Genomic DNA, 112,847 nt, shown 5'->3' on the forward strand with positions numbered 1-112,847 from the left:
AATGCCTCTGGGTGAGATGTGTTTAATAGAGAGAGGCTAATATGTGAGTGATTTATCTCATTTTGCTAAGTTGATGCCTGTAATTCAATAACCCCATGAGCTACACTTAACTGTATTCAATAAAGATGATCTACAGGAGATGTTCATGCAGGTGAAGGATTCAAGAACTGGAGGAAAGGTTGTTATAAATAAATGAGTTTGAAGTAAACAGGGAGCTCAGGCAGAACTGTCCCCTAGGATAAATGTCTTGAGCATCATTAAACCAGTACAAATGGCTCTGTGAGCTGCAAAGATTTCTTCCTCTGAAAGGAAAAAGCTGTGAGAGAGACTTTCATTAGGGAGAAAATGCCACCTCGTGCTCCGGCCGTGACCCAAATCCTGCAGCAATCCTTTGCAAGCTGTCATCTTGGGGAGCATCCCCAGCAGAGCATGCCGGATCCTCTGGCAATGAGGTGGTGTTAGGAAGGGCACAGGAAGGTGGTTTTACAAGCAGACAGAGGAAAGAGGTGTGACAGCCCAGGGCTTTATTCTCCATCTGCTTTAGAAAACCTTCAGACACGTACTTGGGTGTGCGAAGTGCTTTACAGACAGTGCTGCGTGCAGACTCTGACAGCATGACAAGGAAAGGTGGTCTCTAAATAGCTGTTCAGAGCTGTAATTGCCCAGTTTGATTGTAAAACTAAAGTAAACAGCACTGGCAGCTGAGTCACCCAATTGCAGACCTGAAGCACTTCTAAGTTAGCTCTAAAAATATCTTGTGTGCTACTAAGTTACTGGCTGTATGGAGAGGAAAAGGGCACTGAGAAATAAAGGGATCACAGCATTGACAGTGACTGCACAAAGGGTTTTGGGATGAGGTGTGAGTGTTGTCCCTGGCCTGGCACTGTGGCCAGCACGGCTGTGTGGCAGCCCAGCACTGGTGGCTCGCTGTGTGCAGATCCAGGTGCCAGCCTGGGCCAGGAACGGGCTCTCAGCCTCTGCCCCACAGCCCGCCCCAGGCAGCCAGGGACTGTTCCTAGTTGAAAGTGTAGAGCAGTTGCAATAGCAGGGAAAATGTGGTGGTTTTCAGCCAAAAAGGTGATAGAAGAGGCCTGGGAACAGCAAATAGGCCATGGCCATCCATTGCCTTTTCCCAGCCAGCACCTTGGAGGCATGAAGCAAAAGCAGGAGGCAGCAGCTTCAAAACAGAGAGGCGCTTTCACACCGCATGTCATTATGCAGTGGGGCTCTGCCATGGGAGCCAGCCACAGCTTCAAAACGTGGCAGGAAAAAGTCACAGGAAGGAAAATAATTTAAACTCTTGCCTACAGAGACACTAACCGTGGCCCAGGAGGTCCCTTGGATTCCCAGGGCTGGGGAGGAGAGGTTGGGAAGGTGCTACAGTGGGTTCAGCCTGTCCTCACCCTCCTCCCATGGCATCTGCGGCTGGTAGGGACAAGCTGTGGGGTCAGATGGACATTTGGTCTGACCGAGGGTGACTGCTTCTCTACGACAAGCAGTCTCACACAGTGGGGGCAGCTGTCCCTGAGCCACCACATGGAGGTCACTCTGTGGCTGCAGCCTGGCAAACATGCTGTGCTCAGCCCCCTCAATCCTGCAGCGTGGCCACTCGCCCAGCACAGCTGGAGCCTTTTGATATGGAGTGCATTTGCCTGGTCATCGCCTGACAGTCAAAGCCCAAAATCTTCAAAAATTTGAAAATCAGCCCTGGAGCAAAGTGAGAGGAGACACTGAGCTGGCAGGGTTAGAGGAGGAGATGAGAGAGAAAGGTGCCAGAACCCCTGGGGCACCTGCTGCTGCTACCACAGCTCCTGGTGCTGGTACCACCAAGATCTTGGGCATTGCTGGAGGGAGTGGGAAGGGCCTAGGGAGCTGTAGAATAGTTGGCAGAGACAGAAAGGAGAGCAGATGGAGGAAATGACAAACATGAGCAGTGGGAGCACCCCAATCTGTGCAACCCACTGTGGTACACATGCTACTAGCTCCTGTTTTTGACTTCTTTTCCCAGTAATTATTGCATTGGAATAAACAAACCAGCTCTTACCCCCTGCAGACACCCTGTTTCTGGTGCCCACAGTCCTCTTCAAAGACCTAGCAGTCAGCACAGGAAGGGAGCTATAGATCTTGATTCTATCCTGACACATCATTGCCACAGATGGGGCTGGCAGCAGCAGCCTGGGCTGAGGCACGGCCAGCTGCTCAGCTTGTCTGGGATGGAGCTTGGGATGACTGGAGCACTGGAAGGGATTTTCCAAAGCATGTGTCACAAAGCTGACAGGTTTTGGGTTTCCTGCTACTTTCAGAAGGGACTTTGCTTGGTATGAGCTCATCTGTTTGTAAGGTTTGGCAGGGGCAGCCAAAGCACTCACCCTGCGTGGGCTGCACGCAGCCTCACAGCACCTCTCTTGGTCCTTGCCAGGGCTGAAGGAGATGCCTGACCCTGGCACCCCACACCTCCCATTCCAGCCAGTCCATTGGGCCAAGTGGCTCAGCAAGAAGCTACATATACTCAAGTCTGTGGGGTGAAAGTTTGGAGGGACATGTTAAAGCACTGCAGCTACATCTGAGGAAACAAGTCTGTCTGGGCCTTGAGTCCAGGACAACCTCCAAGGGTTTCTTTAGGTCAGTCACTCTTGTGCCTTTCCAAGTGTTTAGGAAAGCTCATTTTTTCCAGCTGGTTCAAACAAAGACTAATGTTGATGTTTTTCCAAAAGCTTTCCAAATAGGTTTTTGAGCAAAGCTGTACAGGCCAGGAGTGGGAATAACAGGAATGTGCAAAGGCCCTGGAGAGCAGAAAAACTTCTCTTCTGGGTTGTATTTGTTCCTCAGTCTTTCCATAAAGTAGCTAATTGAGCTGCTTTTTTTTCCCCTTTGGTTGTCATTCTTTTTGGCTGTTGATATGTTTGTAGCTGCTATTTATGTAAAACATCCTGCTAAAATTTGTCCCAGTCATCTTTTCACTCAGAAGCCACAGAAATATGATGTATTAGGCATCGATCTACCACCTCAGTGATCTCCTTCCTTCACATACTTTGCAGTTCTCTGTTTAGCATCTCTGCTTGCTGTGTTGCTTGCACACACTGTAACTATTTTGCATCCCATCTGCCCTCAACAGTGGTACCCTGGTCACCTGCACCAGCATCCATGGAGGGAAAAGTCTGGGGTAATCTGAAAGACACAGTAAAAATAGCAAATCTCTCTTTCTCCCCCCCCCCCCCTCTGGATCTGAATAAGCCAACCCTCATAAATATGCAGAGTAATAAAACCCTTAATGCAGTGTGATTAAAAAGTTACGGTTCCCCCAGCAACCCGAAGGCGGCTGCCTCGCGCGTGCCGAGGGTCTGAGATGGCTTTGCTGGGAAATTAATGCCTTCATCTGCCTCCGTGCGACACAGCCGGGCTGGGGTTGCCATGGGAATGGGAGGTCAGGTTCTGCCTGGTGCGAACGTGGAGAAACTCTCTGCTCCCCTGCCCTGCCCCGCTCTCCTGTGCCTCGGTGACTGGCAGCTGCCTCATCCAGCTGCCTGCTCCCAGCACGGTGCCTGAGAGCAGCTTCCTGGCCTTCAGTCCAGCCCCACACCTGGCACAGATGTCTCCCCCCACCTGGCACCTCTGTTTCAAACCCCTTTTCTTCATCTTTCCCTCAGCACCCAGTGCATCCCAAAATGTGTTCTTTTTTTAGTTGTTTCTTTCAGTCCTCAGTCCCCTGTGAGACTCGTCACACTGCCACCGGCCTTCTCCTTAATCAGCTCTGGGTCAGTCCTCTCAGCTCACCCTCTCCTTCTTGCTTTTCCCTGTACGCCCTTGCTGGGGACACAAGCACCTGCTGAGCCCTTTCAGATGAGGACTCAGGGAACTGTTTGTGTAAAATATATGTGATAAATGTCCTGAATACTTTGGGTGGGTGATCCCAGGGCCCATGCCCCTTGTTTGCTCACGGCAATTTGTGAGTCTAGTCCATGAACAGCATTGGTCTCCAAGGCTGTCAGTCATCAGTACAATGAAATATGAAGTTTGGTTTTTGGAGGGGAGCCCAGGAAGTAATGCAGGTAAGGAACCCTGTGGGCAGCAACAAACCCAAAGCAAGAATAAGGTATGAATTCTGTGAGGGTAATTAGCCTTTAGGAGCTCTCAGCCGGGATTTATGACACACATCAGGATTTTAATGAAGACAGAGTGTCTTTCTCACAGATTCACTCCTGCTTGGGTACAAATTGCCAGGCTGGATGCAGGAGCTCCTGGCTGTGGTTTTATGGCCACTTGTACAGGAGGTTGGGCAGCTGATGGCAACGGCCCCTTGGCCTTCCAGTTATGACTCTGTGAATTTCAAACTGCTCATTCACTTGTAGTAAGTGTAATTTACATGGAATGAAATGCCACCCAGACAGTGGCCGGGAGCAATGCCATGTGGCTGCTGCCACAGCCCGAGGCGGCCAGCGCTGGGAGAGGCAGCTTGCCACTGGCAGCCCCAGCGTGCCACATGCAGCTTCCGTCACGGCAGCTCGTTAAAAGCCCACTGAGGAGGAGTTGGTCACACAAGGAAACCTTAATAATCCAAATGCTCCCTCCAGATGTGGCAGGGACCTCCCATACATCTGTGCACTGGGAGCACGAATAGGTCATTGGCTGTGAACAAAACAAACACTTGGTGATTTTCACAAATCTCTCTACAGATGTTTTTCTTCCCTCTCCATCACCACCTCCCCTAGCAGTAGGTATCCTTCCTGCTCTTCTTTTTCCCTCCACTTTCCATGCTAAATTACAACTTCAGTAGGACATGTCTACCTCTGTTTGCCGTACCATGATTATTCATTCAATTCCATAATCTCTTGTTTTATTTTCACCCATTTTATCTGGAGGTGGCATTACTTGGAGACTGTTACTCCAGAATACCAAATAAATTTTCAGATTTTTTTTCCATTTTCCCTGTAATTTCAGTGTTATTAAAGATGTACCCTGTTAAACCAAAATAGACGAGAGGCTAATGAGAGGTCCTGTTTTTAACTCCACGTGAAGGGCAGGCAGGGAATAGTAGGTTGCAAGGGATCTTTCTCCTGCAGGACACATGCTGCAGTGATTGTTGGTCTTTTATTGAGCAGAACTGGGAGCCTGGAGAAATCCTTGAAAACGAGGATCCAGGGTTTACAGACACCTATCTCCTGCTTTCTGCCTTGGTTTTGTGGGGATCAGCAGGTCTCTGGGTCCAGGGATTTCACCTAGAGAGCAACATGACTGGTGCAGCAGCACTGTCTACGTGCGGTGTCTCCTGGCAGAACTAGAGGGAAGGTACCTGGGCAGATTGGAAGTGAGTTATATCCCACCCACTCCCTGTGTTAGTGGGAAGTTGGAAGCTAGGCTGCTATTCTTAGCCTCTAAATTCATGCCATTACATCAGAACTGCAGCTTTCATTTTTGCAAAAAGTGGGAAAACTCGTAAATAGAAGACCTCATGTGTATTGGAATTCACCTTGAGATTCATTAGCTTCATTGCTGATTTGTTGAGCAAGGAGCCTTCACACTTAAGAATGTACCCAACAAAATGAACAGCACTTAGGCACTTGGCCACTCTTCAGGATTGTGAAGGGATGAGCAAAGCCAAAATATAAACCCAGGTTCAACTGTGTTTGGCTTTCCCCCTTAACTCCTGCTGCAGTGCATCAAGATGATTTAATCCACAGGCAAAATAGACAAGGACTGGGCCCAGGAACAGCCTGTGAAATCCAGCCCCAGCCAGCAGCACTGCTTGGAAGCAGAAGCAATCCCTGGATACCTCTCAGATCCATCTTAAAGGATGAGCACCTGGCTGTTAAGTGTATTTAACGAGTGTCAGATTAGCTGAGCTGTGGGAGGTGTGGTTGGGATGTGGCAAGCAGAGAGCAGCTCTGTGGAGGGGCAGTGCCTCTGCCATGGGCTGTAATGAGGATGTGCCCCACATGGGTGAGGCCCTGGCGCCTGTGTGTGGCACCTGCCCCTGGAGTGCTGCTGAGCACCACGCTTGAGCTACATTTGTGAGTGGAGCACCATGCTTGAACTACATTTTTGAGTGCTGCTTGTGTCAGCTGGACACAGTCTAGCTTAAAAGTAATCAGTCAAGCCCTGGAGAGGTCTATGAAAATCACAGAGTGTGAAGAGCAAACGGGACAGCTTGGTTTTTAAATTAATGTAACCAGTTTCACCGTGAATTCTTGTTAACCTCGGTTGGCTTTTCTCTCTGAATATTCATAATTAAGTGAGTTCTCAGTTGCCCTGAGCTCTGCAAACAACACAGTCACCTGAACACGGGGAAGATCTTGCATTCCTCTTTGAAGACTGATGCATGGACAGAGCAGCAATTGTTCCATGAAGGTTTCCCGACACTTTATTGTGCCATAAATTGAGTCTCTTCTGATGGGAGAGAATTTGCTGAAAGTCCTTGCAAGGAGTTTAAAAGATAAAGCGAGGCGTCTTCTGTAGTTTCAATGCTTCCAGATAGTTCTTTATTAAGTCTTATCAGAGGAACTGAGCCACTAGCATGAGCCAGGTACAGCATAGAAAGAGGCAAAGTAGGAGTGAGAGCGAGAAAAGCCTGATTATCAAGATTTACACAGCCTTTTAAAGACATTTTAACCAATAATTACTAAAAACATACATTATTTTCACTTTCTTACCAATTATTCAGTAACATGACTAGGAACTGCGGAATTTTCTGTCCAATCAATCCAAACTGCTTTTACTGTAGAATATGGAGTGTTAGAAGAAGGAGAAGAAGGTCTAGAGAGCAACAGCAATCCTCCATTTTGATATTTTTTACTCTAATCTATTTACTACAAAGAGAAGCCTAAAACCTCTAAATCTTTCACCCTACGACAATCTTACATAGTAGTCTATCGCCTAATTCACACCACTGCATTTTCTAGTTGTTGTCTGACTGTTGGTAATTTTTTCCAAGGTTTAAAGCTATACCAGTGTTGTCCAGGGGGGTAAAAACCCTTAAAAACAGGCAGAGAAATATTCTCGTCACTCTGGGTTCCTACAGTTTCCCATTTATCAGATTGATAGTGGAAACCAGGATCAGCCTCTGTGCCTGACTGGTCTGGGACTGCTCTGCTGGAGGCTCTGGGCTTGCATCTTCAGGGCACACGGGCAGCCCTGTCTTTTGGGAAAGGAGCCCTAGGCAGAACCCGGGCACAGGCCAGCTTCCCTCCAGGTGGTGCAGGAGGAGAGCTGCTTTCCTGGCCAGCAGGGAGCTGCTGTGCTTCCCGGACAGGCAGGTGCCTCTCCATGGGCCAGCGCTGACCCAGCCTTCCTGACATTCCCTGCAGCTACAAGGATTGTTCTGGCAAGCTTAGTTGACTTCTTCCCTGCACAGGCATCAGATGGAGATGTGCAAGGTCTGCCTTGGTGATCACGGCGGGGCAGAGCGGGGCTGTGAGCTGGGACTGCGGGCACAGCAGCCTCCCTGGCTCCTGCCCTCCCTGATCCCAGCCACAGCCCCCCTTCCAGAGAGAGCCTTGCAAGCTCTGCCAGGTAGAGTAGCTCTGCCGAGAAGAGATGTACGGAAATTGTGAGAGTTTAGATGGGCTGGTGACGGCAATGCCTCCAGCCTTAGCACCGCGTGCTGCCAGGTGAGCGCTCCCCTGTCCGATGGGCAACCAGGCCTGTGCCGCTCCCTTACCTGTGAGGAGCGACCTCATGCCCCAGCGCAGCCTTCGGGGCAAAGGAATACTTTTAGATTTGGTGTGGAACGGACCGTCTGGGAGCTCTGCATCTCTGGTTCCGTCCTCAGCAGCCGCGGGCGATCACCTCCTCCCATTTCCCTCAGAGTCTGGTCAACCTCGTCATCACCTTCCTGTCCTCGTTTTCCTCCCCTAGCAGTTACCCCCTCTTCCAGCTTCCAGACCATCCCCATGTTAGATCACTCTTGCTATGGTTTTCTTGCCATGTCTCCTGCTTGGTCCCCTGCCCGCTCCAGCAAACACCGAGGAGCTGGAAGAGGCGTACCCAAGTGTAGTACGGGATCGCACCATAAGAGGGAGATGATTCCCTGTGGATTTTCTGGGAGACCTGTAGCCCCGTCCTGAGTAGTGGGCGCCAGTGGAAAAGATGGGCCATGGTGGGCACAGAGCTCTGGCAGAGAAGAGAAGAAGGGCACATCTCAGGATCCTGCACCTCGGGAGTGTGGTGTCCTTTCCATGGGTTTATCCCGGGAGGTTGTCAATAGGTCTTGGAAAGGCTGCTGTAACCAAAGGATAATTTCAGGTATTCCAGTGTGTTGCAACACAAAAAGGGCTGCGATCTCTTCTAGCCAAACTTGTTAAATACTGTTCTCTGTAAAGTCAGTTTCTAGCCCCACAGAAGAAAAATACTAATTTTGTTGCAAAACCAGCCTTCCTTCTCCAAGGGAAGAAAGTTTTTTCCCAAGGTCTGAAGTGCAAACTTAGACCTTTTGAACCATGCTTTTTGAACTTCAACAAAAGAAGGGAAAACCCACATCAACCAAAACATATGTACCAGTGTGGGTATCTTGCATTATCACCCTGGCTGCCTAGAAAACAGCACCAGGCTCCTTGGTGTTCATTTCTGGAAGAGATTTGAATTCAGGGACAAGGTGCGAGACATTTTGAAAAGTCTTCATTAAAGTGCTGAGATATTTCCCACCTCCTCCTCCTCTTCCCATCACACCTTTTTTTTTCCTTCCTTCCTTCTCTCCAAGCCTTGTCACAGGAGGTTAAGGAGCAGAATTACATTAACTGCCTCTTTCTTCCAGTCCACAGCAATCTCCCTAGTGGCAGACATTGTTTTTGCCAAGACTGTTTGAAGCTGGAAAGGGCCTGAACTGTGCCAAGTTCAGAAGTTCCTGTGATGGCCGAAGAACAGACTGAAGTGTCCAACACTACTTCTCTACTCCTCCTGCATCCTGGTGCTTCCAGCAAATGCTTTCAAGCCACAAAAAATCTTGCTTGAGGTTGCTGTTGGCTGCTTGGCTCCACAGAACGTGCATGGCCTCCCAAGGCATTAGGGAGAGGGCAGAGGGAAGAGAGCAGCCTGCTAGGAGAGGCTAGGTGGAATCCCCTCAGCATCTTTGCTGAGCCAGAGGTTTTGGGCTGCCAGGCTTTTGTGGGAGGCAGATGGACCACAGGGACTCAAGAGATGCCAGAGGAAGTCAACGGGCATGTACCAAGCCAGAAAATCTCTTGCCAGGGTAAAGCCTGTGGGTTGTTCTCCAGCAAGAGGGATGGGAGCAGGGAAACACTCGAGGGTGGGACTGTGAGAAGAGAGTGGAGCAGGTCTCTGGTAGCTTTGGTCTCCCCCACATTCCCGTCCCAAGAATCTTGTGTTGGTAGGTTATAGCATGCAGCAGGTCCTGGACAGTGAGAGATGTGGCAGTGACAATGTTGCAGCCCTTCAGTTTAACATCGAGCACTGGCAGGAGAGAGAAGGATCCACTCTCCCAGATCTCTGAGGGCATCACATCAAAGCACAAAGTGGAGATCGCTGCATCAAAACTGGTAGCAGATTTGCTCAGGGGAGTGAAGGCAAATTTATAGATTTCTTGCCTTCCCTTTATGGCCAGGAAGTCAGAGTTGTGAGCACCTGTTCTCTAGAGCTGAAAGCCATAAGCACCAAGGCAGCTCCATTCCTAGTTTGCTGCTAGAGAAAGCGGCTGAGTGAGCAGCCTACCAGTTTCCAAAAGGTAGGATCACCCTGTTCCTCTGGTGAGCACCTACCTAGGTCAGAACTGCTTTATGTTAGACATTTTACCAAAGGACAATAGCTTTTCTGAAGAGCTTGTATTAACATAATCTTCTGCTTTTTTCTTGTATTTCTTTTTGTATTTCTTTCTAGGGTAGCTTCTGAAACAAAAAAAAAAACAAAACCCAAAAAACACCCCAAAACAAAACCAAACCCCCAAGCAAACAATCAAAAAAACCCCCAACAAACAACAAAACCCAAAAACCCCAAACCAAGCTACCCTAAACATCATCCTGCGAAATTCTGTACAAATATCAAATGAAGAGTTGTTCCCCACGGTAAGGTGCTGCAGTCAGTGCACATGAAAGCAGCAACCACATGGATGTGTCCAAGGGGCTCACCGAAGAGCCAGGAGAACATGAGACATGGCTAGGGCTATTTGGGAGCTGACAGCAGCTCCACATTTCTCTCCCAGAAACCCATTGTTTTCCAAGGCACATGGCCAAGATGGAACTACTGTTCCAAACCCTGTAAAGGACTGGCCCAGAGCAACATGCATCAGTAAGGGGCAGCAGAGCCTGCTTTTGAGCAGGCCCTGCTTTGTCTTTTTGCAGAAAGTTGAATCATTTTAATGGAGGACAAGAGGGTGATTGAGCCTTTGGTGCAGGCAGGCAGAGCACTCATGTAGATCCCCTCTCCCTCTGACAAAGAAGGAGAAGGAGGACCTCCACAATACCCACACAGATAAAAAAACCAAACCAAACAAAACAAAACACCAAAATTCAACATCATTGCCTTTGGACATTGAACTTCTTATTAGATGCACATTAATTTCCAGTGATGTTTTGAGCCCAAATAAATTAATTTTCTTTTTATGAAAATATTTTCCTTGTAACTTCCAGAGGACTATCCATTGAGTATCTCTTTTCCAAGAAAAAAATAGGATTGGGTGACAAATGTCTACCCAGAAATAAAAGAGAAAGAGAAATCAATACTTCCTCATCAAGCTGTAGTGCTCCAATTCCCCTTCCAAGCTGTGCCCTTGGTCCAATTAAGGAATGACGGGAGGTGCTCAATAGTCTATCAGCTGGACTGGGGCTCTGGTGACCCTGGGCTTCATCACATCTCCATGAGGAAACAGTCAGCTCTGCACTTGCTCGAGATCCAAGAAGTTCATGAGGGCTTAAATCCATCCTCACCTCATCTGCCACTGCCACCCTGACCAGGTTCTCCTTTAATGTCCTGGTCAGACTTCATCGATCAGACTTTGGGGCTGTTGCTCAGGAAGAACAGAGCATCACCTTCTCGGAGGGAAACAGCTGCTTTGTCAAGCTTTGAAATTTGACAATTGTTTGATTGCCTGAAGCTCCCCCTAAATTATAGAGAAGGATCCTGGAAGGAGTGTTTTGGATGTTCTCAGGATCCATGGGAAGCTCCATGGAGCTGATCAGGAGACTAATTTTTTCTAAAGGTCACTTGTGGTCCAAATCAGAACAACAGCATAGACACATCCTTCGCATCCTTTGCCAAGCATCCAACATACCTAAGCCAATGTCTGCTTTAAGAGAAGTAAAATTGTCCTCAAAAGCCAGAGACTGCCTTGACTATAAAGGCAGGTTTACTTCTCCTTTTGTGCACCCACAGCTTTCACCCAGAATACACCAAAGCTGTGTGTCTGCAGGGATGAAAGATCAGAATCAAGCACCCTCTTCAACCTTCAAAAGGCACAACTCTGTGCCTGTGCAAGGCCACTGGACTCCTTCCAGATGAGCTGAGCTCGCTGGGATGGAGAAAAACTCCCCATGGCCCTTTTTTGCCATACAGCTATTTTACTCTGTTTATGTGCTGGCTGTTCATCTGCAAATGCAATGCAGAATTGGCCCCTAAAAGAGAGTTCAAGTCAGCGAGGGAAACGTTTTTACTTAAATGAGCTTGTAGACAAAGACAAACAAAAGAGACTCTCTGGAGTCCATTAATTAACAGCATTATGTCATCTACAAGACTGCAGTAGGTAAGTACTGTCCAAGTGTTCTCAGCATTTCAGCCTCAGAGCACTGTAATTCTGGTTTGGTTAAGAAAAAGCTGTCTTTCTAGGGTTGCTTTCTGTTAATAAGGTTCCTGCTACTGCACAAATTTGGGCAATCTAATTATGCATGCCTTTTGTTTGAAAGTTTATGTAACTAGCAAGTCAGAGCTTCTTTTCAGAGTGTTTGAATGGTATCTCTTCAAGAGGTCAAAGGAGGAAATGTGAGATAGTAGAGCAAAAAACAAATCAGAATCAACTGCTTTCAAGTGCATCCAGGGGTTACAGTGGTTTCAGCCTGATTTGGGAACCAAGGAATTTCTCAGTAGCCTGAAACCGATGTAGTAAAAGAGACAAAGATATGGGAGGGAGCTTATGAATGGAAATAATAGGTGCTGCAGTGGCTGCTGATAATATCTTTGCAGAATTAGGACTTTATTCTTCCTGGTGCTCAAAGCTCATGTGTTTTGTTTTTTGGTTTAGTTTTGTTGTTGTTGTTTTTCTGGAGAAGGTTTCCTGTGTCTTTTTTCACTTAAGGTTACATCTTTGCTGCTGAAGTGGGCTTTCTGGTATCCCTCTAGCTCCATCCAGGAGTATAACATAACATACAGCCCATGTAGCCTCTTTCTTTAGCTGACATGGAGGTAAACAATTGAGTGCTTTTAAATTGTGGACGTAGTGCTCAAACAAGGAGCTGGGAGGGAATTTCACATCCACTAGCCAGCCTACTGAAACCAAAGCAGTAAAACTTACCCAAGCACTCACAGCCTGTAATTCTCCAAGTGGCATGTTATCCAAGGGAATTTACACACATTTACCAGGGAGGTGTCAGTCAGGAAATTTATTGTGTCTCTTAAATCCAGCCTTTTCAAAATACAATTATTCCTCTCTGTCGACTGTGCAGAGAACTGGGGTGCAGTAGGATGGTGCTGCAGGAGCTCACCGTGGCTGCAACAATGCTCTGCTCCTTTTCTGCCCCCTCTCTGTCCTCCCTGAGCATAGTTTGTCCCCATCCTTCTTTCCACAGGCTCCATCACTCCCCTGTGCCCCCCCCCACCCCGAGCCCATTAACTCCAGTGGGTCAACAGGAAAACATTCCCTGCTTGCTTTGTCTGTGAAGACTGACTTTAGGGCCCGGAAAATGGGGAGCCAAGGCCTGAATGTCTGACCCATTTCATACTGTCATTTTCAGCCAAAGTGACCTAGAGATTTCACCCTGAGGTGATAGCCAAAGCTGATCCATGTTTATTCAACTGACTTAATTCTCCTCCCTCGTGAAACTTTCTAGCCACAGCCCCATTGATATTATTTGCGTTACTTCATGCTCTCAGAGGAAAACAAGGCCTTCAGAAGCTCTGTTGTGATGATTGTGACATTTGCCGGAGGGAGAAGGATAGAAATAAGGAAGTACTTAAATGGGCATCTGGGCTGCAAGTAGACAGCAAAATATATGAGTTTCACCATTTTTTCCCCCTGTGATCAGTTATAGGACATATGATGTTATAGCAATGTATTACATTATCTTGTCTTGAGAGCAGGGAAAAGACACTGTGTGTATATTTAAGGTAGTCCTTAGTCTGACTCCTAAATATCCTTCTCAGCATTTGCTTTTTTACCTCCAACTCCAGTCCTAAGGTCTTTAAACAGCTCCACACTGGGGAAGAGGTCTCTGCTTCTGGATGGCAGAGCTCGACACTGTGATGGTGGGATGGTGCCTTCAGCCCTTTCTTCTGAGAGCAGTGATATGTTTTAGGTAAGACAGCCTAAGCAAACAGACACATTGTGTTGCAGGGCTGAGATTAAAACTCTATTTATGCTTTGCTGGCAATTTAGTTTGCAGTCATCTAACAAAAACCTGAACTTATCTCTTGGTGGGTAAATGGGGCTTTGTCTTACCAGCAGTGTCTGTGTTTACTCTTGGGGTGGGCTCAGAGGGGCCTGATGAGGGTGACTTGCTAATCTGCAGGTATCAGAAACACATTAACAAGGAGAGGAGAGATGTGAGGGAGTCTTCTCCCCGAGATGCAATCAGGTCCCTAAGAACTCACATAATATCTGGAAAAGGCTACTCTTAGGGCTGGTATCTTAATGCTGAGTTCTGGTGGTAAACTGTCCTCAGCAAGCAGAAGCAACATCTTTCCCAGCCTCTCTTCTCCTCTAGGGACTAGTCACTGAAATGTCTCCCACTGTTAACAGCCAGCCTGAAGTATCACCCCATCTAATCGTGCTCGCTCGCAGAGGAGATGGAAGTCACAGCTTGCTGGTCAGACTGCATGTGGCCAGCCATTCAGAGATGACATTAATTATTCTGCAACTGGTGTTCAATGTGTTGTTCATATAGGTTTCATGACGTCTTCTGGGGTTCTCTGCTGCTATGGAGCTCTTTGTTAACTGAGGAAATCTGGGCAATACCTAGAATATAAGGGCTGCCAAGACAGACTTTGCTGCCCAAAGATGCGTCATACCTACACAGCTGCATGTGCCACCAACCCCTGAAAACCGAAGGTACCACCTCCTGTAGAAATCAAAGTTCTGTGTTACGATATGCTAGAGGTACAGGAAAGCATATTGTACATAAGAAATTGCTTTAGTAGGCAAATATTCATACTAAAAGAGGAAAAAATTATACAGAGGACACTTCTTACTTCTGTTACGTTGCAATGAGTCAGAGCCTGGGTAAAACTTCTGCCAGATTTACTCCTGACGAATCACACAAAAATCACTGGCAGAGGCTACAGATTTCTGTAAGAAGTCAGAAAGCAAAGGAAGCATTTTCTCTCTGTAGATTTTTTTCAGCCCTCTCACAATGCAGTCTTGTAGTTTCTTTTTTCTGCAGCTGAATTTCTCATCTTGTCAGAACAAGACAGTATTTTGAAAAAATGCTTTTTGAAATTTTGAAAAAAATTTTGCATTTTGAAAAAAAAAAACATCCAAAGAATTGCTCTGAAAATATGACTTTTTCTCAACCAATCTTACTTGTACTTTTACTTAAAACCATATATGATGATCTATCCACCAAAGCATTTGGAGATCTTTATAATATTGATTAACTATGAACTACCTGCTAATTATATCACCTCTACATTTAACTTCATTAGGGATACATTAGCTTTACAAAACCTGACAAAATTTGGTCTTGAAAAATAAATCTAAATTGGCAAATACCATATCAACTTGACTGCCTAGTCTGAGTTCATTCCACTCAAAGAAATTATCTGACTACAAAACTTTATTTACCTGGTGTTCAATTAAATATAGCTAATGATTGGTAGGAAAAAGGTGGTTCATTCACATTCCTGTTTCTGTTTCCTTTTGACGTATATTACCAGAGTCAGAAAAACTTTTCTTGGCTGAACATAGGCCATGTTTTGGTTCAGTTCCCCATGGAGTAGATGAAGATCTTGCTTGCATGATTCCCTCTTTCTCATCATATTAAGATCAAAAGGAAGACATGGGATATAAGGCAGTGGGGTTTCAGCTATGGTATAAAGTGGGTTTATAAACAAGGGAAACCAGAGACTCCTCAAAAGGCACTGGATATGATTTCTCTAGAGGAAATGTATATCCTGGTTGGGGAAAAGAAAAAATCATACTGGAACACAGAAGAGGAAAAGCTTAGCCATTTAACTGTAGCACTCAAGAGGATGCATTGGGTAGTGATATAATGCAGAATAATCTGTGAGCCAAGTGCAGTGTCACAGATCCTGGGCAATTGCATGTGGTCTGTGAATGGTGGCTCTGCAGCAGAGGGCCTCGGGATGCCCGTGGTGACACCAACTAATGTGTCTGGAGAGAGTCATTGATGGGAAAACTCAACTAGACCAATATCACACATCAAAATAAATTTGGGGTTCACCAATCTGAATCCTATGTGGATTTGACCAGTATCATAATTCGAAGCTAACCAAAGCTTTAACCTGAAGAAACAGCAAATCTGTCTGCTTTGAATGTTGCCTGTGTGATTCTGTGCAGTGGTTCTCTGTGCACACCCACACCCCTCCTTAGAGGCAAGAGATGATGCTTTTCTTGCCTGGGAAAGCAGTAAAATGCAAATTCTTTACCAGAGAAATGGCCTGTTGTGGGGCAAAGGTGCACCTCCCCAGTCCATCCAGGGCTGACACAGATAGATTATACACTCCTGGCTGAGCCTCAGACTGCTTTGAGTAAAGCCCATCCATTTAATTCAGATCATCTTCAGTTTTATCAGGAAAAAGATCAGATATCTGGAATGGAAAAATGTGTTTGGAAGCAATAAATTGCAGGTGTCTCTTTTGCTTGCTAAAGCTATTTATATCGTTACTTGAAAGATGGCATACAACAGGTTCGAGTCATTGCTGAACAGCTGAATTATAAAATTACTAATCCAAGGGCTAATTGCATTGACGGTTTATTATGTCAAGTTGTATTATACATGTGGGGTTTATTTGTTGCCTGACACAAACAAGGACAATTTTTCCTGGCACCACCCACTCATACCTTGTACTTACTGCCACAAGGGACTTGGGAAAAAAGCTGCAGTAATAAAATTTTAAATATTCTTACTGTAATCTCTTGCTTGAGGGGCTAATGCTGCTAAACACAGAAAGCTTTGTAAAGCGTTGTGTGTAATGAAGGATGAGCTATGAGAACAGACTTGAAGGAACAATACCATTATCACAAATTGCAAACTTCTTCAGAGTGATGCTTGGCAGTAAATTACAGGCTGTCTGCGACTTCCTTTCTGCAGCTGTGAGACATTTACTATCAGAACAGGCAACCTTAAATTAAAGGGCAGAAAGAAAGTTGGAAAACACAGGGAAAATGCATGCACATTGTAAAGGCATATACACTGTGCATAGGGGATTGATCTCCTGACCCAAGCACAGTCCTTTTCCCACTCAGATTCCTTTTTAATTCACTTTTTCTGCAAAGGATTTAGCATAAATCCTTTAGCATAAATTTAGAATAATTTGCCAATGAAAACTTTTTTTTGTACATATTCATAATTAGAATTTTTGTTTCTCAAAAGCAACCTAAAAACCTATACAGCCGCCAGATTGGACAGCCTTTTCTCCAGGGAATGTCACATCTCTCAGAAAATTATTCTTCCATTTCTTTCACCAATATCCTCTGCAGTTTGTCTTTAGCCTCTGGTTTTGTTCATTTTTGGACTCGCAGAGGCACTGAATTCCCACTGGAGCTGCTGATATTGAGTGAGATTTGCAGGTAGCAGCTTTGGAAATTCAGTGGATTATCTCAGTGATTATAGAAGGAAATGCTGGCATTTTGTCTCCTAAATTCATCAATTTCATCAGAGATCTGGAAATTTTTATCAAATGTTGGAAGGGCTGAAATAACCAGGGGAAAAACTATTCCAAGTAGTCAGTAGTAGAGGGAGGAGTATCACGAGGAGTGTGGGGTATTTTCAGCAAGGTTATACTTGTATCTAGATGCTCAAATCCTTTTGAAACTCCAGGTCACTGGCCTCATTTCTTGGTGATGCTGCACCTGCTTTAAATTGCTCTCCTCAGGCAAAATGACCATAAAACCAGAACAGTTAAGAGCTGAGTCTGCCTCTGTGGGCAAGGAACAGGGATAGTGGATCCTACACAGCCCATTCAGCTGGGAATTTCTTCTGCTCTGTGGTGCTTGGCTAAAAACCATCTCAATACAGTGTTACCTTTGCTACAGTGCAAAACCAAAGGTACTGGGGATGATCTCACAATTTTCAGGACCTTGTTCTGTCATACTCAGAAAAGCACATTAAAACACATAGCATAGAGCTGTTAGGAGCTGATGGGAATTATCTGCATGCACTGCACAGCCATGGGAAAAAGTAAAGTTTCTTACAGGAATTAGAAATCCCTTGTAGGAGGGAGGTTTTGTAGGGCCTCAGTGAAACTGCTACTCCAGCTGAGTGACCATAATGGATGCTCTGCAACTGCTGAGCATCTCTTTCCCACTCTTACTCACATTGCTCTGGGAAAATGGTGAGAATATTAGTGCCTTCAGGTCCCTGGTGTGTGTAGCTGTTAACAGAGAGAGAAATCAGTAATTCCCTCAGTCCCCAAAGTATCGGGGATTTATTGAACGTGTTAAGCTCAAAATCTTGTTATGGACAGCTAAAATGGTTATATCCACTCCTAGTGTCTGGTCCTTCTTCCAGTGTTTTGCAACCCCTCCCACTGCCCTTCTGGGTGCTCAGATTGATGGCTTCATACCAAGGGGATAAGGGGCAACAGCACCCCTATGTACATGTCAGGTTGATAGTGTCTTCCTCCTCCTCTTAGGAGCCAATCGGGATTATTTCTGTAAATTTGCTGATTTGGTTCACACCTTGATTTGCTGCTCTACATTACAACTGTATCTTACTTATGTTAGATACTTGTTCTTCGCTGTTTGCTACCCCTGAAATGTGCAGCTCCCAGATCATTTCTGTAACTGACCATTGGTGAGTTGTTTACAGCCCTGGGCTCTTCCATGTCAGACTCTGCCCTTTTTCTTATCATCCTGCCTTCCTCTACACCACTTCACTGTGTTTAGACATGAAAGCTTCATTCTGCATGGAAGAGCTCTTTGTTGCTACTGTCAATGTAAACATCATGGTTATAGCCTGCAAAGACAAGCAAAAGGAAAACTAATCAAGCATAGCCGCCTGGTCATTAGGGAAAAAAAAAAAAAAAGCAGATACAGCTAACCGTGTTTGAAAGGAAGCTCTAGGCAGATTAAGGAAAGTTCAGACAAAAAAGGGCTAGTGAACCTCAGCCCTGAGACCTTGGAAACTCAGCACTGCACGTAAGGGCCCATTATGAGCAGCGGCAGTGCTGTGGTTACAGGGTTATGGGTGCTCGTGCTTGAAATGTTTAAGCCTCTCAGCGAAGCTTAGCACTTGTGACTCGTCCTTCATCCCGTCTGTCGTGCTTTGTGACAAATAGGGCAAGCTCTTCACCCCTCAGCACGTGCACATTCGCCTTCTGCCACGATCTGCTGCCTCCAGCCTTACTGGACACGTTATTCCTTTGGTACTACGAAGCTCACCTCCCTGGCTGTCCCCCTTTTCACCTGGCTGACTCCATGGCTCACCCACCTCCCCTTGCTGATGTCAGCCTCTGCTCCCCATGGTGGCCCCTGATACCCCAAAGAACCTTCTGTGATTGCTGAAGTCATTTCCATATGAACAGCATCCACAGCCATCCCAAACCCAGGCTTCCTGCAGAGTCAAGAAAAGTAGAAAGAGCTCAGATCACATGTGGAGTTGAAAGACCCCCCTTACTCCATGCAGTTATGGGGTGGGGACTGGAAGGGTGTGGGGGGGGGAACACTGCAGAGTAGAAAGGCTGTTGTAGATTGTGGCCAGGAAAAGTTAGAGAAGAAAATAAAAATGGGGGCTGAGCTGCTTTGACACCATCACTCTCATGTTGTGTTGATGTCTTCCCAGCAAAAGACGACCATCAAGATCAGCCAGCTGCAAAAACAGCTCTACACATACATAACAGACAGCTAACAATAACATATTAATAAGGAAGAATCTTGTTGCTATATACTGAAGAACCCAAGAAATCTTTCCACGATAAAAACGTGATCATTAACAATATATAAAAAAATCTAAAGAGCAAGAAATAAGAAGTGGGCTAATCATTAGAGTGCTGAAAGTGTAGAAAATACAAGAAAAAAGAAAGATTTCTTACTAACATAAAAAGTAGTTAAGGAACACAAGTGAGAAAAGGTTATTATCCATTGATTTGCATTTCTGAAGCAGCTAGCTCAAAATTTTCTCAGTGCTTGGATGTAGGAGTGAGGACAGCACCACTGGAGTTCTCAAGGTGGAAAGTGCCCAGGAGGTATAGACCAGCAGAACAGTCTAGGATAGTCTCAGAGAGCTCAGGTCAGACTAGCTCTTCTGCAACATGTGCAGAAATGGCAGCAAAGAAGGTTAGAAAAATTCTGATCCAAAAGCTGCATTTAAAATTCATGGGACCTCCAGGGCTGGCTGAAGACAGACATTATGCAGGTGAAGAAAGGCTCCTGGGAACCTCCACACTGAATGAGTGTTAGAGCTTAGAGTATGACCTTTTATTCAAGTTACTTGCAGAAACCTGTCTCAGTAAAACCCAGTACTTGGAGGGGCTGGCTGAAACACAAACAGTTCCACTTCTCAGCTGGTTGTGTAATTCTTGGTGACAGAATAGGTTAAGCTTTGTGAGTGTTGTGTTGGCCAAGTAGAAACTGCCAGATGCTGCGGGATCACTCCAGGTTTTAGGAGTTGGCAGTCAGCTGTGCTGCACCTTAGAGCTGGACTTTCTTCCTCATACTTCATGCTGGCAATTTTGGAAATATTTTTGGGCACAGCTGGGTAAGTGCACCTTGTGCTTCTGCCCATGACAATCTGCAGCACAGCCAGGCCACATTTGTGGTGTGGGAAAGGAAGCTCTGTTCATCCCTTTCTGAAGGATACTGGCAGTGAGAGAGGACTTGGGCAGCAGGGTAGGAGACACTCAGCTGAAGACAAAAATAAGTATTGAAAGAAAGGCAATTATGAAGCTAAACCAGTAGGAGTGATCTGGGCCTGCGTTGTGCTGTCTTGGAAAACTTTCAAAGCCTTTTTAAGCAATTGGCATGAAGCTTTCTGCTGGCTATAAAAATGCCTTTTGAGAATCATCTCCCATTTGTACTTTTGCAATTCATGCTTTTAATATCAAAAGTGCAAGATTGCTTGACAGCCTGAGATAATGGAGTTCAGTCCAGGCAACATCAGTAGTATCTCAGCATTATTCCTGCCCTGCAAGTCTCAACCCTGCCTCAGAGAGAAGTGTTTTGGGGTGAAAAAGCAGGTCTGTTGGTAAGGCTGCTCCCATCCTTTGTGTGGATGAATCTGGGTTGTTGTAGTGGCTCTGATCCTGGTATCTGTTGAGAAGGAGCTGCCTACAGCCAATAGGTGAATTTCACACTGGCACACTAAGGTTAGATAACTCTCCTTCTTGGCTGGGTTGAAGCCAGCAGCCACCACCATGAGGCAGGGAGTAATTTCACTGGGAAAGCATTGTGTGTAATGGTACACTTTACACAAGTTTCTGCTCCACTGAAGTGGAAGGTAGTTCAGCATACAAATGAGAACTCCTCTGAATAAAGATGGATTTCGATGCCTAGTTCCGTACTCCTGAAATTGGAAATGTAGCTATGCAAGACTATAGACTTCAACCTCTATTTCTTTCTTGATGCTCTGCATCACTTAGAATTTGGAAAGTTGTCTTCATGAGTCATCACTAGAACTATCTACATCCTGGAGCTGAGGAAAGGAGTCAGGACCCTCCATGCTGGCACCACAGCATGAGCACGGGGCTTCCCTGTGCTGCAGCAGTCCCAGGGTATCAATTTGACTCCTGAGACAGCTGAAACTACATCAGAGTAGGCCTGAGGCTCTGCTCAACTTCAGTGATCTTTTCAGGTAGTGAGGCTCCTTCCGTACTCAGCAGAGAAAGAGTAGGACAGTAAGTGAGCCCCTGCTCTGTCTCAGTCACAGGAGATCCCTGTGTTTCGCCATTCCCAGTAGCAGGACTCTAATCAGACATGCCAACTGATTGTCTTGCCTAAAACTGTGGTGTCAGCATCCCTCCTGTGCACCCAGATGTGCTCTTGTGCCAAGCCCAGCTTGAATAATCTGGACCTCTGTATTCCATTAGCAGTCCTTTAAGTTCTCCAGTCTTCTCTTTTGAATGTAATGCATTTTTAATACTGAAAACATGAGTGTGTAATTCAGTGCATATGTTTTGGGAGTGGGGAGTCTATGAGAAGGCCAAGCAAATCAATAAAGGTTTAGCACATCATTATTCATTGTTGCAATGCCATGAGGTATTTTGTATGCCCTTTAGTAGGGAGGGGGGAAAAAAAGGGGAAAGCTGTTACATGCGTAGTAAAATTTGATTTGAGAGGAAGAGTTTGCATCTAAATTGCATGAAGTCTATTAAAATTTTGGTCTTCCTCAGACTAATAGGATTATGCCATTCCCAAACTGATTGTTTCCAAGCAACGACGCAGATCCTAGTACGTGTTTGCTTATCTCTTTAGTTTGCTGCTAACCAGAGAAGCTTCCAAAGATAGCTGCAAAACTGATGATATCAGGTGTTACACATAATTTTGAAGACATTGTTTTGAAAAGATGGTCCATTTATCTTCTCTTTGGAAGCTGGAAGAGTGGACCGGGACTTGTGTAAGGCAGCTGGAAAGTGATTTTTATTTAATCTTTTTAACAAAGGAAATGACCTGCACTGTCACCAGCATGGAATGCTCCAGTATGCCATTTCCATTTGTACACAAACACTTTACTGTGTTCAGGGGTAACTGCTGTCTCTGAGGAACAATCCCTAAGCGGTAGCTGCGAATAGCATCGCACGGCTTCAGAAACTGCAGTTCCACAAGGCTCTTCAAATGCCCTCAAGCGTGGCTGTCTAAAGGGCCAAATCTTCCCTACTTTACTAATTAAAAGCTTCCTTCATGTATTATAAAGGAATGCACAGCTATATAGACTGTATACTAAATAATAAATAGCCAGTTGCAAATGAAGTCGCCATTTTATATTCAGAACCGTCCAAGTTATGTGGAGATTTTGAAAGGTGCGTGAAGAGGAGATTACAGTATTTTCTCTCTTTTCTGAATGCTTTTGGATTTGATGACATAATGGGTTAAATATCATTTAGGAATCCTTGTTTACTCTTCTGGCATTCAAAAAGGCTTCTTAAATAACTCTGTTGCTTAACATCATTCATGCATTTTCTTTATAGTAAAAAAACCTGTGCATTTATACATAATTTAATATTAAGAAATTACTTTTTACAGTTCTCTGACAGCTGCATAAAGAACATAGTGCAGCTGAGTCTCCATAGAAAGCAATTGATCACCTCAGAAGAGAAATACATCAGCTATTTAGTGGTATAAAGCAACAAAGCACAAAGTTTAGGACAGGAAGTGAAAAATACTGCTATTGATAGAAATTTTAGAAGGAATTTATTGTGGCAGAATGTAATTACCCAACTGGATGGAGTGCTGTGATTCATGTTTGTGCCCATGTGAAGTGTTTCAGATGATTAATAACTGGCTCAATCCTTTGTACTCATAACAACACTTCTGGCGCAATAGCACTGTAGTGATCTGTCACTCCAGCTATTGTGTTATTGGATATATAAGACCCCTGCATTAGGCAAGCATGGGGCCTTGGGGCTGGTGAGCAGGCAGATGCAGCCCCCTTCCAATTTACATTGTAGGCTTACCAGGGATCTAATAAGGGCTCAGAGCCCTGGTGGGCCAGATGCTGAGCAGTACTTGAAATGAAAGATGGCTTTCCCTTTCAGAGTTCACAATTTAATTATGTGATGGGAATTAATAGATAGAGCAGAAAAGGAGGGCTGCATCACAGGAGTTGTTGCACTTCATATAATAAACACCAGCCAGAGTCCATCATCTGTCTGCATCTCTTACAAGACACACTATTTGATGGAAAATGAAATTATCTTGTGTACAAGTTAAAGGCAGATAATTTCTTTTCATTTGTACTTCAGGAGTAGCCAAAGATAACTGAGATTGTACTGTTCAGGATTTGACTGCCCAATGATTTGCAGTCAAAGAAAGCAAAATATAAGAGAGAGACCCTGAAAACATCATGTATGATGTGATGGTATCCCCCTTAATTTGGCTCCCTGGCTTTTTGAAGGATGTAGAGCAGCGAGGAAATAGCAGTGAGGCTGAAACATTTTCTCTTCCTTGGCTGGTTTAATGGTGGTGCACAGTGACTAAAAAGAAAAACAAAGTGACAGAGATGATGCACAGAAGTGAGAATATGGTGGAGGAGAGGGAGGCAGAGATTGATGTAAAGAGAGTGAGGCTAAAATAGAGACTTTGCAGGGGATTGTGAGGAGCCTGTGAGCAGAGATTGATGATCCCAAGGGAAAATAGCAGTGTAATGATACCTAGTGTCTGATAGCCTTTGAAGACTGTTTCTTGCAGCTGTTTAAGCCAACCTGGCTGCCTTGGCCCTGAAGCTGGCACTTTCCATACTGAACAACAGGACTTGACATTTGCAAGCAAAATTACATGGTTTCTGAAAGAAGTGATAATGTGCTCAGGATTTCCACCATGCCAGTGAAAGAAAATAGTATTTGTCAGATAAAGGAACAATACAGAAGAAGAAGCCGATTTTAATGAAATGACCAGGGTCAAATTTGCACTCTCTGGCACTTGTAAAGAAAAAACATTTATATTGAAAGAGACACCTGGATTTACACCAGTGTCAATGAGGAATATTTGACTGATGTTCTCTCCCTCAGGAAGGCTGTGGTTTTGAGTAGCTGTGTGGTTAGAATGGTCCAGAACTTGTTTTATTTTGTGCATAATATTGGTGGATGCTTCCTCTCTTGGCTGAAGCACACACTGCTCTATTTCTCCTCCTTATTTTTGTGCTTTGCTTGCATTGAGGTCTACTCTTCCCTTCTCCTCCTCCTCCTTTGCAAAACTGCCAGGTTCCGAGATATGCAGCAGTAAAAAACCAACCAAACAAACAAACAAAAAAAAAAAAACCAGAAAGAAAACCGACAACCAATTTCACATTGCCCTTTTCCAAAGGACATGACAAGTTATAGAAAATACAGCAGAGCGCTGGCGATAAACGCATGCAGCAAAGAAAGACGCCTCACCAAGGCTGCTGCCCCTCCCGGCCGGCTGCCAGGGGGCCTGGTGGGGATGGGGAGGCAGTCTCGGGGGTCCGCGGGGAGGGCAGCCCCTCTCCCGGCCTTCCTGTCCCGCTCCCTGCTTGCCCGTCCCGCTGCCTGCCTGTCCCCTGGCTGCCGTTCCTCCGCGCCCCGTCCCTGCCGGCGCGCCCTGTCCATGGTGCTGAGCGGCGGCTCCAGCCCTCGCCCCGCGCCCGCACCACGAGAAGCATTTTTCCTTCAGGTTCCGTAGTCATCCATAGGCTTGCTGCTGCCTCCCTGGTGCAACAGATGTCTTCCAGCCTGGATTTTCCTCTTTTAGCCCCTCTAAGAAGGCAGGGAGATTAATTAAAGCCAGAGTCCCCATAGGTGAATTAGCTCTCCACGCGCTCAGGGGGCTCTCTCACTTTCCCCGGTTGTATCTTCATCAGTTGCTGGCATAGTAGAGAGGATTAGATCAACACTGAAAACGCCTTCTGCGTTGATTTGTTTGTGTGTTTACTTTTAATTTTTAGGATATCTGCAGAAATAATGAGAAACAGCAGGGAACGAGAAACTGATTGAGATTGATCGTTTTGTGTATTTGGCTTGTGATGACCTTTGGGGAAAGCGGGTATTTAATTTTTACTGATGTTGTAAAGGCACAGACAAAGTCCTGACCTTTCTGATCCGGGGTGACCACTATGAGCATCCCACTGAGAATTAATTACAATTGCCTGGAGCAGCTCCAAGCAGCATTTATTAGAGCACTATAAATGTGGTAAAAGCGATCAGTATGCCTGGGAGAAGCCATTCCATGTGCCTGCTGCGATATCAAAGAGAAGCTCAGACTTGTCGGTTTGTAGCATTGTTTTGCTGTTCATTAACAAGACTGAAATAGGAGAGACAGCATTAGAACTCGAGGGCAAACATTTCCCACCATTCTGCTCTCCACACAGATACTTTTGTATTAGATTAAGGCACAATAGATAGAACCAAGCAGAACAGAAATCAAATGCCTCCCTGAGAGACCAGACATGGTGAAATTCTCCGATTGTGCAAAGCACAGTACAACAGCTTCTAGCAATCTCCTAGAGATGTAAAGTGGAAGTGAACAGAATGCTCCACACAAGAACACTGTACAAGGAAGTACTTAACACTCAAGGTATGCTATGATGCCATTGTACTTCAGCATCTAGCACAAAACTGGGACTATTAATCCCATGGGACCTTAAGCCCTTTTCCCCGGAGATCTGCCTAAAAATGGAAGATCAGTTACATGTTCAAAGTTTAGGCAGAACTATTTTCTATAAGATATGATGATTTTGTCTGATACTCTGCCAAAGGAACTGGAATTGAATAAGAAGGTTTAAATACAAATTGTAAACCCATCAATTTTTTGAGAAAGATTTAATTGGGAATGATGATGAAAAAGCCAGAAATGTGTATTAACCTAAAAATGAAAGGGCAGCCAAGTTACAGCAGATGGCTTTTTCTTGTTCTTTGAGTGCCTCATAATGAGGAAAATATGCTATGTAATGACAGTTGTTTCTAAACTGACTTTTTTTTTTCAGTTGGGGGAGCATGTGTGAGATGTGGTTTCCCATGCAGCATTGGTTGAAAAAGGAGAATAAAAAAGACATAGCTGCAGACAGCCTGTATTGAACTGTTTTTGTTGCGGAGTTCCGGAGCTTGGTTTGATGTATGATAGGAAAGACAGCCATCTCCCACTTCAGCTAAAACAGAGTGAGCAAATAGCCTCTATTTCTCCTTGCTGCCTTGCCTCCCTGAGCATCTACATAAAGGCTCTGCCACTCTCTTTCTGCAACAGAGCCTCCCAACAGCCCTCTCTGTGGGTTGACCAAGATTTCTTTATTCTGACAGGTTTTTGTTCTGTCTTGTTGTGGTTGCTGTTATTTCCTTCCAGTATCAGTTAAGAATTCCTCTTGTAATGCAGTTATCCAAACAAAACATTTTCCTACAACTGAAAAACTGCTGCTAAGAATTATTAAAATCTCCCCCTCATTCCATTTTTTTATTCCTTCCTATCCAAAATGGGGTTGAGAGGGGGAGGGAGTGAAAGAAAATGGAAGAGGCAGCCTACTCTATATGACATATGCTCGATTTCCCAGCAAGGCTTAATTACCATTGGGAGTAAGGACTCTTGTTCCTTTTGACACAGCGAGCACTCAGAGTGCAGCCAATGCCTCTTGCCTATGCCAGTTTGCATGCACATGGATAAGATTTGATTGTGCACTGGGGCACGTGTATATGAATTGTATATGAGAAAGGAGAGCGTAGGCATGTCCCCTGAAGACTGTAGACATCCATGCAGCTTTCAGGCAGATGTAAAACCCAGAGAAAATTATACTTTTTGTGCTCTTTCCATATCAGGTTTCATCTTGCAAAGAAATGAGTGTGCTGACCCAGAAAGTACAGGTGAAATTTTGAAACCCCCATGGAACTCAGGCAGAAGGGCCTACGATAGCGCAAGGGCAAGGGAGCCTTGCAGGACTGAGCTCATGACTGATATCTGAAGGGACTCGTGCTTCATGCTTCATGGGTACACAGGTCTAATTGGAGACAACAGGAGGCTTAGGATATAATGTGCAAGATGGAAACCTATCATGGTGATTGCTCTTCAACTTTGCATAATGACATGTGCATTATGCTTTGAGGAAGAACATGATTTCCCTTGCTTTTGAGTCTAAAATGTAGCAAAATTGTACTAGCTCTAGCCAAAAAGAATAAAAGGTAGAGAATTCGCATGCTGAAGCTACATTGTTAAGGACAATAAAGAATAAGCTTCAAGAAAGGAATCCAATAAATATAGAACTCTAAAACTTCATTACAAAGAAAATTGTCGTTTTCAAGATCAATCATAGTGATGTTGACCTTCAGTCATGTGAGCAAACACTCAAATACATATTACTTACTGATGCTCAAAACCTAAGGACCGTCTATGAGTGAAAATTCAACTCTTGCCTGTCTGGTATCCAAAATGCCCAGCTTTTACTGTCTATTCTGAAATACGGTTTTATGTCTCTTATGCAAATACTTAGTGTTCCATACTAGAAACAAGAGATAAGCAATCAAATTTAATATACTCATGAATTTTAAGGAAATTTTTAAGTTCAGCTCCCTTTAAAACATTGATATACAGAGTGGTTTTTAACTTGGTTAGATGTTCTTTTAAGAAGTTGGAAAAGATTGTTTGGAAAGCAATAATCAGGTAATAGTAAGCAAAGGTTCGCTACTACAATGGAAAACTGTTGCCTGAGATTCTCCAGGGACGTGTCCTGAGTTTGGTAATGTTTTGTATTTACTTCAGGGACCTGGATGATGAAGTAGAAAGTATGTTTAGCACATTTGCAGATGTCACAAAGCTGGTGGAGTAGCAATCAAAGTGATCCTGACAAATGGGACAGATGGCCAAAAAATCTAGGATGAACTTACTTCAAAGAAGAGAATGCAAGGTCTGCACTTAATCTGGAAAAATTAAGTGCATTAACACAGAATGGGAAACAGCTGACTAGGCAGAAGTTTTGCTGAAAAAGATGTTGAGGTTACAGTGACTCACAAGTGGGATATGTATCAACAATGTCATAGTATTACAGTAAAAGCAAACATGAGGCTTTGCTATTGAGAGCTGCATGTCCAGTTCTGTGCAGTCAACTTCAGCAAATGTGGAGGCAATTCAAAAGAAAGAAAGGAAAATGACCAGAGAATTAGAAAACGTCCAATGAGGCAAGAATGAAAGAGCTAGGGGTTTAATTTATTGAATGAATGACTGGAGAGACGTGAGAAGCTTTCAAATAATCACACATTGTCATCTGTTCTACATATTCCATTGTGGATATCAAGAGAAAAGAATGTGCTAAAATTACATCATTGAAGAGTTACATTAGATATTAGCAAAAAGTTTTCGACGATAGACACTAGGCAAGAATGCATGAGGAAATGGTGAAATTCTCTGCTTTAGATTAAATACCTTAAAATAATACAGCAGACATCAGTCCATAACCATATCTCTCTCATTTATTCACACTTGGCACAGGAAGGTGGATTAAGATAGCCCTTTCTGCCATTTTGGCTCCATTTTCCATGTCTCTATCACTACTCTTCCAATTTAATTCTAGTGTGAACTTTTCTAATTGCAGTTAATTTACATATATTTTTGAAAGGTGGTCTCAGTAAAACTTCATCTCACTTCTATGATTCATACATTTGATTTTCTTCTGGTGCTCTCTAACTTCTACCTCCACACCTTAATCCTTTACAACTCAACTTCTTCCACTCTGGGACACCAGATGCCAAGTCCATTGGGCAAGTCTAACTGGTGATCCAACTGCGTCTAGCAGCTGGGGTCAGGGAGTTGGAGAGTGGCATCTCAGCTGGAAAATACACTCCTTTGTCATGCTGCTGGAAGGAGACAGTCTCACTGGCCTTGTGTCACTCCCCAGTCACATAACAGGATACAACAGTGCACTTGTCACAGGACTCCTAAGAGGAAGCAGTGTACAATGGGCCAGTGAAGGTTCAGAAGAATTTTGTACTCACTGTTGTGCATCCTTGTACACACATTTGGTCCCTGCCATCTAAATGGCTGTGCATACAGAGAATAGATTCTTGTGAGGTAGACTCTGAGATTAGTAGTTAGGGTGCTCCCATGACTGCTTTATTCCCATGAGATATGTATGGTTGAAAGCGAGGTTTTTAATATTTTTTATATTTTTATTCATTTTGTACCATACTCCTCATGTTCGTTTGCTATGTAATATGCCTCCTTACAATTCCAGGATATGCCAGGAGCATATTTTTTATTGGAACCCACTATGATTTTTATAATTGAATGAAAAAATGAAAAATAATTTAATGTAACTAATCCTTTCATCACAGACACCTCCTCCATTATTCCTAGGTCACCTTATCTCACATACTAGGCTGCAGCTATTGCCTGTCCAAAGAGGTGGGATGCTGCTGGGACATTCCAAGCTCTTGAACAAGCTTGGGTTTGGCCCTGCAATTTTGGGCATCCATGTGTCATTCAAAGTACTTTCATGTCTAAGGCAAATCACAGGGGTTCAAATATTAGCCAAAGTCACTTCTTGTTCTGATAGCTTATTTTCACTCGGTCTCCTTGACTTTCCCAAAGTCAGAGATGGTAATGGAGGACAACACTGAGGCACTCAGTCTTTTCTGTGGATGAGAAGAGAGATTTCTAAGGGGCCCTAAAGGACCTAGATGATAACCTCTTGCTGAAAGTCAGTGGGAAATGGATGGTTGCAATCTGTGCTGGTAAACTTTACCCTTGAGAGAGACAAGAGAGACAAACAAATCAGATGGAGTGAGGCTACCAGCAACTATTGGACATCAGGCTGGGAGCAATCCAACATAGTTATCATGAATCTTTCAATAACCATGTCTGTTTATGGGCTTAGTAGAGTGAGAAAGCAGCTAGGGACTTCCCAGAACACTGAATAAATCCTTTGACACTGAACAACATGTTGTTATTTCTTACCATTTTATATTTCTCCAGGAAAGCCTATTTTTACCTATATAAGAGATTTTTTCTCTCTTGACATTACACCCATGTTACAATTGGTGGCCATAATGCAAAGAGGCACAGAAGTTTAGGAAAGGATGCTGGGTTTGTAAAAAGCTATAGTGAATCCAGCCAGGGGAAAAAAATTAGCTAAAAAATTAGCTCATCCTTAGCTGATGGGAAAGTGTTTGTTACAGTACTCTTTGAAACATTCACACTGTCCTGTTTGCAGAAACCCAATCCTTCTAGTCCTTCCCTTCCCTTCTCTTCCCTTCTCTTCCCTTCCCTTCTCTTCCCTTCTCTTCCCTTCTCTTCCCTTCCCTTCCCTTCCCTTCCCTTCCCTTCCCTTCCCTTCCCTTCCCTTCCCTTCCCTTCCCTTCCCTTCCCTTCCCTTCCCTTCCCTTCCCTTCCCTTCCCTTCCCTTCCCTTCCCTTCCCTTCCCTTCCCTTCCCTTCCCTTCCCTTCCCTTCCCTTCCCTTCCCTTCCCTTCCCTTCCCTTCCCTTCCCTTCCCTTCCCTTCCCTTCCCTTCCCTTCCCTTCCCTTCCCTTCCCTTCCCCTAGATATTCACCCTGGTTCCCAATTTTTAGCTTCATCCCATTAGTCCTAGCTGTGCCCTGTACCACACTAAATCAAGTGTACTACTAACTACAGCTTTCTGTATATAATTTTTAAATCCCTCAGGGAACTTGGAATCATGTCTTTCCTGTGTTTCTTTTTATAAATGGAGCTTGTTCAACTGGCCACGCTGTAAAACCATTAAGAGAGTCTGTCCACTCCCGCTACAGATCACCAGTCCTTCCTTCATAGGATATCCTGCTACACTGCCCTCCCAAAATGTCAGGACCAGCAAAGAAAAAATGAGTTCTTTGCATAGCAAATAGTTTTTATGACTTACAGTTAATGGACCTTACTATTAATTGGCAGAATTACAACTCCTGTTTAGTTGATGAAAGTAGCTGTCTTGAAAAGTTATTAGGCTTCCTTTTGTTCTTGCTTCCCTGTATTTTTTTCCCCTCAAGATTGATTACACAGTGACTCTTTGAACTTATATTGAATGTTTCCTTTGAGGATCTGCTTGCATCTTGGTTTCATATTCTTTGCTAGTCTTTCAGTATTCCAGCAATCCAGGGATAGCAGAAGGAAAACAATAAAGAAAAAGCAAATAACTAATAGTCTCAGGAAAATATTCCTGAAAAATATGACTCATATGGTAATATCAGTAACGCTGAAAATATGAGTAGTATGAGAAATACGGACGCAGCCTTATCAAGGCTAAACAGTTCTGTGATAAAGGAAAATAAACTCCATTAACAGAGATGGAGTAATTCATAGAGCATCTTAGGCTGTGCAGTGTCTGTATCTGCTGGCTATCCTAAATCAATTCCATCAGTCAAGACATGGTTCCCCTTTCTCTGGGGTGCGGCTGCGGATGGAGGGAAAGCAATTTATTTCAAAAGCTGATTCAGCAAGAAACTCTGCAGGGGCCTATCAATGTACCATTAATAATCAGAGATGCTGTAATGATTATCAGTGGTGTTGTAAATAATTTGTGCAACACTATTTATTTTAACATTATTCAGCAATTCTGTGTTTCCTGGAAGACAAAAAAGTTTTCATATCATGAAATACGCCCTTAAACAGGAAGCAACAAGCTATATAACAGGCTTTCAAAATATTGTTTCTTCTTATGCTGTATCTTTTTTTTTTTTTGGTGAAATTAACTATTCAAGAAAAGGAGGTCCTTATAAATTTGGTCTAAACCAGTGATATTACAAGCAGACATTAAGAAAATGTCATGCTCACTCCCACTAACTCATCTTGGTTTTAGTATCCAATAACCCTCCCTTTTCATTACCCTCTGAAGTCTGGTTCTTCCTTCAAGTGAAATTAATAGAAGATCAGTCCTGGATATCTTTTGGTGTGCCAGTCTAAACCTCCATTTACTGCCTTCAGAAGGCTTTTCTGAAGCAAGATTTAACTTGAAAATAATATTGGTTCATACAAATGCTGATTCAATTATTCCTTGCATTTAATTTAACCACCTTTCTTTTTCTCTTAATGAAAACTCAATACAAATTCAACGCAAATTGTTTGGCAGATTTACCTTATTTGCAAATTCAAAAGCAAGGTCAAAGCAGCAGGAATAAAGCTGTGCCTGACTTCCTTTTTTACAAGATCTAGATGTTATTAGAAATGGCATTAAAAATGTCATGAATACAGAGCAGAAAAATGAAAGCTAAGAAGTAATCCAGGAGACTGGGAAGCAGCTGGAATGAAATAAATGTTAATTAATACCTTGCATCACACAGACTACTTACTTGTATTGATGGAGCAGAAAAAAAGTAGGGATAAGAGATAGGACTGTTTGAAATTAATATTTTTCAAACTGCAAGATCCCATTTTCAGCATGAAAAAAGGACCACTGAATGAGCATGAATGCAGCTGTATTTTAACAATAGCAAGTCATTTTCCCTCTGTTTTATTTTACAGTCTCTGAAGTGTTTCCACTTGCTGCATATGTGTTTTAGGAAAAATACCCTTTTTTTTTGGATAGAGAACGAATTTTTCTGAAAACCTTGAGACTATTTTGTTCTTAGGATTTTTGTCCCACTAAACCCTTTTGCTGAGTAAAAAGCCTGCTGCTTCCTTCTTTTAGGGTTCTGTTACTTAAAGACTTCTTTTATGTTTGTTTTGCTAGTGATCATAAAACTGTCACCATCAGCAGTTCAAAGCTGGCTTGCCGCTTTTTGCTGTGTAACCTGGAGTGATTACAGCAGCGGTTCTCAGCTGCTGCTTCTTACCCTGATACCAGTATCAAATACAAATATTTTTTCTGAAAATTATAGCAATCCCATATATTGTTTTGTTTGTTTTTTTTTTTTTTTTTTGAGAAAAGAAGGTGCTTGTGAGCCTGCAACTTTGCTGTAAGGCAAGATGTGGGTAACTGAAGTGGTACAATTGGGTTTGAGTTCAGTAAACTTTTGGTTGCCAGTTGACTGGAGATGGTGTTTTAAAAACTCTTTTAACTGTTTAAAACTTTCAGTTGTGATTATTTTTATTGACTAAATAGTATTTATTCAATGCTATTACCGAGACAGCGGCTGCCCCTTCAGCTTTCCGTAGCCTGAAACACCACTGCCTCACTGCTCCTTGGAGTCCAAGTGACTGCAGCAGAGCAGCCTGAGCCTCCATGGATGAGGGCAGGCTGCTGAGCTGGTTAGACTGGCTGCCCATCATCGCGGCGGGCTATTGCCTGGTCCTCCTCTGTAGAGCATTATTCCCAGTCATGATCACGGTGGCGTTCCTGACCTCTTCGTCCCATATAAAGGCCAAGCAGAGACTCACTGTCGATCTGGACAGCCTGCTGAAATGGGCAGAGCAGCTGGTCGTCATCTTCACAAGCTTGCTGGTTTTGGATGCACTGTGTTAGTTATCATTAGGTATTGAAGCCCCTCCGGCCATTAAAATCCATCTAGCAGTTGTTCTACCCCCCCTGCCCCTCCAAAATCTGATTCACTTGATACACTCCCACCTACTTTTTTCCTAGAGGTTTTGCGGCGCGCAACAAAAGCCCCCGCTCCAGGGATAACCACAAAGGACAGCAACTCAGGCAAAGCTGGAAGAGGCACATTGTAGGGGCTGGGTCGGCAGCTGCAGCCCTCGCAAGGCACCTGCCCAGCGGGACAAGGGCCCCGCCGGCGGCAGAGTCCGCCGCTATAAACATGGATCTCTTGGGGGCCCGGATGACCAGGAGCTGGATTCAGCAGGAATTGGGTCGCAAGGGCAAGGAAAGGGCAGGGGAGGGGTGGGTGTGCCTGTGGCAGTCAGGATTGAGGGCAGGAGCGCCGCAGAGGCCTCTTGCGGGCAGAAAAGGGGCCAGGGAGGTGGGAGCGTGACAGCACAGACCCCGCGAGCGACGTGGGGGAGATGCCCGATGGTCCCGTGGGCTGCGAGGGACTGGCCACCGCTGTCCCGCAGCCGGGGCCGGGCGGGGAATGGGCGGCTCGGGCACCGGGGCTGGAGGCGGCTGCTCCCGGTGGGCACATGGGTCTCGGGGACCGTCTGGGAGCCCCAGGGCAGCCGCCACACCCTGGGGGCTTGAGCGGCCGCACGGGACGAGGCGGGACTCAAGCCGGGGCTGGCAGGGGTCCAAGCGGCGGGGACGGCCGAGGCGGCCGCAGGAGAGACGAAGGGCTGGAGGGATGGAGGGATGGAGGGATGGAGGGATGGAGGGATGGAGGGATGGAGGGATGGAGGGAACTGCCATGCCCGCGCCCGACCGCTCGCGAGCCCCAGGTAGCGGCCGCTGATTGACAGCTCGCCCCGCCCCCCGGAGCCCTCATTGGCCGCTCCCCACGCCGATCGGCGCTCGGCGCTGCGGGGCGCTGCTCCCCATTGGCGGGCGCCGCCCCGCCCCCCGCGCGCGGGTCAAAAGGGCGGTAAGGGGCGGGGCCGGCGGCTCAGGGGGCGGGGCCGGCCGCGGCTTAGCCCGCGAAGGCGGCGGTGGCTGGAGCCGTGGAACGGCGGCGGCGGCGGCTGGAGCGGGATGGGACGGAACGCGGTGCCAGGTGGGTGCGGGGCTCCACTCCAGCCCCCCACAGCCGCCATGCAGGGAGGGCAGGAGGGTGGGCGGCTGCGCTCAGGAGGTCCTTTCCCGCCTGGGAGGAGCGCGGAGGGGGAGCAGACGCTTTTTAGCGGTCTTCAGCCCGTGGGGATAATCCCGGCGCTGCCCTGCGGGAGCCCCCTTTCTCCTCCCGGTCGCGGTGGGGGCGCCGGTGGGTCGCTCCGGAGCTGCTGGCTGTGCTCCGCTGGCCCGGGCTGAGCTGACCGTCCTCGGGCCCTCTCGCCTCAGCTTTGTTCCGAGTCCTCCCGCTGGCCTCGGCCTCTCGCCGGTCCCCGGAGCCGCGGGGCGCGTTCCCCTTCCCCCCGCCGCTCTCGGGGGAGGCTCCGGAGCCCTCCGTGCGCGGGGTTGGGGACAGGCCCCCGAACTGTTCCCCGTGTTTCCCACAGCCCCGGAGCGCTCCGTCCGGCAGCGGGAACACGGCGCCCATTCCCGGGAGCCGCCCGCCCGGGCTCGTTCCCCGCTCGTGTTCGCCCCCCGAGAGCGGCCCCCGCGCCCCGCGGCGTGGCACCGGCAAGGCTTTCTCATGTCCAGCGCTCTTCAAGTACTTAGAAATAATCGTCTTTGGCTTTGAAGGGCGCTGGGAGTCCTTGACAGCTCGGGAACTTTTAAACCCTTCCCCGCCCCACCACGTTTTTTGTCTTTTGGGGTTTTTTGTGGGTTAATTTTTTTTTACTTGGTTCTTGAGTAAATGTGTCGCTGCGAAGAAGCTGGGAGTCTGAGTGAGTGCAGGCGTGTGAAGACAGGGATGTATCTCAGCTGCTGAATGTCTAACACTGACCTAAAAGCAGTTAAGAAATGCTTTGTTTATTCTCCTTCTTTCTGATACAGTTCTGTAATCGCTGCAGATAACAGGAGAAGGGCTGATAGTTTTAGGTTGAGCAGTAATCTCTGAAGAGGGGCCAGTACTTGAGTGATGGGTTATTGGATACAGTTGTGAGATTCCTTGATAGAAAACGCTTCAAAGGACAAATGGTTTAGTGTGTGTAGTTCTTTGTGCCCCTTTTGTAAACTACAGGGAATGAGAGGACAGTATTCCTATTAGAAAAAGATGGGGGCAAATTATGAAAGCAGCCAGGAACTTCAAGAAACTTTACATCTGGGGATGAGGAGGTTGTTTTGTCTTGCCTGTCATGCAAGACTGGCCTTCTTTTTAAAACTTTACATCGGGAATCAAAAAATGTTACATTTAGAGGAGACAGACTGTTGTTTTGACTTTGGCTGACACAGTATTTTCCATAAACTAATAGTGAGTGAACTTGAGAGGAATGAAGTAATGGAATAAGGCTGCAGTTGTTATCCTTCAGTATGCTGTGCCACACTACTGTGATCTGTAGTTCAGATGCTAAGTTATGTGGCCTCTAATATATGGAGGCTGACACAATATGCAATAATCATGCTAGAGTAGTGCTCAGGCTGGAAAGCTGTTAAAGTTATGGGTTACGGTGCTTGCAAACTTCAAGGATTCAGGATTAAGCCTTGTGTTTGAGCCATGGAACTGAGCTTTGTTAGTTGTTATGCTACAGCTTCTTGCCTTTAAGTTCTCATCAGAAGAAAATATGCTAAGATGGAAGGACAGTTATCTGCCCACAGGCCCCAAGTCATTCTTAGTAAGAATTAGGATGTTTTATCTGCAGCTATTCATTTGAGACCAGGACCATACTATGTTTCCCTTAAATGATGTGGAAACTTGATTTGTTTCCAGCCGAATTCTGGGGATGAGTTGTGCAAAGCAAACTTCTTCTGTCCCTTGCTGGAAGATTAGTTTTGTGTTTATATAGCTAGCGGCAGTATGAATGGAGTTATTAGGCAGTGAACACAGAGGTTTTGTTGTATGTGAAATAATGTATAATTGAGCCAGTCCTCTTCTCGTTTTCCATGGCTATTTTCCTCAAATAAAGAGAAAACAGAAAACATTTTTTTTAAGCAGATACTGACACAATAGTCTTGATTATACTCAATAGTTACAGAAATTGAATAGTCTTTGTTAATCTTTCCATTTGCCCATGGAAATATTAAAAATTATTTTACATGTCAGAAATAGCATTGCTGGTGCTTTAAAAAGGTATTTTCATAGCAGGAGTAAGTTATCACCACTGCATGTTTGATTTATATGGTATAACACGTGTGACATTTCATAGTTAATAGCAGTATAAACCTGTTTTGTTTCTCAGCATATGCCTTTTCTGTAAAGCATGCCTCAAGGGATTATGATTTTAGGAGTAGCAATATAAACTCCTTGCACATCAGCCACTCTGGTGTGCCTGCTTTAGCTCAGGTTTATTTACTTTATTCTTCAGTGAGAAGGTATATGCCATTTATTTTTCTGAAACAAGAATAACACAGTCTGTGGGCAGTATTTCTGTATGGAGGAAAGAGAAAGAAAAGCCATCATCTGACAGATGATAGAGTATTTTGAAGTGTCTTACACAGTGATGAGGACAGGGTTACTGAAAACCTAACCAAATCAGAGCAGATACTTTGGTGAAGAATTCCAGAAGAGCTGATGGTAGCTGAGTGTTTCAGTCACTGTATCAGTGTCACCTGGACAGTGAATTAGCTTTCATGCCTTTGCAAGTCTTCCTTTTGGGATTAAACTTCCTGCATGGACAGTCACATCTTTGTGTACTTGTTTTCAGCAGTCCCAGAGCACTATCTTCCAGAGTTCTCTTGACTGCTTTCTGTGAGGAAGGAGCAAAATATGTCGTTGCAGTTAGTTTCAGTCTGCTCTTGCAGGCTTGTCTTTAGGTGATTTGTACTTAATGTTGTCTTGTAACTGCACTTGAATCTGATACAGGTTGTATAATACAACTCTTCTTGGACTTATCAGTTCAAATGTGATGTGTTATTACTTCCTGGTTCACGTGTGGCTCCAGTTAAAATTTTTGGACAAATCGTGGTCATTACTTTTGACTTGTTTTTATTTTATTTTTGCTTGCATAGGTTCCTGAGCTACAGGCAGTGAATCACTTGAATTGCACTACTGGTATAAATTACTGACCAGGTTGTGCATGTCCAGTAGCTTATGATACTAAGTTTTGTATCTCAATAGCAGAAATACAGTTGTATACAGTACTGATGGGGAGCAATTGATTTTGTCAGGCTAATTTCTTAGTTCTCTAATCTTAATGGCATTCATATATGGAAATCACTGATAGGATCAGATTACAAATGTCTTCCAGTGTAGGATATAACTACTTTGCCTGCAGAAGCTTCCCTGTACAAGGAGTATGATGAGTTGCAGGCTGCCACTGCTTCTTCTCTTAAAAGGTGGAGGTAGAGGGTGGCTATTAACCTCTCCATATGGAAGACTTGCATACAGAATACCTGTAATCTAAGAAAAATTAGTGTCTCGACTGAGAATTAAATTGAGGCACCTCGAGCCTTAGCTCAGTAGCAGAACTGCCATAGCACTTATATTCTCTCCTGAGGACTTAGTCTCCCATTAGAGATAGTAATGAAAATAACCTCAAGTTACACCAGATTTATTTGTTCAATTTTAACCAAATGTTTTCCTTCACATTAAACTATTGCTTAGATCCAAGCTAGCCTTTGGTAAAAGCTGTTGAAATGTTGCATTGGGTTGTTTTCTTAACTGGTAAAGCACGGTTGTTTTTCAACACTCTTTTGAAAATTCAAATAATTGAAATATTTTTAGCTACTCAGATGTAATTTGTTCTGTCACAAGAGAAACCGAAACATTTGGGAAGAAATTAAGAAGTTTGTTTGTACAGACAGCTGGAGATCAAAATGGCACCCTTTGTGCTGATTTAGCTGCAAACTTGAAGCTTATCTTTGGTTTCTTTGTTTTTGGCAGGTGAAGTAGCTGGAGAATTATTTTGAAGGCTTCTAAGTACGGTAAATATTTGTTGGATTTGGTAGTTTTTATTTGTATTAAGGATTTATAGGTGTCTGGAATTTCAACACATTGTGAATTAGTTTTTCCTTTCACATACTGAAATATTCTGCCATTGAACTGATGGTGTTTTCTGGGTCTAGAAATGACCCAGAATGTTTGGGGATTTTTTTTTTTTTGTGGACTTCTCAATTCAGCAGAATTTTAGTTACTCCTTCAAGATTCTTGGAGCTCCTTCCTATCTGTTACTAACAAATAAGATCTCTTTATTCTAACAGAGATTTGGTAGCCAAATTCAGTGATTGGGACAGCGTGTGTTTCTATTGAGTGTAAAGCATAGTATGCCAGATTTAATAAATATTTTGGGTTTGAATATTCATTATGCTTGTGCCACTTGAATGCTTGAACTGATTTACTCTTTTATATTTTCATGTATATGTTCTAGAAGCAGAAAAATTGAGTGTTATTCAGTACTTCAGCTATCCCAGGTTTCTTGAGCATATTCACAATGGCAAACCACTTTGCTCCTTACAGGTAATAGCTGGAGAGCTTGTGTATGTAATGGGTGATGCATAATACATCAAAACATGTTAATAGTATCCAGTGAATGTTGGAATTGATTTCTTGATGTTTGTTTTGAAATCCCGTAGTTGAAAACGTCAGTATCAAGTGATGCTGAGGAAAACCTTTCATCTGCTATGGACTTGGCTTTGTCCTAACACAGCAACAGGCAGCTGTGGGGACTAATGTGCTAGAAGATGAGGCCTGCAAAGCTTGTTTTATTTTGAAACTTCAAACAGCCTTTGGAAACACTTCTTTGAGAAGTTCTTCTGCCTCATTACATGTGAATGAATAAATGAAGTTTGAACTTGTGAATTAGAAGGCGGGGGCTTTAGTGGCAATGTGGCTTTTTAGTTCATTTTTCTGCAGCAGTTAAATCTTGCTGATGAGTTTTCTATAGAATGTTGAAATTCTCTGGAACTTATATCAGTACAGGTGTACTGCAGAGTTATTTCCAGGGAAAGTAGTTTTTCTTTTTAAAGCTTGGCTGCTGCTTTGAATGCTTAAACAGCTATAAACGTGGACAAGAATACATCACTTCAAATGAAGCCTTTTATTTCATGCTGGATTTGAAGGCATTCTTGTATCAATGTTTTTTACACGTGGAATATTGACATTTATTCTCACCTCTGCCTGCCAACTCGAGCTGGAGTGGGCCTGCAGTTAAATCTTAAGTCATGTTTAAAGAGGATGTCCTGGTACAGTTATACAAGTGGTTTGGTCACAGTTTCAGGTTATTTAACTGAATAGTAGGAGAAGGGTATTTGCATTTCTAGACAAGCAGATGTGCAAGCCATGTGCTTTCTATCCACCCTTCTTTTGGCAGAAGGAACCAGGAACTAGCATTTTAGTGACTTTCTTTTTTTTCCCCTAGATGGAGGAGATCCTGTCTCCTCCTGCTCGGCCAGCTTGCTTCTCTTGAAGCTTTCCCTTCAAATCCTACAGGTCTTGTACATCTTCACTGTAGCAATCACTGTATGGTTATAGCAAGTGAAGGGTTGCAAAGCTTGGGCATGGTAAGTGTGATATACCTGAACGTTGAAACGAGGAGCTACAAATGCCTTCCAGAGGAATGTCTGAGAATGCACCAAGGTATCATCTTTCAGCCCTTGCATGAAATGTTGCTGTTGTAACATTTACCTCTGTCATCAAGTGCTGCTCATGCCCTTGTAGACTATCCTGAAATTTCGGGTATCCTTTGATTCAGAGCGGATAGCTCCACACAAGCACGAAGTGAACATTAGGAGCTATACCTAGTTATAGCTCAAGCTATTAATGCTGGAAAGACAGACCTTTGTGTCTAGTGGCTGAATTTCTGTACTGGATTTGCACTGGTAATGACACGAGAAGCTTCCATGTTGGCAGACTAATAAGTGGTTAAGTTTTTAACCTTAAGGATTTTTCTTGTCCTGAAATAGCTGCATCTGAACTACCACTGTGACATCTTTGGGATTCTGTTCTTTTTTTCTAGACTAGTTTCTAGCTTACTGGGGAAGATGTGTGCTTTGCAAAATGTTGTTCTGGTTGCTGTACCAACAATTCTGAGGGCCTTGAAGCTTGCATGGATCTGCAGCTTGCTGTTATGCTTGGTCACTCAGCTGGCTGAAGCATTGTCTGACTAGTTTGCTTGATGCTGGAGCAAGTTTAGCAGGCTTCAGTAATTTCTCTAGTTTGGAGGGTGATGGCTAGTTTCTATTCAGTGGGATTTAGAACTCTTATTTGCAAAAACTGGGGAGAGGCAGGTAATATTCCACAGCTGGGGAAAACTTCAGAATTTCTGTTGTCTTAGCTGCTTGAAATGGACTAAATATTTTACATTACTTGGTAAATTGGTACAGTTACTATTTCTGTGAGTTACTAATGAAGGACAGACTCAAATATTGTAGCAGATTGAACCCTCATCTTAAAATTCTGGCTTTCTGAAGTGTACAGAAATAAGTCTTACGTAGTGTGTAATCCAACTTGCATGCTTCTATTAGCCATTTTGTCTCTCAATCTAAAGCTATTGAGGCAGCAGTGAAATAACCACCTTTATTGGGTATGTAGTATTACTGCTGCCTGTGACAACAGCTGCTGAAACCTCAAATCCGTTGCCTTCTCTCCCTGTTCCATGCTTTAAAATGAAGCTGTTAATGTTTTGTGTGCCACTTCCTCATTTGCATTTTCTATTCCACTTCCTCTTGCTGCAAACTCTCGCTGATGCATTTTTTCTGAAGTCTTTTACTTCCCTTTGAAACTCTCTTCTGTATCCTAGTATTCCTGGTAAAAAAGGAAAACATTATGGTGAACTTCTGCTTTGTGTCATTTCTAGTAAAATCCACAGATGCCTTATTTTTAGAGAGTGAAATACTTGAAGATGTAAAAAACACAAACCACAACAAAAACTCTTCCCAGTGCCACATGCATCCCTGAAAAAATTTAAAATGGAGGGAAGTAAATGCAAGACACGAAGTGTAAATCCTTGCCAAATGTAAATCCTTCTTCCCTTAGCTGAGTGAACTGCTTACTATCAAATTTCCTTAAGCCACAGAATGTTTTTTTTGGCAGGAACATCAGAAAGAGTTTTCTTTCTTTTAAACAGTTGTTGTTTAGAAAACAAGCATATGTTTGGCATCATCATGGATCTCTAAAAGAGGAAAAAGTGATTTTATTTTCAAAACATATAGTAGAGCTGTGTTTTCAGCAGAATCAAATGTTAAATGCTTCTGGAAGCTTAAGTATAATAGTGTGTCCATGCAGTTGGTTGTCAAGGTTGAAACAACAAGCACAGTTAGCCCCAAGCTGCTAAATGCAAATCCAAGCTTGGCAAGTGTTTTTCTCAGCCAAGTTAGCTGAGGAAGTTAGAGAAGCATGTAGGCAGCTTGTAATAATCAAGTTTTTTAAAGCAAACTTAAATGTTGAGGTTCAGGTATAAATAAATGCAGCTTCGTTTTATACTTTTTGGTAATGGTGATGTTAGCTGTATGATCTGTGACTCTAAATCTGTAGTTTGAGTATCCCCACTGTTACTCATCTTGGTGGAATTATGGCTGTTAATGCTTTTGAATATGAAGTATTAGAAAATACACTGAATTAGTTTTTTAGGTTTTGTGAACCTAAGAGATGACAGTCTAAATAGTGAACAGCTTTGATTTGTTGGTCAAAGATAACTTTCTTCTTGCCTCATCACAGAACAATAAACACAGCATAGAGCAGTCCGGGTTACTCAAAAGAAGTTTGTCAGGCTCATTCAGTTACAGGGATAGGCTAAGAAAGGAGAAAAATGACGTTCTTTAGCACTGGGTGGGAAACATCAGGGAGATTGAACTGTGAGGGTGGGAAGTATGGGTGTTGAATCTAGAGGAATAAAACAAGTGAATTTAATTGAGGGTTACTGAGAGTTCTTATATTCTCTTAAGATGTTCAGCCTGATATTTTAGAGCTAAAATATGGAGGAAACCTGCAAACAAAAGCTTGTCTGAAATACAAAGCTTGGAGGACAAGTGTTCTTTTGTCAGAAGTGTATTTTTGAGACTTCTAAATCCACTTCGAACAAAAAACTAAAATAAATGTAACTGTAGGAAGACAAGACTGTAGAAATAATTGAATTCCATTGTGGATTAGTTAATTTGCATTATATTAGTATTTAGTGTTCTCTAAAATATGCCTTCCATACTTTTTTGCTCATTTCTGCAGGTGTTTAATGAAGCGTTCATCCTCTTTTCTTGTTCAAAGCATACAGGACTTGCTGCTTTAAATTAGATTCTTTTTAGGTGTTAAAAGAAGAACAAGCTTGGCCCAAGTGGGAAGCTTAAGCAGTATGTTTTCCTGTAGGCTTGAAACAACTTTTGGTGATTCTGGATATAAGAGAACATGACCTATGGAACCGCTGGCCCATAAGTAGTAGTTTTGTTGCAGAACGGGCTTACTTACATGTTAACTCAGTAATAGGCCACTCCTAAATAAATGCCTTTCTCAAGGGCGAAATATCTCTATACTGTTGTTATACTTGAAAATGAGGTAGTTGTGAAAACGTAGGATCTTGAAAGTGTTGGGGGCACTCACCTCTTAAAAAAAAAAAGTATGATTTCCATGGTAATCTGCAACAAGATTTTCAAAAATAACAAAGCCAGTATGCATCTGCACTGCAGATGAAAAACTGTATTTCTGCAATGCAGAAAGAAAAACTATATTATTTGGGGTCAGATGATAGTTTTAAGTGGTACTTCATAAAGGAGGCTTTGAAAAAAAACAACGAACCCCAAACATCAACAAAAACCTCCAAACAGACAAGGTTCCATGCCTTCTTGGATGAGCTGTTTCAGTTCACTGTGCTTGATGCAGAATTTGCCGGGGGGTTCATAACCTGTAATAACATGAATGGTCAGCTCAGATGACGTGGTGCTTACACCAGCTTAGCACTTACTAGTCACAGAGCTCACGTCTGAAGACCTACATAAGCATTTCAAACTGAGGTCAGGTGTGGTAGAAGAGTAAAGGCATCACATTCTTGATCTGGTGTGGCTTTAGTTGCAACCTTCCACCCATCTGCAGTGCATGTGCTGGTGCTCTTTGAACAAAAGCTTCATGCACTGGATATCTGTAGTTTTGATTGAGCCTCCTTGTTTGGTTGTATTTTATTCCTCTACTGCTCTTTTGCCAGCACCAGGCAGCTGTTAAATGAAGAGGGGAAGAGGAAGCCATGTGTCACAGCTGTGCAGCTCTGGCCTTGCCCTCTGCGAAGTGGAGTTGTTACTCTTCAAAGCATTGTGTGGTTTCTGCTATTTTGTAGGCGGAGGTGGGAAGAGGTGGATTTGAAGCTGTGCCAGGTTTCCGGCTGACTCTTCTCTCTTCCCACCCCAGAGCGAAGTGGTCAGTAATAACCAAAATAGCTGCTTGTTTCCATTTCCAAATGTAAGCTACACACTGCTCTAGAGCTGTCAGCTGCTGCCTGGGCAGGCATGGCATTGCCCTGGGACATGGCATGCCTTCTTTCCTGTGATACATCCTGTGCTTCCACTCCTGCCTACATAGGGTTAAACAGAACAGCTGCTCTTCAAATGAAAAAAAAAAATCCTTGCATGTTTATTGGCAGCCCATGTCTTTCAGCAACCAGTTGCCACATTAAATGTCAGTTTGGTTTTTTTTCCCCCAAAAGTCAAGATATTTTGTATCTGACATGATGTAAATTTGTATTTAATTATTGGAAATCTAAATTGTTTATAGTTTTCAAAATGTTCAACAGAGGAAGACAAAATTGAAATGGGTATTTTCTGGTTATTGGAAGACTGAGGAAGGGATGCAGACAAGAAACCAATCCAGAATAGGATAATTTACTTGCAATCACATTATTATGGAGAAATCTAAGATGTATATATTGTATGTATTAAGTAATTTAGGTTTTCTTTGTGGTCGCATCATATCTTTGTTATTGTTTCTAAATCTCTTAATGGAAATTACTTTGTAAGATGCTGCATTTGTGGCAGTTGACTGCCTCTTCTTCCTCCCCCCAGTAGAAAATACTAAACATGGCTGTGAATGTCACAGTGAAGTAATGTGAAGGACAGGATTTACTGAATTTATTGAATGGGAATATGTAGTGGGAACAGGTAAAACTAATCTCTTTAGTTAGTGTCTGTGTGGCGTTGAATCTGATGGTAAGGCAGTAGATGACCTGGATGGGTTATGTGATTAAGATAATGAAGTTGATACTTTTCATTACCCATATTAAAAAAGTATTTTAAAATTCCCTTTTATGAAAACAGGTCTTAATTAAAACCATAAAAATCTCATGCTAACAGCAGGCATGATGGTTTTAAGCCACTTCAGCCTTCTTTTCAAAAGAAAAAGTGGACTTTATTTCACATACTTTGGGATTTCTGGTGATTTGTTTGATCTTCCTAAAGTGCTAAGCTCCTCTACATTGAGTAAGATTTGAGGGCACAGATCCATGCAAAAACTGTTTTAGTATAACTGGCTTATAAATAAAAATGTTAATAACAAAGAAGACCCAAAAGAAACAAACAAAACTGCCTGTTGTATCTGGCCCTTTAAAAACAGGAGGAGGGAGGGAAAAAAAACCGTAGAGCAATTGGGATAGACCTGAACCATGTAGAGTGTTCCAGTCTCTTTCAAGAACTGCTTTCCAGCTGGGGTGTAGAATGGAGTAATTCAACACAAGTTTCACCTGTTAAAATGCTTTCATTTTTCTCCCTCCCTTCTCACCCTCCTTGTTTCTTTATTTATGTCCTTTATTGAACCCCATAGGTCAGCTGTAAGGAGTGACTATTTAATTCCATTGAGTTTTAATTTTATAAATGGTGGCTCTTTAATAATTAAACCTCTGTCATACCTATGTCTGTTTGAAAACAATTTATATGCTTTTTGAGACTTTAAAGCTGGGGGAAAACCCCACACTTTTCACAAATATCTTCAAATCGGTGTCCTAGTGATAAAACATACTAGTTTTATGTATAGAGAGAGATCTGTGTCTGTAGATACACAAGGCTTTATAAATAGTGAGAACTAAACTACAGTATTCGCTACATGCATACCTAAATATGTGCATATGAGAGAGCTGTTTATGAGAATAGAATATTTCATTTGGAAGGGACCTAGAGCCATCATCCAGTCCAACTGTCTGACTGCTTCAGGGCTGACCAAAAGCTAAAGCATGTTGTTAGGGACATGGTTCAAATGTCTCTTAAACACTGTCAAGGGTTGAGGCATCAACCACCTCTCTAGGAAGCCTGAGTGTGTGACCCCTCCCTTTTGTAACGAAATACTTCCTACTGTCCAGCCTGAACCTCCCCTGGTGCAGCTTTCAACCATTCCCACATATCCTGTCACTGGGTCCCAGGGAGAAGAGTTCAGTACCTCCCTCTCCATATCCCTTCCTTGGGAAGCTGTGGAGAGCAATAAGGTCATGGCTCAGCTTCTGTTTCTCCAAACTAGACAAACCCCATGTCCTCAGCCACTCATCACAGGACTTTTCCTCCCAGCCCCTTTTCCAACTTTGTTGAGCCCCTCTGGACACATTCAAGCACCTTCACAACCTTCCTAAATTGTGCAGCCCAGAACAGCAGACAATCCTTGCGGTAAGGCCACACCAACACTGAATGCAGCAGGACAATCCCCCTTTTTGCCCAGCTGGTGATGCTGTTTGATGCACCCTGGGATGGGGTTTGCCCTCCTGCCTTCCAGGGCTCACTGCTGACCCGGACTGAGCTGCTGCATACTGTGAACCCCAGGCCCCTCTCTGCAGGGCTGCTCTCCAGCCACTCCTCTCCCAGTTTATACTTGTGCCTGGCATTACTTCGTCCTGGGTGCAAAATCCGGCATTTGGACTTGTTAAATGTCATGCTATAAATCATAGCCCAATGTTCCAACCCATGTAGATCCCTCTGCAAAGCCCCCCATCCCTCAAGAAAGCCAAAAGCACCTCCCAGTTTGGTATCACCAGCAACCACAGTAATGGTGCACTGAACTCCTGCATCCAGATCATTGGTAAGTACAGGAACAGGACTGGCCCTAGAACTGATCCCTGAGGAGCACCAGTGGGGACTGGTCACCAGCTGGGTGTAGCCCCATTCACTACAGCCCTTTGAGCTCTGCCCTTCAGCCAGCATACCATGAACCCGCTCATCCTACAGCTGGACAACTTGTCCAGAAGGATGCTGTGAGAGACAGTATTAAAAGCCTTCCTAAAAATCCAGAAAAACTGCATCTGCTGCCTTCCCTTCATCCACTAGATGTGACCTTATCAGAAAAAGTTACCAAATTAGTGTATTTGTTAGGACTTTCCTTTTGTGAACCCATATTGACTGTGCCTGTTAATTGCATTATTCTTTAAATGCATTTCAGTATTACCTGGTATAATCATTTCCTCCATAATTTTTCCAAGAACTGAGGCTACATGAACAGGTCTGTAGTTTTCTGGATCTTTCTTCATACCCTTCTTGTAAATTAGAATAAAACTAGCTCCTGATCAGCAGGGACCTCTTGACTCCAAAAACCTTTGGTAGATGATGGACAGGGGTGCTGCTGAAGCACCCCTGTCTCATGAAGGTGTCTCATTTTAGTGGTTTGTGTGTGTGTATATATGGTATTTTTGGCTAATGGCTCCTTCAGAACTCTGGGATGAATCCCATCATGCCCCATGGAATTGTGACTAATCAGCTAATGCAGCTGATCCCTTACAATTTCAGTGTCCACAAATGGAAAGTCACTGTTCCCACACTCATGGCCTTCCAACTCAGGGGACTGGGCAGCCCCAGGTCTATCAGTATTATATATATCTATCAGTATTATGACTGAGGCAACCTTTTCAGCAGGTTGAGGGAGGTGATTATTTTCTTCTGCTTTGCTCTTGTGAGATTCCACCTGCAATGCTTTATCCAGCTCTGAGGCTCCCAGGCTAAGAAGGAGGAGATGTTGGAGCAAGTCCAGAGGAAGGCCATGCAAATAATCAGAGGGCTGTAGCACATCTCCTGTAAAGGAAGGCTCAGAGAGCTGGGGCTGTTCAGCCTGGGAAGAGAATGCTTTTTGTGTCAGGACAAGAGGTAATGGCTTTATACTGGAAGAGGGTAGATACGAAGGAATTCTTTACTCAGAGGGTGTTGAGCCACTGGAACAGTGGTATTGTGGACTCCCCATCCCTGGAAGTGTTCAAGGCCGGGTTGGATGAGGCTCTGAGCAACCTGGTCTAGTGGAAGGTGTCTCTGCCCATGGCAAGGGGGTTGGAACAAAATGGTCATTAAAATCACTTCCAACCTAAGCCATTCTGTAATTCTATGAAAAAAGCACTGAATACCACTGTTTTTAATTCACCCCTAGCAGTTAATCATCTCCCACAAGTCCAATTTTTTTTTTTTTTTTTTTTAGACCTCTTGCTGTTTATGTACTTTAAAAAGCCATTTAAGGGATGATAAAGCAGTTCCCAATGGAAGCAAGCTTCATATCTCAGTTGTGGTTTTTTAAAAAAGGATGTGGCCTCTTAGGAGGTTATAATAACAGGGAAGGTGAATTTTTTTCTATGTACCCAGCTCTATACCACAAAGTACCTTTCTGTCTGCTAGGGTGAAGGAGGTGCCTTCTATTCTCCAAACATTAAATGAGTGCTCTTATGTTTTTTCATTTCTCTTTCACCACCAAGCTATAGGGGAATTAGCCATGGAGTGATGTGAGTGGTTGCTTTCAGCTAGATCCAGATGTAAAAATATGTCTTGGCCCTGAATGGGGTGTACTAGAGAGAGCAGCTGCTTGCTTGATCCAGGCTGTGACCATCTGCATAATTCTGATTCCACGGAATTGAAGTTGGCTGTCAGCTCCAGCAGTGCTGAGTTGTTTAGTAGGACCTTGGTGCTGCTTCCTTCCCTGTTGCACTTCTTTGTAGATGTGGTATTTTTTCCCCTTTTTAAAAATCACATCAGTTCTGTTTAATTTCCCTTTTTTTCCTGGACGTTCTGGAGCCTACTAGATTTCATTTATCAATCTTGAGGTGTCTCATTTTAGAGGTTTATGTGTGTGTGTATATATGGTATTTTTGGCTAATGCTTTTCAGTGGGGCTCTGTGGCCTGTGCTGATTCACACCTCCCTTCCTCTGCCACTTCTCTCTAACGTTACGAAACTGTAGGGTACAAACTGCATGGCCCTCTGCTATTTCTGGAGAAGTGTGACTAAGAATTATCTTAAGTTTTGTCCAGCACAACGTGAAATCTGGTATTTGCTTTGAATGTTGGCTGTTAATTATCTGACAATATTTTTGTATTGATTTTGTCACCAAATTTAGGTATTTTAATTAAGCATATAACTTGAAAGTCCCATCACCTAGCCTTGGACTAATGCCCTTAATGAACCCACAGGTTTTCTGTCTGGAGTACTTACACAAAGCATCTGTCTAGATGTTCATGCTTTTTAGCAGTGTCTGCTAACAACAAGAAGTGAGGCTGAATGGTCCAGAAAGTAGATTTTAAGGGACCTTTTAATTTTAATAAATATTTTCTTAAATATTAGTAATTGAAAAACTGTGCTATGTAATGCTGGGCAGGTAACAACTGAAGCTAGAGATGCTGTCTGCTGAGGATGACTCATTTTTAGTGTTGTGTGAGAGTGGGGATGCACTTGAGTAAAGCCATCAGCATTCCTTTCGTGAAGCATTAGGGAGACATCTCTACAGGCTGGGAGTGGAGCTAGGAGGGAGCTCTCTGCTATTCTGTAAAGATGTGTACGCTGTACTTCTGGAGAGGAGTGCAGGGCTGTATTGGGAGAAGGAGCAGGCTGTTAGTACAGAAGACTTGTACTGTGATATTAGGATTTAGGGATGGTGAATGCTGCCAGCAAACCTTTTCAAGTGTTTGAAAACATTTTGATATTGATATCCCATCTGAAATCTGTTCCTTCTCAGAGGTATTGGCCTTTTTTCTTTCCTGGTGGTGGAAGAACCCTTTCTTTTTGGATCAAAGATAAGAGAGCTACTTCCTGTCTCTTGTGGTTGGTACTAGTAATTTGTTGTATAATCTTTGTTTGGCTTCATTTGCACTAGAGTCAGTGCTGACCGTTAAGAAGAGAGTGTAGTCCTGGGCAAGCCTCTTCTTGTTGAGACACCAAACAGGTGATAGATGTAGGGATGGTCGTGCTTCTTACCAGCGCAGAATGTCTGACAAATCACTGCTGTTACTGGCTGGCCCATAGGCTCGATGGGCTGGCTTTTGTAGATTGCAAAATCTCTGATGATCAAGTGTTTAACCTCAGTTAAATTCCGCAGGATGTTTAGGATTTTGCAAGCCTCCTGTTTAGATGGGTTTCCTCTGTCCAGTACTGAAGGACTGCTATACTCAGTCAAGTAGTGAATATTTGTACCATAATCCAGTGAGTGAGAAGGAATAAAAGAGACACCAGGTACTCCACACAGGTTTGGTATTTTTAATTTATCTGCCTATGCTCTGAAGAAAAACTTCAAGAGCTTGAACTTGTTCGTTCCTTGGAAGGAATTTGTGGCAAAGGACACACTGGGTGTTGTGACTAAGTCTGGCTGTCAGAGTGGTTCTCAAGGACATGCAGAGTGGGAAATTGTCCCTTGAGGGCTTGTCAAAGGGCAGATTGCTCTCTGCACTCCAAGTACAGTGTTTATCCCAACTAATTCTGCATTTCTGGATGCCGTGGAGACTCAGAGTTCGGACTAGACAACAGCAAGAGAATCTTTAATTAAAGACCACCTGGAAAACATGACCTGCTTTGTCTTTATGCTGCTCCTGTTCTGTGCCCAAATTTAAGACTGGAATATGGAACAAGTCTAGTTTAGAGATAAGAAACTTTTGAGTTGTCTCGATCAACCTCATGAAAGCTCCTTAGGATGTGCTGCTGAGAGGCCCCTTAGTTTTAAGAAATTGATTGTATGGCTCTTTTACAGAAAAGCCCCCATCCCGCTGTAGAACTGCTTAAGATCGAGGGGGACCTAATTACTAATTGATGTGTGGTTCTACTCTTTGAAGATTTCAGAATCTGTCTGGATTTTCCAAATGTGTGTTGCAGAGTTACACTAGCTTCCAAGATTGAGTTTCATGCTTTTAAGATTGAATACATGCATGAATTTAACAAGGCAAACCAGTATTGAGGTTTTAAACCACTTCCTTTTTTGTGTGTATCCATTGGTAAAGCAGTTATTTGAATTCAAACTATAGTGGTAAGTTTTGGATCTCTATATATGAAAGCATGTTTTAAAAACCCTCCCCCCACCCCAGAAAGCAGACTTTAAAAAAAAAATCCTTTTTTCACCATTTTCATGATGACCTGCCATTTGGATACTTTTAATACTCAATCTGTGTAAAAGTTATGTCTTGCATTAAATCCTTTATGGTTGTTTTCATGTGGATTTCTGAAGTAATCCTCTGTGTGCCATATAGCTTGTTCTTCAAATTGCTTGCCTACAATACCCTCTTTTCTAGGAGTTCTGTTTAGAAAGCTTTAAAACATTGATTTTAAACAAGATTCAGTTGGATATAAATTTCTTGCCAGAAGTCATTGTTATACATTCTGCATGTCTAAATTCTTATCCTGTTGAAACTGTTTAGTACTTTCTGTAACTTAGTCAGTGAATGCGTCAAATGGGGCACTTGGCAGAGGAGTTGGTGATGTACTTGATAATGAGTAAGAATCTTTTATCCTTTTATAATGGCTTTTGTTGTGGGGTTTTTTTCCCCCCCATCTTGGGGATTTAATGGGAAAGAAGGAAAGAATCCATTCAAAAGGGAACGTGTCGGTTTTCACAGTTGTGGCAGTAGATAGGCTTTGCTGGACTGTTAGTGGTGTGCCAAAATATATTTTCCTTTCTGTATCTTGTGATGTGTTTTCATCATAGCTGTGTATCTTAAATGTGGAACACAGAGAGTCCAGCACTTTTTTCTCTGGCTTATCCTGGGTCTTTTTCAATGTTCTACTTAAAAAAAAAAAAAAATCTGATTACAGAAAAGAGATCTAAAACTGCTTGACATTGACCACATCTTGATTTATACTGAAATACTGAAATATATGTCAAGTTGATTTGTTTTGATTTCACTGTGAAAGCTGAGAATTGTCCTCACTGTGTGGTAATTCTCAGCTTTCTTTCCATCCCTGTATAGGTCATATATCGTTGATGTGAGTGAGGAGTTCTTTCATCACAGGATGGATTCAAGGATCCTGTTTATGTAGTGCAATGCTACAGACGATGTGTAGATGTAAATGATGGAAGTGGTAAAGTGTGTGGACAAAAATGTGTAGCTAATGTGGGGAACTGAGAACTTCATAAGGTGCCTTTGCTGCTGAGGATAATGTAATGTGTCAATACATTCTCAACCACCCTGATAGTACTAGAGAGTTTAAGATCTAGATGAAGTTCCAGTCACCTTGTACTACAAGTGCTCTATGGTGTCGTTTCTGTAGTGTTTTTAATGTAGTGCTATTTGCTCTAAAGCAGATTTACTGTTTTCTGAACCACAAGCATACTTAATTCACTGCTGGTTGAAGTCACTTACAGAATCACAGAATAGCCTGGCTTGGAAGGAATCTTGAAGAACATCTAGTTCCAATGCCATTGCCATGGGCAGAACACCTTCCACTAGACCAGGCTGCTCAAAGCCCCATCCAACCTGGCCTTGAAGACTTCCAGAACTTCTCTGGGCAACCTGTTCCAGTGTCTCACCACTCTCACAGTGAAGAATTTCTTTCCAATATATAACCTAAACTTACCCTCTTTCAGTTTAAAGCCAGTTGCCCTTGCCTTTTCATTACATGTCCTTGTAAAAAATCCATCTCCAGCTCTCTTGGTGGTCTCCTCTTGGTTCTGGAAGTTGCTGTAAGGTCTCCCTGGAGTCTTCTCCAGGCTCCTGTTTTCATAGGACAAGGTGCTCTAGCCCCTCTGATAATCATTGGGGCCCTCCTGGAATCTCTTCAGCAGGTCCATGTCCATCTTATGTTAACTCAAGCTAATAGGATCCTGTCTGACATAATTTAGTTGGGATTGTGAAGCTGTGTTTGGAAGGGACTTCCCCCGTGTAGTACACCTATCCTGGAAATGAGAACATGAATTAGTGATATGTATGTCAGCCTTTGTAATGTCTCTTCAAAACAGTTTTTTCTCTAAGCGCATAAACACTTAAGTGAGTACCAAGACCTTGGCAAACTGGTAGATTTTGCTAGCAAGTTAACTAGAGGGCAATATTTTATTTGGAATAGGTAGTTACTGCACCAGTGCTTACTGGAATCCAGGTTTGGGCACATTAAAGTTCTAATATTCTGAGGGAGGATGAAGGAAAGTGAGCAAGGCAGGGGGTGTCAGTGGGCAAGCAGGATACTGCTGTCTTGCCTTTGAGAAATCATATGGTGACTTTAACAGTGTCTTGCTCTTCTAGATGCTTTGTCTTTCTTACAAATCCTGGTTTATAATTGTGTCCTTAAGATCAAGAAGTTTTTTTTCCTCTTGGAAATTTTAATAGCCTAAAATATTTAGGCAAAACAATGCATAATAGCACCCTTTAAAAATCTGGTAGTAGTATTAACCTCCTATAAGCAAGTGATCTATTTTAGAGATCATTTTTATACAGTTCTTGCAGAAAGGACATTTATATCTTAACTGCAAAAACACTAAATTTTTATAAATTAAGGTTATGACTAAATGTTAATCTATAAGTCAGAATGTTCTCTTGATGCTAGGAACTGTAATATTTTCATGGAAACATCTCAATACTTAATTTTTGCAAGAGATTCTCATTGCTTTTTTTGAGTCTGTTTTTGTGGGTTTGTGTTTAGTAATATTTAATTTGCTGTGAAGAATCTCAGAGGGACTTAAACCTGCTGTTTTATTGTGTTTTATAGTAGGCCATTATATGATTTTTCCATCCTCACAGTTTTAAAGTGGGTAAATGTTACTTTCTCTGCAGATATTTCTATTTAAAAATTGATTATAAAATAACATAAGCTATTTTGTTACCTTGAAAAAGATTAAGCTGTAACATGAAATATTTAGCACAAAACAATTACAACTGTCTGCATTCTACTCATGTATATTTTACTAAGTTTTTTTTTCCAGCTGATCACTGAACCAAAACCTATTTTTAATGCATAATGTTAATTATTCTGTTACTGAAAGACTAAGCTAAATTTGTCTTTGTTTGCAGAAAAAGCCACCTGAGTGTGCTGGGAAGTTGGAGAGCAGCTGTCTCCTGAATCGTGTAAACAGTACGGATATTCTGTACTCCTTTGTAAATGGTAGGTTGTTCAGGAGAGCTCTTCTGGAACATTCCTTGTCACTTACTTTGCATTTGTGTGAATCTAGTACAAATAGCTTTGAAGACTGTGATAAGTCCCTCGAACTGAAGACCAGTGATGAATTTTGGAAACTTGTCCAGAAGGTTATAAGTTAGCCTTGTGAAGGAGGTTTATGGTGTGCTGTATTAGGCCCTGAAACAAATGTCAAAAGCACTGCTAACCCAGGACACTGGTAGCATTTAAATACTAATCTTATTGTGTAGAAAACCAAAATAAATTTACTTTATTCATGGTTGTTCATGAGATATTGGATTTATAAATTTGCATCTGTTAATTACTTTTACCCTGTATAATCTGTACTTTGTTCATGTATTGTCTAAGAGATTTAAACTAAATCTGCTGAGGTTGAATGTTCGTTTGCCTCAAAGTGCAACGGATAATAAAAGATTTATATTTATTGATATTAAACTAGCTGTGTGGGGAAATATTCCACTGCCCCCAATCTCTCTCAGCTGCCACACTCAGCACCAGGGGCCTTTTAGATGAGGACTGTCTGTTGTGTTGCTGGAAGAGTAGCACTTCCCCGTGTGACATAAGAGGTGGGACACACCTGGGGGGGGGGGTGCTAATGAAGGTCTACTGCCAAAGTGCAGACAATTTTGTTTCAATAAGTAAAGGTGATAAGTGTGTGTATATGTATATTTCCAGGGAGCTGCAGCTTGTTGGCTTCTGCAGTGGGAAAGAGAAAGCTTTTGAGCAGGGGAAGAAGCTGAAAAGCAGATTTGTTGTTCTTCCTTCTGAGAGGGTGAGGTTAAAAGTAGTATTAGGTACTTGCAGGTGAGACTGTTTTCTTCCTGTATTGCACACCACAGTGCTGCCTTTGGCAGAAATCACTGCCAGCCTTGCTTCAAGGTCTCTGAAAACCGGTAAAGTATGCAGCAGTGCTTTAGGAGACTGTTGTTAAGGGTACTGTTCTCCTGTGTCCTAGAGCTGACTCTGTCTATAACCCTGGCTATGATCCTTTGCCACACTTTTCCCCTCAGCTGAAATTTGCTTATGCTTATTTCAGTTTTGAGTTCTGAGTATATACTTGATGATACTCAAGATGCTTATCAGCATACATGTTCTGAAAAAGATTGCACTTTAAGTTAGGAAAAAGAATTATTCTGGAAAATGTGTGCATTCACAATGTCAAATAGAAAACCATTTTGAGGAGTGAAGGAATCAGGAGGAAATATGGAGCACAGAGGAATGGGACAGATATGGCAACAGCCTTTGAAGGAGAAGGGTGAAAGAAAACCCACTCTTTCCCTCTTTACCCTTCTTGCATTACCCATTAAATGGAAAGGTAACCTGATAGTTATGTACTGAAATCGTTTGGAAAAAAGATCTCTTGCTCTAGACGTCAAAAGTGGAGGAACTGTGTCAGGGAATGTAAGTAGTCTGCAAAAAAACCCCAAGAGTAAACCAAATGGGCATATCCAAGATTGAAAATATGCTTCACTACTAGATTAGTAGTTTAGCATATTGCTTATTATTTAGTGAAGCAGTGAATGTTACAGCACTGTTATATTTGAGTTGCATTTCATGATGCATGGAATCATCATTGCTTTTATTTGTGAGAAGCTATAGGAATTAGTTATTACTAATTATAGTAATAATTAGTAATTAGTAACTAAGAATAAGAACCTTGGGTTTGGAATATTTTACCTAGGTTATATTTATTCATAAAACTTTAAAAGTTATTTTGACATATTTGCTGTTTGTTCTCAGTGTAGTTTTATCAAATATTTTGTTTCTTTGTGCAGTTTAAGCCAAACTTTCATGTAGAGTTTAATTAAAGTGTTTAGTGTTTAACTAGTCTGGAGTTAAATGTAACTGAAGAGTGTATAAAGACAGTGCTGAACATACTTGAAAATAATCAGCCTTTAAATTAAAGGAAAACCCCAACAACCTAATTCTAGTAAACAAGTTCTAATTTTTGGTTGAACATTGATCATTCATGTATCACAAACGTTCTAACTGAACATACAATTTGGAAACTACCTGATCAATAAAATGAGAAACTTGTACTTAAAATAATGGTTGATTTCTATAGAAATGTAATATATTTTCTTTTAAGATTTCTATTCAAAGAATTTCACTTAAAAGTCATAATAAAAAATTTAAACAGCTTAATTCACCTGTTCTGCATTTGTAGTGAGGCATTTGAAATTAAGTCACTCAGTTTGTCACTTGGATTATAGTTGTGCCTTGTCTTGCTTCTCTGGATTTCCTACTGTGTTTTGCTAATATAAATGCCTCCAAAAGTTGTCAGGTTGATAAAAATACTACATTAAATGTTTGTAAACGTTGCTGATTGCTTAGAATACCATCCTGTGTGAGTAGCATGCACTGGCTTTCCTGAACTTCTGTTATAAACCTACAACACTACAGTACAAAAGTGTCTTCCACAGAAAGTTAGCATGTAGTGGGGAATTAAGTACCAGATTCAGGGCTTGAAAACAGCCTCTGATGCTTACTAGCCCCAGCTGTCAGTTCAGTAGACTACCAGAAGAATTCTTTTGTCATCACATACAAGCAGTTCTAAGAAATACACCTCTGCACTTAGTTTTTCAGATAAAATATTGCATATTCAGTTACACATTTTGAAAAAAGGTGTTAAAAGTGTATTTGTGATTGCTGTGTGCTGTGAATACTCTTGCAGTCTTTGGAAATACTTTTACTGGGAAAGCAACTTGGATACTTTTAGTCAGGGTTAAATCAAATCTATATGCTAAGACTTTTGCCTGTGCTATCTGGCTCTTCAGTTGTGTGACCTGTATCCTTTAATCTTCATGGCTGCTAAATTATAGATTTATTTAGTAACTTAAATTTTTGATTTAAAATAAACCATTAAGAATAGTTCCCTGAAGGAAGGAAGACTCTAAGAATGTGGCGGAGTGAATATGAAAAGTAGGTTGGGCAGAAGAGAAATAGTCTCTGGAGAATGGTGCAAGGTTTTTGGACTACTTGACCAGCCAGAAGCTGCAGATCACTAATTGCATAGCAGTGGATGGGGGGAGTAGTAAGACAAATGTTTTCCCAGTGGTCTCCTGGGGATGGAAAAAGACCTATGAGAAAGGCAAAAGTATTACAGAATTCTTGCATTTCAAACAGTAAAGCCAAAATGAGGTAGAACTGGTTTTGGGAGAGACTAACTTAAAACAGGATAGAGAAGTGATCACAAATTTCAATCTTGAGGTACATGCATTTTCTAGGAGCTTTTCTTGTTTTCTGTCTGTTTTTGATGTCAGGAGAGGCTGAATATTTGGGCTTAACTCTTGCCTGTCTGGGGTTAAACTCTTCAGTATGCACTTATCTACATTTTGGACTTGACTGCATGGTGTTGAATTCAATTGCAGCCTGGAAAAATGGGTTTGATGTAAACAAATTTCTTCTCTTTGTGTATTAAAACTGGTGTCTGCACTGTGAGAGCCTTAGCATGCTCATCACATATAGATATATTCTTTGTTATCACTGTCTGAGACTGGGAAATTTTCATTTCTGCAAATAAATGCAGTCATTGGCCTCTTCTCTGAACTCTTCTGTGATTGGCATCATAATAACTTCCCTCTGAATTATGCAGCTAGTGCACAGGGCTCTGCTTGAAGATGAGGTTTAAATCTTGGTTGTCTGTGCAGTGATTAAATAAATCAGTTTCTAAATTTAACTGATGTAGTTAAATTACTTTTTGAACTGTGTGTAGATTAGTCTCTAATGGCTTGATTTTTTTCCATATGTGCTTGTAGTCTGTGTAGATTACATTGATTATTTTAAAGTGTAGGTAAGAGCAATGTAAGTATTGATAGGTTTGTTACATAATTTGGTGGGGTGTATGGAAGATCCATCTAATCACAGATAACTTTAAATTACACTCTTTGAGAGTTGGAGTCAATGTGTTTGTGCCTACAGTTACCCTGTCAGTCCATAAAAAACCTGGTCTCCAGTCACAACAGGTTTTGCTTGGTTTGATGTGATTCTCAACCTCAGGAGGAATGCCAACAACCATAGCATTGCCCACTGGAGCCCCATCACAGAGATGGCAGTGGCAGTCCCTTTTCTGTTTAGCAGCCAGCTGGCCACAGCTGTAGTTGAGAAATCTATTCCTCTTGGATTGTGGGATCTCATCAGCTCAATGGGTTTTAAACTAATAATTGTATTTCACAGGAGAAGATTTTATCACTGGTGTAACAGCAGCAGCACTGCTGTGAGGGAGGCAAGCTTAGATTAGGTTCACTTCAGAATTCTGCATCTTTCTTTGTTTCTGTTGTATGTTTTAAAGGAAAAACAAAAGCATCCTGAACATTAACATTCCAGGATTTAACTCTGGTTCCCCCCCCTGCCTGCCCCATTTTCACTTCTACATGTTTTAGGTCCAAAATCTACTTACCAGTGTTAAGAATGGATATCTAGAAGTCTTTTTGTTCAAAGCAAGTTAATGATAGGTAATATTGAAAGTGTTTTGGTCCAGTATGCAAAATGTTTTGAAGCAAACTCATGGCAAAGTTCAGTACTAACCCTTGTGGAACTGGAGGGGGGGAAATAATCAGCTGGGGTTTTCTTTCTTGAGGAATAGGTGCCCTAATTGATTTGAAGCTGCTTTCTTTAAGTTTACGAGAGACTACAGTGATCATCAGGATCTAGATGGCTGCCCTTTCTTTTTTAAATTCAGGAATAAAATTAAAATCTGCTTCATCAAGACTCATTGTGGTCTTATACTTTTGCTTGTAAATAAAACATTAACTTTTAAAGCTTCCTCATTTTTTATGTGCAGTGTGTGTATTTCACAGAATGGATAAGGTTGGAAAGGACCACAGAGGGGCATCTGGTCCAACCTCCCTGCTCAAGCAGGGCCATCCTGGAGCACATGGCACAGGATTGTGTGTAGATAGTGCTTGAATGTCTCCAGTGGGGGAGACTCCACAACCTCTCTGGGCAGTCTGTTCCAGTGTGTGGTCACTGCACAGTGAAGAAGTTCTTCCTCATGTTCAGCTGGAACTTCCTGTGCATCGGTTTCTGCCCGTTGCCTCTTGTCCCATTGCTTGGCACTGCTGAGAAGAGCCTTCAAGATAAAACAGACTGCCCTTAAATTATCTGGTTGCAGCTACAAAGTAGCCTAAGCTATGCATTAAAACAATTTAAAATAGGCATTAATGGATCCTTATACTTAAAAAATAGAGCACTGAGTCTTTGCAGATAGCTGTCTGGTGTAGCCTGTCAGCATTCTTTTAGTTACAGGACTCTTTCTTCTGAGAGAAACAGTCTTTAAAATCTGTCTCTGAATAGTAAACAGTTTTAATAATAAAAAAAAGAGAAATGTTTTGTACCAAATAGGGCTTGTTGGCAGACACTGGATTGTAAAACTGCAGGGGTGAAAGCGTAGTCGGAAGGATTAGTTTATATCTCTCTTCTTAGTTACCAATGCCTCAACTCTTGTTGGACCAGCTGGCAGCTTCCAAAGTAATAGTGAGATGTGACATTGCAGAAGCGAGGTGTGGAGAGCAGAGCCCAAGTCAGTAGAGGAAAGCAGCTGTAGGGCATGTGAAGGACACAAGTCTTGGTTGCTGTGTTGGCAACTGGAGTGGAGAGTATGCACGAAGCAATGGTAGTGAAGGAGGAGATAAAGCACTGTCAGTAGGGCTGCTATAAAGGAGGAGAAGGTTGGACTGTGGCTCTAAAATGTGGGCAGGGCATCTTCTCACCAGTATAAAACTGAGTGGCGTCAGGTGTTTGGCTGAATGCTGATAGATGCAGTTGGGAAATATGAATGTGATCAGTTCAACATGCAATCTACTTGTATACATTTTATGGCTGGTGATTAATGGTAAACAGGTAAAGAAATGTTCTGTTCTCTATGAATTACAAGATCAATTTGGATTAAATTTGGATTTTAGATCGAAAACATAGAGAGAATGGTTCCTTAATTTTTTTTAATGGTTTATCCTTGATTCTATCTTAGTCTCTTGGAAAAGAAAAAAGGGACCTTCACAATTTACCAGGAGCTAAGGGCAGCTACTTTTCTTGAGATGTGATGGTACCTTTCATCAGATAAGTGACTTCTTGTTCCTGAGAAGAGGATACGATACCAATTTTTGTCTTGAGCTGCTATCCATGCTCCTGTTTCAGAGTACTGTATACTTATTACAAAAAGTACATATTTAATATTTCATTCTTTGAAAGGAAATTTGGTCTTAAATATTTATGAGTATATGCTGCTTGTTTCTTTTTGTAAACAAACCACAGAAATCGATGTATACCAGGTTAGCATTCACTAAAAGCATGGTTTTCAGAAAGAGATGGAAAGGATACAGACATAAACTACTTATGTGGCTAAAAAGATAAGCAGAATTTGTAATGCACACATGGGATGTCTGTTTTCTTCTGTTCAGTAAAGTCTTTGTTGACCTACTCAGAGTTTGCTGGGATGCCTACGTGATTTTGGGAAATATAGCAGCAGAAAGTGGCTGAAAATTGCAAGAGCTCTGAGCTCTTTATTGTCATTGATTTCTGTTCCTACCAATAAGATGGACTGGGACTAGAGAGAATGACTTATGAGGAGCATCTGAAGACACTGTGTGTAAGCTTGGGGAAGAGGGTACTTTATTGCTGTCTACAAATTCCATGTGAGGCGGGTGGAAAGGGAGATGCTGCTCCAGCCTGTGTCCAAGTGTCCAGTGACAAGACACAAGGGAATGACGTAAAGCTGCATCAGGGAAGTTTAGATTGGATGTTAGGGAGAAGTTGTTCACTGAGAGTGGTGGTCAAGCACTGGAGCAGGCTCCGCAGGGAAGTGGTCATGACCCCAAACCTGTCAGAGTTCAAGAAGCATTTGGGCAACATTCTTAAGTACCCGGATTAACTTTTGGATTGTCCTGTATGGTCAGGAGCTGGACTGGACTATCCTCATGGGTCCCTTCCAACTCAGCGTATTCTATGACTCGACTAAAATTCTTTTAATATTACAATGTTGGTGCCATTTCTTGCAGGAAGCAGTTGCTAGTCTTTCAGGTCTTGTTACCTGGTCACTTGTGCTTAGCTTGCTGTTCACCTACACAACTGAACACTGTAACTGGGTATGAAATGGGAGTTTGGCTTGAATTGCTTTGTTTGTTGGGTATTTTTTCTTTTGTCCTGAAGCAGATTGAATGCTCTCACTATCACTTCCATGCTCTCAGATACAGGGGTAGTAATGCCGTAAACTGCTTTGACTTCTTTCCCCTGGATTAGATTTTTGCTGACTTCCAATCTGATTCCAGCATGAGAAGCAGCTCAGCCAGGAGCAGCAGCTATAATAGCACAAATGTTGAAACAGGAATAGGAGAAAGAATCCATTTAATTAAAACAAGGAGTGGTTGGCTTACAGCTGTCTTAAAAAGCACAACCTTAAGTGGAGCAGATCTTAAGGCAATGACTGGGTTTTGCTTCTGAGAAGGAAACATAACTCATTTTGTGGTTGAAACATTTGTTGCTAAGTACTGGTGTGATCTAGGTCCAATTTCTGATTCTTCTACAGGCCTTGATGATGGTGACCAGCACACAAGTGGCTTTTTGCTTCTCAGTGGTATAACTGAGGTGCTGCTTCTTGCCTTTCTCACATTTGGAGAGTAAATTTAATGTCACGGTGTACAGATATTGTAGGAATGCAGGTGTTTGGTAACCTTACTGTAACAGGCTTTGTGATGCTCCTTGGCAGTTACAGCCTTGCTAGGTTTAGGCAGTCTGTTCCTCTTTCAGTGGTTTTAGTTGGCTGTATTGCCAGGATTTTGCTGTGTGTTTGACTGCCAGTTAGTAAGGAAGATGAGGTCCTTCCCTAAGGATTGGGTGGCTGAGTGCATTATAGGGAGTGAGAGGATCAAGGAAGCTCTGACTCCTGTACATAGTTTTTTTTATTCCCTCCTCTTCTAAGGAGCCTTCGTCTGTAAGTATTGGAGGAAAGCATAATTAAAAAATACTGTCACATATTTTCAGCATTAAGATGATTTTTTTTTCTTTTTAACCTGTATTTGCCTCTCTTCTGCCGTCTTGTCCTGACAAAATTAAAACAAAATAAAACTGCTCTTTTTCAGCCTTTATATAGCAAATCAAAGCATGCTGAAACAACATTGTAGGATGTATTATGCTGCAGGTTTAGTTTGGATCCAGGATTATATTTATGATGCAAATACCCCAGATGTGAAGTATATGAACTCTTTCACGAGTCTAAAACCAAAAGGTTGTCTGTAGGAGCAGATGTGATGGTGTCAGCATCTAACAGGCTGTAGACTGAGAGCACTAATGTGGAACAAATATTCCTGTTTCCCTACCAAAAAAAGTGTATGCAAATGGACTCAGGATCATCACCAGCAGCTATTCTGCTCTGAAGGTGCTTATGCTCCTATTGTACCACACAACTTGCTAATGCAGTCTCTGAAGTCTTTGAATATCCCCAGAGGCTCACAGGTGAAAAACCTGATGGATCATGCTATTCTTTATTATGGAGTTGATGTATTTTGATGGTTTGTGCTTTTATTATACTATGTAAGACTATTTTCATCCCAGCTCACACTTAACATTCACCCACACTTGACATTGACTAAAAGAGGAGAATTACAGACATAGGTGTAAATCAGTGTGATGCTTTCAAATACTCATTGTTAGGTTCTGAAATTTCATAGACCCTTAAAAAAGCTAAGACATATATGTCTTGAAAAAAGACAGACAAAAGGTTCCACAAGGGGTATTTTAATGCACTGATTTGAAATACAGGAATAAAGCAGATTAAAAACATTTAGTGTTATCACTGATAACCTCTGCATCCCCAGTAATCTTAGCTGTGATTCAATGATTTTTAGCTAGGAGAAAAAGTTGCTTAAGCCTCTTTTTAGCGATTATTTGTATGTGGTAAGAACGCCTTTTTTTCCTTGAAGCTGGTTTCTGGAGCACTTCTATCCTGCCAGCTCCATGGAGATGTGTTGATACAATGCCAGATTTCATGGAACACAACTTTCTTTCCAGCCTTCAAGTGTTGAAAGGGGATTTTTACAGAAGAGTAACTGCTGAATTCTGTCTGAGACTCACTATGGTTTTATAGTAGCTTATTTGTCTCACAATGGGAGTTACTGTATGTGTAACGAGGAAATCTCTTCAATGCTGAAAATGAGGTTTTGTATGCCAATGTTACTGTATCAAAGCATGTTACTTGTAGTACTGCCTGACACTGACTTTAGCTTTAACACCCCCCCCCCCCAAAAAAACCCCTCCAATTAAAAAAACCCACAAAACCCCTACCCAGAATGCTAGTATAAGCTCAAAACAGCAGCAAAAAGAAAAATCTGAGGCCAGCATCATATGTTGAATTACTAAGAAGGTAATGGTGGGCAGAACCTTGACATCTGAATTTGTGATCCTAGCTAGAGAGAGGATCTGTCACAAAAGAGCCAGAAACACCAAGAGAGAAGGTAGTGTTTTGTATCTGGGGAGATGTAGCTGCTTACGATCTTGGTGTGCCTCACATATCAGTAACAAATATATCAAGTATGTTTAGATTTATGTTTCTTACTGCAGTTTCATTTCTCTTAGTATTCTGTTTCTGGTGAGAGGAACAAATGGATATCTGCCCATGTAGGTTAGTTTTGAAAAAATGTGTTCAGTATTGATAAGGGCAGGAAAAGAAGTATGATCCATCTTGATTTCTGCTGGACCCTATGTTACTTGCTTGTGATTCAGTTGTTGGAGTACGGGGAGCTCCTATACTTCTGATAACTGGATGTTCTGCTGTGCCATCTGTAACTATTACTATTTCATTTTATGAACTGAAAAATTACACATTGCGTATTTCTCATGCGTTAAACAGGAACGGCTTCTGTGATTAACTTGAAGATGTTGACTGTGTGGAAAAACAGTGAGGAAGATTACCTAGAAGAGGGAAATGGCATCCTTAGTGCTCAGGTTACTGTGCACAGGCAGATAACGTGTAGGAAAGACATGAAATGCATCTCCACCCTGGGAAAGTCTCTGACCAGAGCTCAGCCTTCCTTAGGCACCAGAGTGAAATAACCACTACACAAAAAGCTGTATTAGCAGGGGGCCTTGATAAGGCTGCTTGCGCTTTGTGGTGATTTTATTTGTGGGTGGTGGGTTGGTTTTTTTGTGTTGTTTTTCTTTGGGTTTTTTTAATTGTTATGACTGTCTTTGAGTGTTGCTTTGTGTCACTCATAGTATCTTTCTTGATATATGCACTAGTCCTTGATCACATGGCACTTTGGGATAATGCTGTAGTACGGTAGCTACCAGAAGATGGACTTCATAGGAACAGATGGCACACTTGGCTTAGGATAAAAATAGTTGGGAATTTTTGTCAATTCACTTAGAGTCAGCTGTTGGATCCAGACACAAAATATTTAGTTCACTTTTTCCATGAAAGCACCCAAAATAAATCTGTTTTTCCCCCACATAGACTAGTTGCCTTTTCCAGGTTTCTGATACATAGGGAAAGTCAAGTGTTGGTAGGAGTGTCAAAATCAGGAAGATTTGTGGTGTGGGTGTAAAGCTTCACCTTGAGGAACTCCAGGGATGTTGCTTTATTTTGTAATAATTAAAATCTTCATGGGCTGTCCATGTGTTTCCTGACACATACCAGGAAATTTCTGCTGCTGTTGTCTGGCTGTTCAGATGGTTATCAAAGTTGCTTTGACTGCAAGGTGTTTTAAGTATTGTGATGCATAGTGTGGTAGCCTGAAAAAGCATCATTGCAGTTGTTTCCCAGTGGTAAAGTGTCTCCTGCCTGGTGAGAACTGGGAGTGGGGCAGGTTTGTTAGGAATAGAGGTGGAGAATGTATCATGACAATTCAACATTAATCTTAAGTGCTTTTTCTTTTGCTGTTTGACCTACATCATTGGTCTTTTCCATCATCTCTGTGTGTCATATGAATAATAAATGTGTATGAATTACGTGTATATATAGAGCATGAATGTACACATGAATGAACTGTATTTGTGTGTATATGCATAAATGATATCCAGAGGATTTCTTGTATGGAAAAGAACTGTAAGAAATCTTGACACTTCCCTGTGACATTTTAAAATTTGGATTAACTGAATTATGTGAAAATGTAACACTTCCATGTGACATTTTAGATCAACTGCTGGGGATAAGAGAGTTTAAGAACAGTTGGGTTTTTTTTCTGAAAAGTCCTGTTTTAAAAGATTTTTCATGGTGAATATTAGATATGGGAAATGGGGAGCACTGTGTATTGCCATAAAATGGCTATTATTTGATATAAAATGGAATGTTTGATCCCTTTTTTACTTTCCCTTCCAATTTAAGGTTAATTGGAGTTCTGAGAAACAAATTACTGAATTTGCTTCTGGTTTAGCTTGAGGTCATTGGAGGATCTGAATGGCAAGTTGTCCCTGCAGGAGGGCTCCTGAGGCCTCACCAGGTGGCCTTTATCATATGGACTGTGACCCAGACAGTTATTTTGAGCACTTTAAATCCAGTAAGGCTCTGTTAAATGGGATCAATGTAAGTCAGCAAGCCTAGCTGCAACTTAGGTTTTCTTTATATAATCAAGGCATTTGCTTCTGATAACCCTTGCTGTTTGTGAAGGAGGAAGGCTGAGACAAATGTACTTCAAATGGTCTGCAGGCGTTATTTATACATTATTGTTGTCTAGAACACTAAGAAAAGGCTTGTTTATAGTTGCAGACTTTCAATATTCTATTACGAGTTGTTCCAGCACCAAATTGTCTGAAGTAGTGTAAAGAAATTACATGATAATGATTCTTGTCACAGAATTTTTCCTTTTCTATAGTGTGGATAAAATGTGACTGTCTGTAACGTTAAACTCTTGAAAGAATGTGCATCAGATAACCAAAACAGGCTTAAAGTAAGCACTGCAAGGTGTTTATTGCCGTCATTCAAGAGACTATTGAAAGAATCATACTTAAAATAGTTTTTTAGTGGTTTATCGTAAATTGGAACATGAAAAGCCACTCTTTGTCTTATTATTTTAATTGTCAGATAGATGAAGAAGGAGTTTGTTTGTAATGATGCTTTTTGGACTGCAGTCCAAAAAGATCCTGGAGTAGGTGGGTAGTGAACAAAGGAATTTCCTTCAGGTGGGTATGATTAATTGTTAATGAAGTACCAGTGTTAAATAAATAGCAGTTCTCTTGGTTTTGTCACATTTAATTTTTTTATTATTATTATTATTTGTTGCTTTATGGTATTACTCTGCTAGAAGAATTAGCAGGTACTAAACAGGTGGGAATCACTAGTGTTGCAGTACACAGCAAGTTACTTGAACCATGATTTTCTTTTAAGGCTTAATTCATGTTCACCAGTTCATGGGAATACTTCTGGATTTTGAGATAGTGGCTGATAGACGTTTTCTCAGCTGTCTGGGCTGCTGAGTTTTGCTGTGGAAAGTGGGAACTGTGTGGCTCTGTCTGCATAACAAACTCTGCTCACATCTGATTAAGATCCAAGCCTGTTTCCCAATGACATCTGGAAACATTTTGACCCGCTGGTGGAGGGCTGTTCCTGACCTAATTAGCTTGGTGTTATGACTAGCTCTCTGCTGCTTTGTGATTTTGTTCCTTTTGACTTCATCCGGTTTATACTTCTCACTGAATGTTACCATTTAGGGTACTAAAAGTCAAAACAAAATTAGGTTTTACAATCTGCTGCTTTTCCAGTCAGCGTTTCAGTACTTCTAAATTTTCATACATGTGATCATTGGGTATTCCAAGTACAAAGAGCTGAATAATTCAGCAGCCGTATGGCTCGCACATGTCAAGATGATACAAAAGGGGGGGATGATCAATCTAAGTCTTCTTTCCTGTGCTGTAGGACAAAGCATTGTTTCCTCCTCTTTCTTAACTCTGTTCTGAGTTTCTCCTAGTTCTGGCTGGGTGCTTCTTTTCAAGAAAGAAGTGTTATTTTTAAAAGGTAAATGTCTCTTGAGAGGTAGACAGTATACTGTAGTAAGGTATTTATATTTTCGTTTCTTTCAACTCCACTTAAAAAACAAAAGGCTACCGCTATTTCTTTATATGCACAAGCAAAATGTTTTTTAGCTGCTGTGCCAAACTGGACAAATAAAATTTAAACAAGCTCCAGCAAATGCATAGTGTGCACCTTTGCAGTAAAGACAAGTAATAAAACCAAAGGGAAACAAATGGTGACTCAGTTCAATTCTGTTTGCTTGAACAGCAGAAGGGACGATAATAAATTCTGGGGGTATAATACAGAAAGGTCATATGGAAGAAAACCGTGTTTTCAGTGCAGCATAAGTACTTTGTGATTGAAACAAGTCCGTTCTTAAGATAGCAAAAATGAAACAAGGGGCTCTTACATGATTTGAAAAGACATTTTTTCCTTTCTCTTGTGCATGCATAACATTTACACTGTATTTGGTGTTAGTCTAGCAGTATTAGGTTGACATAGTAAAATTGATAGTGGCAGTAAGGTTTTTATTGTTTTTTTGAAATGTATGAATGCAGTGGAACAGATGTTCAGAACAGCATGGAATATTCCTTGTTCCCCATCCCACCATCCCTTTCACACCGAGCCATCTGGAAGGGACTGTGAGCAGGATGAGCAGCCATCACGCTAAGAACAAGATTAACGTGTCGGCATCTTTTGTTGATACTTTAAACTGGTTGCTGTTTGTTCAGCGGAAAGAAACAATGTGAGGTCTCATGATCCCCTGTGTGCTAAGATCATTCACATGGCTATGGAAAGAAGGCAGAAGAGAAAATGTGATTTATATAGAACAATTAATAAATTTAATGGTAGTCAGTCTGGACTTAGACCCATACAGGCAGAAACCAACTTTTTCCCCATTCAGCTGTATTGATGTGACTAGCCACCTTTTACCATTAAGCACTGTGTCAGGTAATAGCATTCTGTTAAAACAGATTAAAATTTACTTATTTGTGAAAAAACTTCTGTACATGTTTTCCAGGGTTTTTCAGTTCATGCTCTTCATGAACTTTATTTTTTTACCCTGAATTTTTCTTTTTTACAGCAACAGGTATACCGTGTGTTGATGTCTTTCAGTTTACTCAGTTGGGTTCCTTTAGTACCCTTTAGCCTTGCATCTTTTGAGAGAAAGTGTAATTAGTGTTTTGGCTTAATGAACAAAATTTTGGTTAGAGAAAGGACAGCTTGTGGTCTAGAAGCAAGAGACTCTAGTCATGTGTGAAGGTGCCCTGGATCATCTGTATTCTGATACAGAATGAGTAGAAAAGGGTGGGTGGATCTGATACTGGCAGAGTGATTGGATTCAGTACAGCAAGCTATTGTATTGTGCACTCTGTGAACTTCTGTTAGATTTCAGGTAAGCAAATCTATTTCTGAATAGATAGCTGAGTAACATTGTGTGTCAAGGAAGACTAGAATGTGTCAGTGAAGAAGAAATTGTATTTCTAAGCTTAACACACAGGTTCAGCGGTACCACAGCGTATTTGTTACATTGTTTTGTGTTTCTTTCAACTGAGAGAATTTTAAGGTATGGAAACCTGAAACAGATTCAGGAAGGCTATTTGAAAAGGAGATGCTTAAAGTCTGAAACTACTACTGTAGTGCCGTAAGCTGTTCTAAGGGAGAAGGTAATCAGAAGAAAGTGACACAACCCAAGATCTCAGCTTTCATCTGTTTTCAGAGTAAAGATAAGCATGAGAAAAATAAGTGAGGGTAAAACTAGTTGAGGGATATGCATAGATGTTCTGGGAAAAACTTATTCTGTGAAGAAATGAGGTGATGGAATTAAGTAAATATTTGTGTTTAAAAAAAATGTACTTCAATGTGAAAAATATTCTGTGTATATGCTTTTCCTGTATTTTCATGAAAATGATAAGGCATGTTTAAAAAGTATAAATATTTAAGTGACAGGAGTAAAAAAATCCAGTGTAATTTGCTGGCAAAGATTTTTGCATGCTGGGCAGTGGAAAAAATGCTGTGAGTATAAATGGCAAAGTCCATTAATTTGAACAGTGAGAATTTAATACAGGAAATACATTCTATATTCCATACGTATATTGCAGTTGGGTGAGAAAAGTTGCATACTAAATAGAGATAAATTGGTGTTAACATTCAGTTAAGTGGCTTCATTAGCAGAGTGTGAAATACCTTTATTTCTTCCTTGAACAATGATGAAGCCATTTAATTGGGTGACATGTATGTGATCCCTTATTTTGGAGCAGGAGATGAAACTTCATCATAATCTGTCTGTATGTACTTCATGATGATAAGCTTTTTATTTTCTTAGAAACTGTGGTGAAAAGTATTGTGAATGGGAAAAAATATTCTTGGGATTGTGGCTTTGCAATGGTACAGTTCTGTTGGGAGGAAGAAGTTAATGCAATAACTTTGAAGTGGTACCCCAGTCTTCTTTTCTTCATGGAGGGACTCTTACTTTAAGCAGAAATTGATGAGAGCTTTGACACTATCGGAGAATGGCAGGTGCCCAAGGATCATCTTTAGCTACAGTGGACAGGTAATGCAAACATGGGGTTGTAGAACAAAGGGGGAAAGACCCCAGAGTACTCATCCTGGAAGCTGTAGAGAAAATACAGCAATTTCTGACTTCATAGTTGTTAATAATATTTTGAAGCCTTTTATATTACAGTATGTAGTGTCAAGGAGGAAATAGCTACTTAATTTTAGATTGGATCATCCTCAGGGCCTCTTCTTTCCTGCATTTGTGAATGTTATCTTTTCTGTGCATCTTCATAGTTAATGTGAAGTACTGAGAACTAAATTTAAAGTACCTGTAAGTGTTCACTACTGTGAAGATCTGTTTACCTTTTTCTCTCCCAACCTTTTAATTGGTGGAAATTCCTGAATTAATGCGTTCGCCTTTTAAAGGTTCTGCAGACTTCCGTGTGTCAGGCCCACTGTGTTAGCAGAGGTAGCTGTTGTTCTGCTTCTTACACGTTTTTTGGAGATGTGGAAGGTTGACTAGGAGAGTGTACATCCATAAAATTTTAGATTGTAGATAAGCAAAACTAATCACCATCCCTTCCCCTGTTGTCCTTTCTCTTTTCGTTGCTTAATGTCTTGATTTCCTTCATAATATCAGTGGACCATAAAATCTGCCCCGAAGATCTCAGCACAGACAAAAACTGTGCCAAATAAAGAAAAGAAAACAAAACAACCATCCGAGTTGGTGAACCTTCAGGAACATTTCATTGCAACAGACATTAAAGAGCTCTGTTAAAGAAACGAAATAGCTTTAGGGATTTCTGTGCCCATTTCATCATTGCTAATACTTAGATTGGTATGATGTGAGAGGAAGATCAGAAGTGGTGATCTGATACTGAGGAGAAAAAAACCTGCTTTTGTTCCAACCTTGACTGTCATTCCTTTCATGTAGACCTGGTAATCAGGAGGAAGATCTGTGCAACCAATGGTGATAGAATTGGCTATATATTAAATTGTAGTGAGGAGGACATTTTCTAGGCATTTCACTTTACATGTATTGTTGAAAGATGTTTGTTGTGGATAAGAAATGTTCTTGATTTTTAGTTATCCTTAGGAAATAGAATCCTATTAGACCTTGTGTATATTTGTATCAAAAGTCTGCCCTTGCATCAGCAAACTCCTATCAAAATGAAGAGAGTTGCATTAAAAATCACGTAAAACATAATAAAAATGGTATATTAACTAAAAAATACACCATCCCTTAGATTGGGGTAGCTCTAATAAAAGTAAAGTACTTGGTACTTAAAGCATGATTGTGGTTTAGTAAAACCATATTTTGTTTTGATACTCGTTACATAGTAATGTGGCTGAGAGAGGAATGGCATACCTGATGGAACTTGAATAGCTAGAAGAAACTATTAAAAATTAGTCTTGTTTGTATGCCTTTTGATAAAAAATTCTGGGGTAATAGAGAGCACTATTAAACAATAACTGATGACTAAATAGTCTGTATTGTTTTGTAGTATACAAAATGTGGATTCAGATTCTTGTTAGAGTGAAGCCAGTTAAAAAAACCCCACAAAACTTTTAAAAGTACAGATGAATGATGTTAGACGAATCTTGAATTCAATAGCTTCCAGAATATATGCTACTTATGGTTTATTTGTTTTTAACTTGTCATTACTGATCAGGTAGTAAATAACATTCAGCGATGACAAGTAGGAAAGGTTCATGAACATCAGGTTCTCAGTCATCTGGAATAAGGAAAAACCAGAAAGGAGCATGCATTAAAGGCACATTTATTCCTTTCCTTCCATTAGGATAAGAGGGATAGCAGTATTTGCACTCCATGTAGCCCTTTCCTTTTGTCTTGGGAAGGATGAAGATCCTTTGGAGGACATGGAGATCTGTGACAATGGCACTTCCACAGGGAAAAAAAAATATGGGGATGGGAGAGCATCTCCAAACCTGGTGCTTGGGGTCTTTCATCTTTCTGCTTTCCTTTCTATTCCAATTTAGTACATACATGAATCTTGAAGGTGAGTGATGGCAGGCTATCTAGAATTACGAACTTGAACAGGAAAATGGTCAATATTACCAAATTGGATGCCATTCAGAGATGGAAACTGTGTGTTGAATTGATTGTTAGGACATTAGATATGGGAAAACTTAACAGTCTGTAAAAGTTTTAAATGTTGAAATGCCCTAGACATGGAGACTGTGATTAGGACGTAGTGTAACTTGATTGTGTGCCTTGAGGTGAGGAAACTGACAGTATTTCTCTGGTTTTGATGAGGTGAAATGCAGTTCTAGATTCAGACACTGAAATTCAGGTGAGTGCCTATCAAAGCTTACACATGAGGTGTTTGAGCTCACCGTGTCATTCTTGTATCTATCAGGAGATGCAGGGATTTGGTTGTTCTTTGGGCTTCTGCTGAGCTCATATAGATGTATTCATACAAATTTAGGTGCTTAATCTTGAATGGAATCCCATCTGGTACATTACTCATGGCAAGCTGCGTATTCAGTCCATCTCGTTTTTCTTCTCCATAGAAGGAGAATTATGGTGTGTTCTCTTTTTATAGCGGTCTGGGAGATTCATCAATGGAAAGCTCTAAAGCTCTCTGAAAAGAATAGACTATATTCAGGGAGAATTTAGAATTGATGCATAGTAAGCTGTTTTTTGTGCTAAAATGTTCAGCTTTGTCATATTTTACTGGAGGATGTAAGAAGAAACCTCTGAAGAGCTTAAAAAAAGGCATTGTACAGTGTCTTTGAGAAAATGTAATAAGTAAACATTCACAAGTAGAGGGGCTGTGTAATGAACTGGAATTTGTTTTGTGGTATTAGTGAATATGTAAAGAACTTAAAATAAAGAACCATGAAATTCAGGTACATATTTTTAGCACGCGTGTAAATTGCAGTGCCTTTTTGGGGATGTGAAAGGATAAAAGGCAGGTTTGGGGGACAGCTGGTACTTCAGGTTTTTGCCAGTAGCTCAAGTATTTGAAAAACCCAGCTTGTCTCTTGTAATAGCTGTGCTCTGCTGTTGTTTGGAAAGATTGCACATGGTGTTTGTCATCTTTCAAGTTTGTTACTGTACATCTGCTTTCTACATAATTTTTTAAGAATCTGACTTGCAAAGGCAGTGTCAGACTTCTTGCATGCAGTTTAACAGCTGCTGTCCAGGGGAAGGTGGTCTGAGTAGACCTGGAGTGGTACTTCTGTGGCTGTGGGGGAAGCATGCAAAGAAAAGCAAAAATGCTTTGATTAAGTCTTTCTGTGCCACTCTTGCCTCTACAGCAGTGACTACTGGGATAAGTGCCTTCTAATTTTAAGACAAAAGGCAAATTGTTATGGAGTTGTTATGCAAGTTGTTATGGGAGGGGGAGAGAGAAAGAAGAGAAAGGGAGATGAGAATACTGAGGAAGGATGCAAAATCTGAATTTTAATGGGTTGATCTAAGCTAATTCAAGCTTTTGATGTCCTGTCCTTTCAGAATGCGTGTGGAAATCGAGTTGCTGATGCCTGGAGGGTTTGGAGAGCAGTGTCCGTCTGTACTCAGTCATAGTTCAGTCCAGCCAGATGTCGCATCTGATCCATGTCCAATGAGGCACGCATGGGTTTAGTGAGATGTTAAGCGACATCTCACCCTCATAGTTTTTCTTCTCTCCCCTTTTGCCTCCTCTTTCTGGTCTGACACTAATGTCTCATACATTTCCACTTCAGCCAGTTGTATATGTGCAATATAGCATCTTTCTAGATTCTTCATCTCTTGTGCTAGATGCCGCTGATGGTTTAAAGGCGGCTGTCAGGCATAGATGGCCTCACAGTGGTGATGAACCTGTTTATCCAAACTGTAAGTCTCTGGTTTCAGTGTGTGCTTAGCTGGGGTAAAATGAGTAAAAAAATTACAAACTTAGGATTGGGACCAATCTACTGCACTGACACAATTTTTGAAAATAATAATTTATTTGCATTAGAGTTTTCAATTATTTGTGGGTGGAAGGTGTTCTGGTATGGGCTGGGGTAGAGTTATTTTTTTTCCACAGGGGCTAGTAGGGAGCTGTGTTTTGGATTTGTGCTCAACCCAGGGCTGATAAACTAGAGATGTTATTGCTTAGCATGGCAAAAAGCCATGGCCTTTTCTGCTTATTGTACTTCGGCATTGGCAAGGAGAATATTGGGGATGCTTGGGAGATTGGGAGGAGACACAGCTGGGACAGGTGACCCAAAATGACCAGGTGAACATTCCAGACCATTTGGTGTCATAGTGTATAAAGTGGGGATAAGAAGGAGAAAGAAAGGGGGGATGTTTGCAATTCTTTGACTTCCCAAGTCACTGTTATGTGTGATGGGGCCCTGCTCTTCTGGAGATGGCTGAACACCTGCCTGCCCGTGGGAAGCAGTGAATTAATTCTTGTGCTTTGCTTTCATGGGCAGGTTTTGCTTTCCCCATTAAACTGTCTTTACCTTATCCCATGAGTTTTCTGTCTTTTACTCTTTTGATTCTCACACTGATCCAGCTGGTGGGGTAGGGAGTGAGCAACTGTGTGGGGCTTGGCTGTTGGCTGGGGTTAAACCACGACAGAAGAGAAGAGAAGTTATTAAACCTCTGTATTGCAAAATTGAATATGATTTCTAAATGCCAGTGTGTTTACTATATATAGTGACATCACAGTGACTATCTTGTCTAGGAAGAAACTGAGACTAAATGCGACTCAAAACAGGTGAAAGATGAATGTGGAAGGCAGTGGAATTGCCGTTGCAAATTCTTGTTTTCTGCTCCTGGTAACACACTCCCTTCGGTCAGGCTGTGTCTCATGAAGACCCTGTAATTCAGAGGCCTATTTTGTCTTGATTTCTTGCCTAACCTCTTGTTACATAGATTTTGAAATTAACTTAGCCTCACTTCTCATGCATTTTCTTAAAAAATATTACGTTCATCTGAGTTGTGTGTGGTGAAGAAAAAGGTGGTTGTGCTTTAGTAGTAAGGACACAAGTTTTTTTCTTAGTAATGGGTTAGTGTCTGAATAAGTCTGTAAGTGTTTAATTCAGTTAGGTGAAGTTTTTAAATTAGAAGAAACTTATTGCAGTTGCAGATTTCTTTTTTTCTTTTCCTCTGATCAGGAGCAGGTAGTGGATTGCTTAATTTGTTGCATATATTTACTCATCAGTGTTCAGTTTACCTTTTGGAATTGAACTTCAGTCTGAAATGGGGTTGCTACATAATAATTTAAATCATGCATTCAAATATGAAGGTTGTTTATTTTCCCTTACCCTCAGCCCTGGTGTGTGCTTTAGCCTGCTCTTTAGAGAAATGGGATTTCTTGGGTTGGTCTGTCACTCTCCTGGTAGCTCTTGAACACACTGGACCATTTCATCAGGAAGTGACAAGAAAATGAAAAGCTCAAACTGAAGTTGTAGTTTTCTTTAAATTAGCTTTTACAGGCAAGAAAGAAGATTATATGGAGAAGGGACTTAAATTTAAGAGCTCCTGGTGGAAGGCATTCTGATTGTACTCAGTGTGGTAGGTGTTTCAAGATGTAGCAGACAATTAGCTGGGCAGTCTGCAGCTAGCTTCCCACTGGGCCCAGTGTGTTGTGTGGGCTAGTGAGGAAGTTGGGTGAACTGCAAAAGGTAAGGGGGGGGGGGGGGGGCAGCTCTGAGAATGCTAGACAGAAAGCCATGGGAAAAACAGGCTTTATTCTGGTGGCCTTCTCATATAAAAATTTCATTTAGCACTAATTTATGCTTCTATTAATTTATTTCTTACAAATTATGTTTATATGAAATGTATTTTCACTGTAGCATTTAAATTACAGTGAAAGAATTCCTCATAATGACTTTTATTTCATAGCTACAATGCACTAGCCTGTTTGCAGAGTGTTGGTGCTAGATGTTGCTTTTCAGTAACAGTGAATTTCCAGTTTTGATTTATTTTTGATCAAGTTCAGAAAAATGTTTGCAATGGATATGAAGTAATATTTTGAAATGCATCTCTTTGTAAAGGAATACAAAAATATAGAACAGAAAACAGGAAGTTTTTTTATCAAATATAAAAATCGTTCCTCTGTTACCTCTGATGTGTTGTGTAAAATTTAGCAAACTCAGCTAACCTTAAATTTTGGCATACTCAAACTGTCTCATATTAAGAAAGACGTAAAATATAATTCAAGACTACTGCTTAGAAGTCACAAGCCTGTTCCTTCCTGACCTGTTCTGAAATAGTCTTACAGCTAAATAATTTGCTTTTTGTTCATTAAAGTTGTTAAGCTTTTAGAAATGTTCTTGAGAATAAAATATTTTAAATCTTTGGGCAGGAAGTCATTACAAAAATTACTGTGCAACATATGAAAGGCAAAGAGATCTTTTAATTTACTAATGTGATTTTAATTAGAGAAATTGAAAGGCTACTTTAATTGCTTTAGTACAGTAAAAATGAAATTTTCAGCTAAGTCTTTCCCAAATGAACTATGTCCTTGGTAATAATGAAACTTCATGTTCCAGAAAATTTCGATGCCACATGGCATATTATTCATGAGCAGTACATGGACATTGAATTTTTGATGTTAAAAATGTAATCAAGTTGACTGTTGTGTTAATGTCATTTTAAAGAAAACTGCTTTAGATGTTTTTGTTTTATATTGCTTCCCTTTTGGGAGAATTCTGTCTCACATGGGCATCCTTGCTCTCAAAGCTGCTCTCTGTAGGACAGTGTTTTCTATGCCATTGTGCCCTTTTGTGATGCTTTGAGATCTCTTTTTGTATTTGTTTTCCCCATTTTCCCCATCTGTCGTGGTTTAGGAATGGTACTCTGCAATTTAGTTCTTCCCCCCCCCCCCCCCCCCCGAGACTTTCCAAACCACACTGTCACTCCCTCGCTCATCTTCTCCCCCTTTTCCCCCTCTGCCCTTCACCCCCTGGGTGGCCAGAGAGGAGAACTGGATGCACAAAAAGCAAAGATCACAGCTTGAGATAAGAACAATTTACTGGAAACAGCAATGAGATAAGAAAACAAACAGTAGCAGCAGCACTATTTGTAAGAAAAGAATATAAAAAGAGAGAATGATTAATGTGCAAAAATGGTCACTGCAGAGCCTGCCTTGACCACAGCCAGGTTGTTCCTGACTGTAGAGGAACGCCCTGCTTCTTAGAAATGAGAGAGGAATCCCTTTTCCCTGCCCCTGGCAATGATGTGAGATGGTATCAAATAACACAATGTCTTGGTCCCTCCCCTTGGTCTGGGCTGGAACCAAGGCACCATCTTCATTTGTTTCATTTTTCCAAGAAAACCAGTTCTGACAACCTTCGTTTTCTCAGATAAATGTCTTCCTGCATCTGGCCTGTTCCCAGAAGCTGTTCAGTTCATGCCCTTACCCCATTCAGAATGCCATACAGCACCACCTGTGGAAAACCATCTTCTTCCTCATGCAGCCTGTTTCTGAGAGGCACTTGCCCTTACGTGTCAGATGAATTTATCATTTTTACTGAAAACTGTCAGAGCTGGGGTAGGTCGGTGTCTGACGTAGTCAGGGGGCTGCAGTCCTTGATTGGTCTGTTGGTGGCCAGTTGCCAAGGCAGGATGCCAGCTTGCTCCAGACAGCGACCTTTCTTGCCACTCCTGTGGGGACTGCCAGTTTTTTTATAAATGCAAATGTGCACTGAAGTCCAGTGATTCTGGAACTGCAGCACAAGTCTGTGCATACAGTAAATCTTACACCAAATCCAAGGCCAAAAGCCTACATTACCTATATTACCTATATTGCCTGTATTCTCTGCTGTCCTGCAGTGCTCTTGTCATATTCTGGCATGAGTGCAGAACTCCAGTGCCTCGGTAGGAATTGTACAGGATCTTACAGTGGGAAGGCTGAAGCAAGGGCTTTAAAAGAAAAATGGTGAAGTGTTTTCTGGAGAAAAAAGCCTGAATGTGTGCTACACTGATTCAGAGCTCTTAATTTCGTTTTTGTAAACGTCATATGTATTTGTTTGTAAATTCCAGACTGTGAGCCATGCCTTTGGTGAAAAGGAACATTGAACCACGGCATCTCTGCCGAGGAGCTCTGCCAGAGGGAATTACAAGTGAACTGGAATGTGTAACAAATAGCACCCTTGCTGCTATCATACGCCAGCTAAGCAGCTTAAGTAAGTATCTGTAACTTCCTGTAAGTATTTGATTAATGATGAAAAACTGAAGAGATGAAAAACTTTAAGATGGATTGTTTTAAATAGCAAAATTATGGTATGGGACATTACCACTTATGTATTGTAGTAATATGCTATTTCATTGCTTTTATGCTCTTCTGTATTTTGGAGTTTATTCAAGAAGCAAAAAGCCCAACCCAACCCTCCCCCCACCCCCAAACCCCACTCCAAAAAGCAAATTAGCAAAAAACCAAACAAGCAAAAAAATCCCAAAAACAAATTTAAAAAAACCCAAAAAACACCACCAAAAAAAGCCCCAACCAAAAAACTGGAGCATAGAAAACCAGAACTTACTTCTAAGGTGAGAGAAATTAGTGCAAGAAACAAGACTAGCACTTGAGTTCTTCTTGCCTTGCAGTATTACAGGATTGAGCCAGCAAACTCTTCTGCCTCCTGGCATCAAATGACACATTCGACTGAAATCTTAGTTTTTCGTAATGTGCTAATATTTCTTAAGTTTCCTCTTTTATATATATGTGTGTGCTCAATTCATATGAATGAAATTAAGCACATTGAAAGGATGCCATTTGCTGAACAAGCCTGCAGGCTACCATTGAGGCAGGCTAACATCAGCTCTGTACAGAGTAGCCTACACACCACACCTGTCAGGTGACACCACCACTAGCAATTCTAGAAGCATGACTGGAGTGTTTGCAAGATGAACAATATTTTTAATGAAAGGGATAAGAGATGTTTTTCAGACAGTGTTTAACAATCAGCAGCTGTTGTTTGTGCTGATAACGCTGGTCCTAGAAAAGAAATTACTGCTTCATCAGTTGCTTCACTTTGTAAATGGAAGTGGTTTAAGACTGGGAGTCTGTATGGAGCTCAGACTATGGGGCCCACTGGTGTTCAGTTTATGATGATAGAAAAAAGTGCTTAGGGAAAGAGGACAAGAAACGCAGCATTTCCTCTTTTCAGTAGTCAGTGATTTAGCGATTTTTCTGAGCTGGAGGTCCATCTGAATCATCCTATGTAATGAGCACTTGTAAAACTGTCACCTGTGGTGTTGCTTAGATCTGTTGAAATAGGGATTGCAGCTTTTTCGTGGCCAGTGACCTGTGGCAGAATGTCCCACAATAGAAGTTGACCTGTTTCTTCCTTTTGATACCTTCTCGTTCTGGTGTAATACAAAATAATGAAAGGTGCTTTCATCCTGTGCATTTCCATAATAATTTGTTATTTTATAAAGTGTTTATCCTGTTCTCCTGGTGATATTTTTCCAGGTTGAAGTGTCCTGATCTGTTAGTGATCTTCTCGAATAGAAACCATTTTGTTTTTCTGATCACTGTTATTTCTGCTTTGGATATGTAAGTTACGATATATTGTGAGTTTTTTAAGGTGGAGTGTTGAGGACTTCAGATAATATTCAAAACAGACTTTCTCTGTTTTGTCATTATTTCCCTAAAAATTTGTAGAATTTTGATTGTTGCTAAGCATTGAGGTACTATTTTCAGATAAGCTTCCAAGCTATCCTGTGGTCTTTCTTGAACAGCAGCTGATGATTTAGTGTCTAAAGTTATTTAGAGTTCATTTGTGTTTGTACTGAGTTTCATTTACTGTTTTCTCAGGCAGTTGCACAGTAGTGACATCCTTAAGTTTCAGAAAAGTTAGAAGAATGGCTAATGTTCTAGTTACACTAAAGGATACATGCTAAGACCTCATTTTGGTATCGTGCAATGATTGTCCAAGTGTAGATAATACACTTTCTACTTGTCTGACTTGCTAGGAATGTGTACAGCTTTCATTTATCCAGATTTGGTCTTGCAGCTAATCTGTTACACTGCCTGTTTACATCCTCTTATGATTGTTGCTGAGGAACTGACTACTTACATCCATATCTTGCAGTTTTCCCTTAGTGGATTTCTAGGGTCATCTGAAGTCTTTGTAGACAGCCCCTAAAGTTGTTAGTGTCAGGTTAAAGATCTGTGCAAATAAATGATGTGTCCTTAGTCTTAACAGATGAATACATGGTATTTAACAAGTGAAATGTATCACCATTCTCATCCACAGTCTGAAAAATGTCATGTTTGCAGAGGGTTTATTGTGCAGACAGCATTTGCTTTGCCTGTCTTTTGAGCCAGCTGGGAGCAAGGAAATGATCATAGAAAAATGCTGTGCTGGAGCTGAAGTAGTATGTCCTGCTGACAACATCAGAGCTGGCTGGTGTTTCCACAGCTTGAGGCATAGAGTGAGCAACTTCAGGTCTATCTTGCAGTCACACTGGGTTTTTTTTGGTGTTGCACTGTGAATTCAGTGTGGATTTTAAAAACTGGCAGGTCTGTACTGTTGCATACATATTTGGCATGCTTTTACCTCTGTTTTTTTCAGGAGATGTTAACAAGTTCCTATCCAAAGGGAATGTGCTCTCAGGAGAGCTTTTTCTGTATTATGTTTCAGATTTGGGTTTGTTTCCAGCCAGCTGTCTTGGAGCACAGGCAGAGTGAGCAGCATTCTGTATGAAACTGTGCACTTTTATGTAAGGCAGAATCTTGTCTAGGGGATTCACCTCCACTTGGGAGGAGAGAATCTACTGGAGGGGAAGGACAGGGAGCATTTGCAGGCTGTACCTGTAAGTACCGTGGAGGAAGTGTAATCTGTGGAGACTTGGAAGAGTTTCTCTTTCATGCAGAGAAGAGCAGCCACCAACTTGCCCTTTGGTATTTTCCTGGGTAGATTGGCCATTGGCTCAGTTTCACTGGTTTTCATGCAGGCCTGAGCACAGTGCATCCATGTCACTACCCTCTGTAGTACTGCTGAATCAGGCTGGGTTGGAAAGGTTGCTTTTTTGCCGTTACGTATCTTGCTAGTGGTATTGTGAGAAAGGAGATCAGAATCAAGACCTAGTCAGTAACAGCCTACCACTTTTGCATCTTTAAAAAAAGAGGAGGAGGAAAGCATGATTCTAATGTTTCTAGTTAATCCAGTTACAAATGGGTGGGTGAAATCACTGTCTTCTATAGTTGGAGGGAACCTTAGAAGGAAAGACTGCATAATTTCTTGGTGGATTTTTAAATTAATGGGTAGGTTGTCCACATGTTGGGCAACACCTAATGTTTTAAAATTATTGTCTTAGAGTACCAAAATCAGCTCTTAAATTGAAAGATATATGCTTGCAATTTCAGATAGGTTTTTTTTTCCTGCTTGTTTCTGTTTTGTTAAAAATCTAATGTAAAAGATGGCAACATAGCAAACACTTGAAGTATTACTTTATTTCTAAAACTTACTGCATCAGATTAATCACAACAGTGTGTCCAATACTGCTTTACTATGTCACTGTTTTCACAGACAGGAGATTGACAATCTGTCTTCCACGTGTTCTAGGCTAGCAAGTGTTTAAAAAAAAATCAAATATTAAAGAAATATGTTCCCACTTTGCCTTCTGAAAGGTAACTGACAAGCATCCATCTCCTTGACTTCTCTAGGGCTGATGTGTTTAATCCTAGAATGTGGCAGTCCTCCCTCAGCAGGCTGATTTCAATATATTAACATAAACTTAACATCTATTAAAATTGATTGAGCTCTGAATGCTGGTGGCTGAAGAATGTAATAACTGCTTTATTTAGTTGAAGAGCTGAAAAGCTTATTTTTTCCATAGCTTGGAATAACATCTTCATTTGAAGCAACTAAATCAAGTGGGGATTATAAGTGAATTTCAGCTAGCTGCTGGGAAGCACTTAGAGAACATTTTAAGTGTGAAGGTGGTTGAACACTGGCATGGGTAGCCCAGAAGACTTGTGGAGCCTCCATCCTTGCAAGCGTTCAAAACCCAGCTGATCAGAGTCCATTGGCAACCTGCTTTGTTTCATTGTGCTTTGAGCAGGGAATTGGACCAGATGATTTTGAACTTCAGCTGTTCTGTGGTTGTGTGTGACTTTTGTTGGGGGAGGAGATTAGGAGCAGGTAGACAGCATAGCTTTCTTACCCACCTTCCACATATATATGAAGCAGAGCTTGCATACACTGGCATATCTTTAACATTTTGGGTTAGTTATTGGCTGATCTTACACATAGTAATGAAAACTATTATTGGTAAAATCCTCCATTTGAAGGCAATCACTTCTTCTTTTGTGATTCGCAAACTGTTTTCCAAAAATGTTTTAGTCTAGTTGTTGTTTCCTCCCCCCCCACCCATGTAAGTGATCCAAGAAAGGGGCAGATTGTCCTGTTGACTTCCTAAAGGTGGCCATTTTTTTTACATTGAATTACTGTCTAAGGATGGGATCTTAACTGAAATTTTCATTGTATTTTTACTTTTCTTTGTTAAGTATTAAGGTTGGTTGTTGGACCCTACTTTGAATGTCAATAATGACTGTTCTTTTGGAAGTCATTGTCATTTAAGTGGTTAATGCATATTCCATATTCTTCCAACTATGAGATAGTTTTACTTTGCCCCCCCATGTCAGCTCTTTTCCTGATACAGGTCATAACAAGACGAACTTAATTCAGAAGCAGGGGTTTAACATTTATTTTTGTTTAAAAAGTGTGGTTAAATGCAGGAGGCAGGACTTTTCTTTTTACAAGGATTTCTTGAAGGTGTTTGGCTGCAGAAATTGTAGAGGGAGACATCTTAAATGAAATAGCAGTGTCTGGGTAGGCAGGACCATCAGTTCAGTGAGTGGGAGCAATGAGTTTGGGTGGAATCTGAAATTTGTAGGGGAAGTTCGGGGGCAGGCAAAGTATTAAATTGTGGATCTGGAACCAGTGATCTGGAGTGGAGGAGAGTTGTGGACTGGGGCATAAAGAGAGTCAAACTGTGGATGAGTATGCCTAGTTCTGTGGGAGGACTGGGAAAGGAAGGGCCATGCACAATGATCTGTGCATCAAGGAGGGATTTGGTTTATCATGTGGCACCTTCTGTCCACTGTAGCACTTTTAGGGAAGGGCCTGAGGCTTCAGATCTGTACTAGGCACTGGTGAGGTCACACTTTGGAGTACTGTGTCCAGTTCTGGGCCTCTCAATTCAGGAAGGACATTGATGTGCTGGAGCGGGTTCAGAGAAGGGCAACAAAGCAGGTGAAGGGTCTGGAGCACAAGTCTGTGAGGAGCAGCTGAGGGAGCTGGGGGTGTTCAGCCTGGAGAAAAGGAGGCTCAGGGGAGACCTTATCACTCTCTACAACCGCCTGAAAGGAGGATGTAGCCTGCTGGGTGTTGGCCTCTTCTCCCAGGGAACAAGTGACAGGATGAGAGACATAGTCTTAAGTTGTTCCAGGAGAGGTTTAGGTTGGACATTAGGAGGAATTTCTTCACAGAAAGTGTGATTAGATATTGGAATGGGCTGCCCAGGAGATTGTGGAGTCACCATCCCTTGGAGGTGTTTAAGGAAAGACTGGATGTGGCACTTGATACCATGGTCTAGTTGACCCTGATGGTGTTTGGTCATAGGTTGGACTCAGTGATCTCAGAGGTCTTTTTCAACCTTACTGATTCAGTGATTTGGTGATCTGGACTGGACTGTCCACTCTCACAGTGACTGAGAACATACAGCATGTGAAAGGGAGGCTGAAAAGGTTGTGCACTAAGTCCAGTGTGGCCATGGGTAAATGTGGTCAGTGCCCTCTGACCCTCTCTCAAATGACACCAGGGACAGCAACATACGCACTCGGCATTTGTAGAGATAAGTGGGCTGCCTTGCAGGAGAATCCTGATTTTGATCTGTTTCACTCTGCTTTAATTTTGATGTTGGCCTGTGCTTATGCTTAAAATTAAATCTTAGCTACTACGGATTGCAAGATTTTAATTTCAAAATGTACTTCAGAAGCTTTTATGGACTGCAGTAACTCTAGGCCTTTTCATCACAGAGGCAGGTTTTAATGCTTAGTTGTCTGTCAGTTGGCACTAGTTCAGTTACATAAGGATTAGAATTTTTAAGTCTCCCTGTGTTTTTAAGATGACTACTAACCAGGATGTCCAGAAGAATCAGGCAGAATTTATGATGTATTTTGACATTTTTGTACAAATTTGTTGCCCCAAATTTTGCTGCATGACAAACTGCGCTGTTCTAATCCTACAGCTACTGTGTTTTATTATACTTCATGATATTGAAGCCATTTGTCTTGTGTTTTGTAAGCCACTAGCAAAGGGATTTCCTTGTCTATTTTCTTACACAGGCAAACATGCTGAAGACATATTTGGTGAATTGTTTAATGAGGCCAACAGCTTCTACATCAGAGCAAATTCCCTCCAAGACAGAATTGATCGCCTTGCTGTCAAAGTCACCCAGCTGGATTCAACAGTGGAAGAGGGTAGGTAATTGCATGAAAGCATTGAGCCAGAAGTGATGTTGACAAGACAACAGTATTTAATTGCACAATAACCTCTGTCTTTTCAAAGTAATCCTGTGCCGATATTTCATCTTGTTGTCTCAGTAAGGCAAGCTGGGAATAATCACTTTAGAAGAGCAAGTAAAAATATTCTTGAGTCAAGAAGCCCCTGTAGTAATGGAGCTATTAAGCTGCCTTTTTCACAAGGAAAACTTTGAGGTTTTGAGTGTAGTAAATCATAAATGAATAAATATAGACCTTACTGGAAGTAAGTCAGAATATTGGAAAAGGTTTGAGACACTGGGTGTCCCTGTTAATTTCAGGGTAGGGTAGTCACGTACATTAGTAGTATCTGTTCTGTGGTCGTCAAAGATCTTAAAATACTCTGTATCTAAACAAGGTACTTTGTTTGGATGAACTAGGTGAAATTTTTTAGGGGGTTCTACTCACTAGAAACTGTATTTCCTTTAAAAATATTTCCTGCTTCTGCGCTTGGTCATTCACTTCATAAATACACAGTAAAACCAAAGGATTTAAGTAACATCATTATATTGTTTGAAAGCACTTACTTGGGTAGATAAAGCATTTCTCTGTCTAGCTTTAGAAGCTGTTAACATGCATCTTGGCTTCCATGCTACATGTCTGAGCCAGCCACTGCATATACTTCCTGTTTAGATGATTCCTGACATTTACTAAAATGTAAAAGCTTTTTATATCAGGACAATAGGGTAATATTGACTCAGTAGTAGTTAATGCTGCTTGTGATATGCAGTTCTCATCTTGGTTTTGCTACTGTTTTTTTTTTTTTCCTCTTTTTTCCCCCCCCTCTTTTTTTTTCTTAAGTGCCTCATTAATGTCTCATTAGTGTTATACAGTACCACCCAGGTAGTTTTCAGAGTTTGGAGAATAATTAAAAGCAATCTATTGGAAGAGGAAACTAGTGTATGGACTGAGAATTTAATCAGTGTTTATTTTAAATTGACAGCAGTTGTTACTCTTGCATTGCTAATCATGCTTCATATTAATAAGCTGTATAGACAAACTGCTGTCACCTTAGTGTCAGTAGTAGATTTTCTTAGCTATTTCACTGTAGAAGTTGAAGTCTATAATAATTCATTGTACTGTCAGAAATAGTACGTTTCTGGATAGCTTCAGCATTTAAGCAAAATGCCAATTGCAACATTGTTTTAAAAAGCCCTTCAGATTTGATTGCATCAGTGATTTCATATATTCTTAGCTATGACTAATACAGTGTATTTAAAAATATTTAATATACATAATACTACAGCTGAAAAAAACATTAAAATAATTGAGGTTAAGCTTTCAAAAGCATATAAATAACTTCCTCTAAAAATCCCCAGAAAAAGGTTGGTTTGTTTTTTTTTACTCTTTTGAATGTCTTCCTATAAACAAGGATGAAACAATTCAGATACATACATCTAAAAAAATCTGCCTGAAAAACCTTATACTTACAGGCCGGTTTAAATAGAAACTACTGTCAAAAATGGTGTTTTCATACTTCATATGATGTGAATGGGGGAACGACTACTAGACAGGAATTATTCTATTTTTAATTTTTTGCTATTGTAAAACTTACAGAAGAAACTCAGTAGTTCTTGGAGTCAGATGCAAGACCTCAGCACAGATAACAAAAATAGTTGGGCAGAGAAGTCTGAGTGGGATTTGGTGTCCCTCATGACAAATGATAACAGTGCAAAATTTCATCCCTTTTTCTTTTTTCAGGTCTTTACTGTACTACATTTTTGGCCATTACTGTTCAGTTACCTTGTGAAATTTCTCACAGTTTGTCCTTGAGACTCAATAAATTAGATGAATGGGCAAGAAATATTACATAAAGTGTCAGTGGGAATAAAAAGACACTAAGCCAGTGCATTTTGTTTGCACAAGTCCTACAGCTTGCACTCCTATAAAACACTTGGATCAAATCCAGAAGAGGTCAGTGTAATTGTAGACAACCCAGTGAAGACTTCAGCATCCTGTTCGACTGCAGTCTAAAACCTGTGTTTCAGGGTGCTTAGGAGTGGAAGATGGTATCAAGAGCTTACTGCCACTTTTAAATTGCGATTGGCCTTTACCTGGGTCTTCTCTAACAATGATTGCTGCATCTCATGAAAACTTAAGAGTGAAAGAAAGTCCTGATAAAAGTGAAAGGAACAATTAAAACTAACTTAAATCTTTCATTTGAAAAGGAAGAATGAAAAGCCTGGTATGGTTTACCCCAGGGCTGTGTATGAGAAGTGCAAGTATTTCTCTCTGTAGAGACATGAGGAAAACTTTAAAGTAAGGAGTGTTCAATTATATGGGAAGACTTAGAAGTTGAAAGAGAGTAAAGTAAGTGGAATTCTCTCTCACAGGAGGTTGTTGCAGCTGTAATTTAATTATACTCAGAATGGGCTAAATGTGTATGGATACCATGTGTAATTATAAAACACACTGTGTTAGAGGAATACCAGACCTTGTGTTTTCAGTCTTGAAGCCAGTCTTTCTGCTGTTAGAACTCCATGATAAACCTCATAAAAACGGGAAGTTGTTGAACATCTGCATGTGACAGCATTCTTGCATCATCTTCCAAGACACAGTCCATGGTCCCATTATTATAAGTGAGGTTCTGGACCAAGTGGGACTTAAATCTGTTTTATTGTGGTAATTCTTACATGCCTTTGCACTTAAATATCAGGATTGTCCACTAAGGAAAAACCTGTCTTTCTATATCTTGCTGAAAATATTTCAAATAATTAGTGAAAAATGGATGTTGTTTATCCACTTCCATTTGTTTCGGACCTGTGGTAAATGTATTTCTGTTTCTAACAGTATCCTTACAGGACATCAACATGAAAAAAGCATTCAAGAGCTCAACAGTTCAAGACCAGCAGGTAGTTTCAAAGAACAGCATTCCGAACCCGGTGGCTGATATTTATAATCAAAGTGACAAACCACCACCTCTGAATATTCTTTCACCTTATAGGTAAGGAAATATTGATTGTTTACATTCTTGTACTTGGCCCTTTATTTCCTAATTGTATGCAGTGAATTATAGCAGAAGGGAAATGCTATATTGATTACTGAGATTTGATTTTTCAAGGACTTCCTTGTACATGGAAACAAAAATTGCTATTGACACACTTAAAATTGTAAGTCATACATAACAAAAATCATCATATTTCAAGACAAGTTGTACATGGCAGCACAGGAATCAGAGAACATGGGCCACTGATTATGTAAAAAAGTGAAAAAATTAATACACTAAACTGGCTTCCTTGGTGTCTTTATCCAGAAAGTTGTATTTGTTGCTTTTGTCTTCTCACTATTCTCCCTCTTGTCCCCAACATAAACACAGGTGTGCATACAATCTGTACCCTTCCTTTTCCTGGTTACTTGCTGGTGAACAGAAGAGCAGCAAGCAGGACTGTGTTTTCTGTTTCCTTTTCCCAATTCCATTATTGTTGTTCATGAAATGAGTGCAATTTGTCTGAAGGGTTGTGGACAACAGGGTTTTACTGTGTTCTTCAACTTTTGAGAGGTACTACGTTGTGAGGTGTCTGTATAAAATTCAATCTGCAATAAATAGATGTATTTTTTAAGAATGGTATATCAGAGCATTTCTAGTGTATTTAATTTTTAAGAATTTTTAATTGGAAGGTAAATTTGTAGGCTTTATGACTGAAGGATGTGCTTTTTCTGCTGCTGCAAACAGTGGTGGTACTAGTTTATGGACATCCAGTTAGTAGGGGTTGTTATTGATCAGCTTGAGGCTTGGATGATCATCAAAGGTAAGTTTTCTGTATTTAAAACATACTAATTAATGTATTTTTAGCTTTTCTTCTGCTGTTTTTCCAGGGATGATAAGAAAGACGGATTGAAGTTTTATACCGATCCTTCCTATTTTTTTGATCTTTGGAAAGAAAAAATGTTACAAGATACTGAAGATAAGCGAAAAGAAAAGAGGAGACAAAAGGTAAAAGCAGAAACATAATAGCACATTTGTACATTACAATTTTGTGTGCAGTTGTCCAGGCATAAAAATTGCCAGGTCATACTTAGTTTGTGTGCATGGAAAGACTGTTCCTCTTTGTGTGGCTGTAGATTCAGAGCATTCCATTTTTATAGCTTATCCTGTCTATTTTAAGAAGGCAGCAAATTGAATTTTAGGAGCACTGTAGTTATCTTCCAAGATACTTTCTTGAATCCTTTGCCAGTATCTGCTTATTGGTACCCAGAAAAATGGCCTTGTTGTGCTCCAGAAAAAGACATTGTAATAGGAGAGGAAAGGAATTGGAATTACAGCATTTTCCATTCTGACTTCCCATTTTTTCCATTCTGGTTTTAAAGGAAAAAATACAGATGCTCTTACAACAGTTTATAAAATGACTTGAACATTTCTTTATTCCTTTAGAATGATTTCTACAAAACTATGTATTTAAGTTGCCTTTAGACTTTATCTTAGGGCAACACATCCTGCTTATTTCCATACGTGGTATATTTTTGTAGATTTTAATTGTCTTCTTACAGTCTACAAACCAAATGCAAATATGCTCAATGCCAATCATGTAGGATTATAGCCATACATCACAGAAATACCCCTTGATAAATTCTAGCTGAAGTTCTATTTGATTTGATTAAATATATGCCAAGTCCACCTAAGAAGAAAGCAGCACAGACTTGAGTTTGCATGGATGCAATTCACTTTGTGACAGGAAGAAATCTCAGTTTTAGCTTTCCAGAAGATGGTCTGCAAATGAGCATTTCATGATCTGGGTCCCTTAGAGAGCAGGATGGTTTGGGTGAGATGTCTCCCAGGCACACTTTGTTCCACAGGTTGCTGAGCCAAATGTCCTTTTTCTTTTGTTCTTGTCCTTATGATAGCAGAATCCAGAGCATTTGTTAACAATTTGGTAGCTGAACTTAAATTTTCAATCTATTAAATGAGAATTCTTTACTCAATTCGTACTCTGCAGAAGCACAAAACTTGATAGATGTTGAGGAACTGTGCAAGTGAAATGAATGTGTATTGTTTAGCAAATTACAAGCTAGACATCCACGTGCCCTCCTACTCAGCTGATGAAATGCAGCTAGTTTTTAGCCTCAATTTTTCAGGTGCTCAGTGAAATCTGAGTGAGTCCCTGCACCAGAGAATCAGTTTTCCAGTATTATTTTGGTAATTTGCCCTAAGTGCTGAAGCTGTTGCAGCAGGAGGTTTGTGAGTAGTTTAGTTTTCTTGCCTCAAATACCATGCTTTTTGTTTCTGTATACACTTTGATTGAAAAATTCTAACTGGCTTCCTCTGATTTGGCTCCTTCAGGTAAACTTTTTTCTGAAGAAAACTGTAATTTTGATTCTTTAAAATCCGTGTAGTCAGTTTGTTTTCCTTTCAGTAGATCAGTGTCTGAGAGTTCAATGTAGTTTTGACTTGGTATGTATCAGTAGTATTCTGAATTGAATGACTGTAGGTGGGGCAGTTGTAACAAAGGAAAGTTGTTCTAATTTGCTTTTTATTGTTCCTGCTTTTTATCTGAGAATAATTAGCTATTTAAACAAGTAAAAATTTTAAAATTTGGAACACTTGTATCTCAGAAATCATTCTTGATTACTTGTGTTTTGATAGGATTTTATAAATTTGTGCCTCTTGCTTCCAGTTGTTTGAAAGTATTGAAAATACTTTCTGAAGCTACTTTCTGTTACTAGCTCTTAATTCTTTATTAAGATGCTTGTAATATCATTTGCTAATTCTTGATGCAAATACCAAACTTAAAATTAACTCAACCTTATTTGAAGGCTCTAATATGTTTTGTGTTTGCTGAAATAATTTCCTGACAACTTCAATGATGTACCTGTTTTCTGGCTTGATCTACAGCACCCACTTGTCTGCCATAGCTTCTATTACACTTGGTTTAAAAAAAGTAACTCCTCTTAATATTCCTTTAATTTCCTGAGAAATATTTAAAACTGTAGTTATCTAGAAAGGCTTCAGCTCTCCTAGAACTTTGTCATCTTTGCCCTGGGTAGTAAAGCTAGAGCTGTCACCATTGTCAAGGGCATGAAACTGCTACTGGAACAATTTAAAATTACTCTTAGAGGTATATTTAGCTTTGTCAGCTGCTACTAATAGGGCTGCCCCACTGTTTTGGAAGACATTTAATGTTTTAGAGATGTATCGATACAGTATTCAATCAAAAAATCACTACCAGTAGGGTTTAGTACTGCTTGAGTAAAAAGGATTCCAGTGTATTTATTCATTAGCATGCATACAGATGCTGGTCTGGAACAACCTATCCAGCTGAAATCTGATCCAATTAAAACCAGCTAAGCTTTGTGTTTGTTTTTTGTTGTATATACATCCATATGTATTTACCTTTTCATAAAAAACCAATGATCTCTTTAACCTTTTAAATAGTAAGCAGTAACTGTAAGCAGTCATGTAAGCACTCGTGGTTGTACAGGAATTGTATAAAAATGATTGTCTTCCCAGTGGCATCAAAAGGTGGATATTTATTTTATTTAGAATCTTGCAAGAAATATGTAGTTGTGACCCCTAAATGACAAAATTATTGTTCTGAAAGAAGATAAAACTAAGCGTTTTCGATGAACCAAAAGGCTTACTTGGTCTTTCTCCTCAAATCTAACAAGACTCAGTAACAAAATCTTAATAAATGAATCAGGATAAAAGTCACAAATTAAAAAAACCCAAAACAGTTGTAGCAAGTAATTGAAAAAGACAGATGTAAAGTTTTTAACAAGCATATATGCAATCATGGCAATTAGAAAAACTTCATATATTTAAAATAAAGCATGACTGAATCTGTGTCCTTTCTGCTCCAAATCCTATATTGGCAGAATTTGATGTGAAGAAGTGGTTATCAAATGTAAAAAGGGTGTGATTCTAAAAAGTTTGTGGAGGAAAAATATTTTGGGAGAACTGATGAAGAACCAAGATGATCATCTTTATTTAACATAAATCAGTCCAAAAATCTGTTTACTGTAGGAATGAGCAAGAGTTGTCAAAACATTTTGGTGTTGAAGTCTTTCCTGTCATTCTTAATGTTAGCAGGATCAGCAGGTCCCTCATGCAACATGCACGAATGAGCGAGAGATCCAAAACAGGGGCAAATAAGCCATTTGGTAGTTTTTTGTTAGTTATGTAATGCCAAATATTATTTCAGAATTATTTACTCAGCGCTGTTCTACAGTTGGAGTAAAAAACCTGTGTTCATCTGTGATGCACTTTTTGTTGAGCTAGCTTTCCAACTCTTATCCCCTACTTTGCAGGTCTAAATTCCAGGGAAAGGCTTGCCTGCCAGGGTTTGACCGAGCTCTTCTCTCAATACAGTTCATTGACTGCATCCTCAGAATAGCAATATAGTTCTTTCATGAGAAACTATTTTTCTAGCAGCTAAAAGCCTAATGCCAACCTACTGATAGAAAAAACATGTATTCTAAGGTGTGGGTTCTAGAGCTGATTAAAAAAACCCCTATGAACTCATGAATACTGAGAAAAGGAGTAGCAGATAAATACCGTTCTCAGTCTGAACTGAGCAAACTTGTTCATTTTTTGTGCTGAAGCACCAGTATGATTTTTATATTCATACTGAGTAGTCAGAAGTAGGTGAGGACAACATTTCTGAGGTGTGAAAGCATTGAGACCCGATATTAGGAGATCTTACTATCAGTGAGGTAAAGATAAATAAGTAACATAAACACTGACATTGGTTGAGCCTGGGGTTATATTGAAAAATATAGGCAGACAAGTTTGCCATGAACCTATCAAGCTGTAATATACTGCTGGCCTGGGTGTTACTGGCTCACTGCAGAGAGAATTAGTGTAATTTATTTTTATGTAAGATAATGGGAAACAACGATGAGGAGAAAGTAGGAGGAATTTCGGTAGCTAATCATATTTAAGGAGGGAGAGGAAGTTAAACAAAAGTAATTTCACATAGACTATGGAATAGGAAAGTGTGTCCTTCTCCATACTTCCCCAGGCCCTCTTGATTGTGACCCTAATGAATAACCCTGAGCTTATTTAACATTCTCAGAAGTTTGATTTGCAGGAGATAAAATTACAAGTGCTTCAGGGGGGTCTAAATAAAAGACATGATGTCAGAAGAAGTTAAACTTTCTGGCTTTTAAAATTGGTCATATTTCTGCATTACGAAAACCAGTAGATTGGTATCACAGTAGCACATGTATCATACAGAACAAAGGCAAATCAAAAGTCCTGCTGCTAATGAAGTTTGTAGCATAAGGAGATATTCTTATTTTCAGTGCAGAGAAATTATATGAAGACTTGGCTTCATCTATAAATCTGGTCTTATTTTCATGCACTCTAACTGCATTTTAACCAGCTTTTTTCCTTTCCTTTTTTCTCTCTCTTTGCATGCTTTATTTCTTTTGTTTGGCATTAGGAGCAAAAGCGTATAGATGGCACCACCCGTGAGGTGAAAAAGGTTAGAAAAGCCAGGAACAGACGCCAGGAGTGGAATATGATGGCATATGACAAAGAGCTTAGACCTGACAACAGGTTGTCTCAAAGTGTGTACCATGGAGCATCTTCCGAGGGATCACTGTCCCCAGATACTAGGTCTGTTTACAGCAAAGCTGTTTGTTATACCACAGTTGTATGTTCAGCAATACTGAGTAGAATTAGGTGTTTCTACAGGATGGGAATAGTTAGACAAAACATACAATGCATGTTTAAAACATTCTTTTCAAAATTATTTTAAAGCATAAATGACATAACAGATTCTGTAATGATTTTTTTCTTCCTCAGCTTCACATGAGCATTTTGTCACCGTAATGTCATGCACTGCAGAGGAAGAAGTGTTTGCTTTCTATTTGATCTTCAGTAGCTGTAGTTACAAAAGCATTTAATCCTCTACTAGATAATGTCAGTAGCTCTTCCTTAGTGTCTCATTTGTTGTTTGGTGCTCTGCTGGTAGCTTAATAAATATTTTTCTGTGATCTACTCAGTCGAGAATACTTTTGCCTGTAACAGAATGCTTCAGTGGGAGAAGAGTTCAGTTATTGATGTTACATTAGTCTAAAAAGCAAGCTACAAAACCAGATGAGATGTTATTGCTTGAAATAACAAAAATCTCTGCTTAGAGATACGCAGCAGAATTCATCTTCATTGACTGAGATTCCCTTTGAGCTCAGTGGGAGTTACTTGATGTGCATTGAAATCTTAGTTTTTTTGCTAAGCTGGTCTCTCCAGAGGATTTTCCCACTTATTTTATTTCCTCTGTCTGTTGTGATTAACTATTATAATAAAGATAGAAATAATAGAGTCCACTGGAAAAAGTGTTTAAATTGTTAAATGGCCGGGTTGAGGAGGTAGCTACCACTGCAAGAATATGGACTGCTAGCTTTAGTCCACTGTCCAGTGGGGATTACTTTTAAAAAAAACCTACTCAGAACTTTGTAACACTGTGGTCTTTGTGAAAAGTAATGAACTTGTAATTGAAACATAGTATTTGATATTGCTATTGGTCGTTGAATAATGTATTAGACTCCCTGCCTGTCTGAAAACCTTTGTTTGTTTTTGACAGTTTCTAATGCAAAACTTTTGTCTCCTATTAGTCTTAATGAAGCACTGCAGACTGACAAAGCTTTCCATAGGTTGATCTAGTAAAAGAGTAAAAGGTGTGGATTTTTTCATCAGGAGATCTGTTTCACACTATTTGAGTCTTTTTTTTTTTTTTTCCTCCGATTTAACACCTTGCTTCCAGGATTCCTGAGTTTAAATTATCATGTAGAAGTGCTTTGTTTTTTTCTCCCTGCAGTGTCAACATGTATTTGGCTGTTTGCAGATATCTGCGGTATTTGCAGTCTGTAGGATTTTTTTCAAGCAGAAATTGTAGGATGCATCTCTGTGTTGGATTTTGATGTTGTGGCATGACAGATACCTTGTATTTATATAAGCCTTTCATATTTTATAAATTATGGGGTGTTTTACATTTCAGTGAATCAGATATCTGAGATTGAATCCTGAAGTCTGTTTCATATCCATGAAGGGTTAATTCTGCGAATGATAGTGAAGAGAAGGCTTTTCTAAAGTACAAAAAAACCCCAAAAAAACCAAACAAAACCGCTCGTATTTCTTACTGTTTGCTAATTGTAAGACTTAAGCATTAAATGTTGACATCGCAGTGTTTGGACTGTGTCAATTTACAATGTATTTGTTATACTTATTGTACTTTAGAGAGAGAAACACAAGCTGAATCCAAACAGAAACCAGCAAATTAATGTGAGAAAAGTAAGAACAAGAAAAGAAGAGTGGGAGAGAAGGAAAATGGGCATTGAGTTCATGAGTGACGCAAAGAAAATGGAACAGGCAGGAAGCATGAAAGAGGACAAAATGCCCAAAGGGTTTGTTATTTTGTTTTACTCAAAGCCCTGGCTTTTTGTTGCTTACCTTGCTTCCAGTCTCACAGATAAGTGCATCAGTTTACTGTGTTCACTAAAAGCCAGGCTGCACCATTGTTCATTACTAAAACAAGTCTTCACAGTAATGGGATGAAAAGATACTTTTGCTCCCTCTCTTGGGCTTATTTGACAGAGCATCCTAGACTTTGTATCTTTATGAACTCTCTGCTCAACTAATACTTACATTTCCCAGTTTCTTTAAGCCTTTCCAACAAAATTAATTGTGCAAGGAAAATAAAAAGCATTTTCTAACTTTTGAAATTGGGTTTCTCTTCATTGGTGAAATTTGTACTTCTGCATAATTGCAAGTGCTTGTAGTATTGCTTTTCTTTTTCTGCTGCCATCGTTAACTTGAGGCAGGCTGGTAAGTATTATAATTTCCAATACTGGACTGTCAAAATCATTGACAAAAACCATAAGCTTCCTTATGGCTACTAAAATTCTTGTGCTTTCTGTGGACTTAAAAGGGAGCGGTGCTTGATAAATTGGGGAGTCCTCTTGCAAGGAAAATAATGCTGATTGTATTCTTTTTAGCTTTTTTTGTCAGTTATTTAGATAATGCCCTGTTACACTCACATAATCTGTTCTTCTGCATCAATTTACTTTAATTTTAGGTCCCATGCATCTGATGTTACAGATTATTCTTATCCTGCTACTCCGAATCATTCCCACCATCAGCAGATAGCAATGCCGTCATATGGAGCAGGAGATGGTCCCCAGTACATGGCAGCATCCCAAAGCCATGAGCACGAATACAGACCACCCTCCACCACTGTACGACACGCCACTTTGAACAGACCTCAGCAACCACCTCCACCTCCACCCCAGCCTTCAGATGGCCAGCACAGCTCAGTACCTGTGGTACCAGCAGAATATGGGTAAATCTCCTGATTTATTCCAGTGGATTCTTGGCAAAACCAGAGGAATGCACATTTTTCATAACTATTGTAATGTGTAATGCATCAAACAAAAAGACCCCAAATACACTAGTTACATCCTTGGGGAGGACAGAAGAAAATTGGTATAATTTCTATGTATGAATTTAATTTAAGTGAAGAAATAGTGAAAGCAGAAATAACCAAGTGTGTATTGAATATGGTGAAGTCAGCATGGTTGTAAAATATTAAGGGTGCCTATTACAATATTGAAGAGGGAATAATTTTCCTTTAAAGTGGAAAGTAGTTACAGGATAATTTGGATAATACTTTAAACTTCAGGAAATGTGCAGAAAGAGTATTGTTGATTGTGGCAGTCTCTCCTGCATCCCTGAAATGACTTTTTAGAGGAGCTTGTGATCGAGTTGGAAGGGGTCTCCTCAGACACAAATTCCATACTGCCACAGGAGGAATGCCACTTTTTAATTCAAGATAAGAGATTTATCAAACCCCTGTGTAGATACTTTGCCTGAATGCATTCTGAAGGAAGGCTTGCTCCAGACTACTGGTTCTCCTGTAGCAACAAAACATCTGTTTTCTAATGAGTCTGTGTCTGTCCTTTTGTGTAAATAGCTTAAACTTCCAAGTTGTAACCCCAGGAAAGCTGTAGTCATTCTTGCCTGTATTGTTTTATACTATGCAGGCCAAGGTTTGTCATCCTTGCTTGATGCATCCTGGGATAGCATTTGCCTGATTCATGGCTATCATGCTGCAGATGACTCAGTTAGGAGTGACTGCTCCAGCCTGCCCTTTCTGTGTTGTTTCCAGTGTGTAAGACATTGTTGTGCTTAGTCCTCAGGTCCGTGACCATTGTCGGGGTGTTGCAGTTGTCATACATTGGCATGTGTCACTCAGTGTCATCAGTCACTTGGTTCAACTCCTGTCTCCTGTATCTAGTTCTTTACCTACTTCAAAACTTACAAATTCTCATCTGTTTTCTGCTTAAGATTTCTTCTGATGACATTTTAAGAAAGAAATGAGCTCTTCCCTGTGCTTCCTATTTAAAGAATCAATCAAATGTATCAATTTAATTAAATGGTATTTAAACTGATAAACTTAACCGGAGAAGCACATGAGATACATTTACCTTTGGGTAAATCTTTCCTTTCATACTTTCCATTGTTCTCCATGTCTGTGTCCTCTGTTGTCTCTTGGCCTTCTATGGAACTGAAGGGCATAGTCTGCAGTTTTCTTAGTCCCTTCTTCATTGAAGACTTAGTACTTAACAGTCCCACAGAGTAGAAGTTTAATAATAAATGCAGCTTTATACTTAACTAGGCAGGAGAATTAAGATAAAAAGCTCACTTTGTAGAGTGCTGAAAGGATATTGTCTTTAACTTCAACATTTGTCTTAAATCTCAATGTATCACCAATATTTGACAATTCATACACATATAATCACTTGCATATTTAAGCCACTAGTTTAAATTGCCTTTGATTTTTGTTTTACCTGAGGTTGGATGAGTGTAGTTTAAGGGGCGATGATTCTGTAAGTCCTAACTCTGAATGCATTAAATATTTTTGTTCTGTTTTATATAGGATGCTCCCTGCTCAGATGGTGGATTATTACAATCCTACAGGTCCTCCCCCTCCGCCTCCCCCCCCTATGATTCCTTCAGCACAAACTGCATTTGTCAGTCCCCTTCAGCTTCCTGTGCCACCTTCCCATTCCGGACTGGTGACTGGCTCTACATATGCAGCTACTCATCCTCCTCCTTCTGGTGGGCTTGTTGTCACTGCTCCTCCTCCTCCCGGCCCACCTCCTCCCCCTCCAGGCCCACCTGCTGCAGGTGCATCCCTCTCTTCCTCCCCCATGCACGCTCCTCCGGCGTCGGAGGCGAAGCAGGCACCGATGAGCGATGCACGGAGCGATCTTCTGGCTGCCATCAGGATGGGTAAGTGCACACTGAGTTTTAGGTATTCCTTTTTTTCAATGAGAGCATCGTGTTTTCCACTGAAATGAGTCTATGGCTTCTTTTCCCAGCTGGGCAGATTTCACTAACCATAGGTACCTACCACACACCTGTTCTGACATTTGTCAGCCATGATTCTGGATCATTTTCTAACGCCTAAAGATGCACAGCTTTGTCGGGCATGTTCTAGGGTTTGTGTGGACATAATCTAAAGAAAACAGCACTTGTGTTCATTATGTAAAGTGCCAGTAGATGCACGTGGATTTTTGCTTCTGTTCAGAAGAACTGAGTTACCCAACACCGGGCTTCAGCCCACTGATTTTTCAACCAGTGACTAATGGCTCTTCCTGACCTGGCTTACAATATGGAGCTGTAGGTCTAATGGTATTTCCAAGTACAGTTTTGAAAACTTTCATCTTCAGATCAAAATGGCCTGTACAGTCTTGAATATTTAGCTTCAACATACTGTTAACAGTTTTAGAAGTCCAGAAGTATTCAGTTTCTGAGAAGTAATTCCCATCTGCCTTTTTTGTCTTTCCCTCTTCCTTGCTCAGGGAGGCTCTCTTAACTCAGTGCTTGCTTTCTTTTTTCCCGTTCTTCTTCCTGAGTATATTGTTGGAATACAATAAACTCAACACCAGCAGCGTCAAATATGAAATCTCTTGCCTGAAAAGCTTTGTCTGAGAGTAATTGTCTCTGCAGGAATCCAGCTGAAAAAGGTGCAGGAGCAGCGTGAGCAGGAGGCGAAGCGTGAGCCCGTTGGCAATGATGTGGCCACCATCCTGTCAAGGCGCATTGCTGTGGAGTACAGCGATTCCGACGACGACTCCGAGTTTGATGAGAACGACTGGTCAGATTGAACGTGGTCCAAGCCTACTGGCAACTACATTAAATACTTGGCTTCAGTGATTGCTTTCTTAGCAAGATGTAAAGCAGGACGTTGACATGTATTAAGGCTAGTGAGGGAAGTGCTAAAATTGAATTGGTATTATTCAGAATGCTGTAGCTTAGCAACTCTGGTAATAATGATGTGATTATGCTTATGCAGATCAGAAACTTGTCTTACTTTCGGTATTTACTGCATAATACTTAAGTGCCACTAAATGTAGCAACTCTTGTGCTGCGTGCAAAATATGCTGCAGTTGTTGCACTGTTACAGAACCAGCATTTTATTTTACTTTCCTGTTCTTGAAGGGATAAAATATATTTTTTTGACTTTACATCTTATTCTTTTAATCATGTAAGCAACATAGATACTTGTGAATTGGTCTGGTTGTTAGTCTTTGAGGGCAGTTAACTGTATGGCTGAGTGAAGTGTTGAGTTCCATAAATGTGACTTTTAGCTTTTTTATTAGGTACTAATTATGCCCACCTTAGTCTATTTTTAACTACTTCTGGGCTTAAGTTTTTATGCATACAGAATTGATTTTATACTATCTTCGTTTTTATCTTAAAAATGTAGCAGATGATGAAATGTATACTTTGAAAAATGAATCCACATGATCCAAGAAGAACGTTTGGTGAGCAGACAGGATATGTCTGTAACAGTACTAGCTCTAAGTTGCTGGCTGCTTGTTGAAAAGAGTGTTGGGGGGGCTCTCTGCTGGATAGCAGATGCATGTCCATGTTATAATTGAAAATGAAAATACCTGTAGAGCTTTTCAGTCTTATGATAAGGTCAACTGCATGCAGGATAGACCTGATTGAAACCCTGTGGCTATTGCAGTGCAGAAATGCTACTGTTATGACTAAATATTGGAACAGTCCAGATCTAGCAATCAGATACATTTCACAAGTATTAAACTTGGTCTTTATGCCTGTAGGTATAAATGTGTGTAAATAAGTTTTGTTGTTGATTTGTACATGTGTAGTCATGTAGCACATTTACTCAGAAGTCTTACTTTGAATGTATTTCTTTACCAGTACCCCATGGATAAAACATGGGCAGTTAAAGCAGTTTTAATGGCTGTTGAGGTACTATGCCATATATATACACACACACTTTTTTGGTCCTTTCCTAGGAATAGTTGCTGCCATAAAGTCTGCTTTGACTGTCTCTGTTTTCCTTTTTTTTTAAAAAATCAGCAGTGCAGTATTAAATATTTTTTTTTCCCCTCTCTTCTGGACTCAGAGTCAGGCTGCTGCTTTGCCCAATGAGGCTTTTAAATTTTATTCATAGCAGGGGAAGAGTTCTTTCCTTACCAGATTACAGTTTTAATCTTTGTGACAGAAGTCTGTGTAATTCCAGGCCTAACATTTGGTAGAGCTCCTTTGTTCTGTGAGGCCCCCTGTCTGTTCTTAAAAGAAGTATGTAAAATAAGAAGAGAAATGGAAGGTGATTGTCTAACCTGTGTTTACACCATTAACAGTTTTAGTCCTGAGAATGTAACAGTCTAACACGATGTTTGCATGCAAACTGTTGGCTACTGCATTGCTGTTTAATCTGCATATGATGTTTCAATCTGTGGTGGCTGCCTGTATGGTAGAGGGGTAACGTGCTGCCTCAGTGCTGGTGTTAAAATTTATCACACAAAGTATGACAGATCTCTGCATAGTGGTGAGCAACCACAGCTCTTGGTAACCAGGGGCAGCTGAAGGTACTTGCTGATCTCCGTCCCAGCTGGAGCTGGTTTTGTCTTTGCCTTAAAATGCAGAGCTGAAGTCTGCTTTATTTTGTGTCCTGGGGTCTGAGGTCTGTGTGTCCACCATAGAGGACAGAAGTTAGGCTGTAGCCTGATGGTGGTTTTCATCACCGTGTGAGAGATGGCTTGTCCTTACCATCATGCTGTGCTTGCACAGTGCCCTGCAGAATCATTCTTCTGAGAGGTAGCTGAAGGTGCAACTGTGACCTCAGTGTTACATCACTGTGTAGGTACACAAGGTGAGAGCACTCCTGATGTTCTTTTGATACATGCTGAAATGAAATGTCTCAGCAGAAAATCCTTTCCAATCTACTGAAATTTGATATGACAGAAGATATATTTTATGAGCACAGAAGTTGGGCGTGTCTGAAATTTTGTAATATGTGCTTATTTTAAATAATAAGCATTAAAAAAGCAATCAGTTGTGACCAGTGAAGATAGTGTAGTAGCCAACCAGTCCTAGTAGCCGACCTGTTTTTCTGAACCTGCAATGTTGTCATTTTCCTTTTGGTATTTTATGGATGAAATGTGAATTGAATTTAGTGATGTAAACACTCTTCTAGGCTGTTTTTATCAGTTTTACCATACTTCAGGTTGTGCATAAGTAACAAATATGAATAAAATCTCACTTTTGAGCCTGTGTTTCTTTCCTTAGATTAGTAAGATTTTGCTGGTAATCTTTATCTTAACTTACCAATAAGAAAAATGAAAATGTAAGGCTTCCACATGCTGTCTATGATCCCAAGGAACCATGAGGTTCCTGGGAGGAAGGCTGGAGTCTACAAAACCAGATTCCCTGGAGGTACTGCTGCTCCTCCTGACATCCATACTTGGTTCTTTTGCAGCCTTGATTCAAGCTCCAAGTTCCTGGCTGGCCTAAGCAGGTATGAATTTCCCTACAGGTAGCTTTAGGGATTTTTTTTTTTTTCAGTGAAATGCATTAAATGCCAGCTCTGCTTTTGGAAAGAACAAGACAGAAAATACAAGTTATATCAGCAAGTCTTCTTGCACACTTTTTTAATAAGAAGTCATTTTTGTAGGTTAGTGACACCAAGCACAATACTGTAAAATACAAGCCCATGTAGGCCTACTAGAAAAGTACTTTAAATTTAATCTTTTAATTGTAATCAGATTAAAGCCAGGAGAGGCTTTTCATCCTGCTGGGAAGAACTTATATAAACCAATTGTGTAATATAGTAGCCTAATTGTAAATTGAACAGATTTGTTTATGCATCTTAGACGCCATTGTTTCTTGGAAAATAAGTTAATCTTTATTCTGTTCAACTGAAAACTCCAGTCCCTCTGGCACTCGGTTCTTACTTCTCTCAAATTTCCCACTTTTTGATTTGAACTTAATTCAGGTAATTTAGAGCACAGACATCAATTCTACATAGAAACTGAACGTGCAAGCTTGACATTTTTTGGTTCAAAGGTTCTCTTAGTAAAGCATTTATAGCTGCTTGTTGGAGCTTGGTTGGAGTTAGGACTGCAGGTCACTCAGTATGCTGCTTCTACAGCTTTTGTGGTTGTCCTTTGAATTTTAAAGAATTTTCATGGAACTAAACTGAACTGGATTTTTGGGTATTTGAGATTTCTGTTTACCAAGATGAATGGAGAAGAAAGACACCTTTATTATGAGTAGTCATGTGTCGAAGTCATGGTGTTGAGAACAAGCTCCAAATTGAGCTCATTTGCAGTGTGCTGATGGAGTTGGGAGGAAGGGAAATGTCTCCTTGGGAAATTGGTTCTTGATCTATTTTTCAACTATGTTCTCTCTCTGCTGGGCACTGTTTAAATAATGAAGAGGCATTCTCTTCCCCTTGAAACAACATACCTCAGGAACAGCAAAAAAGTAATTTCTAAAAATGTTTAAAATCTCACTGTAAACTGAGCTGAGTGTTAAACCTCATCATAATGAAGACTTCATTAGAATCTTTTGGCTGGAAGCTGAAGTTGCACAAATTAAATTTTGAGCTGAGGTATTAGTTCCAAGAAGTAAAAGAAAAGAACAGCTTAGGTAGAGATGGTTTTTTAGCCTGAATTTTTTTTTAAGGTGACATTACACATTTTTTCTTTTTGAAAAACCAAATAAACAAATTCAGCCTGCTGTACTCTGCTTTGAGGAAAGGTGCTTGCCCTGAAGGGGTGTGAATTTCCACTTCTGAATCTGAAGCATTCTTGATAAGAGTGAGTCCATACACACATAAGTGCACACATGCACCAAAGTCCAAGGATTTTTAGCATATTGAGGCAGATCTGCACTCAGGTACTTAAACACTGAGAGTGATATACAGGCGATGAAAATATGCTATGATCCCTGCTAGAATCCCTCAGGTGCTGGTGTCTGCTGCAGAATAGTTGTGAGAGACTTGAGCTTATCACTGAACACCCTTCCCAGTTTCCTTGGACTTTAAAGGAAGTGTGAGTACTCCAGAAGGACTGTGGGTTCCCAACTGACCGTCAGCTTTCATTAAAAAGAAGAAGAGAAAGAACAAGAACACTGAGAAAAAGAAGTCCTTTAGGTACAAACGAGGCAGAAGGAATTTCGTATCTTGCTTTCTCTACTAGCACACAAAGAATGTCTTCTTATGTGCTGTCAAGTCTCTGAAATTTCTCTGGAGAAACGTGTTCTCATCGGTGGATGACATAGATGTGCACTCCTACAAGTGAAAAGCACTCTCAGGTTTGTGCTGGGCTGGGCTTTTCAGCTATATGGGAAGAGAAGTTGCTCCTAAGATTCTTAGCTAAATATAGTAGTCTCTTGGAGATTAATTCTTACTGCTGCAGATAGAGAACTTATCTGATTAGCCGGAGCAGGGTAGAGTTCTGTGCTTTTCTCTTGTTATGTGCAGACTGATTTAGAGATTAGAGCTGAGGGCAACTGTTTTAAGATGTCTCAGCAGCTTGTCTTAAGCGTGTTGCCTCTCTGAGTCATTGGGCATTTCAATCACTGCGCTGTCGCACCACATGGAAACTGCTCCGTTCAGCAGTCACTCGTTGCCAGTGAAGTGTGGGGTAGAGGAGGGAAGAGAGGCCTGGGAATCTGCCCGAGTAATGCCAGTTAATACTGGGCAGCCTGTCCCTTCTGTCTGGGGTAGCAACTCTGAACAGTAGTCCTGCCAAACCTCACTGAAGGGGGTGGCAGAAGTCATCTCTTTCCTCTGTTCCTGGAAATCAGGTGCTCTCTTGGTATCTGCCAGTGCTGATGAATTTTTTAGTCAGTTTCCTGAGTCATCCTGCTGTTAATGTTTGATTTCTCTAGTGAGTTTAACTTTCTAGTCCCTTACCAGTCACCTTCTCTACTTGCTGAATGGCCCATGCCCGCTGCTTGTCACCCTTCACAAACTGGATGCTGTCAACAGCCATGGTGGCAATGCCCCTGCTTTCCTGAACTCCACAGCCCAGCACGGGCTGTCACCTGCAGCCTGTCCCTCTGCCTCCTCCTCTTGTGAGTCTCGTCCCCCTGGTTTTCAGTAGATGGTTTGCGTGTTACCAGCCAAGGATATTCCCCTTCCCTGTTTCAGCAGGACCTATGGTTTGGTTGGTTGACCATGAAGTCTTTCCCTTGAATGGATCCTTGTTCTGTGACCGTGCTGGTACCAGTGGGTGTTAAAAGGGGTGCTGCTTCAGGGCACAAGGCTTTTCCTCTCCACAGAGGAGGATGGTGGTAGTAGGATTGTTTATCATAGGCTTAGCTTAGTGGTGAAGTGCGACTCTTCCTGAGTTCACTGCTTACTCCAACCATGCGAGGCCTCACCTTAGCCTTACTTGGGACACTCTTTCAGGTCTGTTTGTATTCATTTTCTCTCATCGGATTTTGGGGTGTTTTCAGCTATACCTGCACTGGTTTGTTTTTCTGTTCTGTTTGTGTTTCCTTCCAAATTTGGTATGCTTCCTAAAACTCTTCTTAGGGTGCCTTCACACAGCTGGCTGAACTGCTTATGGTTGCCATTATGTTGTAATCATTATTTCTGTCTTTCAGGAAGAAGGATTTTTGTTTGTTTCATATTCTCAGAATGACGACCAAAGTAACATTTTCAAGGATGGCTGTTGAAGTTTCCCCATAAATTTATTTCTACGTGATTTGTATTTACGGCACATTTTGCTGTAACAAAGGTTTAGAAGTTTGTCTTACAGCAGATGGTGAAGTTTTTGTATTGCTGTGAAGAACTTTTGTATAGGTTCATCAAAATACGTAATGTGACTGTCGAGACTGTTAAGGTGTATAATGTGTGCAGTGCTGTGCTGCAATGTGATCTTGATTAGTTATAAACGTCTGTGGTTCCTTGGGGCATTTGGAGTTTACCTTAAAATACCGGGATCCTGCTGGCTCACTGCTCCTCCCAGTACCAGTCACTGATTTGCCGTAAGTGATGCAAAGCACCACTGAGACATTTCACAAATGTTTTAAGGAAGATAAGCAAGATTGCTGCCTTGTATGCAACCATCAGACAACCATCTGCCATCAGACAAGTGTTTACCTGAAAGCAGTATCCCATTTTTGATCTTCCCCTGTACTCTGTTCAAAACCCTCAGTTATTAACATGACAACCCATGCTTTTTAAATTTTTTTAAGAGCCATCTTTATTCTATAAGTTGACATGGTCTGCCTAGAAAACTGAATTTAGGTCTATCATGTGCTTTTAAGTAAAGGATGCTCCATTCCTCTCCAGTGGTGCCTCTCCTGTCCTACATTCTTTGCTATGTTTCTAGAATTTATGTGAATTATTTATATGGCTTGATAGATTTACTTTGTACTTTGCTGAAAGAGATAATAAATCCTTTAGGGATTTTCAAACCTCGTTAAAATACACCAAATGATGAGGCAGCTGCCAGCCAGCAGCTAGAATTATTTGAGATAGGAGATGTGGGAGTTGTCTATAACATTGCTGCTTATTTACTGTGTTAGCAGAGTAAAAGCATTTAAGCATGGATGCCACACTTATGTGGGGAGAATAACAGCACAGATCTGTGGCTTTCTTCTGTCACTTAAATGGGAGGTAGGAAAATAAAGATTTTTAGGACAGAGATGGGGAGGAAGAGAAAGGTCAGGATTTTTTTTCTGTTTTAAACAATAGGAGAAAATGTTTCAGTGAAATTGATGATACTTCTCTTTGTTTTATCTCCATACAGAAGCCTCCAAATGGTGAGGCTACATTTTAACCTTTTCCCTGAAGATCACCTTCCCTATTTTATTCTCTTCACCTTATCAGCTGCAGTATGCAATGACCTTTCTCTTCAATTCAGCCATCTGCCTGCTTCAGCTTTTATTTCCTTCACTGATCAGATGAGACGTGAGGGTACAAATGGCACTGGCGGCGCTGCTGGCCTCGATACCATAATAGACTTAAGCTGACATTTTAAATAGTAAATAGGTCTTTTTTAAAATTAATGAATACAAGAATTGCTAAAGGAGTCTAGTGAACTGGTAATGTGTTCTGCTCAGCAAAACATAAAATACTCAGGGTGGTAGGATATATAAAAAGAATGTGTGGGTAAAGCACACCTCTGAAGTGCTGCTCTGTTTTAAGGCTTCCAGATGTGAGCTTTGCACAATTGCTGCAATTACCAGCCTGCTGCAGGTATTGCTTCTCTCTGGGTTTGGGCAGCAACCATTTATTCTCACTCAAGTGCTTGAATGCCAACAGGGATTATCAATGCTGTAGAAAGGATGCAGAAAAATTTGTTGCCTCAGGAAGCATATATGGAATGAAATGGAGAGGTAGTGGGATGGAAAGAACAAAATTTCCCTCTGAGAACATCAGTGGTCTTGGCAGGACAGAACTGAAGATATACAGGAGGCACCATTAATTTCTTAGCATGGAAGTTAAAGAAGATAAAGTAGAACTTGAAAGTTGTAGGTCTTGAGATCCTCAGCATGGGCACTGTCTCATCTCATCAGTCTTAATGCCTGAAACTGCAGCCTAGACAGCCCTGATGTCAGCTGGCTGGTGAGATCATGTCCAAGTGACTCAGAAGTGGGGCTCAAAGGGAGCCTGTCTGTGGACCAGGGCAAGGCAGGTGCTGGGCTTCAGTCCTGCTTCATGCAGACTAAATGCCTGGAGCTGCAGTGACAGCAGGTCTTGTGCCTACCTGCATCTGGCAGGAATTGAATTCATGTGCTGCTCCATGACAGGAATTACAGCATGGAGAAATGGAGTGAGCAGATTTGCTTCCAAAGTGCTTCTGATCCACACTAAAGTACTGGTATGGACTGCAGTGTGTGAGCAGTGCCTGTGCTCTGTGTACGACTGCCAAACAGCCCCGTTCTCATGGCTGTTCACCCTTCCTTGGCACACTCGCTCACTCCTGGTCGCTGCTCTTGCCATCCTCCAACATCATCTGTTGCTCAGCCTGGGAGAGGCAAACACCCGTATCTTTGTGCTGAATGTCTGGCAAAGTGTTGGCAGTAGCTGAGGAAGCCTTGCTAATGAGCGGGTGTTGCTGAAAGCAGCGTGGTGCAGCACCTCTCCTACGCAGCCTGAGCAGCAGCCGAAACAGCCGCCTTCTCTGGAGCTCATCCTGGCACACGAGCCAAGTAGGATTAGCTAGATAGTAAAAATCTATTGGCTGGTAATTACACTTTAGTATCTGATTTAAATACAAAGCCAGGTAATGCAGAAAGTGTGAAAATGTTTCAAAATGGTCATTCATCAGTTATGAGCTTACTGCTCAATGAGATGGTTTTTTACCCAAGAGAGAAGCCTGGCACTTGGTTCCTGCAACGCTGCAGCGGCGGCAGGAGAGCTGCAGGAGAGCACTTGCAGCTTTTGGATCGAGCCTGCTCAATAGCTGGGAAAACACTACATGTGAGCTTCCAGCAATTCTTTGAGTCACTTTGATTGAGAAGGGACATGCCTGGAGCAGGCTTCCATTATGGACCTGCACTGGGCTTCTGTCTCATCTTGTACCCAAAGGCTTAAAATCCTGTGACAGGAATATGAGGTACTGCTGTAAGATTTCTGTCCCCTGCAGACCCACCAGGTAAGAGGGACAGTCTTTCTGTAGCAAGAGACTGACCTCCAGTGGACAAATGGGGCAGTCATAAGAGCTTGTTCTAATTAAAATTCAGCTGTATGAGGACAGAGAGAGGAGATGAAAAAGTTCTAGTAATAGAGAGAGATGTTCCTCTCTCAGTAATCGAGTCGTAGTGTGGTAAAAGTGGATGTACAGCACAATCTCAGTCCATGTGTGTCTTGGGGTGACTTTATGACGCATATCCCCTATCGCTGCTCTATGCCCAGAAATTAATTTTGTGCATTTCTGTGCCTTTAAACTGAGCCCGAGAGTGGGGAGAGGAAAATAAGCGAGTGAACTTTTCAAAGCAGTTGTTCAAGGGCACAGATATACAGACTCCTCTGCGTCCTTCTGCTGGGGTAGCAAGAGCAGAGGAAGCACCCCGCTTGCTTTTCAGCCAGCTTTCGGCTCCTCTTCTCTGGAGGGAGACGGAGAGTTGAACTTTGTTTTCCTGGGACTCCTGTTTTTCCCTTCTTCTCTTCTAGACTGTTTCAACATCAGAACACATCGGGAGAATTTTCCACCAAGGCCCCAGAATTTTACACCGACCCAGCTCCCAGGAGGAGGAGAGAGACCACACCTACAGAAGGACTCTGAAATCTTCCCAGGTTTTTCACCACAGCAAGAGGTTTTATTATTTAGCATTATTATCCTTTTCCTGTGTGTTTGTTAAATAAATAGTTTTTTATCTCTTTCACTTTCCTCCAAGGAAAATTTCTTTTTTCCTGAACCTGGTGGCGGAGGGGTGGTTCTAACCTGCTTTCTATCAGAGGATATTTTCCTCCAAATTTGTCCAAACCGGCACAATGTGCAACTGTGCTGACTGCTGGAGGCTCAGAATCTCAGGGTCCTTGACAAACTTGGAACAAAGTGCTCTGAAATGTAAAACTGCCATGAAGCTAAAAGGACTGGAGTAACAAGGTCTGACAGCTGAGGAACTTACTGCACCTTTGCTGAGCTCCTGCCTGTAAATGTCCTCAAAAGTCCCCTGAGCCTGCCCTGTTTGTGAGGTGATGTGACTTTGCACAAATGAAGAGGAGGCCTCCAAGAAGTTAGGAGAGGGATGTTAATTGCAGCAGATGTTAATGTTGGATGTTTTAAACTTTTCTTTCACAGAATCACAGGGGGCTTGAGGTGAGAAGGAATCTCTGGAGGTTGTCTGATCCAGCCACCCTGCGCAAGCAGGATGACCTAAAGCTACTTGCCCAGGACCATGTCCAGCTGGCTTTTGAGTATCTCCAAGGAGTGAGACTCCACAGCATCTCTGGGTAACCTGTGCCAGTGCCCAGTCAGGATCACAGTGAAAGAGCATTTCCTGATGTTCAGAGGGAACCTCTGTGTCATTTTGTGCTTGCTGTCTTCACTTGTGTGCTTAAGCCCTATAGATGCTGCCCATCAAAGCTTAGTAACTGTGTTGCTGTAAATGCAATGCTTGAGTTAAAAATCTTGTGAGTTTCTCTTACAGAGAAGATTATGTATGACTAGAAGTGGATGTGCTGTTCAGCTTCTGAGTAACATGGTAATAAAAATCACTGAAGAAAGAAGCTAGTTGCACAGCAAGTTTCATCATCAGACTTCCAATGGCTGGAGCTGAGCCTAATATGAAACCAGAAAACCTCGGCTGTTCTTCTCCAGCCTTGCTTGGGTGATGTGCTTTGAATTTCACCACACAGTGAGGTTTTTTAATGCCTATCAGCAGCCTAATGAGAAATAATCTGAGGGCCTTGTTGGGTTTGATAAGGCTGTTTTTCAAGGAGGTGAGAGTTTTGTGGCTGTCTTTCAGAAAAGGACTGGAGGGTCAGAGCAGGGTTTTGGCAGACTTAAGTTTTCCTACACTCTGTTGTGTGCAGCACAGGTTTGGATGGGGAGGTGATTTGAGACCCATCTCCTTAGTCAGGAAGGGAAGTACATTCAGCAACAAGAGCTAATGCTGTTTTCTTAGACTCCAGTGCTGCTTTGTGTGGTGGAAACCAGTCCTAGTAGAAAGCCTTTGCTCTGCTCTTTCCATCACGGGGTAGTTCAGGCAGGAGGAGGCCTCGGGAGTTCTCTTGGCCAATGTCCTGCTCACAGCAGGGTCAAACCAAGATGCTCCACACTTGATGTGGCCCCCAATGCCTACAGTAACATTTGGTTTTTTCCCCACAGCATGTGACAAGGACATTCATGGCAGGGTTAAGCTTTCCCCTGCCAAATGATTGAGATGTGGGTCCCACTGCTGTCTTCATTGCTCTGAAGAGGAGAAAACAAATGCTTCCTGGTTACTAAGGGAAGAGCACATAGGAAACACCTCGCTGCGGTACAGGGAGAGCTGTTGGCAGTGCTCACGCTCCCTGATCCCCAGGTGTGTGTTAGGGGAGAAGCTGGCTGGGGTGCTGTGTGGGAGACCTTACCACATTGATGCTGCTGCTCTACTGTCTCTCCTCTGGAAGTTCTCCAAGTATTTGAAGGATTTGAATAGCTGGTAGGTGGAAGACATTGCTGTCTTCCCCTGTCCTCCTCAGGTGAAAAGAAAGGGGGTAATTATTCCCCCAGAACAATGATGGTGAGTGATGCTTTTTGCGGCACTGCTGTGTACACCACTCCTTCTCTCACAAGAAATACATCCCAAATTTTCCTTACGGTGTTTGATGATGTGCCTGTAGATGTGAGTGTTAATGGGCAAAGGCCTAACCGGATTTCACTGGGTGTGTTATTGCCTGGAACTTGCCTGTTGGTATGAGAATAGATCTAGGCTTGAATGACAACTAATCTATATTGTGAAATATATGATACAATCTTTAATTTACATAGAGATGAAGTCTGCTTATAGGAAGTGGAAATCAATAATGGCTTTTATATCATCTTCTGGGTAGAATATTATGTCTGAAACTTCATAATATCTAAACTGCATCAAGAGATTACAAGTCAATAGTACTAATAGCATGAAAAGGATCATTTTATCCTCTCTTAATAAACTTGATATATCTGCAGTTTCCAGATGGGGTTTTTGTTCTTTCAGAATGAGAAATGTGTTGCAGGCTTTGTCATTTTATTACTGTTTGAGGTTACGGCCAGAAGCTTGTGATGCAGCTGGTGTATAAACACAGAAGGAAAAGGTGGTCCCTGCAGTCTAATCTGAATTTGAGGGGTAGCTGGTGGGCAGCCACATTATCTGAACAGGAGCCTTGGCTTTTTCCTGATTCAAAACCCTCCCATGAGCAGAGAGATTTGCTATGGGCCAAACTGTACTCAATTTAATGCTGTACTGATAACCAAGGAGGGAGTGGATCCAGATTAAACCCAACCTTCTCTGCAAGGAGCCCATTGCCACTGCATTCCTACAGGGAATGGTGTGATTCCCAGTCCAGCATCCATCTCTGCTGTGCCTTGGAAAGGCATTGCTGCCACTTGATTTTCTTTGTTCTTTCCTTTGAGCTAACTCGAGCCATACAACAATCTGCTCCAGCCATTCTGAAGGCTCTATTTTTCTACAGTTTGCTTTGATTCTGAATAGATGGGAGAAGTGACAGTGAAAGAAAACATTTCAGTCAGAACAACGTCTCTTTCCAAAGGCATGTCACAACAGGAAATACAATTAAAATTGACTGAATGCCCATGGTTGGTACATAAAACCTTGTGCTGTGATTCACAGTAGCGGAGCACAGTGAACATGATGTGCTGGAATATTGACATTCTCTGGCTGTTTCTCTGTAGCTTCTCCAAGTTGTTCTATTTCTCTTTCACACCCTTCACCTCCCCCAAATGCTCTCTCATTCTGTATGATGAATACAGCCATTAATCCAACATTAACTTTATTCACGTTCTTCACATCACCTCTTTTCCTCTGGTTTTAATCAGCTTTGCACAACCAAGTTAGGTCTGTCTTAAACCTGCTGTGCTTACAAAGGTGCAAGAAGAACCAGCAGGTGCAAGAGGATTGATGTACGGGGAGGAGAATAGGTGGCTTTTCCGATGGGCTGTTTAAATAGCTTGAAAAATTACTTTTTTCAGAGAACACATAATGACTTCCAAGTAATTTACTCAAAACCGTGACTTCTTTAGACTGAGGTTTTCTCAGAATTTCTCAGGGAATAGAAATTAAAGCATTGAGCCACTTTAATTAATAATCTTCTGTAACGCAGCTGCTTTTGTGTGTACAGCAAAACCATGTACAGGCAGACAATTTTTTTCTGTAAAACTGCATGTCTACTGCAGCATTTAAAGCCTATATCTACTATGCATTCCTTATTTCCCATGCTGTCATGAGAAATCAATTTGATTTCTTTGGTTGCGCCCTATTTAGACCAAAAAAAAAAAAAAAGGAAGAAAACTTTAGAGACTGCAAATTTCATGAAACATACTGAAGTTTTCTAGGAAAGAGAGCAGATTCTGAACTATTTCTTTCAAGGTAATTAGCTTGGCTTACAGATAATTCTATTGAAATGCCTAGAGTTTGTGAATTGTACAATTATCATATTTTCCCATCTCTGTAGATCTCTAGCCAAAACAAATTCCAGGGCTGGCATTTTGGTTTGTGTTCACATTTCAGCTCTGCCAGATGACTGCTGTTTCTTTAAATGAACCAGGCTAAAAAAGCCTCATGTGAACAGGTGGCAAGAAATAGAGCAGACAGGATTCTTTTCATCATTCTGTTCCTAGATTGCCTCCTCAGCAATGAGTCTCTTTTAGGATTTCATGTCACAACACACATATTTTTCCTGGCCCACCAATATTTTTAATAATTCCAGGTCAGTTTAAGAGTGGACCTGAAGAAAAACTTATGCCCACCAAAGTTGCAAGTGTCACTTGTAAGTACTGAAGGCTGGAAGTTTCAGCCATGGAAGCATGGCCTAAGGATAGGCATGGACAAAAGCAAAGTCAAGAGCAACTGAAATGGTTCAGTGTAACCTGTAATATTATAGCAGAGATCCAAAAAGCTCTTAGCATCCACTGAGAAGGTGACTGTTCCTGAAAGATCTGATTTATTTCATACATTATGGAAGTGTTTGTGATTAATCTTCATCTGGGTGCCTGTGACAGTTGCTGTATTACCAACCTATGGTATGGGGCATGGTGTTGCAAAGGTATCTGGTGTCTGGAAGCAGACGGTTTGTTACGATTCTGCTGATGCAAATTATGCAGGGAAGCCAAAAAAGTGACTCAGCATGGATCTGGTATGGGTTACTGCTCTTGATAGCACTGGCACAGCCTGATGACAAAGGGACCTGGAAACTGAACTGCTGCCTCACTGCGGTGCCATTTGAAGAGGAAGTGGGAATTCCAGAACTGTATTTGCTCTCAAGATATTCCAGGCACACACTAAGGGAGTAGATGGTACAACTGCTATGAATTTCTTACTTCTCTGTGTTGGAGAGGTGCTTAGGGCTTGATTTGTTCTCAGAGTCCCACCTAGTCGTGATGCTCTCTGTGTCTGCACTGACCTTGGCCAGCCCAGGCCTACTGCATGTTCAGCATTTCTCCTTTTTCATTAATTTTTAACCAGTCCTGTAGACTTTCCAGGTGTTCTTTCAGCTGTCGACTCTGGCTGTGCCACAGCTGCTGCTGCTGAGCCACTCAGTGTGACCCTCTGTGCTGCTCACTTCAGGCAGAGGAAGAACAAGACTCAAGAATGGCCTGTGATATGCAAATGACTCTGCCAGGTAGGAGAGCAAAACCAAAGCAAATGAGGGTGTCTTCTAATTAAATGTAATGACAAGAAGGCCAAAGAGCATCCCCTGCTAATTCCTGAACTACTTTGGCAGGAGGCAGAGAGGAAGTAGAAAGGGAGAAGAGGATACCTGCCAGAATGGGGCAGGGAAAAAAAAACAGGACAAAAAGGGAGGTGGCACTGCAGCTTGTCCTGCGCGTCCCCCTGGGCTTTGGTAAGGGCACCTCTGCCCCGCTGCTCACACCAGAGCTGCCTTGCCGCAGCTTCGGGATCCTTCAGCTCCTGGTGCTCGGCTTCTCCTCGAGAGAGCGTTACACGAGCAGTCTCCCACTGGTAAGCAAATCTTTTGGATGAGACAGCACTAGCTGCTCTGGTTTTAATCTTTTCCTAATGCTTGCAGGAATATGCATGCGCCTGAGATAATTTTAGAAATGTGGTTTCTGTAATTCCTTTTTATTGGTTATATAGAGCTGAGGGAAAGCCCTGGTGTCCTGGGAGTTGTAGTCATAAAGACAAAACTTCTTCCTTCGTTTATTTCAGTTTCTTTGTCTTTCAAGTGAGAATGTGCTCTGGGCACCTCAGATCAGCTTCTTGGCAGGGCTCATGCATTAGCTCATGCAAGATTTTGTGCTGCAGTAGAGGTAGGTGGCAGGTACCCTGCACAGCTGGTGCGCAGC

General features: G+C 41.3%; 1 protein-coding gene across 4 annotated transcripts; it reads left to right on the plus strand.

The window, feature by feature from the left end:
- Window positions 1–34,372: 34,372 nt before the first annotated feature.
- Window positions 34,373–100,141, plus strand: WASF3 (WASP family member 3). 4 transcript variants are annotated; one of them, XM_048294939.1, is made up of 12 exons: window positions 34,377–34,462; window positions 38,333–38,373; window positions 53,567–53,657; window positions 54,366–54,462; window positions 77,111–77,253; window positions 83,424–83,558; window positions 86,409–86,562; window positions 87,435–87,552; window positions 91,997–92,172; window positions 94,631–94,894; window positions 96,491–96,846; window positions 97,567–100,141. In XM_048294939.1, the coding sequence occupies exons 5-12, from the start codon at window positions 77,121–77,123 to the stop codon at window positions 97,722–97,724; spliced, it is 1,494 nt and encodes a 497-aa protein (XP_048150896.1). In that variant the 5' UTR covers window positions 34,377–34,462; window positions 38,333–38,373; window positions 53,567–53,657; window positions 54,366–54,462; window positions 77,111–77,120; the 3' UTR covers window positions 97,725–100,141. The 4 variants fall into 4 exon arrangements, with proteins under 4 accessions (XP_048150895.1, XP_048150898.1, XP_048150896.1 ...); XM_048294941.1 differs by lacking the exons at window positions 54,366–54,462; window positions 91,997–92,172 and adding an exon at window positions 93,793–93,959 and having other exon boundaries at window positions 34,376–34,462; XM_048294937.1 differs by lacking the exon at window positions 54,366–54,462 and having other exon boundaries at window positions 34,378–34,462.
- The last annotated feature ends 12,706 nt before the right edge of the window (window positions 100,142–112,847 follow it).

The sequence above is a fragment of the Corvus hawaiiensis genome, chromosome 2 (genome assembly GCF_020740725.1).
Source record: "Corvus hawaiiensis isolate bCorHaw1 chromosome 2, bCorHaw1.pri.cur, whole genome shotgun sequence".
Taxonomy (NCBI): Eukaryota; Metazoa; Chordata; class Aves; order Passeriformes; family Corvidae; genus Corvus; species Corvus hawaiiensis.

Coding starts and splice junctions, on each gene's coding strand:
- WASF3 (XM_048294938.1), top strand. CDS start 77,121: ATGCCTTTGGTGAAAAGGAACATTGAACCACGGCATCTCTGCCGAGGA. Junction 86,563..87,434: donor AATATTCTTTCACCTTATAG/GTAAGGAAATAT, acceptor CTGTTTTTCCAG/GGATGATAAGAAAGACGGAT. Junction 87,553..91,996: donor AAGAAAAGAGGAGACAAAAG/GTAAAAGCAGAA, acceptor GTTTGGCATTAG/GAGCAAAAGCGTATAGATGG.